This window comes from Procambarus clarkii, chromosome 82 (genome assembly GCF_040958095.1).
Source record: "Procambarus clarkii isolate CNS0578487 chromosome 82, FALCON_Pclarkii_2.0, whole genome shotgun sequence".
Classification (NCBI taxonomy): Eukaryota; Metazoa; Arthropoda; class Malacostraca; order Decapoda; family Cambaridae; genus Procambarus; species Procambarus clarkii.
In genome coordinates this window covers 20,062,689-20,206,867 of record NC_091231.1, presented here as the reverse complement: position 1 = coordinate 20,206,867, position 144,179 = coordinate 20,062,689, and the positions used below count along the sequence as shown (strand labels likewise).

Genomic DNA, 144,179 nt, shown 5'->3' with positions numbered 1-144,179 from the left:
GAAGGAGAGGTGCTGGTGAGATTAGCATCTAAGGAGAGCTGTTTTTGAAAGTAACATGGACGGAGAGGTGTCGGTGAGAGTAGCCTGGAAGGAGAGGTGCTGGTGAGAGTAGCATGGAAAGAGAGATGTTGGTGAGAGTAGCATGGAAGGAGAGGTGCTGGTGAGAAAAGCATGGAAGGCGAGGAGCTGGTGAGAGTAGCAAGGAAGGAGAGGTGTTGGTGAGAGTAGCATGGAAGGAGAGGTGTTAGTGAGAGTAGCATGGATGGAGAGGTGCTAGTGAGAGTAGCATGGAAAGAGAAGTGCTGGTGAGAGTAGCATGGAAGGAGAGATGTTAGTGAGAGCAGCATGGATGGAGAGGTGCTGGCGAGAGTAGCATGGAAGGAGAGGTTTTGGTAAGAGAAGCATTGAAGGAGAGGTGCTGGTGAGAGTAGCATAGAAGGAGAGGTGCCTGCGAAAGTAGCACGGAAGCAGAGGTGCTGGTGACAGTAGCATGGCAGGAGAGGTGCTAGTGAGAGTAGCATGGAAGGAGAGGTGCTGGTGAGAGTGTATGGATAGAGAGGTGCTGGTGAGAGTAGCATGGAAGGAGAGGTGTGTGTGAGAGTAGCTGTTACGGACCCGAATCCAGCGTCCTAGCCCGGAGCAGTGACGGCCACGCCATCTGTGGGTCAGCTCCCGAAACCCCCTCCAAATGGACGCCGCCACCTAGTGAGGACGAGATATACTGGCCGCAAGGGCTAGTTTCCCGTCCTGATTAGCTCATAACACAGCTGCTGCTGACCTCTGGTGAGGTGGCGCCTAGACAGCAACGCCATCTATGGAGAGGATAGGTGGGCGTTTGGGTCTGAGCCGGTAAGTGACGTGCCCTAGTGTGTCCCTATTACTGATGACGTGTCTGATTACAGAGTCAACCTGGGACTGCTGTAACGAACGTTGGATCAGTCTACCCAAGGCAGTCGTCTTGTCTCCAGGTATTTGCTGCAGCAGCTGTGAGTCGCCCCCCGGATGAACACTGTGGTGTTACCCTGCCTGTGACGAGGCAGTTGAGGGATTGTAGTACCCGGGACTGACTGGTGGAGACGCTTAACCACTGGGGTGTTGTGGCGAGGAGAGTGGTCTGTGGGATCACACGAGGCTCCTGACTAGGGTTCGCGACCTTAGTATCGGTCGTGGAGTGGCCTAACCAGCATCGCTGATTGGAACCTGCCAGCTACCGGCTGGACTTGTGGTTGATGGCCTCCACGACAGTGCCCCCAGTGGAACTGTGATTTGGCTGGCCGGTGGCCAGGGTAGACTCAAGAGGATCGAAGGATTCATAGTTAGGCCACAAGAGCACCAATAGCTTAGCATCGTGAGCACCATGAACGTCCAGAGTCTTCAGAAGAAGACAACGTTGTACATTATAGTGTTTATTCCTCCCTCTTGTGATAACCTTTATTATTTATGGTGACGGTGTTAATTATATTATTAAGTTTTTGCCTTTATTTCCCTTCCCCTTTTATTTACTTGCGTTACGTTTCACATCCCTTGAAAGCCACTACTAGCTTGGGGCCGGATACCCAAACTCTACTTACATCAGAGAAAGAACCCGGTTGCGACCCGAGAGGGCCGTAACATAATTGGCATCCCCAGCGGGATCCGTCCCCTTGTCAAGTATGTTTGACAGGGGTGGTGAAGTGGCGTAATCCCTGTAAATAATTCCCCCTGTGTGTGACTATTAGGACGTTATACGTCCTGAGCGGTGCTCGGAGTGACTAAGTGCAATATTGTGCAGTGCGGTGCTCGCTGTGATTAAGTGCAATATTGTGTAGTGCGGTGCTCAGAGTGATTCAGTGCAATATTGTAGAGCGAGGTGCTTGCTGTGATTAAGTGCAATATTGTGTAGCGCGGTGCCCGGTGTAATTACGTGCAATGTTGGCAAGTGCAGTGTTTGGTGCGATAAAGTGCAATATTGACGTAGAACAGTGAAGCGGTGTGTTAAGTGTTCCATGAGTGATAATGGCAGAAAAAGCGACCATCGACGATCTGAACGATGTTCAGGCCTTTCTGAACAGGGAGGACTGTCTTGCCAGATTGAAATACCTGGGAAAACAGGAACTTGTACTGGTGAGTGCCTACCTGGAGATCAAGATACGTGCCAGTGATTCCCGTGTGGAGATCTTGTCCAAGGTTCACCGGCATTTGAAGGCCGATGAGAAACAGGAAAGTGAGGCACAAGGTACAAAAGAAAGTGAGGAAGTAGCTTCCACTGAAAAGGAAGATAAAGGCAGTGACATTGACAGTGATGCAGGTGAGCTAAATATAAGTTTACTTACAGTTAAAATGCGTGCCTTGGAAATAAATCGTGAGATAGAATGGAAGAAGTTAGAAACAGAACGAGAATTAAAAGAAAAAGAATTGGCGATGAGGCGTTTAGAATTAGAACGAGAAAGAGAGAGAGAAGAACGAGGAAGAGAAAGAGAAGAGCGAGAAAGAGAAGAGAAACGAGAAAGAGAAGAGCGAGAAAGAGAAGAGAAGCGAGAAAGAGAAGAGCGAGAAAGAGAAGAGAAACGAGAAAGAGAAGAACGAGAAAGGGAAGAGAAACAGCGAGAGAGAGAAGAAAAGGAAAGACAGAGACAACATGAGCTAGAAGTATTGCGGTTAGGTGGTGGGAGGCCAAGAATGGACACAAGTCTTTTCGATCCGGTGAGGAACATCAAAATGGTCCCGAAGTTCAACGAGAAGGAAGTTTCAAAGTTCTTCGCAGCCTTCGAGAAAGTCGCTGCCTCTTTGGAGTGGCCAAGGGAGAATTGGGCCATCATGATACAGTCAGTCTTGACTGGGAAGGCCCAAATCGCCTACTCCAAGTTGTCCCTGGACGACTCCGGCGATTATGACAAGGTGAAGAAGGTAGTGCTCATGGCGTACCAATTGGTACCTGAGGCTTACAGGCAGAAGTTCAGGAACCTGAAAAAGACCTCAGAGCACACTTTCACCGAATTCGCCACTATCAAGGAGCGACTTTTCCAGGAATGGTGTGCCTCTCGGAAAGTGGAGACCAAAGAAGACCTCGAGCAGCTCATACTGTTAGAGGACTTCAAGGATTGTTTGTCTGGAGACCTGAAGACGTACTTAGAGGAGCAGCAGGTGGAGACCTTGAGTGCGGCAGCCACCATGGCTGAGGAATACATCCTGACGCACACGCCTTCTGCTAAGTACGTCCCGAGGAATTACCCCCGCCGGTTTGACAAACCTCATCAGGAAGAGGAGAGACCCGTCCCACGAAGCGCTGAGAAGACGCCCCCAAGTAGCCCTCGAAGGACTAGTCCTAACAGTCCGAAACACCGGAGTCCGAGGAGGAATATGGTGTGCTGGACTTGTGGGCAGAAAGGGCATGTAGTTGCTCTGTGCCGAGGCAGAAGAGGTAGCGGCCCACGTAGGGAAATGATGTTAGTAAGCTGTGTGACACCACCAGAGGGAACCCCGTCCCTGATGACTAGTTAGGAAGAATCCAGATTGTTTTCCCCTCACACTTCAAGCGGGTATGTATCGAGTGGTCATACTGGTAGATCAGTTGTAGTGCTCAGAGATAGTGGAGCAGCCCAGTCCCTGATCATGAGAGACTCGTTACCCGAGGGAGTGAGAGTAGACGGGAGACAAAAGGTTGTCCTGGTTGGGTTTCCTAGGACGCAGTATGTCGCCCCCTTGGTGCCGATACATCTCGACTCGCCTTACTTCAGCGGCACATGTGCGTTGGCAGTAGTCGATACCCTCCCTATAGCTGGGATTGACATGATACTAGCCAACGACTTGGTGACAGATTGGAGCAACAATCATCCCAAGGTCGCGGACGAGTCAGCCAGAACAGCAAGGTCCGAGGTAACGGCAGGCGTTGGTAATGTCCAGGTACAGACAGTCCCGGAACTAAATAATATGTTTAATTTGTCCTCTACCCGACAGATCGAGAGCATTCTAGCAGAGTCTCCTGAATCGTTTCCCGACAAGAAGCATGAGGTTATGATGGCAGAAGCGACTGAGCGAGAAGAGAGGTCTCGTGTACAAGCACCCACGGATACCGAAGAGTCTGGAGTGAAGGCACCTGAGTACTTGCGGTATGACAAAGTACAGCGTTCATTGAACCGGCCAGAGATTCTCCAGACGTCGGAGGTATGTGAGGTATGTGCGAAGGTTCTAGTGCCCTCTTCGGTCCAAACCAGGCTAATGGATATAGCTGGCTATGGACATGACAGGCTCATGAAACTTATCCCTAAGTTAACCAAATGTTTCTTAGCGGTATTTTTTGTTCTTGTGTGTGTTCTCGGTAAGGACCAGTGGACGACCCGACAGATGATGGCTCCCATGAACATCGCGAAAAGACCCCAGGGATTAGAGACGTGTACTGTGAGTGTTGCAGTCAAAGGAGGGACCTGGAAGGTGATGGTAGATACAGGAGGTACGAGAGATGATAATATGAGTGACTGTTTCCGACAGGTTGACACCCCCCGTGTGATTGCTGACCATGGATGCAGCATTATACGGAACGTTGGTCGACCTGACAGTGGCAGAGCGAATGCCATCTTCGGTGTACAAGCAGCTCTGTTAGAACTAGGTGTGGGCCTAGTAGGCGAGTATGCAGTAAGTATTGACTTACCCACTGTCGCTGTCACTCTAAATTATCAGACCCCTGTATTCCTGGTTCCCGTCTCCCTGAACGACTACCGGACTGGTACCAGAAATGCCGTCTGTGACCAGCCATCATCGGTGCCACGACACAGAGAAGTGTCGAGTCGCCCCAGGTCGAGTCTACACCAATCCTTACTCGAGAGAGGTGAGATTATGCTCCGGATTAACATCTCGGTGGAGGTGTTGAAAAGTACATCAGGCAGGTCATTGCCTGACATCTGCAAGTTTCCTTTGTGCGAGAGTTCCCCAGTAGTACGGTTCTGTGGACAAGACAGCCTCGCCACTCCAGTTTATAGTGTATGGGAGTCCATTTGGAGTTGTATTCACGTACTAATTTGGTTTGTTTTCTTTTATAGATACCCAAACCAAATTCCTTTTGGTGGGGAGGTGTTACGGACCCGAATCCAGCGTCCGAGCCCGGAGCAGTGACGACCACGCCATCTGTGGGTCAGCTCCCGAAACCCCCTCCAAATGGACGCCGCCACCTAGTGAGGACGAGATATACTGGCCGCAAGGGCTAGTTTCCCGTCCTGATTAGCTCATAACACAGCCGCTGCTGACCTCTGATGAGGTGGCGCCTAGACAGCAACGCCATCTATGGAGAGGATAGGTGGGCGTTTGGGTCTGAGCCGGTAAGTGACGTGCCCTAGTGTGTCCCTATTACTGATGACGTGTCTGATTACAGAGTCAACCTGGGACTGCTGTAACGAACGTTGGATCAGTCTACCCAAGGCAGTCGTCTTGTCTCCAGGTATTTGCTGCAGCAGCTGTGAGTCGCCCCCCGGATGAACACTGTGGTGTTACCCTGCCTGTGATGAGGCAGTTGAGGGATTGTAGTACCCGGGACTGACTGGTGGAGATGCTTAACCACTGGGGTGTTGTGGCGAGGAGAGTGGTCTGTGGGATCACACGAGGCTCCTGACTAGGGTTCACAACCTTAGTATCGATCGTGGAGTGGCCTAACCAGCGTCACTGATTGGAACCTGCCAGCTACAGGCTGGACTTGTGGTTGATGGCTTCCACGACGGTGCCCCCAGTGGAACTGTGATTTGGCTGGCCGGTGGCCAGGGTAGACTCAAGAGGATCAAAGGATTCATAGTGAGGCCACAAGAGCACCAAGAGCTTAGCATCGTGAGCACCATGAACGTCCAGAGTCTTCCGAAGAAGACAACGTTGTACATTATAGTGTTTATTCCTCCCCCTTGTGATAATCTTTATATTATTTATGGTGACGGTGTTAATTATATTATTAGGTTTTTGCCTTTATTTCCCTTCCCCTTTTTTTCCTTGAGTTACGGATCACATCCCTTGAAAGCCACTACTAGCTTGGGGCCGGATACCCAAACTCTACTTACATCAGAGAAAGAACACGGTTGCGACCCGAGAGGGCCGTAACAGTAGCATGGAGAGAGAGGTGCTGGTGACAGTAGCATAGAAGGAGAGGTGCCTGCGAAAGTAGCATGGAAGGAGAGGTGCTGGTGAGAGTAGCATGGAAGGAGAGGTGATGGTGAGAGTAGCATGGAAGGAGATGGGTTGCTGAGAGTAGCATGGAAGGAGAGGTGTTAGTGAGAGTAACAAGTAAGGAGAGGTGTTGGTGAAAGTAGCATGGAAGGAGAGGTGTGCTGGTGAGAGTAACATGTAAGGAGAGGTGTTGGTGAAAGTAGCAAGGAAGGAGATGGGTTTCTGAGAGTAGCATGGAAGGAGAGGTGTTGGTGAGAGTAGCATGGAAGGAGAGGTGTTGGTGAGAGTAGCATGGAAGGAGAGGTGCTGGTGAGAGTAGCATGGAAGGAGAGATGCTGGTGAGAGTAGCATTGAAGGAGATGGGTTGCTGAGAGTAGCATGGAAGGAGAGGTGTTGGTGAGAGTAGCATGGAAGGAGAGGTGTTGGTGAGAGTAGCATGGAAGGAGAGGTGCTGGTGAGAGTAGCATGGAAGGAGAGGTGTTGGTGAGAGTAGCATGGAAAGAGAGGAGCTGGTGTGAGTAGCATGGAAGGAGAGGTGTTGGTGAGAATAGCATGGATGGAGAGGTGCTGGTGAGAGTAGCATCTAAGGAGAGGTATTGTTGAGAGTAACATGGAAGGAGAGGTGCTGGTGAGATTAGCATCTAAGGAGAGCTGTTTGTGAAAGTAACATGGAAGGAGAGGTGTCGGTGAGAGTAGCATGGAAGGAGAGGTGTTGTTAGAATAGCATGGAAGGAGAGTTGTTGGTGAGAGTAGCATGGAAGGAGATTTGCAGGTGAGAGTAGCATGGAAGGAGAGGTGTTGGTGATAGTAGCATGGAAGGAGAGGTGCTGGTGAGAGCAGCATGGAAGGAGAGGTGCAGGTGAGAGTAACACCTAAGTAGACGTGTTGGTGAGAGTAGCATGGAAGGAGAGGTGCTGGTGAGAGTAACATGGAAGGAGAGGTGCTGGTGAGAGTAACATGGAAGGAGAGGTGTCGGTGAGAGTAGCATGGAAGGAGAGATGTTGGTGAGAGTAGCATAGAAGGAGATTTGCTGGTGAGAGTAGCATGGAAGGAGAGGTGTTATTGATAGTAGCATGGAAGGAGAGGTGCTGGTGAGAGTAGCATGGAAGGAGAGGTGTTTATGAGAGTAGCATGGAAGGAGAGGTGCTGGTGAGAGTAGCATGGAAGGAGAGGTGCTGGTGAGAGTAGCACCTAAGGAGAGGTGTTGGTGAGACAAGCATGGAAGGAGAGGTGATGGTGAGAGTAACATGGAAGAAGAGGTGTTAATGAGAGTAGCATGGAAGGAGAGGTGCTGGTGAGAGTAGCATGGAAGGAGAGGTGCTGGTAAGAGTAGTATGGAAGAAAAGATGTTGATGAGAGTAGCATGGAAGGAGAGGTGTTGGTGAGAGTAGCATGGAAGGAGAGGTGCTGGTGAGAGTAGCATGGAAGGAGAGGTGTTGGTGATAGTAGCATAGAAGGAGAGGTGCTGGGGAGAGTAGCATGGAAGGAGAGGTGTTGGTGAGAGTAGCATTTGAAGGAGATGTGCTGGTGAGAGTAGCATGGAAGGAGAGGTGCTGGTGAGAGTAGCCTGGAAAGAGAGATGTTGATGAGAGTACCATGGAAGGAGAGGTGTTGGGGAGAGTAGCATGGAAGGAGAGGTGCTGGTGAGAGTAGCATGGAAGGAGAGGTGTTGGTGATAGTAGCATGGAAGGAGAGGTGCTGGTGAGAGTAGCATGGAAGGAGAGATACTGGTGAGAGTAGCATGGAAAGAGAGGTGTTGGTGAGAGTAGCAAGGAAGAAGAGGTGCTGGTGAGAGTAGCATGGAAGGAGAGGTGCTGGTGAGAGTAGCATGGAAGAAGAGGTGCTGGTAAGAGTAGTTTGGAAGGAGAGATGTTGATGAGAGTAGCATGGAAGAAGAGGTGTTGGTGAGAGTAGCATGGAAGGAGAGGTGCTGGTGAGAGTAGCATCTAAGGAGAGGTGTTGGTGAGAGTAGCATGGAAGGAGAGGTGCTGGTGAGAGTAGCATGGAAGGAGAGGTGCTGGTGAGAGTAGCATGGAAGGAGAGGGGCAGGTAAGAGGAACATGGAAGGAGAGGTGCTGGTGAGAGTAGCGCCTAAGGAGAGGTGTTGGTGAGAGTAGCATGGAAGGAGAGGTGTTAGTGAGAGTAACATGGAAGGAGAGGTGCTGGTGAGAGTAGCATGGAAGGAGAGGTGCTGGTAAGAGTAGTTTGGAAGGAGAGATGTTGATGAGAGTAGCATGGAAGAAGAGGTGTTGGTGAGAGTAGCATGGAAGGGGAGGTGCTGGTGAGAGTAGCATGGAAGGAGAGGTGTTGGTGATAGTAGCATGGAAGGAGAGGTGCTGGTGAGAGTAGCATGGAAGGAGAGGTGTTGGTGAGAGTAGCATGGAAGGAGATGTGCTGGTGAGAGTAGCATGGAAGGAGAGGTGCTGGTGAGAGTAGCCTGGAAAGAGAGATGTTGATGAGAGTAGGATGGAAGGAGAGGTGTTGGTGAGAGTAGCATGGAAGGAGAGGTGCTGGTGAGAGTAGCATGGAAGCAGAGGTGTTGGTGATAGTAGCATGGAAGGAGAGGTGCTGGTGAGAGTAGCATGAAAGGAGAGATACTGGTGAGAGTAGCATGGAAAGAGAGGTGTTGGTGAGAGTAGCATGGAAGAAGAGGTGCTGGTGAGAGTAGCATGGAAGGAGAGGTGTTGGTGATAGTAGCATGGAAGGAGAGGTGCTGGTGAGAGTTGCATGGAAGGAGAGGTGTTTGTGAGAGTAGCATGGAAGGAGAGGTGCTGGTGAGTGTAGCATGGAAGGAGAGGTGCTGGTGAGAGTAGCACGTAAGAAGAGGTGTTGGTGAGACTTGCATGGAAGGGGAGGTGTTGGTGAGAGTAACATGGAAGGAGAGGTGCTGGTGAGAGTAGCACCTAAGGAGAGGTATTGGTGAGACTAGCATGGAAGGAGAGGTGCTGGTGAGAGTTGCATGGAAGGCGAGGTGTTTGTGAGAGTATAGTGGAAGTAGAGGAGCTGGTGAGAGTAGCATGGAAGGAGAGGTGCTGGCGAGCGTAACATGGAAGGAGAGGTGCTAGTGAGAGTAGCATCTAAGGAGAGATGTTTGTGAAAGTAACATGGAAGGAGAGGTTTCGGTGAGAGTAGCATGGAAGGAGAGGTGCTGGTGAGAGTAGCATGGATAGAGAGATGTTGGTGAGAGTAGCATTGAAGGAGAGGTGCTGGTGAGAGTAGCATGGATAGAGAGATGTTGGTGAGAGTAGCATGGAAGGAGAGGTGTTGGTTAGAGTAGCATGGAAAGAGAGATGTTGGTGAGAGTAGCATGGAAGGAGATTTGCTGGTGAGAGTAGCATGGAAGGAGAGGTGTTGGTGATAGTAGCATGAAAGGAGAGGTGCTGGTGAGAGTAGCATGGAAGGAGAGGTGTTTGTGAGAGTAGCATGGAAGGAGAGGTGCTGTTGATAGCAGCATGGAAGGAGAGGTGCTGGTGAGAGTAGCACCTAAAGAGAGGTGTTGGTGAGACTAACATGGAAGGAGAGGTGTTGCTGAGAGTAACATGGAAGGAGAGGTGTTGGTGAAAGTAGCATGGAAAAAGTTGGGTTGTTAAGAGTAGCATGGAAGGAGAGGTGCTGGTGAGAGTAGCACCTAAGAAGAGGTGTTAGTGATAGTAGCATAGAAGGAGGGGTGCTGCTGAGAGTAGCACCTAAGCAGAGGTGTTAGTGAGAGTAGCCTGGAAGGAGAGGTGTTGGTAAGAATATTATGGAAGGAGAGGTGTTGGTGAGAGTAGCATGGAAGGAGAGGTGCTGGTGAGAGTAGCATGGAAGGAGAGGTGCTGGTGAGAGTAACATGGAAGGAGAGGTGTTGGTGAGAGTAACATGGAAGCAGAGGTGCTGGTGAGAGTAGCGCCTAAGGAGAGGTGTTGGTGAGAGTAGCATGGAAGGAGAGGTGTTGGTGAGAGTAGCATGAAAAGAGAGAGGTTGGTGATAGTAGCATGGAAGGAGAGGTGCTGGTGAGAGTAGCATGGAAGGACATGTGTTGGTAAGAGTAGCATGGAAAGAGAGATGATGGAGAGAGTAGCATGGAAAGAGAGGAGCTGGTGAGAGTAGCATGGAAGGAGAGGTGTTGGTGAGAGTAGCATGGAAAGAGAAGTGCTGGTGAGAGTAGCATGGAAGGAGTGGTGTTAGTGAGAGTAGCAAGGAAGGAGAGGTGCTGGCGAGAGTAGCATGGAAGGAGAGGTGCTGGTGAGATTAGCATGGAAGGAGAGGTGTTGGTGAGAGTAGCATGGAAGGAGAGGTGTTGATGAGAGTAGCATGGAAGCAGAGGTGTTGACGAGAGTAACATGAAAGGAGAGGTGATGGTGAGAGTAGCAAGGAAGAAGAGGTGGTGGTAAGAGTAGCGTGGAAAGAGAGGGGCTGGTGAGAGTAGCATGGATGGAGAGTTGCTGGTGAGAGTAGCATGGAAGGGGAGGTGCTGGCGAGAGTAGCATGGAAAGAGAGGTGTTGGTGAGAGTAACATGGAAAGAGAGGTGCTGGTGAGAGTAGCATCTAAGGAGAGCTGTTGGTGAAAGTAACATGGAAGGAGAGGTGCTGGAGAGAGTAGCTTGGAAGGAGAGGTGTTGGTGAGAGTAACATGGATGGAGAGGGGCTGGTGAGAGTAGCATGGAAGGAGAGGTGTCGGTGAGAGTAGCATGGAAGGAGAGGTGTTGGTGAGAGTAACATGGAAGGAGAGGTGTTGGTGAGAGTATCGTAGAAGGAGAGGAGCTGGTGAGAGAAGGATGGAAGGAGAGTTGCTGATGAGAGTAGAATGGAAGGAGAGGTGCTGGTGAGAGTAGCATGGAAGGAGAGGTGCTGGTGAGAGCAGCATGGAAGGAGAGGTGCTGGTGAGAGTAACGTGGAAGGAGAGGTGCTGATGAGAGTAGCATCTAAGGAGAGGTGTTGGTGAGAGTAGCATGGAAGGAGAGGTGCTGGTGAGAGTAACATGGAAGGACAGGTGCTGGTGAGAGTAGCATGGAAGGAGAGGTGTTGGTGAGAGTAGCACGGAAGGAGAGGTGATGGTGAGAGTAGCATCTAAGGAGAGGTGCTGGTGAGAGTAGCACGGAAGGAGAGGTGTTGGTGAAAGTAACATAGAAGGAGAGGTGCTGTTGAGAGTAGCATCTAAGGAGAGGTGTTGGTGAGAATAGCATAGAGGGAGAGGTGCTGGTAAGATTAGCATGGAAGGAGAGGTGCTGGTGAGAGTAGCATGGAAGGAGAGGTGTTGGTGAGAGTAGCACGGAAGGAGAGGTGTTGGTGGGAGTAACATGGAAGAAGAGGTGCTGGTGAGAGTAGCATCTAAGGAGAGGTGTTGGTGAGAGTAGCATGGAAGGAGAGGTGCTGGTGAGAGTAACATGGAAGGACAGGTGCTGGTGAGAATAGCATCGAAGGAGAGGTGTTGGTAGGAGTAGCATGGATGGAGAGGTGCTGGTGAGAGTAACATGGAAGGAGAGGTGCTGGTGAGAGTAACATGGAAGGAGAGGTGTTGGTGAAAGTAACATGGAAGGAGAGGTGCTGGTGAGAGTAGCATGGAAGGAGAGGTGTTGGTAGAAGTAGCATGGAAGGAGAGGTGCTGGTGAGAGTAACATAAACGGAGAGGTCTTGGTGAGAGTAGCATGGAAGGAGAGGTGCTGGTGAGAGTAGCATCTAAGGAGAGGTGTTGGTGAGAGTAACATGGAAGGAGAGGTGCTGGTGAGAGAAGCATCTAAGGAGAGCTGTTGGTGAAAGTAACATGGAAGGAGAGGTGTCGGTGAGAGTAGCTTGGAAGGAGAGGTGCTGGTGAGAGTAGCATGGAAAAAGAGGTGCTGGCGAGAGTAGCATGGAAGGAGAGGTTTTGGTGAGAGTATCGTATAAGGAGAGAAGCTGGTGAGAGTAGCATCTAAGGAGAGGTGTTGGTGAGAGTAACATGGAAGGAGAGGTGCTGGTGAGAGAAGCATCTAAGGAGAGCTGTTGGTGAAAGTAACATGGAAGGAGAGGTGTCGGTGAGAGTAGCTTGGAAGGAGAGGTGCTGGTGAGAGTAGCATGGAAAAAGAGGTGCTGGCGAGAGTAGCATGGAAGGAGAGGTTTTGGTGAGATTATCGTATAAGGAGAGAAGCTGGTGAGAGTAGCATGGAAGGAGAAGTGCTGGTGAGAGTAGCATGGAAGGAGAGGTGTTGGTGAGAGTAAAATGGATGGAGAAAGGCTGGTGAGAGTAGCGCCTAAGGAGAGGTGTTGGTGAGAGTAGCATGGAAGGAGAGGTGTTGGTGAGAGTAGCATGGAAGGAGAAGTGTTGGTGAGAGCAGCATGGAAGGAGAGGTGCTGGTGAGAGTAGCTCGGAAGGAGAGGTGTTGGTGAGAGTAGCATGGAAGGAGAGGTGCTGGTGAGAGTAGTATGGAAGGAGAGGTGCTGGTGCGAGTAGCATGAAAGGAGAGGTGCTGGTGAGAGTAGCATGGAAGGAGAGGTGCTGGTGAGAGTAGCATCTAAGGAGAGGTGATGGTGAGAGTAACTTGGAAGGAGAGGTGCTGGAGAGAGTAGCATCTAAGGAGAGGTGTTGGTGAGAGTAGCATGGAAAGAGAGGTGCTGGTAAGAGTAGTATGGATGGAGAGGTGCTGGTGAGAGTAACATGGAAGGAGAGGTGTTGGGGAGAATAGCATGGAAGGAGAGGTGTTGGTGAGAGTAGCATGGAAGGAGAGGTGTTGGTGAGAGAAGCATGCAAGGAGAGGTGCTGGTGAGAGTAGCATGGAAGGAGAGGTGTTGGTGAGAGTAGCGTGGAATGAGAGGAGCTGGTGAGAGTAGCATGGAAGGAGAGGTGTTGGCGAGAGTAGCATGGAAAGAGAAGTGCTGGTGAGAGTAGCATCTAAGGAGAGGTGATGGTGAGAGTAACATGGAAGGAGAGGTGCTGGTGAGAGTAGCATCTAAAAAGAGCTGATGGTGAAAGTAACATGGAAGGAGAGGTGCTGGTGAGAGTAGCATCTAAGGAGAGGTGTTGGTGAGAGTAGCATGGAAGGAGAGGTGCTGGTGAGAGTAGCATCTAAGGAGAGGTGTTGGTGAGAGTAGCATGGAAGGAGAGGTGCTGGTGAGAGTAGCATCTAAAAAGAGCTGATGGTGAAAGTAACATGGAAGGAGAGGTGCTGGTGAGAGTAGCATCTAAGGAGAGGTGTTGGTGAGAGTAACATGGAAGGAGAGGTGCTGGTGAGAGTAACATGGAAGGAGAGGAGCTGATGAGAGTAGCGAGGAAGAAGAGGTGCTGGTGAGAGTAGCATGGAAGGAGAGGTGCTGGTGAGAGTAGCATGGAAGGAGAGGTGCTGGTGAGAGTAGCATGGAAGGAGAGGTGCTGGTGAGAGTAGCATTGAAGGAGATGGGTTGCTGAGAGTAGCATGGAAGGAGAGGTGTTGGTGAGAGTAGCATTGAAGGAGATGGGTTGGTGAGAATAGCATGGATGGAGAGGTGCTGGTGAGAGTAGCATCTAAGGAGAGGTATTGTTGAGAGTAACATGGAAGGAGAGGTGCTGGTGAGATTAGCATCTAAGGAGAGCTGTTTGTGAAAGTAACATGGAAGGAGAGGTGTCGGTGAGAGTAGCATGGAAGGAGAGGTGTTGTTAGAATAGCATGGAAGGAGAGTTGTTGGTGAGAGTAGCATGGAAGGAGATTTGCAGGTGAGAGTAGCATGGAAGGAGAGGTGTTGGTGATAGTAGCATGGAAGGTGAGGTGCTGGTGAGAGCAGCATGGAAGGAGAGGTGCAGGTGAGAGTAACACCTAAGTAGACGTGTTGGTGAGAGTAGCATGGAAGGAGAGGTGCTGGTGAGAGTAACATGGAAGGAGAGGTGCTGGTGAGAGTAACATGGAAGGAGAGGTGTCGGTGAGAGTAGGATGGAAGGAGAGATGTTGGTGAGAGTAGCATAGAAGGAGATTTGCTGGTGAGAGTAGCATGGAAGGAGAGGTGTTATTGATAGTAGCATGGAAGGAGAGGTGCTGGTGAGAGTAGCATGGAAGGAGAGGTGTTTATGAGAGTAGCATGGAAGGAGAGGTGCTGGTGAGAGTAGCATGGAAGGAGAGGTGCTGGTGAGAGTAGCACCTAAGGAGAGGTGTTGGTGAGACAAGCATGGAAGGAGAGGTGTTGGTGAGAGTAACATGGAAGAAGAGGTGTTAATGAGAGTAGCATGGAAGGAGAGGTGCTGGTGAGAGTAGCATGGAAGGAGAGGTGCTGGTATGAGTAGTTTGGAAGGAGAGATGTTGATGAGAGTAGCATGGAAGAAGAGGTGTTGGTGAGAGTAGCATGGAAGGGGAGGTGCTGGTGAGAGTAGCATGGAAGGAGAGGTGTTGGTGATAGTAGCATGGAAGGAGAGGTGCTGGTGAGAGTAGCATGGAAGGAGAGGTGTTGGTGAGAGTAGCATGGAAGGAGAGGTGCTGGTGAGAGTAGCATGGAAGGAGAGGTGTTGGTGATAGTAGCATGGAAGGAGAGGTGTTGGTGAGAGTAGCATTTGAAGGAGATGTGCTGGTGAGAGTAGCATGGAAGGAGAGGTGCTGGTGAGAGTAGCCTGGAAAGAGAGATGTTGATGAGAGTACCATGGAAGGAGAGGTGTTGGGGAGAGTAGCATGGAAGGAGAGGTGCTGGTGAGAGTAGCATGGAAGGAGAGGTGTTGGTGATAGTAGCATGGAAGGAGAGGTGCTGGTGAGAGTAGCATGGAAGGAGAGATACTGGTGAGAGTAGCATGGAAAGAGAGGTGTTGGTGAGAGTAGCAAGGAAGAAGAGGTGCTGGTGAGAGTAGCATGGAAGGAGAGGTGCTGGTGAGAGTAGCATGGAAGAAGAGGTGCTGGTAAGAGTAGTTTGGAAGGAGAGATGTTGATGAGAGTAGCATGGAAGAAGAGGTGTTGGTGAGAGTAGCATGGAAGGAGAGGTGCTGGTGAGAGTAGCATCTAAGGAGAGGTGTTGGTGAGAGTAGCATGGAAGGAGAGGTGCTGGTGAGAGTAGCATGGAAGGAGAGGTGCTTTTGAGAGTAGCATGGAAGGAGAGGGGCTGGTAAGAGTAACATGGAAGGAGAGGTGCTGGTGAGAGTAGCGCCTAAGGAGAGGTGTTGGTGAGAGTAGCATGGAAGGAGAGGTGTTAGTGAGAGTAGCATGGAAGGAGAGGTGCTGGTGAGAGTAGCATGGAAGGAGAGGTGCTGGTAAGAGTAGTTTGGAAGGAGAGATGTTGATGAGAGTAGCATGGAAGAAGAGGTGTTGGTGAGAGTAGCATGGAAGGGGAGGTGCTGGTGAGAGTAGCATGGAAGGAGAGGTGTTGGTGATAGTAGCATGGAAGGAGAGGTGCTGGTGAGAGTAGCATGGAAGGAGAGGTGTTGGTGAGAGTAGCATGGAAGGAGATGTGCTGGTGAGAGTAGCATGGAAGGAGAGGTGCTGGTGAGAGTAGCCTGGAAAGAGAGATGTTGATGAGAGTAGGATGGAAGGAGAGGTGTTGGTGAGAGTAGCATGGAAGGAGAGGTGCTGGTGAGAGTAGCATGGAAGCAGAGGTGTTGGTGATAGTAGCATGGAAGGAGAGGTGCTGGTGAGAGTAGCATGAAAGGAGAGATACTGGTGAGAGTAGCATGGAAAGAGAGGTGTTGGTGAGAGTAGCATGGAAGAAGAGGTGCTGGTGAGAGTAGCATGGAAGGAGAGGTGTTGGTGATAGTAGCATGGAAGGAGAGGTGCTGGTGAGAGTTGCATGGAAGGAGAGGTGTTTGTGAGAGTAGCATGGAAGGAGAGGTGCTGGTGAGTGTAGCATGGAAGGAGAGGTGCTAGTGAGAGTAGCACGTAAGGAGAGGTGTTGGTGAGACTTGCATGGAAGGGGAGGTGTTGGTGAGAGTAACATGGAAGGAGAGGTGCTGGTGAGAGTAGCACCTAAGGAGAGGTATTGGTGAGACTAGCATGGAAGGAGAGGTGCTGGTGAGAGTTGCATGGAAGGTGAGGTGTTTGTGAGAGTATAGTGGAAGTAGAGGAGCTGGTGAGAGTAGCATGGAAGGAGAGGTGCTGGCGAGCGTAACATGGAAGGAGAGGTGCTAGTGAGAGTAGCATCTAAGGAGAGATGTTTGTGAAAGTAACATGGAAGGAGAGGTTTCGGTGAGAGTAGCATGGAAGGAGAGGTGCTGGTGAGAGTAGCATGGATAGAGAGATGTTGGTGAGAGTAGCATTGAAGGAGAGGTGCTGGTGAGAGTAGCATGGATAGAGAGATGTTGGTGAGAGTAGCATGGAAGGAGAGGTGTTGGTTAGAGTAGCATGGAAAGAGAGATGTTGGTGAGAGTAGCATGGAAGGAGATTTGCTGGTGAGAGTAGCATGGAAGGAGAGGTGTTGGTGATAGTAGCATGAAAGGAGAGGTGCTGGTGAGAGTAGCATGGAAGGAGAGGTGTTTGTGAGAGTAGCATGGAAGGAGAGGTGCTGTTGATAGCAGCATGGAAGGAGAGGTGCTGGTGAGAGTAGCACCTAAAGAGAGGTGTTGGTGAGACTAACATGGAAGGAGAGGTGTTGCTGAGAGTAACATGGAAGGAGAGGTGTTGGTGAAAGTAGCATGGAAAAAGTTGGGTTGTTAAGAGTAGCATGGAAGGAGAGGTGCTGGTGAGAGTAGCACCTAAGAAGAGGTGTTAGTGATAGTAGCATGGAAGGAGGGGTGCTGCTGAGAGTAGCACCTAAGCAGAGGTGTTAGTGAGAGTAGCCTGGAAGGAGAGGTGTTGGTAAGAATATTATGGAAGGAGAGGTGTTGGTGAGAGTAGCATGGAAGGAGAGGTGCTGGTGAGAGTAGCATGGAAGGAGAGGTGCTGGTGAGAGTAACATGGAAGGAGAGGTGTTGGTGAGAGTAACATGGAAGCAGAGGTGCTGGTGAGAGTAGCGCCTAAGGAGAGGTGTTGGTGAGAGTAGCATGGAAGGAGAGGTGTTGGTGAGAGTAGCATGAAAAGAGAGAGGTTGGTGATAGTAGCATGGAAGGAGAGGTGCTGGTGAGAGTAGCATGGAAGGACATGTGTTGGTAAGAGTAGCATGGAAAGAGAGATGATGGAGAGAGTAGCATGGAAAGAGAGGAGCTGGTGAGAGTAGCATGGAAGGAGAGGTGTTGGTGAGAGTAGCATGGAAAGAGAAGTGCTGGTGAGAGTAGCATGGAAGGAGTGGTGTTAGTGAGAGTAGCAAGGAAGGAGAGGTGCTGGCGAGAGTAGCATGGAAGGAGAGGTGCTGGTGAGATTAGCATGGAAGGAGAGGTGTTGGTGAGAGTAGCATGGAAGGAGAGGTGTTGATGAGAGTAGCATGGAAGCAGAGGTGTTGACGAGAGTAACATGAAAGGAGAGGTGTTGGTGAGAGTAGCAAGGAAGAAGAGGTGGTGGTAAGAGTAGCGTGGAAAGAGAGGGGCTGGTGAGAGTAGCATGGATGGAGAGTTGCTGGTGAGAGTAGCATGGAAGGGGAGGTGCTGGCGAGAGTAGCATGGAAAGAGAGGTGTTGGTGAGAGTAACATGGAAAGAGAGGTGCTGGTGAGAGTAGCATCTAAGGAGAGCTGTTGGTGAAAGTAACATGGAAGGAGAGGTGCTGGAGAGAGTAGCTTGGAAGGAGAGGTGTTGGTGAGAGTAACATGGATGGAGAGGGGCTGGTGAGAGTAGCATGGAAGGAGAGGTGTCGGTGAGAGTAGCATGGAAGGAGAGGTGTTGGTGAGAGTAACATGGAAGGAGAGGTGTTGGTGAGAGTATCGTAGAAGGAGAGGAGCTGGTGAGAGTAGGATGGAAGGAGAGTTGCTGATGAGAGTAGAATGGAAGGAGAGGTGCTGGTGAGAGTAGCATGGAAGGAGAGGTGCTGGTGAGAGCAGCATGGAAGGAGAGGTGCTGGTGAGAGTAACGTGGAAGGAGAGGTGCTGATGAGAGTAGCATCTAAGGAGAGGTGTTGGTGAGAGAAGCATGGAAGGAGAGGTGCTGGTGAGAGTAACATGGAAGGACAGGTGCTGGTGAGAGTAGCATGGAAGGAGAGGTGTTGGTGAGAGTAGCACGGAAGGAGAGGTGATGGTGAGAGTAGCATCTAAGGAGAGGTGCTGGTGAGAGTAGCACGGAAGGAGAGGTGTTGGTGAAAGTAACATAGAAGGAGAGGTGCTGTTGAGAGTAGCATCTAAGGAGAGGTGTTGGTGAGAATAGCATAGAGGGAGAGGTGCTGGTAAGATTAGCATGGAAGGAGAGGTGCTGGTGAGAGTAGCATGGAAGGAGAGGTGTTGGTGAGAGTAGCACGGAAGGAGAGGTGTTGGTGGGAGTAACATGGAAGAAGAGGTGCTGGTGAGAGTAGCATCTAAGGAGAGGTGTTGGTGAGAGTAGCATGGAAGGAGAGGTGCTGGTGAGAGTAACATGGAAGGACAGGTGCTGGTGAGAATAGCATCGAAGGAGAGGTGTTGGTAGGAGTAGCATGGATGGAGAGGTGCTGGTGAGAGTAACATGGAAGGAGAGGTGCTGGTGAGAGTAACATGGAAGGAGAGGTGTTGGTGAAAGTAACATGGAAGGAGAGGTGCTGGTGAGAGTAGCATGGAAGGAGAGGTGTTGGTAGAAGTAGCATGGAAGGAGAGGTGCTGGTGAGAGTAACATAAACGGAGAGGTCTTGGTGAGAGTAGCATGGAAGGAGAGGTGCTGGTGAGAGTAGCATCTAAGGAGAGGTGTTGGTGAGAGTAACATGGAAGGAGAGGTGCTGGTGAGAGAAGCTTCTAAGAAGAGCTGTTGGTGAAAGTAACATGGAAGGAGAGGTGTCGGTGAGAGTAGCTTGGAAGGAGAGGTGCTGGTGAGAGTAGCATGGAAAAAGAGGTGCTGGCGAGAGTAGCATGGAAGGAGAGGTTTTGGTGAGAGTATCGTATAAGGAGAGAAGCTGGTGAGAGTAGCATCTAAGGAGAGGTGTTGGTGAGAGTAACATGGAAGGAGAGGTGCTGGTGAGAGAAGCATCTAAGGAGAGCTGTTGGTGAAAGTAACATGGAAGGAGAGGTGTCGGTGAGAGTAGCTTGGAAGGAGAGGTGCTGGTGAGAGTAGCATGGAAAAAGAGGTGCTGGCGAGAGTAGCATGGAAGGAGAGGTTTTGGTGAGAGTATCGTATAAGGAGAGAAGCTGGTGAGAGTAGCATGGAAGGAGAAGTGCTGGTGAGAGTAGCATGGAAGGAGAGGTGTTGGTGAGAGTAAAATGGATGGAGAAAGGCTGGTGAGAGTAGCGCCTAAGGAGAGGTGTTGGTGAGAGTAGCATGGAAGGAGAGGTGTTGGTGAGAGTAGCATGGAAGGAGAAGTGTTGGTGAGAGCAGCATGGAAGGAGAGGTGCTGGTGAGAGTAGCTCGGAAGGAGAGGTGTTGGTGAGAGTAGCATGGAAGGAGAGGTGCTGGTGAGAGTAGTATGGAAGGAGAGGTGCTGGTGCGAGTAGCATGAAAGGAGAGGTGCTGGTGAGAGTAGCATGGAAGGAGAGGTGCTGGTGAGAGTAGCATCTAAGGAGAGGTGATGGTGAGAGTAACTTGGAAGGAGAGGTGCTGGAGAGAGTAGCATCTAAGGAGAGGTGTTGGTGAGAGTAGCATGGAAAGAGAGGTGCTGGTAAGAGTAGTATGGATGGAGAGGTGCTGGTGAGAGTAACATGGAAGGAGAGGTGTTGGGGAGAATAGCATGGAAGGAGAGGTGTTGGTGAGAGTAGCATGGAAGGAGAGGTGTTGGTGAGAGAAGCATGCAAGGAGAGGTGCTGGTGAGAGTAGCATGGAAGGAGAGGTGTTGGTGAGAGTAGCGTGGAAGGAGAGGAGCTGGTGAGAGTAGCATGGAAGGAGAGGTGTTGGCGAGAGTAGCATGGAAAGAGAAGTGCTGGTGAGAGTAGCATCTAAGGAGAGGTGATGGTGAGAGTAACATGGAAGGAGAGGTGCTGGTGAGAGTAGCATCTAAAAAGAGCTGATGGTGAAAGTAACATGGAAGGAGAGGTGCTGGTGAGAGTAGCATCTAAGGAGAGGTGTTGGTGAGAGTAGCATGGAAGGAGAGGTGCTGGTGAGAGTAGCATCTAAGGAGAGGTGTTGGTGAGAGTAGCATGGAAGGAGAGGTGCTGGTGAGAGTAGCATCTAAAAAGAGCTGATGGTGAAAGTAAGATGGAAGGAGAGGTGCTGGTGAGAGTAGCATCTAAGGAGAGGTGTTGGTGAGAGTAACATGGAAGGAGAGGTGCTGGTGAGAGTAACATGGAAGGAGAGGAGCTGATGAGAGTAGCGAGGAAGAAGAGGTGCTGGTGAGAGTAGCATGGAAGGAGAGGTGCTGGTGAGAGTAGCATGGAAGGAGAGGTGCTGGTGAGAGTAGCATGGAAGGAGAGGTGCTGGTGAGAGTAGCATTGAAGGAGATGGGTTGCTGAGAGTAGCATGGAAGGAGAGGTGTTGGTGAGAGTAGCATTGAAGGAGATGGGTTGGTGAGAGTAGCATGGAAGGAGAGGTGCTGGTGAGAGTAGCATGGAAGGAGAGGTGTTGGTGAGAGTAGCATGGAAAGAGAGGAGCTGGTGTGAGTAGCATGGAAGGAGAGGTGTTGGTGAGAATAGCATGGATGGAGAGGTGCTGGTGAGAGTAGCATCTAAGGAGAGGTATTGTTGAGAGTAACATGGAAGGAGAGGTGCTGGTGAGATTAGCATCTAAGGAGAGCTGTTTGTGAAAGTAATATGGAAGGAGAGGTGTCGGTGAGAGTAGCATGGAAGGAGAGGTGTTGTTAGAATAGCATGGAAGGAGAGTTGTTGGTGAGAGTAGCATGGAAGGAGATTTGCAGGTGAGAGTAGCATGGAAGGAGAGGTGTTGGTGATAGTAGCATGGAAGGTGAGGTGCTGGTGAGAGCAGCATGGAAGGAGAGGTGCAGGTGAGAGTAACACCTAAGTAGACGTGTTGGTGAGAGTAGCATGGAAGGAGAGGTGCTGGTGAGAGTAACATGGAAGGAGAGGTGCTGGTGAGAGTAACATGGAAGGAGAGGTGTCGGTGAGAGTAGGATGGAAGGAGAGATGTTGGTGAGAGTAGCATAGAAGGAGATTTGCTGGTGAGAGTAGCATGGAAGGAGAGGTGTTATTGATAGTAGCATGGAAGGAGAGGTGCTGGTGAGAGTAGCATGGAAGGAGAGGTGTTTATGAGAGTAGCATGGAAGGAGAGGTGCTGGTGAGAGTAGCATGGAAGGAGAGGTGCTGGTGAGAGTAGCACCTAAGGAGAGGTGTTGGTGAGACAAGCATGGAAGGAGAGGTGTTGGTGAGAGTAACATGGAAGAAGAGGTGTTAATGAGAGTAGCATGGAAGGAGAGGTGCTGGTGAGAGTATCATGGAAGGAGAGGTGCTGGTAAGAGTAGTATGGAAGAAAAGATGTTGATGAGAGTAGCATGGAAGGAGAGGTGTTGGTGAGAGTAGCATGGAAGGAGAGGTGCTGGTGAGAGTAGCATGGAAGGAGAGGTGTTGGTGATAGTAGCATAGAAGGAGAGGTGCTGGTGAGAGTAGCATGGAAGGAGAGGTGTTGGTGAGAGTAGCATTTGAAGGAGATGTGCTGGTGAGAGTAGCATGGAAGGAGAGGTGCTGGTGAGAGTTGCATGGAAGGAGAGGTGTTTGTGAGAGTAGCATGGAAGGAGAGGTGCTGGTGAGTGTAGCATGGAAGGAGAGGTGCTGGTGAGAGTAGCACGTAAGGAGAGGTGTTGGTGAGACTTGCATGGAAGGGGAGGTGTTGGTGAGAGTAACATGGAAGGAGAGGTGCTGGTGAGAGTAGCACCTAAGGAGAGGTATTGGTGAGACTAGCATGGAAGGAGAGGTGCTGGTGAGAGTTGCATGGAAGGTGAGGTGTTTGTGAGAGTATAGTGGAAGTAGAGGAGCTGGTGAGAGTAGCATGGAAGGAGAGGTGCTGGCGAGCGTAACATGGAAGGAGAGGTGCTAGTGAGAGTAGCATCTAAGGAGAGATGTTTGTGAAAGTAACATGGAAGGAGAGGTTTCGGTGAGAGTAGCATGGAAGGAGAGGTGCTGGTGAGAGTAGCATGGATAGAGAGATGTTGGTGAGAGTAGCATTGAAGGAGAGGTGCTGGTGAGAGTAGCATGGATAGAGAGATGTTGGTGAGAGTAGCATGGAAGGAGAGGTGTTGGTTAGAGTAGCATGGAAAGAGAGATGTTGGTGAGAGTAGCATGGAAGGAGATTTGCTGGTGAGAGTAGCATGGAAGGAGAGGTGTTGGTGATAGTAGCATGAAAGGAGAGGTGCTGGTGAGAGTAGCATGGAAGGAGAGGTGTTTGTGAGAGTAGCATGGAAGGAGAGGTGCTGTTGATAGCAGCATGGAAGGAGAGGTGCTGGTGAGAGTAGCACCTAAAGAGAGGTGTTGGTGAGACTAACATGGAAGGAGAGGTGTTGCTGAGAGTAACATGGAAGGAGAGGTGTTGGTGAAAGTAGCATGGAAAAAGATGGGTTGTTAAGAGTAGCATGGAAGGAGAGGTGCTGGTGAGAGTAGCACCTAAGTAGAGGTGTTAGTGATAGTAGCATGGAAGGAGGGGTGCTGCTGAGAGTAGCACCTAAGCAGAGGTGTTAGTGAGAGTAGCCAGGAAGGAGAGGTGTTGGTAAGAATATTATGGAAGGAGAGGTGTTGGTGAGAGTAGCATTGAAGGAGAGGTGCTGGTGAGAGTAGCATGGAAGGATAGGTGCTGGTGAGAGTAACATGGAAGGAGAGGTGTTGGTGAGAGTAACATGGAAGCAGAGGTGCTGGTGAGAGTAGCGCCTAAGGAGAGGTGTTGGTGAGAGTAGCATGGAAGGAGAGGTGTTGGTGAGAGTAGCATGAAAAGAGAGAGGTTGGTAATAGTAGCATGGAAGGAGAGGTGCTGGTGAGAGTAGCATGGAAGGACATGTGTTGGTAAGAGTAGCATGGAAAGAGAGATGATGGAGAGAGTAGCATGGAAAGGGAGGAGCTGGTGAGAGTAGCATGGAAGGAGAGGTGTTGGTGAGAGTAGCATGGAAAGAGAAGTGCTGGTGAGAGTAGCATGGAAGGAGTGGTGTTAGTGAGAGTAGCAAGGAAGGAGAGGTGCTGGCGAGAGTAGCATGGAAGGAGAGGTGCTGGTGAGATTAGCATGGAAGGAGAGGTGTTGGTGAGAGTAGCATGGAAGGAGAGGTGTTGATGAGAGTAGCATGGAAGCAGAGGTGTTGACGAGAGTAACATGAAAGGAGAGGTGATGGTGAGAGTAGCAAGGAAGAAGAGGTGGTGGTAAGAGTAGCGTGGAAAGAGAGGGGCTGGTGAGAGTAGCATGGATGGAGAGTTGCTGGTGAGAGTAGCATGGAAGGGGAGGTGCTGGCGAGAGTAGCATGGAAAGAGAGGTGTTGGTGAGAGTAACATGGAAAGAGAGGTGCTGGTGAGAGTAGCATCTAAGGAGAGCTGTTGGTGAAAGTAACATGGAAGGAGAGGTGCTGGAGAGAGTAGCTTGGAAGGAGAGGTGTTGGTGAGAGTAACATGGATGGAGAGGGGCTGGTGAGAGTAGCATGGAAGGAGAGGTGTCGGTGAGAGTAGCATGGAAGGAGAGGTGTTGGTGAGAGTAACATGGAAGGAGAGGTGTTGGTGAGAGTATCGTAGAAGGAGAGGAGCTGGTGAGAGTAGGATGGAAGGAGAGTTGCTGATGAGAGTAGAATGGAAGGAGAGGTGCTGGTGAGAGTAGCATGGAAGGAGAGGTGCTGGTGAGAGCAGCATGGAAGGAGAGGTGCTGGTGAGAGTAACGTGGAAGGAGAGGTGCTGATGAGAGTAGCATCTAAGGAGAGGTGTTGGTGAGAGTAGCATGGAAGGAGAGGTGCTGGTGAGAGTAACATGGAAGGACAGGTGCTGGTGAGAGTAGCATGGAAGGAGAGGTGTTGGTGAGAGTAGCACGGAAGGAGAGGTGATGGTGAGAGTAGCATCTAAGGAGAGGTGCTGGTGAGAGTAGCACGGAAGGAGAGGTGTTGGTGAAAGTAACATAGAAGGAGAGGTGCTGTTGAGAGTAGCATCTAAGGAGAGGTGTTGGTGAGAAAAGCATAGAGGGAGAGGTGCTGGTAAGATTAGCATGGAAGGAGAGGTGCTGGTGAGAGTAGCATGGAAGGAGAGGTGTTGGTGAGAGTAGCACGGAAGGAGAGGTGTTGGTGGGAGTAACATGGAAGAAGAGGTGCTGGTGAGAGTAGCATCTAAGGAGAGGTGTTGGTGAGAGTAGCATGGAAGGAGAGGTGCTGGTGAGAGTAACATGGAAGGACAGGTGCTGGTGAGAATAGCATCGAAGGAGAGGTGTTGGTAGGAGTAGCATGGATGGAGAGGTGCTGGTGAGAGTAACATGGAAGGAGAGGTGCTGGTGAGAGTAACATGGAAGGAGAGGTGTTGGTGAAAGTAACGTGGAAGGAGAGGTGCTGGTGAGAGTAGCATGGAAGGAGAGGTGTTGGTAGAAGTAGCATGGAAGGAGAGGTGCTGGTGAGAGTAACATAAACGGAGAGGTCTTGGTGAGAGTAGCATGGAAGGAGAGGTGCTGGTGAGAGTAGCATCTAAGGAGAGGTGTTGGTGAGAGTAACATGGAAGGAGAGGTGCTGGTGAGAGAAGCATCTAAGGAGAGCTGTTGGTGAAAGTAACATGGAAGGAGAGGTGTCGGTGAGAGTAGCTTGGAAGGAGAGGTGCTGGTGAGAGTAGCATGGAAAAAGAGGTGCTGGCGAGAGTAGCATGGAAGGAGAGGTTTTGGTGAGAGTATCGTATAAGGAGAGAAGCTGGTGAGAGTAGCATCTAAGGAGAGGTGTTGGTGAGAGTAACATGGAAGGAGAGGTGCTGGTGAGAGAAGCATCTAAGGAGAGCTGTTGGTGAAAGTAACATGGAAGGAGAGGTGTCGGTGAGAGTAGCTTGGAAGGAGAGGTGCTGGTGAGAGTAGCATGGAAAAAGAGGTGCTGGCGAGAGTAGCATGGAAGGAGAGGTTTTGGTGAGAGTATCGTATAAGGAGAGAAGCTGGTGAGAGTAGCATGGAAGGAGAAGTGCTGGTGAGAGTAGCATGGAAGGAGAGGTGTTGGTGAGAGTAAAATGGATGGAGAAAGGCTGGTGAGAGTAGCGCCTAAGGAGAGGTGTTGGTGAGAGTAGCATGGAAGGAGAGGTGTTGGTGAGAGTAGCATGGAAGGAGAAGTGTTGGTGAGAGCAGCATGGAAGGAGAGGTGCTGGTGAGAGTAGCTCGGAAGGAGAGGTGTTGGTGAGAGTAGCATGGAAGGAGAGGTGCTGGTGAGAGTAGTATGGAAGGAGAGGTGCTGGTGCGAGTAGCATGAGAGGAGAGGTGCTGGTGAGAGTAGCATGGAAAAAGAGGTGCTGGTGAGAGTAGCATCTAAGGAGAGGTGATGGTGAGAGTAACTTGGAAGGAGAGGTGCTGGAGAGAGTAGCATCTAAGGAGAGGTGTTGGTGAGAGTAGCATGGAAAGAGAGGTGCTGGTAAGAGTAGTATGGATGGAGAGGTGCTGGTGAGAGTAACATGGAAGGAGAGGTGTTGGGGAGAATAGCATGGAAGGAGAGGTGTTGGTGAGAGTAGCATGGAAGGAGAGGTGTTGGTGAGAGAAGCATGCAAGGAGAGGTGCTGGTGAGAGTAGCATGGAAGGAGAGGTGTTGGTGAGAGTAGCGAGGAAGGAGAGGAGCTGGTGAGAGTAGCATGGAAGGAGAGGTGTTGGCGAGAGTAGCATGGAAAGAGAAGTGCTGGTGAGAGTAGCATCTAAGGAGAGGTGATGGTGAGAGTAACATGGAAGGAGAGGTGCTGGTGAGAGTAGCATCTAAAAAGGGCTGATGGTGAAAGTAACATGGAAGGAGAGGTGCTGGTGAGAGTAGCATCTAAGGAGAGGTGTTGGTGAGAGTAGCATGGAAGGAGAGGTGCTGGTGAGAGTAGCATCTAAGGAGAGGTGTTGGTGAGAGTAGCATGGAAGGAGAGGTGCTGGTGAGAGTAGCATCTAAAAAGAGCTGATGGTGAAAGTAACATGGAAGGAGAGGTGCTGGTGAGAGTAGCATCTAAGGAGAGGTGTTGGTGAGAGTAACATGGAAGGAGAGGTGCTGGTGAGAGTAACATGGAAGGAGAGGAGCTGATGAGAGTAGCGAGGAAGAAGAGGTGCTGGTGAGAGTAGCATCTAAGGAGAGGTGTTGGTGAGAGTAGCATGGAAGGAGAGGTGCTGGTGAGAGTAGCATGGAAGGAGAGGTGCTGGTGAGAGTAGCATGGAAGGAGAGGTGCTGGTAAGAGTAACATGGAAGGAGAGGTGCTGGTGAGAGTAGCGCCTAAGGAGAGGTGTTGGTGAGAGTAGCATGGAAGGAGAGGTGTTAGTGAGAGTAACATGGTAGGAGAGGTGCTGGTGAGAATAGCATGCAAGGAGAGGTGCTGGTAAGAGTAGTATGGAAGGAGAGATGTTGATGAGAGTAGCATGGAAGGAGAGGTGTTGGTGATAGTAGCATGGAAGGAGAGATGCTGGTGAGAGTAGCATGGAAGGAGAGGTGTTGGTGAGAGTAGCATGGAAGGAGAGGTGCTGGTGAGAGTAGCATGGAAGGAGAGATACTGGTGAGAGAAGCATGGAAGGAGAGGTGTTGGTGAGAGTAGCATGGAAGGAGAGGTGCTGGTGAGAGTAGCATGGAAGGAGAGGTGTTGGTGATAGTAGCATGGAAGGAGAGGTGCTGGTGAGAGTAGCATGGAAGGAGAGATACTGGTGAGAGTAGCATGGAAAGAGAGGTGTTGGTGAGAGTAGCATGGAAGAAGAGGTGCTGGTGAGAGTAGCATGGAAGGAGAGGTGTTGGTGTTAGTAGCATGGAAGGAGAGGTGCTGGTGAGAGCTGCATGGAAGGAGAGGTGTATGTGAGAGTAGCATGGAAGGAGAGATGCTGGTGAGTGTAGCATGGAAGGAGAGGTGCTGGTGAGAGTAGCACCTTAGGAGAGGTGTCGGTGAGACTTGCATGGAAGGGGAGGTGTTGGTGAGAGTAACATGGAAGGAGAGGTGCTGGTGAGAGTAGCACCTAAGGAGAGGTATTGGTGAGACTAGCATGGAAGGAGAGATGCTGGTGAGAGTAGCATGGAAGGAGAGGTGCTGGCGAGCGTAACATGGAAGGAGAGGTGCTAGTGAGAGTAGCATCTAAGGAGAGATGTTTGTGAGAGTAACATGGAAGGAGAGGTGTCGGTGAGAGTAGCATGGAAGGAGAGGTGCTGGTGAGAGTAGCATGGATAGAGAGATGTTGGTGAGAGTAGCATGGAAGGAGAGGTGTTGGTTAGAGTAGCATGGAAAGAGAGATGTTGGTGAGAGTAGCATGGAAGCAGATTTGCTGGTGAGAATAGCATGGAAGGAGAGGTGTTGGTGATAGTAGCATGGAAGGAGAGGTGCTGGTGGGAGTAGCATGGAAGGAGAGGTGTTTGTGAGAGTAGCATGGAAGGAGAGGTGCTGTTGATAGCAGCATGGAAGGAGAGGTGCTGGTGAGAGTAGCACCTAAAGAGAGGTGTTGGTGAGACTAGCATGGAAGGAGAGGTGTTGGTGAGAGTAACATGGAAGGAGAGGTGTTGGTGAAAGTAGCATGGAAAAAGATGGGTTGTTAAGAGTAGCATGGAAGGAGAGGTGCTGGTGAGAGTAGCACCTAAGTAGAGGTGTTAGTGATAGTAGCATGGAAGGAGAGGTGTTGGTGAGAGTAGCATGGAAGGAGAGGTGCTGGTGAGAGTAGCGCCTAAGGAGAGGTGTTGGTGAGAGTAGCGTGGAAAGAGAGATGTTGATGAGAGTAGCATGGAAGGAGAGGTGTTGGTGAGAGTAGCGCCTAAGGAGAGGTGTTGGTGAGAGTAGCGCCTAAGGAGAGGTGCTGGTGAGAGTAGCCTGGAAAGAGAGATGTTGATGAGAGTAGCATGGAAGGAGAGGTGTTGATGAGAGTAGCATGGAAGGAGAGGTGCTGGTGAGAGTAGCATGGAAGGAGAGGTGCTGCTGAGAGTAACACCTAAGCAGAGGTGTTAGTGAGAGTAGCTTGGAAGGAGAGGTGTTGGTAAGAATATCATGGAAGGAGAGGTGTTGGTGAGAGTAGCATGGAAGGAGAGGTGCTGGTGAGAGTAACATGGAAGGAGAGGTGTTGGTGAGAGTAACATGGAAGCAGAGGTGCTGGTGAGAGTAGCGCCTAAGGAGAGGTGTTGGTGAGAGTAGCGTGGAAAGAGAGATGTTGATGAGAGTAGCATGGAAGGAGAGGTGTTGGTGAGAGTAGCGCCTAAGGAGAGGTGTTGGTGAGAGTAGCGCCTAAGGAGAGGTGCTGGTGAGAGTAGCCTGCAAAGAGAGATGTTGATGAGAGTAGCATGGAAGGAGAGGTGTTGATGAGAGTAGCATGGAAGGAGAGGTGCTGGTGAGAGTAGCATGGAAGGAGAGGTGTTGGTGATAGTAGCATAGAAGGAGAGGTGCTGGTGAGAGTAGCGTGGAAGGAGAGGTGCTGGTGAGAGTAGCATGGAAGGAGAGGTGTTGGTGATAGTAGCATGGAAGGAGAGGTGCTGGTGAGAGTTGCATGGAAGGAGAGGTGTTTGTGAGAGTAGCATGGAAGGAGAGGTGCTGGTGAGTGTAGCATGGAAGGAGAGGTGCTGGTGAAAGTAGCACCTAAGGAGAGGTGTTGGTGAGACTTGCATGGAAGGGGAGGTGTTGGTGAGAGTAACATGGAAGGAGAGGTGCTGGTGAGAGTAGCACCTAAGGAGTGGTATTGGTGAGACTAGCATGGAAGAAGAGGTGCTGGTGAGAGTAGCATGGAAGGTGAGGTGTTGGTGAGAGTATAGTGGATGTAGAGGAGCTGGTGAGAGTAGCATGGTAGGAGAGGTGCTGGTGAGAATAGCATGCAAGGAGAGGTGCTGGTAAGAGTAGTATGGAAGGAGAGATGTTGTTGAGAGTAGCATGGAAGGAGAGGTGTTGGTGATAGTAGCATGGAAGGAGAGATGCTGGTGAGAGTAGCATAGGAAGGAGATGTGTTGGTGAGAGTAGCATGGAAGGAGAGGTGCTTAGTGATAGTAGCATGGAAGGAGAGGATACTGGTGAGAGTAGCATGGAAGGAGAGGTGTTTATGAGAGTAGCATGGAAGGAGAGGTGCTGGTGAGAGTAGCATGGAAGGAGAGGTGCTGGTGAGAGTAGCACCTAAGGAGAGGTGTTGGTGAGACAAGCATGGAAGGAGAGGTGTTGGTGAGAGTAACATGGAAGAAGAGGTGTTAATGAGAGTAGCATGGAAGGAGAGGTGCTGGTGAGAGTAGCATGGAAGGAGAGGTGCTGGTATGAGTAGTTTGGAAGGAGAGATGTTGATGAGAGTAGCATGGAAGAAGAGGTGTTGGTGAGAGTAGCATGGAAGGGGAGGTGCTGGTGAGAGTAGCATGGAAGGAGAGGTGTTGGTGACAGTAGCATGGAAGGAGAGGTGCTGGTGAGAGTAGCATGGAAGGAGAGGTGTTGGTGAGAGTAGCATGGAAGGAGAGGTGCTGGTGAGAGTAGCATGGAAGGAGAGATGTTGGTGAGAGTAGCATGGAAGGAGAGGTGTTGGTGAGAGTAGCATTGGAAAGAGAGATGTTGGTGAGAGTAGCATGGAAGGAGATTTGCTGGTGAGAGTAGCATGGAAGGAGAGGTGTTGGTGATAGTAGCATGGAAGGAGAGGTGCTGGTGGGAGTAGCATGGAAGGAGAGGTGTTTGTGAGAGTAGCATGGAAGGAGAGGTGCTGTTGATAGCAGCATGGAAGGAGAGGTGCTGGTGAGAGTAGCACCTAAAGAGAGGTGTTGGTGAGACTAGCATGGAAGGAGAGGTGTTGGTGAGAGTAACATGGAAGGAGAGGTGTTGGTGAAAGTAGCATGGAAAAAGATGGGTTGTTAAGAGTAGCATGGAAGGAGAGGTGCTGGTGAGAGTAGCACCTAAGTAGAGGTGTTAGTGATAGTAGCATGGAAGGAGAGGTGTTGGTGAGAGTAGCATAGAAGGAGAGGTGCTGGTGAGAGTAGCGCCTAAGGAGAGGTGTTGGTGAGAGTAGCGCCTAAGGAGAGGTGTTGGTGAGAGTAGCGCCTAAGGAGAGGTGCTGGTGAGAGTAGCCTGGAAAGAGAGATGTTGATGAGAGTAGCATGGAAGGAGATGTGTTGATGAGAGTAGCATGGAAGGAGAGGTGCTGGTGAGAGTAGCATGGAAGGAGAGGTGCTGCTGAGAGTAACACCTAAGCAGAGGTGTTAGTGAGAGTAGCTTGGAAGGAGAGGTGTTGGTAAGAATATCATGGAAGGAGAGGTGTTGGTGAGAGTAGCATGGAAGGAGAGGTGCTGGTGAGAGTAGCATGGAAGGAGAGGTGCTGGTGAGAGTCACATGGAAGGAGAGGTGTTGGTGAGAGTAACATGGAAGCAGAGGTGCTGGTGAGAGTAGCGCCTAAGGAGAGGTGTTGGTGAGAGTAGCGTGGAAAGAGAGATGTTGATGAGAGTAGCATGGAAGGAGAGGTGTTGGTGAGAGTAGCGCCTAAGGAGAGGTGTTGGTGAGAGTAGCGCCTAAGGAGAGGTGCTGGTGAGAGTAGCCTGGAAAGAGAGATGTTGATGAGAGTAGCATGGAAGGAGAGGTGTTGATGAGAGTAGCATGGAAGGAGAGGTGCTGGTGAGAGTAGCATGGAAGGAGAGGTGTTGGTGATAGTAGCATAGAAGGAGAGGTGCTGGTGAGAGTAGCGTGGAAGGAGAGGTGCTGGTGAGAGTAGCATGGAAGGAGAGGTGTTGGTGATAGTAGCATGGAAGTAGAGGTGCTGGTGAGAGTTGCATGGAAGGAGAGGTGTTTGTGAGAGTAGCATGGAAGGAGAGGTGCTGGTGAGTGTAGCATGGAAGGAGAGGTGCTGGTGAAAGTAGCACCTAAGGAGAGGTGTTGGTGAGACTTGCATGGAAGGGGAGGTGTTGGTGAGAGTAACATGGAAGGAGAGGTGCTGGTGAGAGTAGCACCTAAGGAGTGGTATTGGTGAGACTAGCATGGAAGAAGAGGTAATGGTGAGAGTAGCATGGAAGGTGAGGTGTTGGTGAGAGTATAGTGGATGTAGAGGAGCTGGTGAGAGTAGCATGGAAGGAGAGGTGCTGGCGAGCGTAACATGGAAGGAGAGGTGCTAATGAGAGAAGCATCTAAGGAGAGATGTTTGTGAAAGTAACATGGAAGGAGAGGTGTCGGTGAGAGTAGCATTGAAGGATAGGTGCTGTTGAGAGTAGCATGGATAGAGAGATGTTGGCGAGAGTAGCATGGAAGGAGAGGTGTTGGTTAGAGTAGCATGGAAAGAGAGATGTTGGTGAGAGTAGCATGGAAGGGGATTTCCTGGTGCGAGTAGCATGGAAGGAGAGGTGTTGGTGATAGTAGCATGGAAGGAGAGGTGCTGGTGAGAGTAGCATGGAAGGAGAGGTGTTTGTGACAGTAGCATGGAAGGAGAGGTGCTGGTGAGAGTAGCACCTAAAGAGAGGTGTTGGTGAGACTAGCATGGAAGGAGAGGTATTGGTGAGAGTAACATGGAAGGAGAGGTGTTGGTGAAAGTAGCATGGAAAAAGATGGGTTGTTAAGAGTAGCATGGAAGGAGAGGTGCTGGTGAGAGTAGCACCTAAGTAGAGGTGTTAGTGATAGTAGCATGGAAGGAGAGGTGTTGGTGAGAGTAGCATGGAAGGAGGGGTGCTGTTGAGAGTAGCACCTAAGTAGAGATGTTGGTGAGAGTAGCCTGGAAGGAGAGGTGATGGTAAGAATATCATGGAAAGAGAGGTGTTGGTGAGAGTAGCATGGAAGGAGAGGTGCTGGTGAGAGTAGCATGGAAGGAGAGGTGCTGGTGAGAGTAACATGGAAGGAGAGGTGTTGGTGAGAGTAACATGGAAGCAGAGGTGCTGGTGAGAGTAGCGCCTAAGGAGAGGTGTTGGTGAGAGTAGCATGGAAGGAGAGGTGTTGGTGAGAGTAGCATGGAAGGAGAGGTGCTGGTGAGAGTAGCATGGAAGGAGAGGTGTTGGTGATAGTAGCATGGAAGGAGAGGTGCTGGTGAGAGCAGCATGGAAGGAGAGGTGCTGGTGAGAGTAGCATGGAAGGAGAGGTGCTGGTGAGAGTAGCATGGAAGGAGAGGTGTTGGTGATAGTAGCATGGAAGGAGAGGTGCTGGTGAGAGCAGCATGGAAGGAGAGGTGCTGGTGAGAGTAGCATGGAAGGAGAGGTGCTGGTGAGAGTAGCATGGAAGGAGAGGTGCTGGTGAGAGTAGCATGGAAGGAGAGGTGTTGGTGAGAGTAGCATGGAAGGAGAGGTGCTGGTGAGAGTAGCATGGAAGGAGAGGTGTTGGTGAGAGTAGCACCTAAGGAGAGGTGTTGGTGAGACTTGCATGGAAGGAGAGGTGTTGGTGAGAGTAACATGAAAGGAGAGGTGCTGGTGAGAGTAGCACCTAAGGAGAGGTGTTGGTGAGAGTAGCGCCTAAGGAGAGGTGCTGGTGAGAGTAGCCTGGAAAGAGAGATGTTGATGAGAGTAGCATGGAAGGAGATGTGTTGATGAGAGTAGCATGGAAGGAGAGGTGCTGGTGAGAGTAGCATGGAAGGAGAGGTGCTGCTGAGAGTAACACCTAAGCAGAGGTGTTAGTGAGAGTAGCTTGGAAGGAGAGGTGTTGGTAAGAATATCATGGAAGGAGAGGTGTTGGTGAGAGTAGCATGGAAGGAGAGGTGCTGGTGAGAGTAGCATGGAAGGAGAGGTGCTGGTGAGAGTCACATGGAAGGAGAGGTGTTGGTGAGAGTAACATGGAAGCAGAGGTGCTGGTGAGAGTAGCGCCTAAGGAGAGGTGTTGGTGAGAGTAGCGTGGAAAGAGAGATGTTGATGAGAGTAGCATGGAAGGAGAGGTGTTGGTGAGAGTAGCGCCTAAGGAGAGGTGTTGGTGAGAGTAGCGCCTAAGGAGAGGTGCTGGTGAGAGTAGCCTGGAAAGAGAGATGTTGATGAGAGTAGCATGGAAGGAGAGGTGTTGATGAGAGTAGCATGGAAGGAGAGGTGCTGGTGAGAGTAGCATGGAAGGAGAGGTGTTGGTGATAGTAGCATAGAAGGAGAGGTGCTGGTGAGAGTAGCGTGGAAGGAGAGGTGCTGGTGAGAGTAGCATGGAAGGAGAGGTGTTGGTGATAGTAGCATGGAAGTAGAGGTGCTGGTGAGAGTTGCATGGAAGGAGAGGTGTTTGTGAGAGTAGCATGGAAGGAGAGGTGCTGGTGAGTGTAGCATGGAAGGAGAGGTGCTGGTGAAAGTAGCACCTAAGGAGAGGTGTTGGTGAGACTTGCATGGAAGGGGAGGTGTTGGTGAGAGTAACATGGAAGGAGAGGTGCTGGTGAGAGTAGCACCTAAGGAGTGGTATTGGTGAGACTAGCATGGAAGAAGAGGTAATGGTGAGAGTAGCATGGAAGGTGAGGTGTTGGTGAGAGTATAGTGGATGTAGAGGAGCTGGTGAGAGTAGCATGGAAGGAGAGGTGCTGGCGAGCGTAACATGGAAGGAGAGGTGCTAATGAGAGAAGCATCTAAGGAGAGATGTTTGTGAAAGTAACATGGAAGGAGAGGTGTCGGTGAGAGTAGCATTGAAGGATAGGTGCTGTTGAGAGTAGCATGGATAGAGAGATGTTGGCGAGAGTAGCATGGAAGGAGAGGTGTTGGTTAGAGTAGCATGGAAAGAGAGATGTTGGTGAGAGTAGCATGGAAGGGGATTTCCTGGTGCGAGTAGCATGGAAGGAGAGGTGTTGGTGATAGTAGCATGGAAGGAGAGGTGCTGGTGAGAGTAGCATGGAAGGAGAGGTGTTTGTGACAGTAGCATGGAAGGAGAGGTGCTGGTGAGAGTAGCACCTAAAGAGAGGTGTTGGTGAGACTAGCATGGAAGGAGAGGTATTGGTGAGAGTAACATGGAAGGAGAGGTGTTGGTGAAAGTAGCATGGAAAAAGATGGGTTGTTAAGAGTAGCATGGAAGGAGAGGTGCTGGTGAGAGTAGCACCTAAGTAGAGGTGTTAGTGATAGTAGCATGGAAGGAGAGGTGTTGGTGAGAGTAGCATGGAAGGAGGGGTGCTGTTGAGAGTAGCACCTAAGTAGAGATGTTGGTGAGAGTAGCCTGGAAGGAGAGGTGATGGTAAGAATATCATGGAAAGAGAGGTGTTGGTGAGAGTAGCATGGAAGGAGAGGTGCTGGTGAGAGTAGCATGGAAGGAGAGGTGCTGGTGAGAGTAACATGGAAGGAGAGGTGTTGGTGAGAGTAACATGGAAGCAGAGGTGCTGGTGAGAGTAGCGCCTAAGGAGAGGTGTTGGTGAGAGTAGCATGGAAGGAGAGGTGTTGGTGAGAGTAGCATGGAAGGAGAGGTGCTGGTGAGAGTAGCATGGAAGGAGAGGTGTTGGTGATAGTAGCATGGAAGGAGAGGTGCTGGTGAGAGCAGCATGGAAGGAGAGGTGCTGGTGAGAGTAGCATGGAAGGAGAGGTGCTGGTGAGAGTAGCATGGAAGGAGAGGTGTTGGTGATAGTAGCATGGAAGGAGAGGTGCTGGTGAGAGCAGCATGGAAGGAGAGGTGCTGGTGAGAGTAGCATGGAAGGAGAGGTGCTGGTGAGAGTAGCATGGAAGGAGAGGTGCTGGTGAGAGTAGCATGGAAGGAGAGGTGTTGGTGAGAGTAGCATGGAAGGAGAGGTGCTGGTGAGAGTAGCATGGAAGGAGAGGTGTTGGTGAGAGTAGCACCTAAGGAGAGGTGTTGGTGAGACTTGCATGGAAGGAGAGGTGTTGGTGAGAGTAACATGAAAGGAGAGGTGCTGGTGAGAGTAGCACCTAAGGAGAGGTGTTGGTGAGACTAGCATGGAAGAAGAGGTGCTGGTGAGGGTAGCATGGAAGGTGAGGTGTTGGTGAGAGTATCGTGGAAGGAGAGGAGCTGGTGAGAGTAACATGGAAGGAGAGGTGCTGGTGAGATTAGCATGGAAAGAGAGATTTTGGTGAGAGTAGCACTGAAGGAGAGGTGCTGGTGAGAGTAGCATGGATTGAGAGATGTTGGTGAGAGTAGCATGGAAGGAGAGGTTTTGGTTAGAGTAGCATGGAAAGAGAGATGTTGGTGAGAGTAGCATGGAAGGAGATTTGCTGGTGAGAGTAGCATGGAAGGAGAGGTGTTGGTGATAGTAGCATGGTAGGAGAGGTGCTGGTGAGAGTAGCATGGAAGGAGAGGTGTTTGTGAGAGTAGCATGGAAGGAGAGGTGCTGTTGATAGCAGCATGGAAGGAGAGGTGCTGGTGAGAGTAGCACCTAAAGAGAGGTGTTGGTGAGACTAGCATGGAAGGAGAGGTGTTGGTGAGAGTAACATGGAAGGAGAGGTGTTGGTGAAAGTAGCATGGAAAAAGATGGGTTGTTAAGAGTAGCATGGAAGGAGAGGTGCTTGTGAGAGTAGCACCTAAGTAGAGGTGTTAGTGATAGTAGCATGGAAGGAGAGGTGTTGGTGAGAGTAGCATGGAAGGAGGGGTGCTGGTGAGAGTAGCATCTAAGGAGAGGTATTGTTGAGAGTAACATGGAAGGAGAGGTGCTGGTGAGATTAGCATCTAAGGAGAGCTGTTTGTGAAAGTAACATGGAAGAAGAGCTGTTTGTGAAAGTAACATGGAAGGAGAGGTGTTGGTTAGAATAGCATGGAAGGAGAGATGTTGGTGAGTGTAGCATGGAAGGAGATTTGCTGGTGAGAGCAGCATGGAAGGAGAGGTGTTGGTGATAGTAGCATGGAAGGAGAGCTGCTGGTGAGAGTAGCATGGAAGGAGAGGTGCAGGTGAGAGTAACACCTAAGTAGACGTGTTGGTGAGAGTAGCATGGAAGGAGAGGTGCTGGTGAGAGTAACATGGAAGGAGAGGTGCTGGTGAGAGTAACATGGAAGGAGAGGTGTCGGTGAGAGTAGCATGGAAGGAGAGATGTTGGTGAGAGTAGCATGGAAGGAGATTTGCTGGTGAGAGTAGCATGGAAGGAGAGGTGTTATTGATAGTAGCATTGAAGGAGAGATGCTGGTGAGAGTAGCATGGAAGGAGAGGTGTTTATGAGAGTAGCATGGAAGGAGAGGTGCTGGTGAGAGTAGCATGGAAGGAGAGGTGCTGGTGAGAGTAGCACCTAAGGAGAGGTGTTGGTGAGACTAGCATGGAAGGAGAGGTGTTGGTGAGAGTAACATGGAAGAAGAGGTGTTGGTGAAAGTAGCATGGAAAAAGATGGGTTGTTGAGAGTAGCATGGAAGGAGAGGTGCTGGTGAGAGTAGCACCTAAGTAGAGGTGTTAGTGATAGCAGCATGGAAGGAGAGGTGTTGGTGAGAGTAGCATGGAAGGACAGGTGCTGCTGAGAGTAGCACCTAAGCAGAGGTGTTGGTGAGAGTAGCCTGGAAGGAGAGGTGTTGGCAAGAATATCATGGAAGAAGAGGTGCTGGTGAGAGTAACATGGAAGAAGAGGTGTTGGTGAGAGTAACATGGAAGGAGAGGTGTTGGTGAGAGTAGCATGGAAGGAGAGGTGCTGGTGAGAGTAGCTTGGAAGGAGAGGTGTTGGTGATAGTAGCATGGAAGGAGAGGTGCTGGTGAGAGTAGCATGGAAGGAGAGGTGCTGGTGAGAGTAACATGGAAGGAGAGGTGCTGGTGAGAGTAGCATGGAAGGAGAGGTACTGGTGAGAGTAGCATGGAAGGAGAGGTGCTGATGAGAGTAGCATGGAAGGAGAGGTGTTGGTGATAGTAGCATGGAAGGAGAGCTGCTGGTGAGAGTAGCATATAAGGAGAGGTGCCTGCGAAAGTAGCATGGAAGCAGAGGTGTTGGTGAGAGTAGCATGGAAGGAGAGGTGTTGGTGAGAGTAGCCTGGAAAGAGAGGTGCTGGTGAGAGTAGCATGGATGGAGAGGTGCTGGTGAGAGTAGCATGGCAGGAGGGATGCTGGTGAGAGTAACATGGAAGGAGAGGTGTTGGTGAGAGTAGCATGGAAGGAGAGGTGTTGGGGAAAGTAGCATGGAAGGAGAGGTGTGCTGGTGAGAGTAACATGTAAGGAGAGGTGTTGGTGAAAGTAGCATGGATAGAGATGGGTTTCTGAGAGTAGCATGGAAGGAGAGGTGCAGGTGAGAGTAGCATGGAAGGAGAGGTGCAGGTGAGAGTAACACCTAAGTAGACGTGTTGGTGAGAGTAGCATGGAAGGAGAGGTGCTGGTGAGAGTAGCATGGAAGGAGAGGTGCAGGTGAGAGTAACATGGAAGGAGAGGTGCTGGTGAGAGTAGCATGGAAGGAGAGGTGTTGGTGAGAGTAGCATGGAAGGAGAGGTGCTGGTGAGAGTAGCATGGGAGGAGAGGTGCTGGTGAGAGTAGCATGGAAGGAGAGGTGTTGGTGAGAGTAGCATGGAAAGAGAGGAGCTGGTGTGAGTAGCATGGAAGGAGAGGTGTTGGTGAGAGTAGCATCTAAGTAGAGGTGTTGTTGAGAGTAACATGGAAGGAGAGGTGCTGGTGAGATTAGCATCTAAGGAGAGCTGTTTGTGAAAGTAACATGGAAGGAGAGGTGTCGGTGAGAGTAGCATGGAAGGAGAGGTGTTGGTTAGAATAGCATGGAAAGAGATGTTGGTGAGAGTAGCATGGAAAGAGATTTGCTGGTGAGAGTAGCATGGAAGGAGAGGTGTTGGTGATAGTAGCATGGAAGGAGAAGTGCTGGTGAGAGTAGCATGGAAGGAGAGGTGTTTGTGAGAGTAGCATGGAAGGAGAGGTGCTGGTGAAAGTAGCATGGAAGGAGAGGTGCTGGTGAGAGTAGCACATAAGGAGAGGTGTTTGTGAGAGTAGCATGGAAGGAGAGGTGTTGGTGAGAGTAGCATGGAAGGAGAGGTGTTGGTAAGAGTAACATGGATGGAGAGTGGCTGGTAAGAGTAGCATGGAAAGAGAGATGTTGGTGAGAGTAGCATGGAAGGAGAGGTGTTGGTGAGAGTAGCATGGAAGGAGAGGTGCTGGTGAGAGTAGCATGGAAGGAGAGGTACATGTGAGAGTAGCATGGAAGGAGAGATGTTGGTGAGAATAGCATGGATGGAGAGGTGCTGGTGAGCACTTCTACATATATATATATATATATATATATATATATATATATATATATATATATATATATATATATATATATGTATATATATATATATATATATATATATATATCCCAGAAGTGACTCGAACCCATACTCCCAGAAGCCACGCAACTGGTATGTACAAGACGCCTTAATCCACTTGACCATCACGACCAGTTGCATATGTCCTGGGAACCATTCAGGCTTGTTCGCATATATATATATAGATATATATATATATATATATATATATATATATATATATATATATATATATATATATATATATATATATATATATATATATATATATATATATATATATATATATATATATATATATATATATATATATATATATATATATATATATATATATGACCGAAAAAGTAAGATTGATAATTCTAACACGAATTTTCTCGATCTTTCTCATGTTTCTATAATCATAGCATAGTAAGAACTCTGTTTAGTGTTTGCAGGTAATAGTTGTGTGTGTGTAAACTAAAAGTCTTTGAAAATGTAATAAGTTATTACGAAACGCGTTCAAGTGTCGCGTCAGACTAGAAATAAAAATTAATTTTAGTGAATTGATTTTTCAATTACCATGAACAGTGAAAAGAAACATAAGAAAGATCGACAAAATTCGTGTTAGAATTATTAATCTTACTTTTTCGGTCATATTTAATAATATGTCTCACATATATATATATATATATATATATATATATATATATATATATATATATATATATATATATATATATATATATATATATATATATATATATATATATTTATATATATATATATAAAGTATAGTTGCGGGACCATCATATACTGCCCGAAACGCTGCGCGTGCTAGTGGCTTTACAAGACTGTAATTACCATAATTCTATCCTCACATTCCTTGTGTACATTCTTGTATATGCATAAATAAAATAAAATAAAATAAAATAAAAATACGGGATATCTGTTGCGGGATATATATCCCGCAACTCTGATGAGCCTGTCGGTTGCCCAGACGGAATCACGGTGAACCCCTGGAAGAATGGTTGACAGTTGGAGTAGGACTACACTTGTGTTTCAACTTTAGCCAACACCTATGTTGACTTAAGTGCTACACAAGCAGGAGGAACTGCCAATCACCGGGAAGCGGCCAAGTCACGTAAATACAGAGACCTTGAGCACCACTACAATTTTGTCCCCATTGCCTCAGAGACACTTGGTGCCTGGGGTAAAAGTGCTGCTAGCTTTTTGAAGGAGTTGGGGTTCAAGCTAATCGAAACAACTAGAGACCCTAGAGCTGCCAGTTTTCTTTTTCAGCGCCATTGTGTGGCAATCCAGAGAGGAAATGCTCACTGCATCCATGGTTCCTGCCCGTTATCTGAGGAGCTGGAGGAGCTGTTCAACTTGTGTCAAGCAGCCTTGTACCCTGCATGTAATCAATATTGTAACTATTTTTGTGTAATGACATTTTCAAATAAAGTTAGATAAATATACACACATACCAAAAGAATAGGGGTGGTAGGAGAAGAAAATATCAAAGTGTTCAGTGAGGATCCACAAGGTCTTCTCTGAGTACTCTTTATTTTCTTTTCCGAGGCTATGGGTCCCTACACTTGTACCAGAGGTGGTACCCCCCCTATATATATATATATATATATATATATATATATATATATATATATATATATATATATATATATATATATATATATATATATATACGGCTTCTATACACGGCTTCTATATATATATACGTCAACAACGGCTTCTCCAATGGTTTCGTCGAAGACATCATAACATCATAAGAAGGAAAGTGAAACGCCATGCAACCTCTGAAGAGACAACTAACACAACACCTATACCCGCTATTAGACTATTTTACAGGAACTTCTTTTCCACAGCTCATGAAACGGAGGAAAGGGTCCTGAAAGATATTGTTAATAGAAACCTTATCCCTACAGACAAAAATCAGAGGATACAACTGAAGATTTACTATAAAACCAGAAAAACGGCCAGCCTACTCATGAGAAACTCTCCAGACACAAAGCAGAACGCTTTAAAAGAGACCAACGTCGTCTATGCCTTCAAATGCCCTCTTGGGGACTGTAAGCTCCAAAACACCCAGTATATAGGCAAGACAACAACATCTCTTTCTAGGCGTTTAACGATGCATAAGCAACAGGGCTCCATTAAGGAACATATAATCTCTTCCCACAACCAAACCATCGCCAGAGAAATCCTAGTAAACAACACAGAAATCATCGATAGATACAGCGATAGCAGGCGGCTTGACGTTTGCGAGGCACTACACATTAAGAAGTCAACACCAGCAATCAACAGCCAATTAATGCACAACTATATTCTACCCACCTCAAGACTCCGCTCCAATATAGAAGCATCAAGAAATATGGACCAATAGGCTTTCTACAAACACTTCTATTCAATACCCATTGTTTCTGTTCTGTCTTGTGTTGATACTTTTAATACCCTATTAATATCCCCTCCTGTTCTGTCTTGTGTTAATGCCACATCACCCTTCCCACCTCACTCAAATGTAGATATAATATCAGAGAGACGTAAGTTCTAATCAGTTGTGTATTTGTGAAGTCCTTGAAAATGTAATAAGTTTTACGAAACGCGCCCGTGTCGCGTCAGACTAGAAATAAAAATGAGTTTTGGAGAAGTGATTTTTGATTTACCTCCAACAGTGAAGCGTAATGTACGAAAGATTGAGAAAATTCGTGTTAGAATTATTAATCTTACTTTTTCGGTCATATTTAATAATATATGTCTACAGGAAAGACTGCTACCAAAATATACTAATATATATATATATATATATATATATATATATATATATATATATATATATATATATCTATATATATATATATATATATATATATATATATATATATATATATATATATATATATACATATATATATATATGAATGAAAACTCACACCCCAGAAGTGACTCGAACCCATACTCCCAGAAGCAACGCAACTGGTAACTACAGGGCGCCTTAATCCGCTTGACCATCACGGCCGTCAAAAGGAAGTGATAGCCGAGGCTATTTGAGCCACTTCCCCGACGGCAACTCGGATGGTAATCTTGGGCATAGCATTTCACCAAATCACCTCATTCTTTGGGGCACACGTGAGGAACACAAATGCGAACAAGCCTGAATGGTCCCCAGGACTATATGCGAATGAAAACTCACACCCCAGAAGTGACTCGAACCCATACTCCCAGAAGCAACGCAACTGGTAACTACAGGGCGCCTTAATCCGCTTGACCATCACGGCCGTCAAAAGGAAGTGATAGCCGAGGCTATTTGAGCCACTTCCCCGACGGCAACTCGGATGGTAATCTTGGGCATAGCATTTCACCAAATCACCTCATTCTTTGGGGCACACGTGAGGAACACAAATGCGAACAAGCCTGAATGGTCCCCAGGACTATATGCGAATGAAAACTCACACCCCAGAAGTGACTCGAACCCATACTCCCAGAAGCAACGCAACTGGTAACTACAGGGCGCCTTAATCCGCTTGACCATCACGGCCGTCAAAAGGAAGTGATAGCCGAGGCTATTTGAGCCACTTCCCCGACGGCAACTCGGATGGTAATCTTGGGCATAGCATTTCACCAAATCACCTCATTCTTTGGGGCACACGTGAGGAACACAAATGCGAACAAGCCTGAATGGTCCCCAGGACTATATGCGAATGAAAACTCACACCCCAGAAGTGACTCGAACCCATACTCCCAGAAGCAACGCAACTGGTAACTACAGGTACAGGTAACTACATGCTATGCCCAAGATTACCATCCGAGTTGCCGTCGGGGAAGTGGCTCAAATAGCCTCGGCTATCACTTCCTTTTGACGGCCGTGATGGTCAAGCGGATTAAGGCGCCCTGTAGTTACCAGTTGCGTTGCTTCTGGGAGTATGGGTTCGAGTCACTTCTGGGGTGTGAGTTTTCATTCGCATATAGTCCTGGGGACCATTCAGGCTTGTTCGCATTTGTGTTCCTCACGTGTGCCCCAAAGAATGAGGTGATTTGGTGAAATGCTATGCCCAAGATTACCATCCGAGTTGCCGTCGGGGAAGTGGCTCAAATAGCCTCGGCTATCACTTCCTTTTGACGGCCGTGATGGTCAAGCGGATTAAGGCGCCCTGTAGTTACCAGTTGCGTTGCTTCTGGGAGTATGGGTTCGAGTCACTTCTGGGGTGTGAGTTTTCATTCGCATATAGTCCTGGGGACCATTCAGGCTTGTTCGCATTTGTGTTCCTCACGTGTGCCCCAAAGAATGAGGTGATTTGGTGAAATGCTATGCCCAAGATTACCATCCGAGTTGCCGTTGGGGAAGTGGCTCAAATAGCCTCGGCTATCACTACCTTTTGACGGCCGTGATGGTCAAGCGGATTAAGGCGCCCTGTAGTTACCAGTTGCGTTGCTTCTGGGAGTATGGGTTCGAGTCACTTCTGGGGTGTGAGTTTTCATTCGCATATAGTCCTGGGGACCATTCAGGCTTGTTCGCATTTGTGTTCCTCACGTGTGCCCCAAAGAATGAGGTGATTTGGTGAAATGCTATGCCCAAGATTACCATCCGAGTTGCCGTCGGGGAAGTGGCTCAAATAGCCTCGGCTATCACTTCCTTTTGACGGCCGTGATGGTCAAGCGGATTAAGGCGCCCTGTAGTTACCAGTTGCGTTGCTTCTGGGAGTATGGGTTCGAGTCACTTCTGGGGTGTGAGTTTTCATTCGCATATAGTCCTGGGGACCATTCAGGCTTGTTCGCATATATATATATATATATATATATATATATATATATATTGGCCGTTTTTTTGGTTTTATAATAAATTATCAACTGTATTTTCTGATTTTTGTCTGTAGGGATGACGTTCCTATCAACAATATCTTTCAGGACCCTTTCCTCCGTTTTATGAACCGTCGAAAAGAAGTTCCTGTCAAATAGTCTAATTGGGGGTACAAGTGTTGTGTTGGTTGACTCTTCAGAAGTTGCATGGCTTTTTACCTTTCTTTTTATGATGTCTTCAACGAAACCGTTAGAGAAGGTGTTGTTGACTAGGACTTGCCTTACCCTACAGAGTTCTTCATCGACTTCTTTCCATCCTTAGCTGTGGCTTAGAGCACGGTCGACGTAAGCATTGACAACACTCTTCTTGTACCTGTATGGGCAGTCACTATTGGCATTGAGGCACATTCCCATGTTTGTTTCTTTGGTGTAGACTGCAGTGTGGAAGCCTCCGCTCCTTTCCATGACTGTTACATCTAGAGAGGGCAGCTTCCCATTGTTCTCCATCTCGTACGTGAAACTCAACACAGAATTCTGCTCAAATGCCTCCTTCAGCTGCTGCAGACATCTGGCATCAGGTACCTCTGTAAAAATGTCGTCAACATACCTGCAGTATGCGGCGGGTTTCAAGCCCATGTCAACTAAGACCCTCTGCTCGATGGTGCCCATGTAGAAGTTCGCAAACAGGACACCTAGGGGAGAACCCATGGCGACCCCATCTACTTGCTTATACATGTGCCCATCTGGGCTCACGATGGGTGCCTCTTTAGTGCAGGCTTGGAGTAGTTTCCTCAGAATGCTTTCTGGCATGTCAAGAGAAGTGCAAGCCGGGTCACGATACACTCTGTGTGCTATCATCCCGATTGTCTCGTCCACAGGTACGTTAATAAATAGTGACTCCACATCCAACGAGGCTCTTATCCCCGTGGCCCATGCTCCACGCAGTAAGTCATTGCTGTAAACAACCGATGCTCGAAAGGCAGAATCCAAGAGTCAATGCTCGATCCTGCAGAAACATCTAGGTGAGTACAAATAGGTGAGTACACACACACACATATACACATACACAAAGACACACACACACACACACTTAATGAATGAACAAAGCATGTTTCTTGATAACATATATGTTAACAACCTCGGTTACATCAAGATCATGCGCAATAAGAAACTGGCCCTCCCTCTCAATAAAGGATCTACTGGCCATTAGCAAATCCATGTTGTGAATCATTTATTAATTTATGTTTTTCAAGATGATGACGAATGGTATTTACAAATATTGATTCAAGTAACTTTCCCACAATAGACGTTAAGCCTCCTGTATACCAGAACAAACAAAATAACAAGCAAATGAAATCATTAATGGGACTCCAATACAATACTCTACTAGTGAGCTGAAGACATCCACCATACCACCACAGCATCCAACATACAACGTAGGCTGGTAGCAGACGGCAGGTGAAGGAAGCAGTGAAGACCCCAACAGCACCAGAGAGACTGGCCTCTGTGTGTACAGGGGAACTATTTATACCCCTGCTGTGATGACGTCATGTCTTGTGTCAACATGAACAGTAACAAGCGGCTGTCGATACGTGTTAGTTATCGGCTGCACAACAACTATGATGAGGCTGTATACCTGCTATTTAGAGGCTGCAAACTGCTTGGTAGAGGTGGCTAACTGCTAGTTTGCGGAGACACTGCATGCCGGTGATCTGTACCAGGCACTGGGTGGTACGGAGAGTGGCAGGTGGAGTATCCATCGTATGACCGGTCTTGGCTGTCATAGAGGTGGATTTCCAGTGTGATGACATAGAAGGTGAGTGGAAGAGGCAGTTCCACAACTATGCAGGGGGTTCACGTGACAGTAGAGACTTAAGTCTTCTGTTGGCGACTTCTTTCTTGGTTGTATCAGTTTTTCAATCTAAATCGTGTTCTTTGCCAACTTTTTTGTTTGTTTGACTGCTCTTGTTGTCGAATGTTGCATAATATGGCTGAAGCATATCTGGTGGAATGCTCATGGTGTCATTCTCTGTCTTATAAGGCTTCAAACTAGTTCTTGGGCGTACAAGATGCTGCACAATTCATATCCACCTGTAGTGGGTGTGGATGATCCAATTGCAATACCATCTACGGTTACTGCAACAAGTTTTTCTACATCATTTCATGTAGAGGGGTCGTCTCTAAGAGACTGCAGATGCTACAGTTGCAGCTGACACATAGGATGATGTCGCAGCTGCTCTTAACCTCGGTAGGGAGCCGGTCGGCCGAGTGGACAGCACACTGGACTTGTGATCCTGTGGTCCTGGGTTCGATCCCAGGCGCCGGCGAGAAACATTGGGCAGAGTTTCTTTCACCCTATGCCCCTGTTACCTAGCAGTAAAATAGGTACCTGGGTGTTAGCCAGCTGTCACGAGCTGCTTCCTGGGGGTGGAGGCCTGGTCGAGGACCGGGCCGCGGGGACACTAAAAAGCCCTGAAATCATCTCAAGATAACCTCAAGAAGGTTGTAGGATATTTGGGGCTTGACTCATTTATTCAATTATTTACTTATTTAATTTAATAACGAAGGACCACCCACTTTTGAGAAAAGAGGGAAACTAATAAAAGTGATCATTAGAAAAACACTAAAGAACCAGTGTCTATGGATAAGTATTAGAAAGGATAATCACTTCAATAAAGAATGGACTGTATGATTAATTAACTAAAGTCAGAGCCTCAAACACCTACATTGGTGGGGGGTATTGGTAGAACTTCATATACGTCTAGGAACTAATGTGGTTCGTCACCAGTTCATTGCTGAGTAAATAATATTATGATCTAAAATGCTATAGAGTCAAATATGTGAACTCAAATTGTGAATATTAATGATTATTAAATTACGGAGCAACCGTCTAAGTAAACGCATAAATTTCCAATCATAATGTATGGTAAGAATATTCAATATAATGATCCTGCAAATTTGTATAATGATCAAATTGGAAGAATTAAATGTGTACAAAAAGTCCTAGCTTTAAGACGATTTCTATGACATCGTTTGTGATTCGTCCTCGTGATCTCAGGATCTCCACATAGAAGGAATTAGAGGTGAATAACACGAATGATGTTAATGACTCGTTGACTCCTCACATACGAGCTGAAAATTAAAGAATATTAAGTAGCATTGGAATAGGCTACTTTTAATCTCAATTTTCATGAAAATAGAAGAAACGCTAATGTGGTACTAACGGTGGATATGGGGTCGTCTCACTATGTAATGACAGACTACTCACAAATATACAATCTTAAATGATGCATCAAGAAAGAAACTATACTTAACGTGAGCGTAGTTACTACTGAAGTCTGTCGATATTGCGTCTGCCAGTCCCAAACTTTCACGGCGTTGTACACGTATTTGTGGGTTTTGGCTTTAATTATAGACGCGTTATTGGTTGGCTGAGCACTATGGAGCACGTGGAAGAATAATTATTCACTATTAGTTGGGTATCAGTGTAATTCTTGCTGATAACTCCCAATCGCCACGTGTCTCGCCACTCTTGACGCCAGGACTCTTCTCTCTCGTACGCTGTCCAGGCACGCTCGCTCTACAATGGCATCGCCGCCTCCCTCAACCCGGGTCTCGCATTCACCACAGAAATTATTAATCATGAATAATTCTTTTTCGTGCATTTGTGGCTGAAATACTTTAATGAGGACTGGGTTGCAATTATAGGGATTTAAATATTATCGCATTCTCGTCTTATGGTGTTAAACGAGAAATGGAGAAGATTTTAGTTTTCTCCACGGCATTCGCGCGTGACAAAAAAACTATTACTTGATAACAATTGTAACTAAAAACTCTCGATTTAGGCTTATTGGGAGTTATGTTATCCATAAGTAATTATCACACGGAATACTGATGATTTTAGAGAACCACATTCAATTCTCTAACACATTGGTAATAAATGTGTTTAACTAGACATTATCTGACGCAATGTTTGCTGCTCTATTTCGTGAGAATTCTAGCATTAATACGCAGATGCAATGGTTAGTTTATGTTGACACTACTGTTAGTAAATTTAGTGACTACTGTAGTTAGCATATAATAATAATGATTTATTATAATACAATAGTAGTTTATTAGCATTGGAAATTTCCAACATAACTCCGGGGGGAGAATTCTTGGGTCGCAGTGCAATGTTGAGTACTGACATACCTATCCCGAAGTTAGTATTAATGTTAGTATGTTAGTACACACATAACGGATGTCCCGTAATTGTCAAGGACATACAAGAAATTTGAGTCTTGTAAAGAAACTCATGTTGAATGGAACATGTTATTGTGAATCATCTAAAGTTAATGACTAATAAAGCCTACAATAAACTCTGTGACTGGTGTCGCTATGACATGTAACGTTTATGTTACTAAGTCTTAAAGTTTCGCAAACTCTTAGATACTCTAGATGAAATAATATTATTGCTAATAGCCTATACAAGAAATTAAGAATTAATACAATTTAAGTAACTGAGAATCCACTGTGAGGTGAATGTCATGGGTCATTGTGACTTGTAACTGATTTGTTACTTGACATCACAACACAGCATCATCATGATTACTCAAATTGTATGGGAATTTTTTTTCTCTTAGTCAGAGCTATAATAGGCTTGTAGTTTCCGTTTGCATTGTTGAGCAGCAGCTCTAGTGGGGCGGTTGCTCGGTGGATCAGAATTGTTGTCCTCGGAAACTGTTGGTGAAGCTGGTTCTGATAAACACACTCGTTCTGCTAATTCGAGAGGTACCAACTTCTCTAAGGTTTGTAGGGTAGTGTTGCCTCGGCACAAAACCTTTACTACTCTTAGGATGCCTTGGTGATCTGGGTGGATAGCAACAATTTTGCCTATAGGCCACTCTGACCTTGGTCCATCACTGTCAACCAATACTAGGTCTCCTGGTTTAAGTTGAACTTTATTATAGGGGCTCGAAGCTCCATAGTGGTACTCTCGTAGAGCTGTGAGGTACTCTCGAGTCCACACCTCATTCCACCTTTCAATTACTCTTGAGAGATGTTGGTAACTTTCTACTAAGTCACTCGTGGTTACATGGGAAGGGTCGACGGGGTCCTCTTCTGCCAAAGGTATCAGAGGGCTCAGCTGGCCTCCATGTAATAAATGCGAGGGACTCAGAGGTTCTCTCTGTGAGAAATCATCTGATAGGTAAGTTAATGGGCGATTGTTGACTCGCGCCTCAATTTCCACGAAGAGTGTTTGGAGTTCGGAGTAACTAATTTTCTGTCGATGCAAGGTCTTCCTTAAACATTTCTTGACAGTCCCTATCATACGTTCGTAGAACCCACCTTGCCAGGGGGCTCTGGGAGCAATAAATTTCCAGTGGCATTGTCGTCTCTGCAGGACTGACTGCACTTCTGGATGATTCCATACCTATCGTAGACAGGCTTCTCCTGCCACAAAATTTGAACCATTATCCGATATCATTAGCTTGGGACAGGACCTGCGAGCTGCAAATCTACGAAAAGCTTGGATGAAGGCTTCGGCACTCATGTCAGAAGTCACTTCTAGATGTACGCCTCTTGTGATAGCACAGGTGAAGAGGCAAATATAAGCTTTCACTGGTATCTTATCTGGAGTGCCAGTGAGAAGCAAGGCTCCTGTGTAATCGACACCAGTGGTCTCAAAGGGACGAAGATGAACTACTCTTTCCTTAGGGAGTGGTGGAGGTCCTGGGTAAGGACACACTCGAGCATCGTATCTTTTGCAGATCACACAGAACTTAATGATTGATTTGACAGCTTGACGACCTTGAGGAAGCCAATATTTCTGTCTGAGGTCGGTGAGAGTGTCTAACACTCCACCATGTAAAGTACCATATTGATGGTGATGTAAAACTAGAAGTTTGGTAATAATGTGGTGACGTGGTAGAAGGATCGGATTCTTTGTATCCAAATCAATTTTGGCATGAAACAAACGTCCTCCACACCTTAATATATTATGAGTGTTGGCATCATACCAGATACCTAGAGACTTAGTTAATTTATCTGGAAGATTTTCATATTCACTTCCATATGTCTCTTGTTGTGCACGTTTGATCCAGTAGAGGATAGGATTGGGAAACTTATGTCTGATTCCTATCTTAGCAAGAAAGTCAAACACATGTGCTGTCACTCTTAATAACTTACTCAAGTTAGAATAATTATGAGGATTAATAGCTAAGATTCGATGAGGTTCTGGTTCTTTCATGGGAGTAGTGACATTGGTCACTATGACTTGTGGCTTTTGTTTGGGCCACTAACAAGCCATAAAGGTCCATTAAACCACATTCAAGACTTGATGAGTTGTTTTAATGTTAACCCTCGTGATAAGTAATCTGCAGGATTGTCCTTAGTGGGAACATGTCTGAATTTATATCCAGCAGATAATTCATGAATTTCCCTAACGCGATTACTAACGTAGGGAATTTTATTGTTGTTATTTCTTACCCATTGTAAGACTGCCTCATTGTCTGACCACACGACAATTTCACCAAAGTGGATATTATTGAGTGTCTTGGTCAGGCAATGAGCCAATCTTACTCCCACCAGCAATGCAGTTAACTCCATTTGAGGTAAAGATCTCTTCTTAATTGGAGCAAGTCTTGCTTTAGATGTGAGTAAAATTGATTGTGCACTATTGACTAAGTAGGCTACAGCGCCAAACGCTTTGCCAGAGGCATCGCAAAAAACGTGCAAGTTTTGTCCTGTAGCATTATGAGGAAATTTCAAAACACCTAACTGATTGAAATCCGTTGTGAGTATCTGCCATTTATCTTGCAACTCAATTGGCAACGGATCATCCCATCCCATATGTTTCTGCCAGCATTCCTGCATTAGGAGTTTGCCCCTTATTAATATAGGACTAAGTAAGCCTAAAGGGTCAAATGGTTGACTGACATACAAGAGTAATTTTCTCATGGTAAGGGATGAAATATTAGTTTGTACTGACTTGACATTCATCTCGTCAGTACTTGTGTTCCATTCCACACCCAGAACTTTTAATTGATTATGCACCTGATAACTTGGAAATTCTTTCTTGGTTATCTGGTTTAATGATTTATTATTTGAGGCCCATGATTGTAGTGGCATATTGGCTCTTAACAACTCACGGTTAGCCTCATGGTAGATTTCTACCAAATTGGATTGATCATTTGTAGTTCCCTGGAAATTATCGACATACAAGTTGTCACTGATCTCTGCCTTATAAGGGCTATTTGACTTCCTCAAATGTGTATCTAATGTAGCTTGAAGTAGAAACGGGGAGGAAGTCGCTCCGAATTGCACAGAGGCAAAACGATAAGTTATGACATCACTGTCAGGATCTAGTAGGTCCTTAATCCAGAGAAATTTGGTGTAATTACGATCCTCTTCTTGTAAGCCTACTCTAAGGAAAGCTTTACTGATATCAGCAGTATAAGCGAAAATACCAGTATGGAATCGTAATAGTACATCATGTAGCCTTTGTGTTAGGCTAGGTCCCGTTTGGAGACATTCATTCAAGGACACGCTGTTTGGCTTCACTTTGGCACTACAGTTGAAGACAATACGTATTGGCGTTGTCAATGAATCTTTCACCACAGCGTGATGGGGTAATAGTGACCTGTTGTTCGGTCATCATTATCAACAACTTCGATAAATTTACTGTTGAGTTGTTGTTGGATTAATTGATGATACATGTTCAGTTTGTCTGGCTGTTTCTTCAGCCGTATTAATTGAGACTGTAATTGTGAGGCTGCCATGAAATAATTAACTGGAAGTTGTGGATGATTCAACTTCCATGGTAGTCTCACCCAGTATTGTTTATCTTTATAGACAACTGTATCCAGATATTGCTGGTAAGTCCACATATCATCAGGGCTTGGTTGTTCTGGGATAATACCTAAAGTATCTAAATCCCACAGACGATGTACAGGTGGATCAGACTCGTTATCTCCAGGTATTTCTCTGAAATGTAGGGGTGACTGTTCCAAACCTAGTCACGCCACTATTGTATTGTTAGATTGTTGGTTGGTTGACGCTGAATTTTGTTGGAAAAGCACCGGTCCAGTAAGCAATTTGCTTCCAGCAGATGACAACAAATTCATTCCATGTTGTCTGGTGCATCCCGTTATAAATTTATAATAATGGTCAGCGCCTATAAGTATGCCAACATTAGTGAGGCAGTTAGAATTCATTTTGTAATCTGCTAGCCTCATGCGGTTTCGTTTAAGATATTTCGCAGTGCGAGCTAATCCTGTGACCTGCAGGTCTGAAGGAAGTTTGTCTACTACTACCGCTTGCATTGGACTAGTGGAAGATCCAAGTCTCACTAATACCTTAACTACTTGGTATTCACGAGGTCCACTATTAGTTAAGAATCCAGAAATATTCAGTTTCACACTTTTGGCAGGTTTTAATTTTAACTGCTCGACTAATTGTTGGGTGATGAAGGTTTTCTGTGATCCTTGATCAAAGAGACTTCTAGTGTTAACTCTAGACTTCCTGTCAATTAGTTTGAGTTGAGCTGTAGGCAGAGTGGTATTATTGCCAGACTCAGTAGCAAGCACATTTATTTCCTGATGTACCTTGCAATATTGTACTGTGGTAGAATTCGTAGAATTCTCCCCAGTTGTCATGGATTGGGTAGAAGTTTTTCTACATAAGGCATAATGATGTATACCATTGTTGCATCTACTGCATGAACGTAGTTGCACTACACATTTACTGGGATCATGAGAGCCCATGCACTTGGTGCAGCTGTGTAATTCTTGTAACCGTTTAATCCTGGTATTAAAGTTAGGATAAACAGTGCATTGGTAGGTGACATGTTCTTGACTACAGAACAGACACTTTCTCTCTCTGGCTGAATTTGTCCTTTTAGTAGACATATCATTTGTTACATCAGAGGGAGATACCGAATAAATACCTACACTACCACTCCTTTTTCCAGTGGATGGAGTAGTCATAGGCTTGAATTTATTAGACTTATTTAAAGTCGATTTGAGTTTGACTGAGGTGTCAATATTAGGTGAGTTACGATGGGAGTTAGTAGAAAAGTTTGAAACACTTTTCCCATCTTGGTTGGCTCTTTGTCTTTCGACTAAGGTATGTGTGGTGTTTGTGTGTTACTGAGGAAGTCTTGGTTGTAGGGTTGATGTAAAGTCATTGCTTGGTTACTGACTTTAATACTTAATATGATTACATGACTAGTAGCTACCAAGCTTGGCGGGCGTCCTGTATGCTCTCTTGTTTACCTTCTCTCTCTCTGGCGTCTGCTCCGCCACACATAGAAAACGGATGGTACCATTTTCTGTGAACATGACATCCCTCCTTTTCTTTAAAAAGAATGAATACAGGATGTCTACTATGCGTGTAGCACAAAGCAAAGTTATTGACACAAAGTAAGTTATTAACATATCAAGAGATACTGCATACATTTAGCATTAATTAAGCACACAAAGAATTTAAACAACTTAATCTTTTCCACAAAGGATTTCAATGTTAAAAATACATATGCAATGTTAAACAAACATGAAAGAAACTGTAATACAAAGTTACAAAATATTGAATGAGATATCTGCATTATTCAAACAATATTAAATTTAGTTTAGCATAATAAGTAAATACTTTTCATTACATAGGAACACAATTAATCATCAAATCGTGTAGGGCGTTTAACATGACGTTTAGGACGAGAGTCCCCTAATACAATAATATCCCTTGATGAATTGTTTATTGAGTTATAACTCATTTTTTCTTTTTCTTTTGTACGACTTTGCACTTCATCATTTTCTACACTAGTTGGAATCACTTTGAGATAAGCCATATTACGTGTTATACTATGATCTCTATTACTAGCTGTTACCATAGTTCCTTTTACACTAATCACTTTATATGGTTTTGTATCATACGGCATATCTAACTTTCCCTCTTTTTTTCTTTTTAACGAGAACAGTATCTCCAACTTTTATGAATTGTTCCTTTGCATGTTGATCATGAGCAATTTTCATTTTGCCCTTGGCTAGTGCATCCTTCTCAGCGAGACGTTTATCCGTTACCTCGGCTGGCATGACGGGTAGTGCGATTCTCATAGGACGTCCAAATAAAAGTTCGCCAGGCGACTTGCCCAGTGTTCCATGTGGTGTTGCACGGTAGTTCCTGAGAAAAGCATACATAGCTTGTTTCCAGGATCGTCCTTCGGCATGAGCACAGCGTACCGCTTTCATGAGAGGTTGCATGAATCTCTCAACTTCTCCATTTGCTTGAGGATGTAGTGGCATCACACGGCGGTGTTTGAATCCAATATGCTCAGAAAAGTTGACGAAGTCTTGTCCATTGAATGGCGGTCCATTGTCTGTCTTGACAACTTCAGGAATGCCAAAGTTTGAAAAGATCTTGTCGAGTTTCGGGATGACGGCCTTTGCAGACGTGGAAGTGATGATTTCTACTTCTGGATAACGTGAGTGATCATCAATGACTACCATCAAGTACTCTCCAGTTGGTAGCGGTCCGCAGAAGTCCATCGATACTTCCGTCCATGGTGCAGCAGGTAGTGGTGAAGGTTGTAGAGGTGTTGGTCTTGAAGTATCCACTGCAGCTTGGCAAGGGACACAGGCATCATGCATATCCTTTGCTTGACGATCAATGCCAGGAAACCACACCTTTTCTCGTGGCAGCTGTTTCGTCCTAACAAGACCTTGGTGTCCTTGATGTGCAAGCTTCAGAGCACGTTGCTGGAGAACAGCTGGAATAACGATACGAGAGTAGTAGGGGAGGAAGAGCCACAGGTACCTTTTTTTTGGGGGGAGAGGACCCCTGTGGACTGTAAGAGCCACAGGTACCTTTTTTTTTTTTTGGGAGAGGACCCCTGTGGACTGTACAGTCCACAGGTACCTTTTTTGTTTTTCTGGGAAATTCGTGTCTGGGAGTGAGGGTTTTCAGGTAAATTTTGTCAGTCACAGATTTTAGAAGTAAGGATTTCTTATGATGAAAATAATTTCCGAGACTTAGAAGTTTGTTAAGGGCTTATGGGACAAATTCAAGTAACGTATGTAGCGCTTTAGGGATTCCAGGATAACTCTACGGACATATTTTACATGTTTTTAACTTACAAAAATCGTCTATGTAAGCCTTAGTTATTCATGTAAATTTATAAAGTTATCTGTGTAAGTCAGGGTTTTTCAGGGGCTCATACCTCGCACCCCCCTCCCTCCCCCCTTACCTCGCAATCTCTCGCGTCACCTTTATTTACCTTACGCCCGGCCAGCCAGACGCTTCGTGTAGGTCTCCTCTTATCATATCTTATCTTCTCCATAATATCTGGACCGTCCCTCCTCTCTCTCTCTCTCTCCTTCTTCTCCATAATATCTGGACCGTCCCTCCTCTCTCTCTCTCTCTCCTCTTCATATTATTCCCTCTTCCTATTTTCTGACATACTAATATTTTATTCCTTTTTCATTAACCAGTCAGTTTTATACAAATCAACCGAAGCATCTCAATGTAACCTTTAATACTGAAACTGTCTCAGAGACTATCTAAGCTGGCCCCAGCTACCTGCCCCAGGCTATCTGCCCGAGGCAATCATCACCTGATTACCTGCCCCAGACATCTACCAGTCATTGTCAGCGTTCGCCACCGTAATAATTTATATATATACATTAGGCGTTAATAAAACTTATTTATTTATTTATAATTTATTTAGTCATCTAATTCATAGTTTACACAATTTATAATAAAAGAGTTTATTCCCAGTATTCGCCAATCATTCTCGCTATTAATAAAACAGCCAAACGCTCACTCAGGGGCACACTATCGTTATTACGCTCATTCAGGGGCCCCCTTAGATCGCCAAAGTCTCAGAGGCCTACACTTTCAGTCAGCATTCAATCTTCATCCTGTTCACAAGGTTCCCCCAGTCTAGTCATATCATCATGTCAGTGTCAGTGTGTCCTCTGTGCCTGTCTCCTCTCAACAACAACGAAATCGGGCATGTGTGTCAAACACGATGTTTAACATGCCTAGGTGAAATGTCCATCAACGCTCTTCAAGAATGCAGACTGTACTGTATAGGATGCAACGGGCCTACACCGCCTGGACATTTTGACGTAGCCTGTACCAGCTGTGGGCAACTCTATTGTGCAAATCGTAAGTACCGCTTTTTCTCGCACATTCAATAAACTTTCAAAGAAAATATATATCCGAAACACACATACATACATACATACAGACAGTCAATTTATATATATTATTTTCATTTCAGTTCATGGTTCTACTTCCTGCCCATACTGTCGTTTCTCCGTTAACCGGGAGCCTCCCACCGAAGCCAGAAACGTCATTGAACCTCCACCCAAACGCCGTCGCATCATAAATAACCGTACGTTTTCACAATAATTTTCGTAATTTTAAAAGTTAATAATTGTATATTTTAACAAGTGTATAAATAAGTAATATGTGCTCATACAGAAAAATGTTTCCATTACAGGAGTTCCTATTCGTGATCAAGAGAATCTCATACTTGGTGGAATCAACATCCCAGCTCGTAAGTAATATTATTATTATTTATCTATAATTCAGTTTTTCCTCTTATTTAGACTTTTTGTTTTCCCTTTTAATAATTCCTCTTATTTACACGATATTTTCCTAATAAGGTTTTCAAATCCTCTTATTGTTTTCAAATTTGTTTTCCTCTTAATGTTTATTCATTGCTAATATTATATTACAGAATCGCCCCTGGATTCAACCCAACCCTCTGAGTGGAGCACGCCTGTACGCAGTCAACCCCAGCTGTCCCAGGAGCTAGAAGAAGATGCACCAGACGGCAACCAGCAGGCATCCTCGGATGAAGAAGAAGAAGACAATCAACCCCCCGTTCACGACATATCAGATGAAGAAGTCAACGCTCCAGATTCCCCAGAGGTACTTAACTTAGATAACGTTGTTCCGCGAGTGTTAGAAGTCATACACCATTTCGAAGGTTCATTCTCGAGACATTCGTTCTCCATTCCCGGTCATTTAGACGCTGACCCCAGCTTATATATAAATAGGTATAGGGATTTTTTTATACAATATATAGACAATCAGTTCAGACAAATACAGGAAGAATTCCCTCCCTCATTTCACATTTACCCTGATGTAAGCCTAATTTTGCAAAAACTTAATCATGCCGACGATCAATATGAAATATTAGATGAAGTATTTTCAATTAGAGGAGAAACTCAGACTGTTACACAGGAAGAGGTGGAAGTTCTTGTAAATTCATGGGTTGACGAAATGTCTGCTAAAATTGACGAATGCCTAAAAAATGTCCAATCCTCAAGTGTAGGAATTCATTCCATGTCAGGCTTTGCCATTAATTTTTCATATATTCGCCACCCTATGCACCTTGGATCATATGTACCATATCCTGCAAAATTAAAGGGTAAAGAATCAGTATTTAATCCTGAAAGTGAAGGAGATGAGTGTTTGTTACAGTGCATTGCGGCGTATAAAAACTTAGCATTGGGCAGGACTATAAAAAACGTTAGACAACATTACAAAAGCCTTCGATGGTGTAGAAGATTCGTAGTATGGGCAGATGAAATCAGATTCCCCGTATCATTTGATAATCTTAAGAAAATAGAGAAGCTTAACAAAATTTCTATTTATATTTATACAATAACTCATGAAAGTAACAGATACTATCTTAGTTTAGCTAGGAAAAGCCAGGAAAAGTATGCCGATAAAGTTCCTTTGTTGTTATTAGAAGGCAAGCATCTCTGTTTGATCAAGGACTTTGATAAATTTGTAAAGAATATTAACCATAACTACGGAAGGATTCCTAACACTCATAAATTCTGTAAAATTTGCCTTTTGCATGCTCCCTTAGATGAAATTCAGGCTCACGAAGAGTCATGCACTGTATCCCAAGTATTTTCGTTCTATAATCCTAGTGATAAAATCAGTTTTAAAAATTACGGTAGGACCTATAGCCCAACTCACACCGCCTATTACGATTTTGAATGTCTATTAGACCGTCAAAATCCTAGAGGCATGGTGGAATGTAAGCATAAAGCAATTGCTTATGCTTACATGATTTTAGACAGGGAATTCAATGTCGTAGATACGTGTTCATACGTAGGCCCAGACGCTGTCAATCATTTTATTACAAAGCTAGAAGCCTCATGGAAAGCTATTCATGCTCAGCTCCCCAACTTCCCTAAGAACTTGTCTAGAGAACAGGAAAGAATGTTTCAAAGACAAAATACGTGTCAATTGTGTCATCAAACTTTCAAGAATAAGAAAGATAAACATAGACATCATAATCATGCTATTCAGGAAAATAATTACTTAGGTGCTTATTGTGCTCGTTGCAATTTACAATGTAAAAATGCTCGTAGATACTTGACCACATTTTCCCATAATGCTGCATATGATCTGGGAATTATACTTAAAGAACTGTCCAAAAATCCTCCCCGCGATGTAGAAATTCTAACCAAGGAAGGATTGAAATTTATGCAAGTCATCATAGGTAAACTTAAATTCCTAGATAGCCTAGCTCTCCTTAATGGGTCATTAGGAACCTTAGCAAGCGAGCACGTTGCCGGTAAGAAACCCACCAAGTACACTGAACACATACTAAATGGCGTATCCGATGAAGCTAAAGCTCTGTTAATTAAAGGTAAACAAAGCCTATGTTATGATTATATTTCTTCCATGGACGTGTTAGACGAACCTCAGCTCCCTTCGCGAGATAAGTTTTACAATGTTTTACATGACTCTCCACTGTCTGAAGAAGATTATAACAATGCTCTTAAAGTATTTAATTTAGGGAACTGTACAAACATCAAGGATTACCTCATGTTATATTTAAAAGTTGACGTGGGAATGCTAGTTGATATATTTACACTTTGGCGAACGTCACTGAAAGAAATTTATGAACTAGATATTGTTTTCTATGTATCACTTCCTAGTTATGCTTGGGACGCTTTCTTATTTAAATCAAAAGTTGTACTTGACTATGTGTATGATCAGAATATATATGATTTGTTGAGAAGGAATCTTAGAGGAGGGTTCACATCTTCCATTAGACAATTTACACAGGCTGTTAACGAGCACACTACATCTAACCCTAGCTCTGATGACGATACTCACATTTTGTACCTCGACTTTAACAGCTTATATGCAGCGTGCATGGCTGAGGTACTTCCCCAGGGAGGGATTAGACAATTAACTGACCTTGAGCGGGATACCTTATTAGGGCAAGGGTTACAACATATCCCCTGTAATCAAGACAAAGGCTATTGGATTTTATGCGATACAAAACATGTATCTCCCGAGGTAGCCAGGTATACTGATGATCTGCCCCTTGTACTGTCTCATACTAATATAACTGAGGAGTTTTTGTCAGAGTACAGCAAGAAAACCCTTAATGATGAAAAACGTAAGCTCCCACCTAAAAATACTAAGTTAATTGCATTCCACTTGCCCCAAAACGACTACTTAGTAAGCCTTGATTTCCTGCAATTGCTATTAAAACTTGGACTAGAAGTTGAACGAGTAAAAACAATCTATGAATTTAAACAGGCTCCCTATTTAAAAGATTTTATTTCAACCAACATTCGAGAACGAGCCAATACCACCTGTAAAGTTAAAGAAAAAGCTTTTAAACTCATAAGTAATAGTCTGTACGGGAAATCAATGACAAATATATCTAGATATGCTAATACTCACCATCTAGTAACGACAAAACATTCATTCTTAACTCATGCAAGAAACCCTTTGTATAAACGAGCTGTCTCTTTAGGTCAAGATAGGGTTCTCTGTACAGTAATGAAAGACATCCTTAAAGTTACCACTCCTTCTTACATGGGATATCAGATCTTGCAGATAGCCAAGAGGCGTTTATACGAGTTCTGGTATAATGTAGTTAAAGCCCATTATGGGGAGAGAGCTAGACTAATTTATACGGATACAGACTCATTCATATTTACTCTGACCTGTAAAGATGCTTTCCAAGAAATGACAAAAGCTCCTCTAGTAGATTATATGGATTTCAGTAATTTTGACAAAGATCATCCCATGTATTCTGCTACTCGCAAAGGTGAACTAGGACTCCTCAAGTCAGAAGTAAAGCAGAAAATTATAACTGAATTAATTGCACTCAAGCCTAAAACTTATTCTCTCCTAACCCTTGATAATGAACATTTATGTAAATGTAAAGGGATTCCTTATCACCAACAAAAGAAAATAACACATGCATCTTTTCAGAACACATTAGAGACAAATACAACTTTTAATTTTGTATCCCGATCTATTCGTAATGTTAATGGACAGATATGCACGTGTAAAACAACTAAGCGCGGTCTGTCAGCTTTTGATGACAAGAGGTACCTCATTAGTCCCACAGAGTCATTAGCTTACGGTCACCCAGACATTCCAGAGCGTGAGGTACAGGAAGAGGTACAAGTAGAGGAAGAGGTACAGGAAGAGGTACAGGTAGAGGAAGAGGTACAGGTAGAGGATCCAGTAATTGTAGATAATCCCCAACCAAGACGTCAATTGTTCCCCATTTTTAATCTTTGGGAAAAGCGGGATAGAGTCGCTCAGCAATTATTCCCTAACAACAACTAAGTCTGTTATTGTATTGTCTATGTATTATCTATAACTATATTCAAATGTCTATGATAATGTATATTCTATGATTTGTTACTGTATTTGATATGAAATAACTATGATATGACTATAATTTATTTGTTACTGTATTGGATATGATTTGTTACTGTATTGGATATGTTATGACTATGATTTAATGTCTATGATAATGTATATTCTATGATTTTATTACTGTATTGGATATGTTCAAATTGCTATTTTAAGACTATGATTTATTTATTACTGTATTGGATATTGTATATTCTATGATTTTATTACTGTATTGGATAAGAAATGACTATGATTTTATTGGCTATAATATTTTATATTCTATGATTTTATTACTGTATTGGATATGTTATGACTATGATTTTATTGGCTATGATATTGTATATTCTAAGATTTTATTACTGTATTGGATATGTTATGACTATGATTTTATTGGCTATGTTTAAATAAAAACTCGAATGTAGATTTCGTTTAAATACTCCTTTCATTATATATTTGTAGTTAGTCTATTGAATCCTAGCAACATGGAAGGGCAGAAAAAAGTTATTACTGAATCCCAGTTGAATATATTTAGTGAACCGTCAAGAATTATTATTGCTGGATTTTCAAATGGTGGGAAGAGCTATTTATGTGCTAAAATGATAGAGAAATATCAGCAGAACTTTGCAAAAATAATTATCTGTGGAAGCGGGTATAAAGAGTTGAGAACTAATCCACTCTTTAAACATAAGATATCTTTTTACTCTGAAATTGTAAACCCTTTAGATGATCGTGATCCAGAGGACACATCTCATATATTAGTTGTTTATGATGACTTGTATGTTGAATCTACAAACTCTAAAATAGTAAGTGATATATTTACTAAGGGACGGCACGAGAACATCTCTGTTATTTTTATAACCCAAAATATATTTTTCAGTGGGAAATTTTCTAGATCTATAAGTTTAAATGCTTCTCATTTTATTCTGCTTAAATCAAGAGACTTGTCCCAGATAGAAACATTAGGCAGACAAATATTCGGAAAACAAGATGCCAAGAAATTTTTAGATATATATAAGAAAGTGATTTCTCGACAGTATGGGTATTTACTTGTTGACTTGGGCGTTAAAACACCTGAATCCATAATATTTAGGGAAAATATTGTAAATGAACCCCCATATGAAATAGTGTATCAATGGTGAACATTACACAAACTCTTAATAAGATATACAATGACCAACAGTCCATAGGTGGGTTTGGTGGCGTTTTAAAATTGTATAAGGCTGCAAAGAAAACAATCCCTGAAATAACTATAAAAGATGTGAAAGACTATTTAAAAACGTCTAATGCATATACCTTACATCTATTAAAAAAACGTAAATTTAAACGAAGACGTATCTTAGCACCTAGACCTAAAGCTTTCTTTACCAGTGACTTGGCTGATATGACATTGTTAGCTAAGCACAACAACGATATTAAATATTTATTAGTTTGTGTTGATATATTTTCAAGGTTTGCACATGTAGTTCCACTATCCACTAAATCAGGTCAGAGTGTAAGTGAAGCCATGAAAGCTGTTCTGGATTTACCTTCATCAAAAGGTGTAAGGAAGCTTAACACTGATAAGGGCGGTGAATTCTATAATAAATATATGAAACGATTGTTAGACAGTAAAAACATTGATCTGTACAGTGTATTTTCTCAGGAAACTAAAGCCAGCATTGCAGAGAGATTTATAAGAACATTGAAAACTAAGATATATAAATATTTAACGGCTTATAACACCTTAACCTATATAAATGTTTTACCTGATATGGTTAAAACGTATAATAGAACACCACATAGAGGATTAAAGGGGAAAATACCTATTGATGTACATGCTTTATCTTCGCCTCAAGATGTGACTAGGCAATTTAAGCTCATGTATAAAGGAGAGCAGCAGACTAAGCCACGCATCAGTAATCATCTGTCTGTAGGAGATACAGTACGGCTTGCCTTATCTAATCGTATTTCAAAGCTCAAAAGAGGTTTTCATCAACAGAACACTAAGGAAATATTTACAATTGCTCAAATTGATACTAAACAACCCGTGCCTTTATATTATCTAAAGGACTTAAATAATAGACTTATAGAAGGCGGATTTTATAGAGAGGAGTTGACTCCCATCTACTTGTCAGATACATTTGAAATTGAGAGAATTATAAGTAAACGTAAAGTTGGTAATACTACTTTATATAAAGTTAGATACGTCGGTTACGACAGTTCATTTGATCAGTGGGTGAATTCAGATGACGTGAAGAAACTATGAAGAAGCAGCCCTTAGTTAGCAAGTATCGTGGATTTATTGAACTATTAGCTAGATTAGGTTATAATTCTAGGAAAAAGTTAATTAAGACTCTTAAAAAGGAACATATACTTTGCTTATCAGAAATATTTAATAATTTCTTAAAAAATAAAATTGAAGTTGGGAAGCCTATTTTAAAGAGACTTTCTAAATATAGAGCTCTACTCCATACATTAGCCTGTAAGAAGAAAGCTATTTCACTCAAGAAAGACATATTAACAAGTAAAAGAGGAGGTAATTTATTGGGCATTTTACTTCCCATAGCTATAAATTTCATTTCAAGGCTATTTAATAAGGAATAATGAAAGAATTCTATCTTGTACCACGAAAAGCTATTGATCAACAGAAGCCTACGGCAGTAAGTGTTGAGAAGCCTACGATGACAGTGAGAACAAATCCTGTTATACAACACTTGATAGACTTAAGATTAAAGCTTAAGGATTATGATTTTGCTGTCTCCTTGTTAAATTATTTTAATACAACTGGACTTGTAAAGTGGGATGAGGAAGGGAACATTACATCGCCAGTTACTGGGATCAATATTGTTGATGACGTTATAGGCAGGATGTGCACTCCGAAATTGTTATTCCCAGAAGATAAACTGCCAATTGCAAAGTTGTTCTACTCTTTGACCTCTACACCTAAGAATTTATTTAGAAATGTAGATGCGAAAAATCAAGTGTTTTCTCCTCCAAGTTTGAAGAGGAAGATCAAGGCTGGAGATGAAGGAGAGTCTACCTGGATATCATATTAAGGTGAGTTTCTGTTTATTTTTATCATTTACTATTAGTCTACAGGATGGATAGTTACGTTATATATGCAGCGAGTAACTCTGATACTGATGTATTTAAAAACAATGCTCCCAATGCTTTTGAAAATAGATTACATAATCAGCTGCCTTTAGACCCGAATAAAGCTTATGAGGTGTGCCTGAAGAATATATTCCTGCCTCCATCTTATTTCGCTGTTAGGAGGAATGACCCGGAAAGTTTTATTTCAGTTCAACTTCTAGTGTCTAATAAAAATTTATCTGATTTGAGTACGGTGAATACATCTTTCACTTTAAAGTCGGATATTTTAGCCAGTGATAATTGCATAGAGCTAACGACTATTTTAAATAGAGAAATTTCTACTATATTTTCAAAAGGTTCACTGAGTTTTATAGGACCCGTACTTAATTATAATTTCCCAGATCACGGGGACGTTTATATGAAATATGATTCAAGTATTAACCGAATTAAGTTTAATGCAGCATTTAGTGAGAAGTTGTTAAAATTATTTATTACAAAGGATGGAAAATTAGTTGTTCGAATTTCTTTATCTTTCGGTCGAAATATATGTAAAGTTATTGGAGCTGAAGTAGGTAAAGCCTATGATATTTTTATTATGAATAAGCTACCTAATAATAGGTTATTTGTACAAGATACTTGCTATTATCATCCTAGGCCAGGAGGCCGTATAGATTTCTTGTGTGTATATTGTGATAAGGTGCAGCCCACCATGTTTGGTAATCAGATTATAAATATCTTGGATGTTGTTTCGTTTCAAAGTAATGTAACACACAGGAAATTATATAAACCTTTAAATACGACTAATATTGATGGCATCAGTATTAGATTAACAGATCAAGATGGGGAGCCTGTATATTTTGAAAAGGATGGATGTACGATTGCAGTATTACATATTAGACCCGTTGATATATAATGACATGAGTAGAGGGAGTTTATCATTCTCTCTTGGTCTGTTTAAACATGAGGGTCGGGTTTGTACCGCTGTCTGTTGACGAGGTAGGGCGATTTATCGCTCCTCGAGGGAAGAGAGGTGGAGCACTGGGCGATATTACTGTTTTTGATAGAAGACATTTAAGAGGAGGTGGAATATTAAGTTTCTTAACTGGTTTAGCTCGTAGAGCAACTCCTTTCCTATTAAAAACTATTATGCCAGCAGCATTGACAATGGGACAGAATGTTTTGCAGGATATAAATGCTGGTCAAGGTACTTTGAAAGATTCAATTAGAAAACGCGGTATGGAAACATTGAAAAGTATAGGTCCTAAATTGTTAGCAGGTGGCCGAATAACGAAAAGAAAAACGAAAAGACCTGCCTATATAAAGAAAATGGATAGATATAAAGACGTGTTTTCATAAAACAGTACTAGTTGTATGCTAGACGCAGACATGATGAGTGTAAATGCTCCTAGTGCAGCATTGCAAGTTCCTTTAGAAAATTATACAGCTGCTATAAGCGATGGCTTTCCTAAAGTTAGTCCTCATAGAATGGTTGAAAGTACGATATTTTCAAGACAGACACAGGATATTTTACCTGTGAATTCAAGTATTAACAATAAATTTAAAGACTCTTATATTGAATTTCGTATCCCGGGAGTTAAGGGTCAATTTATTGATCTTTCGAGCTTGACGCTAGAACTGATGGTTGAATTAACGGGACCTGACGGAATTACGGCTTTAGCGGATATTAAAAATGCATCAATAGTCAATGGTTTGTCCCAGACAATGTTTAAAGCTGTAACTGTTTATTTAAATGAACAAGTGGTGGAAACTAATTCACTATTTTCATATTTATCATATGTAAAGCTAATGACGACGCTTTCTGAATGTAAAGCTGAAAGATTTAAAGAACTGACGTATTTCTATAATGATGTTTTCCCTGAAAAATATGATGTAGATTATTTTAAGAATGCCTCAGAAGACCTTAAATCTAGATTTGTAAAGTTAAAAACTGAGGGAGTAAATTGTTGCTTTAAACTGCTATTGGACATTACAACTTTGAGCGAATATCTTTTGGATGGAATTGATATTCGTTTGAGATTAGAACTTAACAGTGATCCGTGGGTTATAAACAGTATTGAATCTGGATATAAGTTTAACATAAAACTAGCTAGAATGTGGATTGATCGGATAACTCCATTTGCATCTGGATTGGAGGCTATTAATAGAGCTCTGGCTGAACAAAATACACCAGTTACATATACGTTTGATAAGACACTCCATAAGACGTTCATTCTTGGTAATGGGCAGCAGAGATTAAGTATTGACCAGCCATGGGGGAGCATTATCCCAGATAAATTATTTATTATGATGATGGATATGGAAGCAATATCAGGAGCGTATACACTTAATCCACTTTATTTCGATCACTGCGATTTATCTAATGTATATATTACACGTGATGGGACAAACTTATTTAATATAACTTGCAAGTTCCCGAATAAATGTTCGAAACTATACTACGAGACTCAAAATACTGTAGGCTTTAATGCTTGTAATACCTTGACATATAATTCATTTATAAAAGGAAGAACGTTACTGGCATTTAGACTAACGCCTGAGGAATTGAGAGATACCCTTCCTATAGAGGCTTCGGGCAACCTGAGAATTACATTAGAATTTGCTGTTCCAGCGAAATCAAACAAAGTTATTATTTTATTCGGAATTACAACGGGAGTATTGAGAATTTATTCTGATAGGCGAGTTGTGTGTGATACAAGAGCATGAACTGCAAACAAATTAATACGGCATTGAACGATATGAAAGGTAGTAAAGCTAAATATATTGGATGCTATTTAGCGACGGATATATATAGAATAATGAAGCAAATACGGGATAAACCGATTATGTTTATAATAAATACCTTAGGAAGAGACTCTAAGGAAGTAATGGGTCACTGGATTGCTGTATATAAATCTAAACGGAAAATAGTTATACTCGATTCATATGGAATAAATGTGTATTCGCCATACATTTCGGAGTTTTTAAATTATTATAAAGACTGTGATGTATACACGTTTACAGAGAGACTTCAGAGTTTAAATACTTACGTATGCGGGCTATATGCGATGTTTTTCTGTTACCATCTTTCAAACAAGGATCTAAAAACTGCAATAAAGCTATTTGAAACTAGTTTTACTTGTGGAGAATATATGCAGAATGATAGGAACGTAATGAGGCTATCTTATGCTTTATTTAAAAATATGCCGAGCTGCTATGAAACGCTGTGTTATGATAAGAGCGATATTTGTTGGAAAATGTGCTTGGAGACGACTGGCTGAATGAGGCTATAACAAATTATCTAACGGAAAATGGTGAGTACATTTGTTTCGAGGTTTTATGTGTCTGATAAATATTATACATGTGTAAACGCTATCTGAAACTGTTATTCTTTATTTACAGAGATGAAGAGTGAATAGGACGGATATTATACAAGCGGATTGAGGAGCGAGCTTCTTAGAACTTCGGGCTAAATGAATCGTTTATTATAAATTGTGTAAACTATGAATTAGATGACTAAATAAATTATAAATAAATAAATAAGTTTTATTAACGCCTAATGTATATATATAAATTATTACGGTGGAGAATGCTGACAATGACTGGTAGATGTCTGGAGCAGGTAATCAGGTGATGATTGCCTCGGGCAGATAGCCTGGGGCAGGTAGCTGGGGCCAGCTTAGATAGTCTCTGAGACAGTTTCAGTATTAAAGGTTACATTGAGATGCTTCGGTTGATTTGTATAAAACTGACTGGTTAATGAAAAGGAATAAAATATTAGTATGTCAGAAAATAGGAAGAGGGAATAATATGAAGAGGAGAGAGAGAGAGAGAGAGGAGGGACGGTCCAGATATTATGGAGAAGAAGGAGAGAGAGAGGAGGGACGGTCCAGATATTATGGAGAAGATAAGATATGATAAGAGGAGACTGGCTGGCCGGGCGTAAGGTAAATAAAGGTGACGCGAGAGAATGCGAGGTAAGGGGGGGGGGAGGGAGGGGGGTGTGATGTACGAGCCCCTGAAAACCCTGACTTATACAGATAACTTTCTAAATTTATATGAATAACTAAGGCTTACATAGACGATTTTGTAAGTTGAAAACATGTAAAATATGTCCGTAGAGTTCTCCTGGAAACCCTAAAGAGCTACACACGATATTTGAATTTCTCCTATAAGGCCTTAACAAACTTCTAAGTCTCGGAAATTATTTTTCTCATAAGAACTTTAACAAACTCGTATGACATTATTTTTCATTATAAGAATTCCCTAATTACAAATCTGTGACTGCACAAATTCACCTGAAAACCCCGAAGATCCACAGACGATATTTGCCCCCCCAAAAAAAAGGTACCTGTGGCGTGTACAGTCCACAGGGGTCCTCTCCCCAAAAAAAAAAAGGGCCGCTGGCATGTCATCCCTACTACTTACGAGTACCTCGCAGCACAGTGTCGCGTTGTTGCGTAACACTTAATTCTGTCTGGATGCGTTCAAGTCCTTTGAATGCATCTTGGTCAACTCCTGAGGGTGGGATGCGTGGAAACTTTTTCTTAGTCAATGCAACCACTGTTGCTTGCAGAGTTGGGTCCTCTAGGGTTGCAGTACGGATTTCATCAAGAGTAAGAGCCTTAGGGACTGCATCACAGGTTACAGAGTGTACATATTCCTCGGCAACTTGCTGATGCTTGGTGATGGTGAAACTGTTGGCAGGATGTCGACTGATGTAATCAGCGGGATTGCCTGCACCCGGCTTGTATTTCACCGTAAAGTTGTATGGTTGCAGACGAAGAGCCCATCTCTCAATGCGAGCTGGTGGTTTGGACTTTGGATTATTGAAGATGGTCTCCAACGGTTTGTGGTCAGTGACTATCGTGGTGAAGGGTGCACCAAGCAGATACACATTGAAGTGTTCACAGCCCCATACAAGAGCAAGAGCTTCCTTCTCTGTCTGACTGTATCGTTGCTCAACATCTGTGAGAGAACGGCTGGCGTAGGCAATTACTACTCTGGAATCTGGTTGACCAGGTTTGTGTTGGGCTAAAACAGCACCTAATCCAACAGGACTAGCATCCACTGTTAACTCAGTGTCCATTGATGGATCAAAATACGCAGCAGTCGCATTCTCTACTAGTGCATCTTTCACAGCATCAAATGCATTTTGCTCGATATCACTCCAGTACCATGATGCGTTTTTCTTCAGGAGCTCACGTAGAGGCTTCGTAATGGTAGCAAAATCTGGAATGAAGCGAGAACAGTAGTTTGCCATTCCCAGAAAACTATGTACTTCAGTGGACGTTGAAGGAGGTGCAGCATTCTTGATATCTGCAACTTTCTTAGGATCTGGAGACAGACCTTTGTCACTAAGTACATGTCCAAAGAATTCAATTTTATGTTGATTGAACTCACACTTTGCTCGGCTTAGCGTCAAATTCTTTTCTCGTAAGCGTTGCAATGTTGCACGAAGAGCTTTGTTGTGTTCAGCTTGGGTACGGCCATAAACAATGATGTCATCAGACATGTTGTTAGCATTAGGTATATCTTGCAATACCTGGCTGATGATGTGCTGGAATACCTCGGCAGCAATGTTAATACCAAAACTCAGGCGCTTGTACCTATACAGACCTCGATGTGTCGTAAACGTTGTGATGAAGCGACTCTCATCATCAAGTTCAAGCTGATGATAGCCCTTGTTTAAATCTAACTTGATGAATACAGTTGCACCATTCAAGCGGTAGATCATATCATCTACAGTGGGTGTAGGATGGCGTTCACACATTATTGCCTTGTTGGGAACACGCATGTCCACACAAATGCGTATCTCATCTGGATTCTTCGGTTTTGGTGGAGTGACAATTGGGCTCACCCATGGTGTTGGGCCTGTTACTGGTTCAATGATATCTAGTTCTATCAGCCTATCCAGTTCGGCATCGACTTTCTTGCGAGTATGGAATGGTTGTCGGCGATGTGGTTGGGCAACTGGAATTACATCTGGGTTGATATGCAGATGTACTTTGCTATCAGTATAACAACCTATGGATTTAAATAGATCAGAAAATTCAGCAACAATAGCATCAACATTGTTTGCAGATTCCACTGCTACAGCATTAGAAAGCTGAAGTAGCCCCAATTTGGTTGAAGTCTTGTAACTGAGTAAAGACTCCTTTGCATTCCTAACAACATGGAATGTAGTAATGAGCATTGCATTCTTTGACTTAATCTCTGCAGTGAAAGTTCCAATCACTGGCAAGGCTACCTTTGAAGCATAGGCAGTGGCTTTGCCATTATAGTTTTCAAGCTTTGGGAACTGTTTTTTAAATTTTTCATAGTGGCACTCAGCAATGGTGTCAATGTTTGATCCAGTGTCAATGAGAACCTTGAGACAAATACCAGCAATATACACTATAGTCTCTGGGTTGTTTGGAAGATCATTCCATTCTGTGATTGCTTGTACTCCATAAGTATAATCACATTCACTGTCATCTGAGACTGGTTGTAATGAAATGTTGTCTTGTATATTATTAACATTCTGGATATGAGGTGCAATATTGTGTTTACCACCTCGACCCCTATGACCTGATCCTCGTACAGTGCTTTTATTCATTGACTGTGGTTTCTTTAGTGCGGAACGACACATAGCACCAAAATGACCTAGTTTTCCACACTCATAGCACTTCTTACCTTGAGCAGGACAAACATTACCTTGGTGCGGGTAGTCTCCTCCACAATTGTAACATTTATTGTTGACAACCTCTGATGTGAGTCGTTGTGACTGCTTGAGTCTTGTTCCATGACTCCAGGTGTGATGTGGTTCTCGGCTCAATTTACTGTTAGGTTTGGCATGATATCTTCTTTGATTACGATGTCCTCCCTGAACCTTACATACCTCATCACTGTTAGTAACAGTGGCAGAACCGTTGTTGGCACTGCACTCCATAACACGAGCATCACGTGCAGCATCTTCCATTCGACGAGCCATATCCAGTATCTTGGTAAGAGAACTTTCATCATCAACAAGTTCTAGAGCTCTTCGACGGAGACGTGTAGATGTGCATGTTTCAATTATTTGCTGTTTGATTTCTTTGTCAACATCAGCAAACTCACAATGGGCTGCTAAACCCTGCAGACGTGTGTGGTATTGATCCACAGTTTCATTAGAGAGTTGTTTTGCTGTCCTGAAATGCATAATTTCTATAGCAGTATTTTGCCTTGGTTTGAAATGCTCAGTTAATCTGGCTTTGGCAATGTCAAAATCTTTGGCACCACCAGTGTCTTTCAGTGTGTCAAAGATGTCACAAACTCTATCACCTGCATAATGAAGTAGAAAGGCACGCTTTCTTTCAGCACTTTTGATGTCAGAAACTATCAACAAATTTTCAAACCTTTTAAGCCATTTGACCCACCTCTGTGACAGGTTTGTCTGGTCACAGTCAGGATCAAATGCAGGAAACTGAGGTATATTTGCCATTTTTACTCAATAAATGTAACTTATCACTTAAATGTTCCTCAGAATATTAAGCACTTACTGCACTGAATATGTTAGTCAAGAATTCACTGTAATTACTTTAATTTTGCAAAGCACACAAGCATTTTAATGCAAAAGTTCACAACAGTGCACAATATAGCAGCAACTGACTTCTTACCTAGCCCTTGTGTACATGTGTTGTTCCTACTCACAGCAGCAGCACAGCAGTTGGCACAGCAGCAGTTGGTACAGCAGTCAGTTCAGTGTGATGAATTTTGTAGCACGAAGCGTCGTTTCGTAACCAAAACATCAGGTTTTGTACACATCAAAGCGTCGTTTCGTACACAACGTCGGCAGATTCCTCAGTACACAGTTTCTTCAGCACAGCTTGGGTAGCACACAGCTTGGGTAGCACACAGCATCGGTTAGCACACAGCATCGTTTAGCACACAGCATTGGTTAGCACACAGCATCGGTTAGCATACAGCATCGGGTATGGCGCTCACAGCTTCTCTTCCTCCTCCAGGCAGCATGCTTCTCCCTTGTGTTTGAAACTGAACAAATACCTGCGTTCACAGTTCATCCTCGTCGCCAATGTGGTGTTTGTGTGTTACTGAGGAAGTCTTGGTTGTAGGGTTGATGTAAAGTCATTGCTTGGTTACTGACTTTAATACTTAATATGATTACATGACTAGTAGCTACCAAGCTTGGCGGGCGTCCTGTATGCTCTCTTGTTTACCTTCTCTCTCTCTGGCGTCTGCTCCGCCACACATAGAAAACGGAGGGTACCATTTTCTGTGAACATGACAGTATGTAGACCTTCTGTAATTTCTTTCAAGGTCAGAAAGGTTTTATTGTACATAGTACACAATTTGTCTAAAGTTTCTCTTGGTAATTTTCGCCTTACAACTACTTTGGTCATCCATTCAGCTGTCTGAATTTGGACTTTAAGGCTTAAGGCCTTGAGTAAAGATTCTAACTCTAGCCTGAAAGTTTGGAGAGAATCGGTAGAATTATTAGCAGATGGTAAATCTAGCAATTTTTGAACTAAGATAGTAATAGTTCTCTCCTTGTTATCGTAGTTGATTTTGAGCAATTGAACAGCTAGGGTGTAACCATCACTGGTCAGTGTTATGTTAGAGATTACTTTCAAGGCTTCATTTGGTAACAAGCCTTGTAAATAAGTGAACTTGGTCGTTTGAGAAATGTTAGCTTTAGAGTCTACTGCATCTACGAATTTACTCCAGAAATCATCCCAACTCTCATTCTCGTTACCAGAGAATGTGGGTATATTGATCTGAGGTAATTTGACATCAGGATCTGGATGTGCAGTAGAGGTTATTGTTAATTTGTTATTAGCAATTTGCTTTTTAAAGGGTTGAAGCTTAACCTGTGTATCATCTTCATACTGGGCTAAATCATTTACAATATCCTCAAGTTCAGTTTCACCTATAGAAGTTGATTAAAGTTCTGTCAAATACAGATACATATGTTGCTTAATATGTGCGAATTTGCCTTCAGCAACTTGAAGTAAATCTTCTAATTCAAGGTAGTCAACAGGTGACTGTTGTGACAGATTTTGACATTTAGTAATCTGTCGGGTCAAATGACCTTTCAGACTGATAAGGGTCCTTTTCATTTTGTCAACCATTTCCATCTTGCTGGGTAAGGACTGGTTTGATAGTAAATAGTTGTTACTGATGTAACTGGGATATTGACTCATTCAATGGAGTTCAATATCAATATAATAGCCTAATGTATTGAATTACATTTGACTACACTAAATGAAATACAAATGAATTTGTATTTGACTACACTACCTCGTTCAGGGGTTAATTTACCTACCTAACAATAAGTAACTAATTATTTTGAGCAGTGCTTGAACTTCACCATTAACTTTCGTCTGGCTAGCTCATCTTTATCACCATTAGATGTAATGGTGATCATTCAGCAGCACTCAAAATGCATACACACAAATAATGAGTACACGAATAATTAATATGGATATACTCTAATCGGAGTTATCCTAAGGTTTAATCCCACCCTTGGTAGGGTCAGCACAAGAATGAATAATATATGTACTACTAACTAGCTCAAGCCTAGTTGTGAGAATTTCTACCTAAGAAACTACAAATTTATTTAGTCTGCGTTTGTGATAAATTCAGCACAATCACAGCCTAAATTCCTACCTAATAAAGGTTGGCAAAGATTAAATTGTGGTGCAGTAATGTGAATATATAGTTGTGCTGTATTTTTGGGTATTTTAGTTTTTATAGTTTATATAAATGTGCACTTGCACACACAGGTGAAAATACAATTATGTACAATTAATTTTGGCTTGCTAGCCACAGCCTTTTGTGGTGATTGATTGTGTTGATCAATTTGTCAACTACATGTAACCTAGACTCACCTGACAGGTGTACACCATCTCTTGCCAGGTTTTGTCTGTATGGTCTGGCTGTAAATTATATATATTTATATTAAATTGAATATAAGTGGCATCCAATCGTACTCGCTTCCTCAGCCTAAAGTTTATATATTTGGCAGCTCTTTGGTAGTATTCTGGACTTACTCCCCAACAATTATTATTGCTCAGTTCGCGAGGTTCCACCAATGTGAACACTACTTACTGAATTGCTGATGAGTTTAAATGAGGAAATTATGGTTTTAAGGTGATTAATTACCTCAGCTGGGTGTCGAGTAGGATGGATGTCATTACCACCTAAATAAATAATGGTTAGATGGTGAGGCCACTCTAATGCAGGTGTTAGTGTGGAATTATTATAGAAGTTATGAGCTGTTGCTCCTGGTGACCTGAAGATTCGTACCTCGGTATGAGGTATAGGTCTGAGTGTTGTGGGTAATTGACTGTGTCCCACGAGTGCTACCTTATACATGAGGTATAAGTAGCAAATAAATTGGTGTGAATTAGGCTAACCTATGTGGTACACTGCCAGTAGACATAATTAATAAATGTGGTTAGTCTAGACTACTTCACATGGTGATTAGTTATTACTAATTAGTATACATCCGGTTCGAAGGACCATAATGTGGGATATCTGGGGCTTGACTCAATTATTCAATTATTTACTTATTTAATTTAATAACAAAGGACCACCCACTTTTGAGAAAAGAGGGAAACTAATAAAAGTGATCATTAGAAAAACACTAAAGAACCAGTGTCTATGGATAAGTATTAGAAAGAATAATCACTTAAAATAAAGAATGGACTGTATGATTAATTAACTAAAGTCAGAGCCTCAAACACCTACATTGGGTGGGGGGTATTACTAGAACTTCATATACGTCTAGGAACTAATGTGGTTCGTCACCAATTCATTGCTGAGTAAATATTATGATCTAAAATGCTATAGATTCAAATATGTGAACTCAAATTGTGAATATTAATGATTATTAAATTATGGAGCAACCGTCTAAGTAAACGCATAAATTTCCAATCACAATGTATGGTATGAATATTTAATATAATGATCCTGCAAATTTGTTTAATGATCAAATTGGAAGAATTAAATGTGTACAAAAAGTCTTAGCTTTAAGACGATTTCTATGACATCGTTTGTGATTCGTCCTCGTGATCTCAGGATCTCCACATAGAAGGAATTAGAGGTGAATAACACGAATGATGTTAATGACTCGTTGACTCCTCACATACGAGCTGAAAATTAAAGAATATTAAGTAGCATTGGAATAGGCTACTTTTAATCTCAATTTTCATGAAAATAGAAGAAACGCTAATGTGGTACTAACGGTGGATATGGGGTCGTCTCACTATGTAATGACAGACTACTCACAAATATACAATCTTAAATGATGCATCAAGAAAGAAACTATACTTAACGTGAGCGTAGTTACTACTGAAGTCTGTCGATATTGCGTCTGCCAGTCCCAAACTTTCACGGCGTTGTACACGTATTTGTGGGTTTTGGCTTTAATTATAGACGCGTTATTGGTTGGCTGAGCACTATGGAGCACGTGGTCCCTCAACCCGGGTCTCGCATTCACCACAGGAATTATTAATCACGAATAATTCTTTTTCGCGCAATTGTGGCTGAAATACTTTAATGAGGACTGGGTTGCAATTATAGGGATTTAAATATTATCGCATTCTCGTCTTATGGTGTTAAACGAGAAATGGAGAAGATTTTAGTTTTCTCCATGGCATTCGCGCGTGACAAAAAAACTATTACTTGGTAACAATTGTAACTAAAAACTCTCGATTTAGAATTATTGGGAGTTATGTTATCCGTAAGTAATTATCACACGGAATACTGATGATTTTAGAGAACTACATTCAATTCTCTAACACATTGGTAATAAATGTGTTTAACTAGACATTATCTGACGCAATGTTTGCTGCTCTATTTCGTGAGAATTCTAGCATTAATACGCAGATGCAATGGTTAGTTTATGTTGACACTACTGTTAGTAAATTTAGTGACTACTGTAGTTAGTATATAATAATAATGATTTATTATAATACAATAGTAGTTTATTAGCGTTGGAAATTTCCAACAAAGGTACCCAAATAGTCGACGAGCACCACGGGAAATCACGCACCCTGTCGTCCCAAACGATGTCCAAAACCCGTGACTGAGGGATCCGCCCCTGTCGGCCGCGAGCACAGGGAAGAGGTCCACTCTAGGTGGTTTCGCACTGGAATCGGCACTGGGACGCCGCACAGGGCTTTGTACTGGCCGGCACACGAGGCTTCTCACGAGGCCTCTCACGAGGCTTCACATGGGGCTGCAAACTAGAGGAACCCGCAGAGGACACAGACGAGTCGGGGCCTCCGCCACCGAGCACAAGAGCAGAGGCACCTTGGTACACATCCTTCTGTAAGACCACGACGAGGTCCCCGTTCGGCAAGAGCAACCTCCCACCGTGGGGAGTCGTCAGCAGTACGACACTAGTACTGTCAGCAGTACGAGGCATAGGGGGCATCACCGGAGGCAGCACAGAGCCTCCCACAGCACCGCCAACCTCGGCAGGAGACGCCGGATCAACGTATTCTTCCACCTCCACCCAAGGCACCCCACGAAGGGGAGACACACTCGGGACCCGCCTCGAGCGCTTGGAGACAGGCTGCCGGTCACCTGAGCACCCCCCCATCATCTCGTAATACAGCAGAACTCTACAACGACGGACGCGCCTTCAAGGCCCGGTTCCTTAGAACCGCAGCCTCCACGGCCGGGGGCAACGGACCACACACAGCAGGAGACTCCTCGCCGCGGACATCCAAAGGGACAGAAGACGCTGCATGCAGGGATGGAGCAGGTATGGGTGGCCGAGACGGAGCAGGCATGGGCGGCTGAGACGGGGCGGGCTGGGCCAACAGGAGCAGGGACGTCGGAGGCGGGGAAGCCGGCGGCGGGGGCGAGGCCGCCCCAAACCCCACGTCAACATCCACTCCACCACCCAACACCGGGGCAAAAACCAGCAGGAAATCAACACACGGTCCAGCACGTGGAGATAGGTCCGAGACCAACAGCGGGGAAAAATCCTCCTCCTGGAAGAGATTAACAGGGGTGACCCAGCGCTCCTCACACCTCGCACCCAGGTGACCCGGTAGGCCACACCTGAAACAAGTCCGAGGTTGTCCTGCGTTAAAAACACGAATTGGGAACCCCAACAGCATGATGGAGGACAGTACAGGATCCCGGACTCGCATGGCGAGAGTGTGGGTCCCACACGGGCACCCTTCCATCTCCGGGTAGGGACGGCATTCATCCTCACATGTAGGACCCGCCCAAACTGGGCAAAGTACTGACATAGGAGATCCTCATGGAACTCAAAAGGCATCCCGTGCACTGCTACATACGTCGTGGCTCCACAATGGTCTGAGAGGGTCACCGACCCACCATCTCCAGGAAGATCGAATGAGCGCCCATCATAGCGCGTGACGGGATCTTGATAAATCGCCAGGGAGCTGAACTTGACAATCGCTTGCCGTCAGGCAAGCAGCTGCACACCACATACAGACGCCACTTGGACATGTAGCATATCAATAATTACCACCTCCACAGCTTGGTAGGAAGCAATCCCAGAGAACTCCAGGCCAATGGAGGCCTGCCTGGTGGCAAGGGCACAGGCCCCCCCATGATTGCAGACCGTCACGGCTCCAAGGGCCCCTCAGCAAAAACACGGGACACAAGCCACGTCAGCAGCGACACCCAGGTCCTCACTCCTCGCCGGGTCGAGAACAACTGTGGTGGCCGGAAGGAACAACCGTACCCCACGACAGCTGTAGCATTTCTCCTGACAGTAAAGGTGGTGTTGTCGCTGTTGCAGGATCACCAGGTGCTGGAGCCAATGTTGCAGGAAGCAAGTCAACCAGTACAATGACGGTTGACAATCCATTTACAGACAGTAGGCTGTTGATCGTCTTTGCAATCTTGCTGTGGATTGATCCGGCAATCCTTCCCGTTAGGTTAAATAGTTCAGTAGTCGTACTGTAATCATTCACAAGCCGTGACTGGTGAAGGTTGTGGCTGGGTTGGTGGTGGAGGCGGACCCTGGATGTGGCTTCCCCGAGAATTAGGCTGTTGGACAGTGGCGCCACTGCTTTGTAAGACTTGATTGGATGTTGCGAGACGTCGCTGGAGGACTGGTAGTTGAAGCCTGGCGGGCAACAGACATTTTATTGATTTCTTCCTGCTTCTGAACTCTTTGGTCTCTTCCTGCTTCTGGACTCTTTGTTCTCTTCCTGTTCTGGACTCTTTGGTCTCTTCCTGCTTCTGGACTCTTTGGTCTCTTCTTGCTTCTGGACTCTTTGGTCTCTTCCTGTTCTGGACTCTTTGGTCTCTTCCTGCTTCTTGACTCTTTGGTCTCTTCCTGCTTCTGGACTCTTTGGTCTCTTCCTGTTCTGGACTCTTTGGTCTCTTCCTGCTTCTGGACTCTTTGGTCTCTTCCTGCTTCTGGACTCTTTGATCTCTTCCTGCTTCTGGACTCTTTGGTCTCTTCCTGCTTTTGGACTCTTTGGTCTCTTCCTCCTTCTGAACTCTTTGGTCTCTTCCTGCTTCTGGACTCTTTGGTTTAAACATTAGGGGTTCCATTATCGGGAATATGAAACCTCAATGGATTGTCGAGGTTTCCCTAGGACCCAGATCTTCCTGTTTGATCAGACAGTCAGGGGAAATGATGATGTGTTCCAGCAGAGATATGCATCGTGTGTGGAGTGCATTTCAGTCCCCGTAGTGATGGTCGAGGGAGCAGATGCTACACTTCCTTGCAGACAGTGTACACTTCCAGGTGTACTGGTAATATTTGCAGCTTTGTCGAAGTGGACGAACCTCTCTCCTTCGTTACTTGCCTCAATGGTGTGAATATACCAAAGAATCTAAATCAGGTGTCTTCAACAAGGGTCTCTTCATCAGCAGAGTTGAAGGTGAGTTTCACTGTTGATCACTAGCTTCATTCTCAGTTATTTTTCCTGCAACCCCAGTCAGTGCAGTTTTGTGTGCTGATGCTATCGATGATGTCGACTATAGGTTGGTCGGTAATCCAGATGCTTATACGCCGACCAAAAACAGCCGTCACTACCAAGTATCGTCGAGGTGGAAGAGAGTGCCTCTGAAGAGCATTATCACAAGAGAATAGGGGCAGGGCTCTGTCGCCATTTTCTTTTATGTCAATCGGTGCAACACCAGTGATACTACCAAGAATATGAAATATCTCCGTCCAGGTAATGGTCTGGGTCCTTGGAACTGCACCATTATCTTGTAAAGCATGGTAACTGTTGACATGTACCATACGCGAGAGCTAAAGACTTAGCAGTTCAACTGGTATACTCACAATGGCCCTCAGTACCAATGAAACATGCTCCTCTCACTCTGTAAGGCTCACCTGCTCGCTTGAAACTGCATCTCTCCCAAGTTGTTTTACATTCAGCTACTCAAAACAAAAAGTTCCAAAAAGTTCCACGGGCTACAGCCCATCCTCCAAACAAAGACCCAAAAGTGATTCCATGCACCAGCCAAACCCCCTGTTTATGAATGAAAACCGGTTTACACACGACTCACAACTGCTGACGTTCGAACACTTCCGGAACAAGTGCTTCACTGACGAATTATGTTCGAATCACAACGCTGTAAATGCTTCACCCACGTAGTACACATACAAATAATTGCCAACAGAACATAAACACCTAGCCTAACCTAACCTATATATGCACAATATGCTAATATACTGTAATGTTAATTTATATTTGAGAGATTCCCGTTTTGAATGAACAGCATGTAAAAATTAATGAATGCGTCTGTGGGGTCGATCGCTGGATGTAATGGACATGAGTCGAGGAGGGGTTGTGGGTTATGGTGAGCCTGTCGTACTCACCTGGCACAGGAGCGGGGCTATAACTGATCTCTCCCAGTGAGCGGCAGTAATATATGCAGTCCGTCCTCATCAACAATTAATTTTGTTCGAAGTAAAATGCAGTAAATGCTTCACCCACATACTACAAATACAAATAATCGCCAACAGAACCTATAAACCTATCTTAACCTAACTAATACCTAAATTTGCACAGTATGATACACATAACAATAATAATTTATATTTGAGAAAATTCCTATTTTGAATGATCAGCATGTTAAAATTGACGAATGCGTCTTTAGGGTCTACCACTGGATGAAATGGACTTGGTCTGTGGAAAGGTGAGCTCAGTGGGGAGGTGGCAGATACCACCAACTAGAATATCTGAGGAGGGTTTCCAGGCAACACTAATTCATATATGTTTTTGTGTTTACATTTCTTGTTAGGAAAGTATTATTCAGGTTTTGGATGACTACAGAACTCTGTACACCTACTGAGAGGCAAAAGAACAAGACAATGAGCAAGGAAATATACGACACACCTTAATTAAGGACCACCAGGGATCCATATCCATTTCAGTGGTGGATAAAATCCAACTGGACTGTCGTGACTCATTTATTTATGACATGTAGTGCATGTGAGAGCGTGTCTGTCCCATGCAATGATTGAAGGTGAGAGTCTTTGGTGTATTCTTTTAGGCATCAATATCAGGCTGCAGTCAGACAACCAGTTAAGTCCATTGTGACTGTTAGGCAAAGTGCCAGAAGTGTTGGTTGAGGATAGTCGGAAGATGAGGTAGAGGCCCAGTGACGTGTTGATGGTCATCATTATTAGTATGATATTTCGGATGCTGTTGTAATCTTGTGAACTCTAATATTGAATGTCTTTAAGGATAACCACCTTCCAAGAATGTAGAAATACCGAGAACATTGTTATTATGTATTTATTAACCATACATTTTGCTCTTGTAGCTACTGAATATATACGTACTTGTACTTATTAACTTATCCATCCCTGATCACTATATTTAGGGAGTGGAAGTTGCATCCCAGAGTTAACTCTGAAGACATATTGGTAATGGATATTTTCAGTGAGAGCTGCTCTAATTGCAGGGAAGATGTTTATATAAATTAGTTCATTTAACACTATTCTGGTGATAAGATTCAGGTAGAGAGTCGAAGGGTAACATTGAGGTACCATCCACATTTCGTTTTATTATATTTTTGTTAATTAGATGTTACAGTTCTTTTAGATTAAGATGATTCACTCCTTGCCTCTGCGGATCTGATAATTCTTGAGAGAAAATTCAGATTTCTGGCTAGTTACATTAATTTTAAGATAAAATCGAGTTGGGAAATAATAAACTGAGAGAGGGTGGTGGGTCACCTGAGAGAATATAACTGAGAGAGGACTTCCTTACGGGTTATGCAGTAGATGTGGTATATGGCAACAGGTTCTTGTTGATGTTAATTCAACATGGCCCCATCCTACAAATCATTAAACGTGGTTAGGTGACTTATTATGGTGCCATTGGCATCACAGAGGTGTCAGTTGGGGGTATTGTTTTTGTGTTTCTTTTTAATCCCTTTCTGCGGCGGGGGACCGGTGGAGACAAGGGTGTCTGGAGCCTCACAAGTTGAAAGAGACTTGCGTGATCATATATCAATCTGGTTGATGCAGGATATCCGCAGTGATCATCTTGTTAATCTGACAATGATAACACAATGTTGCTCTTTTCTCAAGTCAGTATGGTTAGATGCCAACTAATGAAGCAAGATACCATAAATTATAATAATATTTATCAGGCTTAACCTCGTGTTGTTCATGCCTTAAGCGTGCATGGTAAGATAACGAATGGTGGTGTTCAGATTATCTGTGAAGGTCATTGTTAACTGATGACTACAACAATGTTCCTCATGCCTCCATCAGCCATTCTCAAATATCATCAGTTACATACCATTTATGGTTATATTGGTTGTATGGTGATGGCAACAATGTTTATCTTGCCTCGAGCTAGTATTACCAACATTTTATTGCCAAGGTTTATGGTGTATGAAGCTTATAAAGGTTATATTGGTTAACTGACGATGGCAAGACTGGAGCTATCGGTTCACCCTTGTAAAGTCAGCTATTGTTCGTTGGTCAGCTATTGCTGCATACACCATAATGCTCTTCTTATGCATATAATAATAATAATAATAATAATAATAATAATAATAATAATAATAATAATAATAATAATAATAATAATAATAATAATAATAATAATAATAATAATAATAATGTTAATATTTAAAATAATAATAATAATATTTATTAAGGGAAAAGCACATACATACAAAATGGTATACGAGAAGAATGTTGGATCTCTAGGCAGGACAAGTATATAGTATGCCTCAAGCCACTAATACACTCAGTGTTTCGGGCCTGACAATAGCACCACTGTCGCTCATGTCACAAGTAATAAATTATCAAATAAGAACTGGTTGCATGTCGGATATTTTAATGGTCTATTCTTAAAAAAATTATCACGATCTTCCTCTTTTAAATTTAGGTTGAAAACAGTTTTACAAAATATTTAGAGTCGGAACACGTCACTAGTATATAAAAAAAACTAGAACAGCTTATTTCAATAATTTACACAAAGTATTGGAATCGTGATGGTTTATGCATAATACCAATTGTGGTATCTGTTGACAGGCGAGACAGCCCTTCACAAGGCAGCCGACTGTGGTCACGACAACACTGTGAAGGTCCTCCTCGACGCTGGAGCAGACGTCAACGCTAAAGATAATGATGGTAAAAGTTACATATATGCATTCCAACATTATATAGCAATGCAACATAGCACACTGCAGGTATCATGTGACAAAATTTAATATTTATATTTTATAATCAGTACCATTAGAGATAATGTCTGCTAGTCTGTTGAAAGTCAGAGATCACACAGATGGGGCTAGCCTTACCCAAGTTGAAAGAGGGAATGGTCTGGGGAACGGGATGAACATAGGCTGGTCGGTGTCACCAAAATTTAAACGCGAATAACGTGGCAGTGACCCATTCACACCACCATGATGATTTTTGGCACTGTCAGCTAATTATGCAGCTAAATATTTTCAAAACAAAATTTTCATATAATTATTTTCATATGGTTTATGCAGTATTATTCACTGATCTCGAGAAAATTAAATGAAACTTTTTGCTGTCAATAATTTGCCCGTACAAGTATATAGTATAAAACAGACGATCTTTACACAATATCAAAGGTTTCGAGCAACGGCTTCCTAACAGACTAAGGGGGAACTATTAGTTTTTTAGCATTTCACACAACACCGCTCCTCTTACTGTTGACCACCCACACAAAGACAATTATATTTTTTATAGGAGAAAGAGACAGACAGACAGAGAAAGAAAGATAAAAACAGATAAAGACAGATACAGAGAGAGAAAGACAGAGACAAACAGAAACTCAGACACACAGCTAGAGATAGACAGGCAGAAACAGACTCTCTCTCTGCCTGTCCTCTGTCTATGGCAGAGAAAGAGAAAGAGAGGGGCAGAAACAAAGTCAGAAGCAGAGACATAGACAGTAGAGAGATGGACGGATATAGGTGGCTGATTAGACGGATAGAAGAATGAATAAATGCATTGATAGATAAATGGATAGACAGATAAGTAGATCGATGAAGGGATAAATGCATTGATAGGTAGATGGATGGATAGACGGAAAGATAGATGAACAGATAGATGTAAAGCAGTTGGATGGGTAGGAAGATGGTTAGGTGCATATTTAGATAGATGACTAGATATATAAGTATATGGATAAATAGATTAATAGATAGGTGGATAAAAAGCTAGATGGATAGATATGTAAAAAGCTAGATGGATATATAGATTGAATGATTGATGGCTGCACAAAGGGTGGATTTAAAAATAGATTTAGATATATATGAATTGATGGACAAAAAGATTTAATGAGGGATTGGTGGATAGACATATAGATAAATGGATAGATAAAGACGTCAACGCGATAGACTGAATAGATACGTGGATAGATGAATAGATGGAAGGATGGATAGATTGATGGACAGTTAGATAGACGTATTCATAGATCGATAACCAAATGATTTTATGTATGGCAAGATGGGGAGATGATCGATAAATGAATGGGTTGATTTTTAAGTATATAGAAGATTTAAAGTTGGTAAGATTGTTGCAGATGGTCAATATGTTGGTAAGAGTGTTGCAGATGGTCAATATGTTGGTAAGAGTGTTGCAGATGGTCAATATGTTGGTAAGAGTGTTGCAGATGGTCAATATGTTGGTAAGAGTGTTGCAGATGGTCAATATGTTGGTAAGAGTGTTGCAGATGGTCAATATGTTGGTAGGAGTGTTGCAGATGGTCAATATGTTGGTAAGAGTGTTGCAGATGGTCAATATGTTGGTAAGAGTGTTGCAGATGGTCAATATGTTGGTAAGAGTGTTGCAGATGGTCAATATGTTGGTAAGAGTGTTGCAGATGGTCAATATGTTGGTAAGATTGTTGCAGATGGTCAATATGTTATGTTGGTCAATAGATTGACCAACATATAGATGTAGAGAAAAATGGATAGCTAGACAGATGGATGGATTGATAGATGAATTGATAGACAAATAGAGATAAATAGCGGGATATAGAGATTGACAGATGAGAGACACGCACAAACAGACCCGGGCAACGCCGGGTTATCCCTCTATTACATGCTATAGGAGAGAACCTTCGTCTGTTAAAATTTGGAGGCCACACTGTTAGGGGCAAGCCTCACGCAATTTGGCAGAGTGGATGGTCTGGGGAACGGGATGAACATAGGCTAGTTGAGGTCTTAAGACTTAAAAAGGAACAGTGTGTCAGTGCCACATTCAGACCCTTCCACGACGATTTTGGCCGTGTCGGACGGCTACACAGCTATGTATTTTCAAAACTTTATAGAAAAGCATTTAGGTAAGATGAGCGATTTTTCACTGAATTTAGGAAAATTAACAGATTTTCTTGTTGTCAATAATTTTTCCAGTGCATCAAAGGTTTCTCCTCTCCTCCGTTCTTTATCAGAGTAAGGGGTAACTATTCTTTTTGTAGTTCACACCACTGAACTCCTCGCACTGCTGACCACCACACATAGACAATTATTTTGTTAATCAGAGAGAGAGAGAGAGTGAGAGACAGACAGCTAGAAATACAGGCAGACAGACTGATAGACATAAAGACATAAAGAGAGAAAGACAGAGATAGGGACCCAGAAAGAGAGAGACTGACAGACACAGCTAAAGATGAGACAGAGACGGACAGCAGATAGATTGATTGATAGATAGGTGGATAGATAGATGGATAGATTGATAGATTGATAGAGGAATGGATAGATGGATACACTGATGAGTAGGTGGATAGATAGATGGATGAATATAGGGGTAGACAGATGAGTAGATAGATAAATGGATGGATAGGCAGATGGTTGGATTGACAAATAGATCGTTGGAAAGATAATTGGATGGAGAGATGAATAGAAAGATGAGTGGGGGCATAAATAGATTGGTAGAAAGCTAGTTGGATTGCAAGCAATATGGATAAGTGGATAGAAAGGTATATAAATAAAAGTAATAGATGCATTGGCAGAGATATAGATTGTTAGAATGTTAGGTGAAAAGATGAAAACAAAACTAGATGGATAGATAAATTGATAGATGGTTACACTGATGGATGGACACAAATTACATTTATAGAAAGATGGATTGATGGAAAGAGAGATGGACATTCAGAGTGTGAATGGATAGATGGAAAATTTACGATTTTATGTGTAGATGAATGGATAAATGTGTAGATGAATTGATAGATGTGTATCTATATAAATAGATAGATAGATAGTTAAATGGATAGACGGATGGATAACGGGACAGATTGATAGATAGATAAGGGAATAGATAAATAGACAGACGAGTGTGTAGATGGATTAATGGACGTGTGGATAGACTAAAAGATTGATAGATGGACAAATAGGTGGTTATGTGGATGGCGAGATGTGTTGATGGAAGGATAAATGGAAAGATTCTTTATTAGATGGATGGATATAAAATTTAACAGATAGATTGATAAATAGTTTGGCAGATCGATTGATTAATAGGTCGAGATAGATTGATAGATATACCGAGATAGAAGAACTGATAGATGGATATATTGCTAAATGGATTGATAGAAGTAGATGGATAAATGGATGGATTGGTAGCTGGTGGAGTATATATATATATATATATATATATATATATATATATATATATATATATATATATATATATATATATATATATATATATATATATATATATAGATATACGTCGTACCTAGTAGCCAGAATGCACTTCTCAGCCTAATATGCAAGGCCCGATTTGCCTAATAAGCCAAGTTTTCCTGAATTAATATATTTTCTCTAATTTTTTTCTTATGAAATGATAAAGCTACCCATTTTATTGTGTATGAGGTCAATTTTTTTATTGGAGTTAAAATTAACATAGATATATGACCGAACCTAACCAACCCTACCTAACCTAACCTAACCTATCTTTATAGGTTAGGTTAGGTTAGGTAGCCCAAAAAGTTAGGTTAAGTAGTCGAAAAATATTTAATCATTAAAACTTGGCTTATTAGGCAAATCGGGCCTTGCATAGTAGGCTGAGAAGTGCGTTCTTGCTACTAGGTACGACATATACATATATATATATATATATATATATATATATATATATATATATATATATATATATATATATGTCGTACCTAGTAGCCAGAACATACTTCTCAGCCTACTATGCGAGGCCCGATTTGCCTAATAAGCCAAGTTTTACTGAATTAATATATTTTCTCTAATTTTTTTCTTATGAAATGATAAAGCTACCCATTTCATTATGTATGAGGTCAATTTTTTTTTATTGCAGTTAAAATTAACGTAGATATATGACCGAACCTAACCAACCTTACCTAACCTAACCTAACCTATCTTTATAGGTTAGGTTAGGTTAGGTAGCAAAAAACGTTAGGTTAGGTTAGGTTAGGTAGGTTAGGTTGTCGAAAAAACATTAATTCATGAAAACTAGGCTTATTAGGCAAATCAGGCCTTGCATAGTAGGCTGAGAAGTGAGTTCTGGCTACTAGGTACGACATATATATATATATATATATATATATATATATGTCGTACCTAGTAGCCAGAACGCACTTCTCAGCCTAATATGCAAGGCCCGATTCGCCTAATAAGTCAATTTTTCCTGAATTAATATAGTTTCTCAAATTTTTTTCTTATGAAATGATAAAGCTACAAATTTCATTATCTATGAGGTCAATTTTTTTTTATTGGAGTTAAAATTAACATAGATATATGACCGAACCTAACCAATACTACCTAACCTAACCTAACCTATCTTTATAGGTTAGGTTAGGTTAGGTAGCAGAAAAAGTTAGGTTAGGTTAGGTTAGGTATGTTAGGTAGTCGAAAAAACATTAATTCATGAAAACTTGGCTTATTAGGCAAATTGGGCCTTGCATAGTAGGCTGAGAAGTGCGTTCTGGCTACTAGGTACGACATATATATATATATATATATATATATATATATATATATATATATATATATATATATATATTACTTAAGAAACTTAACTTAAAGTACTTAAGAAAATTCCTGTTTCATTTTTCCTCCGTGGTCTGACATTGTCATATATATATATATATATATATATATATATATATATATATATATATATATATATATATATATATATATATATATATATGTCGTACCTAGTAGCCAGAACTCACTTCTCAGCCTACTATTCAAGGCCCGATTTGCCTAATAAGCCAAGTTTTCCTGAATTAATATATTTACTATATTTTTTTTCTTATGAAATGATAAAGCAACCCTTTTCTCTATGTATGAGGTCAATTTTATGTTATTGGAGTTAAAATTAACGTAGATATATGACCGAACCTAACCAACCCTACCTAACCTAACCTAACCTATATTTATAGGTAAGGTTAGGTTAGGTAGCCAAAAAAAGCTAGGTTAGGTTAGGTTAGGTAGGTTAGGTAGACGAAAAAACATTAATTCATGAAAACTTGGCTTATTAGGCAAATCGGGCCTTGAATAGTAGGCTGAGAAGTGCGTTCTGGCTATTAGGTACGACATATATATATATATATATATATATATATATATATATATATATAGATATATATATATATATATATATATATATATAAATATATATATATATATATATATATATATATATATATATATATATATATATTTATATATATATATATATATATATATATATATATATATATATATATATACATATATATATATAAATATATATATATATATATATATATATATATATATATATTTATATATATATATATATATATATATATATATATATATATATATATATATATATATATATATATATATATATATATATATATATATATATATATATGTCGTACCTAGTAGCCAGAACGCACTTCTCAGCCTACTATGCAAGGCCCGATTTGCCTAATAAGCCAAGTTTTCATGAATTAATTGTTTTTCGACTACCTAACCTACCTAACCTGACCTAACCTAACTTTTTCGGCTACCTAACCAAACCTAACCTATAAAGATAGGTTAGGTTAGGTTAGGTAGGGTTGGTTAGGTTCGGTCATATATCTACGTTAATTTTAACTCCAATAAAATAAAATTGACCTCATACATAATGAAATAGGTAGCTTTATCATTTCATAAGAAAAAAATTAGAAAAAATATATTAATTAAGGAAAACTTGGCTTATTAGGCAAATCGGGCCTTGAATAGTAGGCCAAAAAGTGAGTTCTGGCTACTAGGTACGACATATATATATATATATATATATATATATATATATATATATATATATATATATATATATATATATATATATATATATATATATATATATGACAATGTCAGACCACGGAGGAAAAATGAAACAGGAATTTTCTTAAGTACTTTCGTATATTAATACATCTTCAGAAGGAGACTCCTTCTCCTTCTGAAGATGTATTAATATACGAAAGTACTTAAGGAAATTCCTGTTTCATTTTTCCTCCGTGGTCTGACATTGTCACATTTTTAATCACGTGTTTATTTTCGTGATATACACACACATATATATATATATATATATATATATATATATATATATATATATATATATATATATATATATATATATATATATATATATATATATATATATATATATATATATATATATATATATATATATATATATATATTAATGGAGAGATAAATAGAGATAGGTGGATAGATAGATCAATATGACGGTTAGGAGACAGATAGACCCAGGCAACATCGGGTATTCTCTTGGTACAATATATAGCATAAAAGCTGCCAAACTCCCCGGGGTATCTAGGAATCAATACATGTTCAATATTTATTGTGACATTATTCACATGAAATACAGATTAAAATTAAAATGTTATTGTAAGTGTTGGTGGTTGGAGGCCACACGGTTGGGACCAACCTAGCCGAACTTGGCAGAGGGAATGGTTCGGTGTACAGGATGGACACTGGGTTGTCGGGGTCGCCAGAATTCAAAAGGTAACAGCATGCCTTGGTCACATTCTCACCCCGACACAGACTTTTGGTACTGTATTCCATCTACGAAGCAAAATAATTTCAAAACAAACGCTCAAAGTATTTTTTTCCTTATAGTAATATGAAGCATTATTTACTGTTCTCGGGAAAATTAACAGACATTTCTTTCCGTAAAAAAATTGCCACATACTACATAAAACAGATGATTCTTCCATAGCTTTAAAGGTTTCTCAAGCCAAAAGTTCCTTACCAGAGCAAGGGGTAACTATTTTCCTTTTAGTATTTAACACCCTTAAGTTCCCCTCACAGGTGATCACCCACACATTAGAAAATAATTATTGCATAAGAGAAAGATATAGAGATTTTATTAGAAAGATATCAATACAGAGACAGAGGCAGACAGACAGAGAAAAAGAGATGCAGAGACAGAAGACAAATCCACTTGAGAATGGTCCAGGACGGACCAAAACGTCGTCGTCCCTTCAGCTTCTAGTGTGTGGTCTGGTCAACAGAAGACAAAGAGAGAGAGACAGAGAACAGATAAATGTGTGCATAAAGAAATGGATATATCTGTCCATCAATGGATAAATAGATATATTTAAGGACAAATCTATTGATAGATAGCTGTAGGCATAGATAAATATACATATGAGTAGATGGATGGATTGATGGATAAATATATAAATTGATGGATGGATTAATAGATGAATAGATAGATGGATGGATTGATGGTTAGATAGAAAGATGCATACAAAGATGAGTAGGTGGATGGATAAATAGGGAGATGGTTAGATTTATTTTTATACAGATGGATAGGCGGATGAAATGATGGATAGATAGATAGAATGATGCACAAATCCACAAGAACCGTGACGGGGATTCGAACCTGCGTCTGAGAGCATCCCAGACGCTGCCTTATCGACTGAGCTACGACATGGAAGAGAATTGAAACCAGAAGTTCTACTGAACTTCTGGTTTCTGTGATTTCTGTGTGTAATGAAGTAAGGGTGAAGAGTGAGAACGGCCTATTGACATACCTCGAGTGCATGGGGGAAGTTGTGTAAAACCCTGGTATGTGTCTCGGAGAGGCTGCAGGATCGAAGTAAGTTCAGTAGAACTTCTGGTTTCATTTCTCTTCCATGTCGCAGCTCAGTCGATAAAAGCAGCGTCTGGGATGCTCTCGGACGCAGGTTCGAGTCCTCGTCACGGCCCTTGTGGATTTGTTCATTTGATTCCTCACGCTGTTGTGATATCTGTGTGTAATAGAATGATGCATACATGAATGGATAGATAGGTATACATAGATATAGATGGATTAGTATCCACATGGAAAATTAAACAAATATTCAAAACGTTTTTGTGTTTGACCACTTTAATAAGGAAACACAGACATTATGTGTTTTTGTGATTATTCTTGCATTAATATACATATACATGGATATGATATTGATAGACAGATAGATAGATACATGGATTGATGCACAGATAAATGGATTGATGCACAGATAAATGTATTGATGCACAGATAAATGAATTGATGTATAGTTTGATGAATATATGGTTGAATAAATGGATGTGTAGATGGATTGCTAGATGGATAAAAGGACGGAAAGATGAACAGATAGATGATAGACAAATGAATGTATTGATTTATGGATGGTTCGATAGATAATTGATTCAAATGTTAGATACAGAGAAGGATAGATAGATGGACAGGTAGAGGCTCATTTTGATGCTCAGATCGATGGATAGGTAGTTGGATGGAAAGATTGAGACATAGATGGATAATGTTAGATGAAAATATAGATTCATAAGATGATAGATAAAAAGATGTACATATAGATGGTCTGAGGAATATTTCCTCATAGACAGAGAAATGAAAAATTTTCGTCAAAGTAAAAAAATTCTGAGATATTCCAATCAAATCTCACTCCATTTGGCATCTCAGTCGTGAAACTTTCACTTCAATACATTAATAAATGGATTTTCTACATATATTTTTATGCGTATATCTGGGCGTGGAAGGGTGCCCGCCCTCATATATCCCACCCCTGTACGGGTGCCCGCCCTCATATATCCCACCCTTGTACGTGTGCCTGCCCTCATATATCCCACCCCTGTACGGGTGCCCGCCGGCCTCATATATCCCACCTCTGTACGGGTGCCCGCCCTCATATATCCCACCCTTGTACGTGTGCCTGCCCTCATATATCCCACCCCTGTACGGGTGCCCGCCCTCATATATCCCACCCCTGTACGGGTGCCCGCCCTCATATATCCCACCCTTGTACGTGTGCCTGCCCTCATATATCCCACCCCTGTACGGGTGCCCGCCCTCATATATCCCACCCCTGTACGGGTGCCCGCCCTCATATATCCCACCCTTGTACGGGTGCCTGCCCTCATATATCCCACCCCTGTACGGGTGCCCGCCCTCATATATCCCACCCTTGTACGGGTGCCCGCCCTCATATATCCCACCCCTGTACGGGTGCCCGCCCTCATATATCCCACCCTTGTACGGGTGCCCGCCCTCATATATCCCACCCCTGTACAGGTGCCCGCCCTCATATATCCCACCCCTGTACGGGTGCCCGCCCTCATATATCCCACCCCTGTACGGGTGCCCGCCCTCATATATCCTACCCTTGTACGGGTGCCCGCCCTTATATATCCCACCCCTGTACGGGTGCCCGTCCTCATATATCCAACCCCTGTACGGGTGCCCGCCCGCATATATCCCACCCTTGTACGGGTGCCCGCCCTCATATATCCCACCCCTTTACGGAAGTCTGCCCTCATATATCCCACCCCTGTACGGGTGCCCGTCCGCATATATCCCACCCCTGTACGGGTGCCCGCCTACATATATCAATTATATACCTAGGAAACAATTTTAGGTTGCCACAACGTATCTGGAAAGTGTTGGAAAGTATGGGCAACGTTTGTTTTCACGCATTAGATGCGTAATTTTGTGTGGATGTAAATAAGTTTCTAAAACTTATTGCATGAAACGTTGGCTAAAAAACATTTGAAACCTTGTGGCAAACTTAAATGTTTCATAATCGTAGTTTTTTATTGCTGTTATTTATATAAATGTAGAAATATAAAAGTATATTTCTACATTTAGTAAAATGAAACAGGGTCATAATAAAGGTTAATTCATCATTTTTACTCATATTCTTAGGAAGAGGTCGAGGAGGAAGGAGGAGGAGGAGGGCGAGCAGGAGGGTAAGGAGGAAGAGGTCGAGGAGGAAGAATTCCAGGTAAGAGGATGAGGTCGAGGAGGAAGGAGGAGGAGGATGTCGAGGCAGAGGAGGAAGGAGGAGGAGTAGGGAGAGGAGGAAGGAGGAGGAGGGCGAGAACGAAGGAATAGGAGGTCGAGGAGGAAGGAGGAGGGCGAGGAGGAAGGAGGAGGAGAGTGAGGAGGAAGGAGGAAAGAGGAGACCGAGGAGGAGGAGGGCGAGAAGGAAGGAAGAGGAGGTCGAGGAGGAAGGAGGAAGAGGGCGAGGAAGAAGAAGGAGGAGAGCGAGAAGGAAGGAATAGGAGGGCGAGGAGGAAGGAGGAGGAGGAAGGCAAGAAGGAGGAGGAGGGGAAAAAGGAAGGAGGAGGAGGGCGAGAAGGAAGAAGGAGGATGTTAAAGAGGAGGTTAAGGAGAAGAGCCAGGAGAAAGGAGGAGTAGGAGCTCGAAGAGGAAGGAGGAGTTGGTAGGGTAGGAAGGTTGCGGAGGAGGAGGTCGAGGAGGAAGAGGTCAAAGAGGAAGGAGGAAAAATTCCAGGTAGAAGGATGAGGTCGAGGAGGAGGAGATCGAGGAGGAAGGAGGAGATCAAGGAGGAAGGAGGAGGAGGTCGAGGCAGAGGAGGAAGGAGGATGATAAAGAGGAAGGAATAGGTCTAAGAGGAAGAAGGAAGAAGGCGGAGAGGAAAGGAGGAGGGGGGAAGGAGCAGGACGTCTGGGGGGGGGGAAAGGGGGGAATTAGATAATGGAGGAGAAGAGGAGGGGGAAGAATAGTAGGGGTAGGAGTAGTACAGGTAAGAGAGGGAGGGGGAAGAGGAGGAGGAGTAAGAGAAGGGGGACGACAAGGAAGGGGAGGGGTAAGAGAAGGAAGGGGAAGAGCAAGGGGAGGGGTAAGAGAAGGAAGGGGAAGAGCAGGGGGAGGGGTAAGAGAAGGAAGGGGGAAGAGCAGGGGGAGGGGTAAGAGAAGGACGGGGAAGAGCAGGGGGAGGGGTAAGAGAAGGCAGGGGGAGGGGTAAGAGAAGGAAGGGGAAGAGCAGGAGGAGGGGTAAGAGAAGGACGGGGAAGAGCAGGGGGAGAGGTAAGAGAAGGACGGGGAAGAGCAGGGGGAGAGGTAAGAGAAGGACGGGGTAGAGCAGGGGGAGAGGTAAGAGAAGGAAGGGGAAGAGCAGGGGGGAGGGGTAAGAGAAGGAAGGGGTAGAGCAGGGGGAGGGGTAAGAGAAGGAAGGGGAAGAGCAGGGGGAGGGGTAAGAGAAGGAAGGGGTAGAGCAGGGGGAGGGGTAAGAGAAGGAAGGGGTAGAGCAGAGGGAGGGGGTGATGGTCACTACGTGCGGGTATAAACACTGGCCCACCTTGGTGATGGTCAGCTGGGTACTAGCTGACCGTCGCCTGGTGGGACCCACACGACATCCGTCGCTGCCTCACCAACCTGCATGTTCACTTAATAATATTAATTTAATTCATTAGCAAAATCAGAGATAAATTAATGTAAAACATTATCTTGAGGTTATCTTGAGATGATTTCGGGGCTTTAGTGTCCCCGCGGCCCGGTCCTCGACCAGGCCTCCACCCCCAGGAAGCAGCCCGTGACAGCTGACTAACACCCAGGTACCTATTTACTGCTAGGTAACAGGGGCATTCAGGGTGAAAGAAACTTTGCCCATTTGTTTCTGCCTCGTGCGGGAATCGAACCCGCGCCACAGAATTACGAGTCCTGCGCGCTATCCACCAGGCTACGAGGCCCCTACGATCTTACTCTTTATTTGTCTTGCTGTATTTTATGAAGATGAACACACCATAGTCATCTACCAAGACATGTCTTTTTAATCAAGCGCCCTAACACGTCATGGCAACTCTGTAGGCCTATAGTGCACATGCCTTAGCAATCACACAGATCCTGTTACACTCCCTCCCCATCTTCTCCTCCCCACCTTCCTCTCTTCCCTCCTACCCTCTTCCCCCCTCCTCTTCCCCTTCCTCCTTCTCATTCCCTTTCTCTTACCCCTCCCCTCTTCCCCTCCTCTTTCCCTTCCTTCACATCCCCCCTTCTCTTACCCCCTCCCCACTCCTCATCCCCCTTCCCTTACCCCTCCTCTTCCCCCTTCTCTTACCCCTACCCCATTCTCTTACCCCCTCCCTTCTTCCCCCCTCCTCTTCCCATTCCTCCTCATCCCCCTTCTCTTTCCCCTCCCCCTCTTCCCCTTCCTCCTCATTTTCATCCTCCTTCTCTTCCCCATACTCCTCATCTTCCCCTTCTCCACCCTTCTTTTACCCCTCCCCCTCTTTACCCCCTTCTCTTACCCCTCCTTCTCCTCTTCCCCTTCTCTTACACCTCCTCTCTCCCCCTCCTCTTCCCCGTCTGTTACCCCTCCTTTTCGCCGTCCTCCCCATCCCCCCTTCTCTTACCCCTCCCCCTCCTTACCGCCCCGTTCTCTTACTTCTTCCCCCTATCCTCACCCCCTCCACTTCCCCTTCCCCTTCCTTTTCACCCCCCTTCCCTCACTCCTCCTCTTCACCCTCCCCCGTTTACCTCTACTACTTCTACCCCTGCTATTCTCCCCCCTCCTCTTCTCCTCCGTCACTTAGTTCCCCCCTCCCCGAGGTCCTCCTCCTTGCACCTCCTCCTTCCCCCTCCCCCCTCTTCCTCCTTCCTCCTCTACCTCATCCTCCTTCCTCCTAGCCCTCTTCCTTCTCCTTCCTCCTCGTTCTGTTCCTTACTCCTCGCCTTCCTCCTCCTCCTTCCTCCTCGCCCTCTTCCTCCTTCCTCCTTGCCCTCCTCATTCCACCTCTCCTTCCTCCACGCCCTCCTCCTCCTCCTTCCTCCTCGCCCTCCTCTTTCCTCCTCACCATCCTCCTTCCTCCTCGTCCTCCTTCCTCCTCGCTCTTCTTCTCCACCCTCCTCCTCCTAATTCCTCCTTCCTCCTAGCCCTCCTCCTCCTTTCTCCTTGCCCTCCTCCTCCTTGCCCTCCTCCTCCTCCTTCCTCCTTGCTCTCCTCCAATATATAAGACAACAAAACGTTTTCAGATTCTTTCACACCACTTTCCAGCAACATTTATAATTTATATCAATTATTTTAGGGAAAAATATATAAATTATATATATAAACATGATATTAGTGTTTAGTGGAATGCATAAGGAGTCAAATTGTGTTAAAAAGAGCGATTTTTAGAAAATTTGGAAAACTACTTTTTTCTGATCATAGAATAACTAAATGTATTTTGAAGGTTTCATTCAGCCATTAAATATCATTCACAATTTATTAATGAATTTTACAAAAAGCACCATATATTTTATATTTAAACATGTAAAAACTATTTGTAATACATTAGGAACAAAATAGTTGTAGAAAAGCAATTTATTATAAAACCTTTGTGTTTGGATTTTTGGATTAAAAGTTTCTCAAAGGCTCTCCTGCACCATTCTCAATGCAAGTCATTCCTACACCTATGGGAAGAGATAGAAGAACGTTTTCTATATGATTTGTGTTTGCTGGGAGATGCCCTGTACACCAGTTGCAATGTGCTCCTGTCAGTATGGGTTCGAGTCACTTCTGGGGTGTGAGTTTTCAGTTGCTTGTATGCCTGGGGACTATTCAGGCTTGTTCGAATTTGTGTTCCTCACGTGTGCCCAAAAGAATGAGGTGATTTGATAAAATACTATGCCCAAGACAACTTTCAGAGTGCCGGCGGGCTGATGGGCAAATAGCCTTTGCTAATATCATCTTTTGTCTGGTTGTGATGGTCGAGTGGATTAGGTGCCCTGTACACCAGTTGCAATGTGCTCCTGTCAGTATGGGTTCGAGTCACTTCTGGGGGTGTAAGTTTTCAGTTGCAAATATGCCTGGGGACCATTCAGGCTTGTTCGCATTTGTGTTCCTCACGTGTGCCCCAAAGAAAGAGGTGATTTGATAAAATACTTTGCCCAAGACTACCATCAGAGTGTCAACGGGCAGATGGGCAAATAGCATCAGCTACCATCAGCTTTTGTCTGGTCGTGATGGTCGAGTGGATTAGGTGCCCTGTACACTAGTTGCAATAAGCACATGGAAGTATGGGTTCGAGTAACATCTGCGGTGTGAGTTTTTGGTTGCATGTATGCCTGAGGACCATTCAGGTTTGTTCGCATTTGTGTTCCTCACGTATGCCCCAAAGAATGAGGTGATTTGATAAAATACTATGCCCAAGACTACCATCAGAATGCCAATGGGCTGATCGGCAAATAGCCTCGGCTACCATCAGTGTTTGTCCGGTCGTCATGGTCGAGTGGATTAGGTGCCCTGTACACCAGTTGCAATGTGCTCCTGTCAGTATGCATTCGAGTCACTTCTGGGGTGTGAGTTTTCAGTTGCATGTATGCCTGGGGACCATTCAGGCTTGTTCACATTTATGTTCGACACATGAGCCCCAAAGAATGAGGTGATTTGATAAAATACTATGCCCAAGACTACCATCAGAGTGCCGGCGGGCTGGTGGGCAAATAGCCTCGGCTTCCATTAGGTTTTGTCCGGTCGTGATGGTCAATTGGATTAGGTGCCCTGTACACCAGTTGCAATGTGCTCCTGTCAGTATGGGTTCGAGTCACTTCTGGGGTGTGAATTTTCAGTTGCATGTATGCCTTGGGACCATTCAGGCTTGTTCGCATTTGTGTTCCTCATGTGTGCCCCAAAGAATGAGGTGATTTGATAAAATGCTATTCCCAAGACTACCATCAGAGCGCCGGCGGGTTGATAGGCAAATAGACTCGGCTACCATTAGCTTTTGTCCGGTCGTGATGGTCAAGTGGATTAGGTGCCCCATACACCAGTTGCAATGTGCACCTTTCAGTATGCATTCGCGTCACTTCTGGGGTGTGAGTTTTCAGTTGCATGTATGCCTGGGGACCATTCAGGCTTGTTCGCATTTGTGTTCCTCACGTGTGCCCCAAAGAAAGAGGTGATTTGATAAAATACTATGTCCAAGACTACTTTCAGAGTGCCGGTGGGCTGATGGGCAAATAGCATCGGGTACCATCAGCTTTTGTCTGGTCGTGATGGTCGAGTGGATTAGGTGCCCTGTAGGCCAGTTACAATGTGCTCATGGCAGTATGATTTCGAGTCACTTCTGGGGTGTGAGTTTTCAGTTGCATGTATGCCTGAGGACCATTCAGGCTTGTTAGTGTGGTGGGGTGTGTGGTAGTGTGAAGGGGTGTGTGGTAGTGTGGTGGGGGTGAGTATTATTGTGGTGGGGTGTGTGGTAGTGTGGTGTGGTGTGTTGTAGTGTTGTGGGGTGTGTTATAGTGTGGTGTGGATGTGTGGTAGTGTTGTGGTGTAGTGTGGTGGGGTGTGTGGTAGTGTATGGGGTGTGTGGTATTGTGGTGGGGGTGTGTGGTAGTGTGGTGGGGGTGTGTGGTAGTGTTGTGGGGTGTGTGGTAGTGGGTGGGGTGTGTGTAGTGTTCTGGGGTGTGTGGTAATGCTGTGGGGTGTGTGGTAGTGTCGAGGTGTGTGTAGTAGTGTGGTGGGGTTGTGTGGTAGTGTGGTGGGGTGTGTGTTAGTGTGGTGGGGCTGTGTGGTCGTGTGGTGGGGTTTGTGGTAGTGAGATGGGGTGTGTGGTAGTGTGGTGGGGTTGTGAAGTAGTGTGGTGGGGTGTGTGGTGGTATGGTGGGGTGTGTGGTAGCGTGGTGGGGTGAGTAGTACTGTGGTGAAGGTGTGTGGTAGTCTGGTGGGGTGTGTGGTAGTGTGGCTGGGTGTGTGGTAGTGTGGTAGTGTTGTGAGATGTGTGGTAGTATGGTGGGGTGTGTGGTAGTGTGGTGGAGTTGTGTGGTAGTGAGGTGGGGATTGTGGGAGTGTGGTGGGGTTTGTGGTAGTGTGGTGGGGTGTGTGGCAGTGTGGTGGGGTGTGTGATAGTGTGGTCTGGTCGTGTGTTAGTGTAGTAGGGTGTGTGGTAGTGTGGTGGGGTTGTGTGGTAGTGTGGTGGGTTGTGTGGTAGTGTGGTGAGGTGTGTGTAGTGTTCTGGGGTGTTTACTCACCTAGTTGTGCTTGCGGGGGTTGAGCTCTGGCTCTTTGGTCCCGCCTCTCAACTGTCAATCAACAGGTGTACAGGTTCCTGAGCCTATTGGGCTCTATCATATCTACACTTGAAACTGTGTATGGAGTCAGCCTCCACCACATCACTTCCTAATGCATTCCATTTGTCAACAACTCTGACACTAAAAAAGTTCTTTCTAATATCTCTGTGGCTCATTTGGGCACTCAGTTTCCACCTGAGTCCCCTAGTGCGTGTGCCCCTTGTGTTAAACAGCCTGTCTTTATCAACCCTGTCAATTCCCTTGAGGATCTTGAATGTGGTGATCATGTCCCCCCTAACTCTTTTGTCTTCCAACGAAGTGAGGTTTAATTCCCGTAGTCTCTCCTCGTAGCTCATACCTCTCAGCTCGGGTACTAGTCTGGTGGCAAACCTTTGAATCTTTTCCATTTTAGTCTTATGCTTGACTAGATATGGACTCCATGCTGGTGCCGCATACTCCAGGATTGGTCTGACATATGTGGTATATAATGTTCTGAAAGATTCCTTACACAAGTTTCTAAAGGCCGTTCTTATGTTAGCCAACCTGGCATATGCTGCTGCTGTTATCCTCTTGATATGAGCATCAGGGGACAGGTCTGGCGTCATATCAACCCCCAGGTCTTTCTCTCTCTCGGACTCTTGAAGTATTTCATCTCCCAAGTGATACCTTGTATCTGGTCTCCTGCTTCCTACCCCTATCTTCATTACATTACATTTGCTTGGATTAAACTCTAACAGCCATTTGTTCGACCATTCCTGCAGCTTGTCCAGGTCTTCTTGAAGCCTCAAACTGTCCTCCTCTGTCTTAATCCTTCTCATAATTTTGGCGTCGTCAGCAAACATTGAGAGGAATGAGTCTATACCCTCTGGGAGATCATTTACGTATATCAGAAACAGGATAGGTCCAAGTACAGAGCCCTGTGGGACTCCACTGGTGACTTCACGCCAGTCTGAGGTCTCACCCCTCACTGTAACTCTCTGCTTCCTATTGTTTAGGTACTCCCTTATCCACTGGAGCGCCCTACCAGTTACTCCTGCCTGTTTCTGTAGCTTATGCATCAACCTTTTATAGGGTACTGTGTCAAAGGCTTTCTGACAGTCCAAAAAAATGCAGTCCGCCCACCCTTCTCTTTCTTGTTTAATCTTTGTCGCCTGATCGTAGAATTCTATCAATCCTGTAAGGCAAGATTTACCCTCCCTGAACCCATGTTGATGGGTTGTCACGAAGTCTCTTCTCTCCAGATGTGTTACTAGGTTTTTTCTCACAATCTTCTCCATCACCTTGCATGGTATACAAGTTAAGGACACTGGCCTGTAGTTCAGTGCCTCTTGTCTGTCACCCTTTTTGTATATTGGTACTACATTAGCAGTCTTCCATATTTCTGGTAGGTCCCCCGTTTCCAGTGACCTACTATACACTATGGAGAGTGGTAGGCAAAGTGCTCCTGCACACTCTTTCAATACCCATGGCGAGATTCCATCCGGCCCAACAGCTTTTCTCACATCCAGCTCCAGTAGGTGCTTCTTGACCTCATCTCTTGTAATTTCGAACCTATCCAAGATCACCTAGTTTGCTGCCACCTCTTCTAGCGCCGCGACATCTCCCTGTTCTATTGTAAAGACCTCCTGGAACCTTTTCTTGAGTTCTTCACACCTCTTTGTCATTCTCTGTGTACCTGTCCTCGCCCACCCTAAGTTTCATCACCTGTTCCTTCACTGTTGTCTTCCTCCTGATGTGACTGTGTAGTAGCTTTGGTTCGGTCTTGGCTTTATTAGCTATATAATTTTCATACCTTTTCTCAGCTGCTCTTCTCACACTGACATACTCGTTCCTGGTTCTCTGGTATCTCTCTCTACTTTCTGGTGTTCTGTTATTACGGAAGTTCCTCCATGCCCTTTTGTTCTGCTCCTTTGCTCTCATACATTCCTTATTAAACCACGGATTCTTCCTTTGCTTCTATGTTTGTTCCTGTCAGGCTGGGATAAACCTGCTTACAGCCTCCTGACATTTTTGGGTGACATAGTCCATCATGTCTTGTACGGACTTAGTTCCGAGTTCTGTGTCCCAATGTATATCCCAAAGGAATTTATTCATTTCCTCATAGTTTCCCTTTCGGTACGCCAGCCCTTTGGTTCCCAGTTCTTTTTTTGGGGTGATAATTCCCAGCTCAACCAGGTAGTCAAAGCTCAATACACTATGATCACTCATTCCCAAGGACGCTTCCAACTTAACTTCCCTTATATCCGACTCATTTAGGGTAAATATCAGATCAAGCAAGGCTGGTTCATTCCCTCCTCTCATTCTTGTCGGTCCCTTGACGTGTTGACTTAGAAAGTTTCTTGTTGCCACATCCAGCAGCTTAGCTCTCCATGTGTCTGGGCCTCCATATGGGTCTCTGTTCCCCCAATCTATCTTCCCATGGTTGAAGTCTCCAATGATTAGAAGTCTGGATCCGTTCCTGCTAGCCACAGAAGCTGCTCTCTCTATTATATTGATGGTGGCCAGGTTGTTTCTATCATATTCCTGTCTGGGTCTTCTGTCATTTGGTGGGGGGTTATATGTGACTACTATTATAATTTTCTGTCCTCCAGTTGCTATGGTGCCTGAAATGTAGTCACTGAAACCTTCAAAGTTCTGAATTACCATCTCTTCGAAACTCCAACCTTCTCTTAGTAGCAGAGCTACACCACCTCCTCCTCTCCCTTCTCTCTCCTTCCTCACTACATAGTAGCCCTGTGGAAACACTGCGTTTGTTATGATTTTCGTTAACTTTGTTTCTGTGAGTGCTATTATGTCTGGGTTTTCTTCTAGTGCCCATTCTCCAAGTTCACTTGTTTTATTTGAAATCCCATCTATGTTAGTGTACATCGCCTTGAAGCTCACTTTCTTCTGTTCATTTTCATGTCCCTTTCTTGGCAAGCATTCTGCTGGTGTGGGAAGCTGTTCCGTGGGTGAGAGGATCTGTGAGGTGGTTTGCAGGGGGGACAGGTAGGGTGTGGGTTAAGGAGGTAAGGGGGACATGGAGGATACGCAGTGAGGGGGGAGGAGGGATAGGGAGGGTATGGGATGAAGGGGGAGGGGGGACAGGGGGGAAAAAGGTGGGAGGGGGAACAGGGGGGAAAAAGGTGAGAGGGGGGACCTGATGGGAATGGGGAAGGGGTGTCAGGGTCAGAATGGGGTGGGGTGGGAGGGAGGGTTGGGTGGGGGCAGGTAGGGTGAGGGGAAGGGAGGGTTTCTATGCAGAGGGGGGTGGTGGTGTTGCCCCCCCTCTGGTGTTGCTGGGATGCTGGTTTTGGGTTCTCCTCTTGTCTCTGGGACTGTTGTGATGAGGGCTGTGATTTCCTGGTTTGCTCCTCTCTCCCTGCGCTTCCTCCTTGCCTCTGCTGCCCTGGCTCTCTCCTCCTTCGTCCTGTCCCTCTGCAGGAATACTTTTTTATATCCCTCCATATGCTGCAGACGACTCTTCCTTTCGAGAATGTCCTCCTTCATGGTTTCGTTTGTAAACACCACCTTTACAAGTCGGTTTCTGTCCTTGTTGTACCAGCCCAACCTGAAAACCTTCTCTATGTTATGTACAGCCCCTTCCATCTGTAACCCCTTCAGTAGCCCATGTACTGCCTCTCTATCCTTGCCATTCCATTCTTGCCTGTTGGATCCTTCCTGTTCTTTGATGCCTACAACTACCACTGATCTTTTCCTCTCCAGCAGTTGAGTGGTGCACCTTGCTGCTTCCTGTGACGTAGCTGCTTGCATCGCTACCTCCCTCACTGTGTCCATTGATTCTCAGCTCTTTTTCAGTATATCCGCAAATGTATCAGGTACAGAGGCATTACCTTCCAATGTAACATTCCCACCTTCCCTTTGGATGATAATCTGATGCTCGGTCTCTTTATTTTTCTCTGTGAGAGATTTGATCTCCTCTCTTGCTGATGCTAGCTCACTTTGCAGATTGTTAATTGTAATCCTAATTTCATTCATCTCCCTCCTGAATTCCTCCAGAACTTGGGTTAGCAATTCCTTTGTTTGATCTCCCTGGCTGCTCTCCTTGTCCCTGTTGCGACCTCCTGCCATTTTGTCCCTTGTCAAGAGAGAGAGAGATTGAGAGCAAGAGAGAGAGAGAGAGCAAGAGAGCAAGAGAGAGAGAGAGCAAGAGAGAGCAAACAAGAGAGAGAGAGAGCAAGAGAGAGAGAGCAAAAGAGAGAGAGAGCAAGAGAGAGAGAGAGCAAGAGAGAGAGAGAGAGAGAGAGAGAGAGAGAGAGAGAGAGAGAGAGAGAGAGAGAGAGAGAGAGAGAGAGAGAGAGAGAGAGAGAGAGAGAGAGAGAGAGCAAGAGAGAGAGAGAGCAAGAGAGAGAGAGAGAGAGAGAGAGAGAGAGAGAGAGAGAGAGAGAGAGAGAGAGAGAGAGAGAGAGAGAGAGAGAGAGAGAGAGAGAGAGAGAGAGAGAGAGAGAGAGAGAGAGAGAGAGAGAGAGAGAGAGAGAGAGAGAGAGAGAGAGAGAGAGAGAGAGAGAGAACGTGTGTGCTCTTGTGATGGGGTTACTAGGAGGTCAGGTGTTCAGCTTACAGCAGTTAAGAGAGGGAGGTGGATTATGAGAGGTTTTATCTCCTTTCCACGAAAGGTGTTAATCCCTTCTAGTGTGTAGTGTTGTGGTGGAGTGTGTGGTAGTGTGGTGTTATGTATGGTAGTGTGGTGGGGTGTGTGGTGGTGTTGTTGGGTGTTTGGTAGTGTGGTGGGGTGTGTGGTGATGTTGTTGGGTGTTTGGTAGTGTGATGTGGTTGTGTAGTATTATGGTGGGGTGTGTGGTAGTGTGGTGGGGGTGTGGTTGTGTGGTGGGGTTGTGTAGTATTGTGATGGGGTGTGTATGGTAGCGTGTGGGGGGGGGTTGTGTGGTAGCGTGGGGGGAGATAGTGTGGTGGGGTGTGTGGTATTGTGGTGGGGTGTGTACTCACCTAGTTGTGTTTGCGGGGGTTGAGCTCTGGTTCTTTGGTCCCGCCTCTCAACCGTCAATCAACAGATATACAGATTCCTGAGCCTATCGGGCTCTGTCATATCTACATTTGAAACTGTGTATGGAGTCAGCCTCCACCACATCACCCCCTAATACATTCCATTTGTCAACCACTCTGACACTAAAAAAGTTCTTTCTAATATCTCTGTGGCTCATTAGGGCACTCAGTTTCCACCTGTGTCCCCTTGTGCGTGTTCCCCTTGTGTTAAATAGACTGTCTTTATCTACCCTATCAATTCCCTTCAGAATCTTGAATGTGGTGATCATGTTCCCCCTAACTCTTCTGTCTTCCAGCGAAGTGAGGTTTAATTCCCGTAGTCTCTCCTCGTAGCTCATACCTCTCAGCTCGGGTACTAGTCTGGTGGCAAACCTTTGAACCTTTTCCAGTGTAGTCTTATCCTTGACTAGATATGGACTCCATGCTGGGGCTGCATACTCCAGGATTGGCCTGACATATGTGGTATACAAAGTTCTGAATGATTCTTTACACAAGTTTCTGAATGCCGTTCGTATGCTGGCCAGCCTGGCATATGCCATATGTGTGGTAGTGTGGTGGGGTTGTGTAGTATTGTGGTGGGGTGTGTGGTATTGTGGTGGGTTGTGTTGTTGTGTGGTGGGGTGTGTTGTAGTGTGGTGGGGATGTGTGGTAGTGTTGTGGGGTTGTGTGGTAGTGTGGTAGGGTGTGTGGTGGGCTGTGTGGTAATGTAGTGGGGTTATGTAGTAGTGTGGTGGGGTGTGTGGTAGTGTTTTGGGGTGTGTGGTAGTGTTGTGGGGGGTGTGTGTTTGTGTGGTCGGGTCGTATGGTAGTGTGGTGGAGTGAGTGGTAGTGTGGTGGGATTGTGTGGTAGTGTGGTGTTGTTTGTGGTAGTGTGGTGGGGTTGTGTTATAGTGTTGTGGGGTTTGTATTAGTAAGGTGGGGTGTGTGGTAGTGTGGTGGGGTTGTGTGGTGGGGTGTGTGGTAGTGTGGTGGGGTGTGTGATAGTGGGGTAGGGTTGATTAGTTGTGTGCTGGGGTGTGTGTTAGGGTGGTAGGGTGTATGGTAGTGTGGTGGGGTTGTGTGGTAGTGTAATGGAGTGTGTGGTAGTGTGGTGGGGTGTGTGGTAGTGTCGTTAGGTTGTGTAGTATTGTGGTGGGATTGTGCATTATTGTGGTGGAGTGTGTGGTAGTGTGGTGTTATGTATTGTAGTGTGATGGGGTGTGTGGTGGTGTTGTTGGGTGTTTTTTAGTGTGGTGTGGTTGTGTAGTATTATGGTGGGGAGTGTGGTAGTGTGGTGGGGGTGTGGTAGTGAGGTGGGGTTGTGTAGTATTGTGGTGGGGTGTGTGTGGTAGTGTGTGGGGGGTTGTGTGGTAGTTTGGGGGGTAGTGTGGTTTGGTGTGTGGTAGTGTGGTGGGGTGTGTGGTAGTAGAGAGAGGTTTGTGGTAGTGTGGTTGGGTGTATGATAGTGTTGTGGGGATGTGTAGTAGTGTGTTGGGGTGTGTGGTAGTGTGGTGGTGTGTGTGGTAGTGTGGTGGTGGTGTTTTGTGGTAGTGTGATGAGGTTGTGTGGCAGTATGGTGGGGTGTATGGTAGAGTGGTGGGATGTGTGGTAGTGTGGTGGGGTGTGTGGTAGTGTGGTGGGGTGTGTGTAGTGTTCTGGGGTGTGTGGTAATGTTGTGGGGTGCGTGGTTGTGTAGTGAGGTGTGCAGTAGTGTGGTGGGGTATGTGGTAGTGTGGTGGGATGTGTGGTAGTGTAGTGGGGTGTGTGGTAACGTCGTGGGGTTGTGTGATAGTGTGGTGGGGGGTGTGGTAGTGTCGTAGTGTTGTGGGGGGGGGTGTTAGTGTGGTCGGGTCGTATGGTAGTGTGGTGGAGTGAGTGGTAATGTGGTGGGGTTGCGTGGTAGTGTGGTGGGGTTTGTGGTAGTATGGTGGGGTTGTGTTGTAATGTGGTGGGGTGTGTGGTAGTGTGGTGGGGCTGTGTGGTAGTGTGGTGGGATTGTGTGGTAGTGTGGTGGGGTGTGTGGTAGTGTGGTGGGATTGTGTGGTAGTGTGGTGGGGTGTGTGGTAGTGCGGTGGGGATGTGTAGTATTGTGGTGGGGTGTGTGGTAGTGTATTGGGGTGTGTGGTAGTGTGATGGGGTGTGTGGTAGTGTGGTGGGGTGTGTGGTAGTGAGGTGGGGATTGTGGGAGTGTGGTGGGGTATGTGGTAGTGAGGTGGGGTGTGTGTAGTGTTCTTGGACGTGTGGTAGTGTGGTGGGGGTGTTTGGTAGTGTGGTGGGGTGTGTGGTAGTGTCGTGGGGTGTGTGTGGTAGTGTGGTGGGGTGTGTGGTAGTGTAGTGGGGAGTGTGGTAGTGGGGGGTGTGATAGTGTGGTGGGGTTGTGTGGTAGTGTGGTGGGGTGTGTGGCAGCGTGGTGGGGGTGTTTGGTAATTTGGTGGGGTGTGTGGTACTGTGGTGGGGTGTGTGTAGTGTTCTGGGGTGTGTGGTACTGTTGTGGGGTTGTATGGTAGTGTGGTGGGAGGCGTTGTTGTGGGGTTGTATGGTAGTGTGGTGGGAGGCGTTGTTGTGTGGTGGAGTGTGTCGTAGTGTCGTGGGTGTGTGTAGTGTTCTGGGGTGTGTAGTAGTGTGGTGGGGTGTGTGGTAGTGTGGCTGGGTGTGTGGTAGTGTGGTGGGGTGTGTGGTAGTGTTGTGAGATGTGTGGTAGTATGGTCGGGTGTGTGGTAGTGTGGTGGAGTTGTGTGGTAGTGAGGTGGGGATTGTGGGAGTGTGGTGGGGTTTGTGGTAGTGTGGTGGGGTGTGTGATAGTGGGGTAAGGTTGATTGGTTGTGTGGTGGGGTGTGTGGTAGGGTGTGTGGTAGGGTGGTAGGGAGTGTGTTAATGTGGTGGGGTAGTGTGGTAGTGTGATGGGGTGTGTGGTAGTGTGTTGGGTAGTGTGGTAGGGTTGTGTAGTATTGTGGTGGGGTTGTGTAGTATTGTGGTGGAGTGTGTGGTAGTATGGTGAGGTGTATGGTAGTTTGGTGGAGTGTGTGGTAGTGTTGTTGGGTGTTTGGTAGTGTGGTAGTTGTGTGGTTGTGTGGTGGGGTTTTGAAAAATTGTGATAGGGTGTATGTGGTAGTGTGGGGGGTGTGGTAGTGTAGTGCGGTGTGTGGTAGTGTGGTGGGGTGTGTGGTAGTGGGGAGGGGTGTGTGTTAGTGTGGTGAGGTGTGTGGTAGTGTGGTGGTGTTTTGTGGGTAGTGGGGTGAGGTTGTTTGGCAGTGTGGTGGGGTGTGTTGTAGTGTGGAGGGGTGTGTGGTAGTGTGGTGGGGTTGTATGGTAGTGTGGTGGGATGTGTGGCAGTGTGGTGGGGGTGTGTGGTAGTGTGGTGGGGTTGTGTAGTATTGTGGTGGGGTGTGTGGTAGTGTGGTGGGGTGTGTTTTAGTGTGGTGGGGTGTGTTGTTATGTGGAGGGGATGTGTGGTAGTGTGGTGGGATGTGTGTAGTGTTCTGGGGTGTTTGGTAATTTTGTGGGGTGTGTGGTAGTGTGGTGGGGTGTGTGGTAGTTTGATGGGGTGTGTGGTAGAAGGGAGAGGTTTGTGGTAGTGTGGTTGGGTGTATGATAGTGTCGTGGGGATGTGTCGTAGTGTGTTGGGGTGTGTGGTAGTGTGGTGGTGTGTGTGGTAGTGTGGTGGTGGTGTTTTGTGGTAGTGTGATGAGGTTGTGTGGCAGTATGGTGGGGTGTATGGTAGTGTGGTGGGATGTGTGGTAGTGTGGTGGGGTGTGTGGTAGTGTGATGGGGTGTGTGTAGTGTTCTGGGGTGTGTGTTAATGTTGCGGGGTGCGTGGTTGTGTGGTGAGGTGTGCAGTAGTGTGGTGGGGTATGGTAGTGTCGTGGAGTGAGTGGTAATGTGGTGGGGTTGCGTGGTAGTGTGGTGGGGTTTGTGGTAGTATGGTGGGGTTGTGTTGTAATGTGGTGGGGTGTGTGGTAGTGTGGTGGGGCTGTGTGGTAGTGTGGTGGGATTGTGTAGTAGTGTGGTGGGGTGTGTGGTAGTGTGGTGGGATTGTGTGGTAGTGTGGTGGGGTTTGTGGTAGTGCGGTGGGGATGTATAGTATTGTGGTGGGGTGTGTGGTAGTGTGGTAGTGTTTTGGGGTGTGTGGTAGTGTGATGGGGTGTGTGGTAGTGTGGTGGGGTGTGTGGTAGTGAGGTGGGGATTGTGGGAGTGTGGTGGGGTATGTGGTAGTGAGGTGGGGTGTGTGTAGTGTTCTTGGACGTGTGGTAGTGTGGTGGGGGTGTTTGGTAGTGTGGTGGGGTGTGTGGTAGTGTCGTGGGGTGTGTGTGGTAGTGTGGTGGGGTGTGTGGTAGTGTAGTGGGGAGTGTGGTAGTGGGGGTGTGATAGTGTGGTGGGGTTGTGTGGTAGTGTGGTGGGGTGTGTGGCAGCGTGGTAGGGGTGTTTGGTAATTTGGTAAGGTGTGTGGTACTGTGGTGGGGTGTGTGTAGTGTTCTGGGGCGTGTGGTACTGTTGTGGGGTTGTATGGTAGTGTGGTGGGAGGCGTTGTTGTGTGGTGGAGTGTGTGGTAGTGTCGTGGGGTGTGTGTAGTGTTCTGGGGTGTGTAGTAGTGTGGTGGGGTGTGTGGTAGTGTGGCTGGGTGTGTGGTAGTGTGGTGGGGTGTGTGGAAGTGTTGTGAGATGTGTGGTAGTATGGTCGGGTGTGTGGTAGTGTGGTGGAGTTGTGTGGTAGTGAGGTGGGGATTGTGGGAGTGTAGTGGGGTTTGTGGTAGTGTGGTGGGGTGTGTGATAGTGGGGTAAGGTTGATTGGTTGTGTGGTGGGGTGTGTGGTAGGGTGTGTGGTAGGGTGGTAGGGAGTGTGGTAGTGTGGTGGGGTAGTGTGGTAGTGTGATGGGGTGTGTGGTAGTGTGTTGGGTAGTGTGGTTGGGTTGTGTAGTATTGTGGTGGGGTTGTGTAGTATTGTGGTGGAGTGTGTGGTAGTATGGTGTGGTGTATGGTAGTTTGGTGGAATGTGTGGTAGTGTTGTTGGGTGTTTGGTAGTGTGGTAGTTGTGTGGTTGTGTGGTGCGGTGTGTGGTAGTGTGGTGGGGTGTTTGGTAGTGGGGAGGGGTGTGTGTTAGTGTGGTGAGGTGTGTGGTAGTGTGGTGGTGTTTTGTGGGTAGTGGGGTGAGGTTGTTTGGCAGTGTGGTGGGGTGTGTGGTAGTGTGGAGGGGTGTGTGGTAGTGTGGTGGGGTTGTATGGTAGTGTGGTGGGATGTGTGGCAGTGTGGTGGGGGTGTGTCGTAGTGTGGTAGGGTTGTGTAGTATTGTGGTGGGGTGTGTGGTAGTGTGGTGGGGTGTGTTTTAGTGTGGTGGGGTGTGTTGTGATGTGGAGGGGATGTGTGGTAGTGTTACGGGGTTGTGTGGTAGTGTGGTGGGATGTGTGTAGTGTTCTGGGGTGTTTGGCAATTTTGTGGGGTTGTATGGTAGTGTGGTGGGAGGCGTTGTTGTGTGGTGGAGTGTGTGGTAGTGTCGTGGGGTGTGTGTAGTGTTCTGGGGTGTGTAGTAGTTTGGTGGGGTGTGTGGTAGTGTGGCTGGGTGTGTGGTAGTGTGGTGGGGTGTGTGGAAGTGTTGTGAGATGTGTGGTAGTATGGTCGGGTGTGTGGTAGTGTGGTTGAGTTGTGTGGTAGTGAGGTGGGGATTGTGGGAGTGTGGTGGGGTTTGTGGTAGTGTGGTGGGGTGTGTGATAGTGGGGTAAGGTTGATAGGTTGTATGGTGGGGTGTGTGGTAGGGTGTGTGGTAGGGTGGTAGGGAGTGTGGTAGTGTGGTGGGGTAGTGTGGTAGTGTGATGGGGTGTGTGGTAGTGTGTTGGGTAGTGTTGTTGGGTTGCGTAGTATTGTGGTGGGGTTGTGTAGTATTGTGGTGGAGTGTGTGGTAGTATGGTGTGGTGTATGGTAGTTTGGTGGAGTGTGTGGTAGTGTTGTTGGGTGTTTGGTAGTGTGGTAGTTGTGAGGTTGTGTGGTGGGGTTTTGAAAAATTGTGATAGGGTATATGTGGTAGTGTGGGGGGTGTGGTAGTGTAGAGCGGTGTGTGGTAGTGTGGTGGGGTGTGTGGTTGTGGGGAGGGGTGTGTGTTAGTGTGGTGAGGTGTGTGGTAGTGTGGTGGTGTTTTGTGGGTAGTGGGGTGAGGTTGTTTGGCAGTGTGGTGGGGTGTGTGGTAGTGTGGAGGGGTGTGTGGTAGTGTGGTGGGGTTGTATGGTAGTGTGGTGGGATGTGTGGCAGTGTGGTGGGGGTGTGTGGTAGTGTGGTGGGGTTGTGTAGTATTGTGGTGGGGTGTGTGGTATTGTGGTGGGGTGTGTTTTAGTGTGGTGGGGTGTGTTGTGATGTGGAGGGGTTGTGTGGTAGTGTTACGGGGTTGTGTGGTAGTGTGGTGGGATGTGTGTAGTGTTCTGGGGTGTTTGGTAATTTTGTGGGGTGTGTGGTAGTGTGGTGGGGTGTGTGGTAGTTTGATGGGATGAGTGGTAGTGTGGTGGGGGGGGGGATGTGGTAGTATTGTGGGGTGTGTGTTAGTGTGGTGGTGTTGATTGATAATGTGGTGGGGTGCGTAGTAATGGTGTGGGGTGTGTGGTAGTGTGGTGGGGTTGTGTGGTAGTGTTCTGGGGTGTGTGATAATGTTGTGGGGTTTGTGGTAGTGTGGTGGGGTGTGTAATAGTGTGGTGGGGTGTGTAATAGTGTGGTGGGATGTGTGGTAGTGTGGTGGGATCGTGTGGTAGAGTGGTGGGGTGTGTGGTAGTGTGATGGGATTGTGTGGCAGTGTGGTGGGGTGTGTAGTAGTGTGGTGGTGTGTGTGGTAGAGTGGGGTGTGGTAGTGTGGTGGTATGTGTGGTAGTGTGGTGAGGTGTGTGTAGTGTTCTGGGGTGTGTGGTAGTGTGGTGGGGTGTGTAGTAGTGTGGTGGTGTGTTTGATAGTGTGGTGGGGGGTGTGCTAGTGTGATGGGGTGTGTGGTAGTGTAGTGGGTTGTGTGGTAGTGTGGTGGGGTTGTGTTATGAGGTATGGTAGTGTGGTGGGGTGTTTGGTTGTGTGGTGGGGTGTGTGATAGTGTGGTAGGGTTGATTAGTTATGTTGTGGGGGGTGTGTTAGGGTGGTAGAGTGTGTGGTAGTGTGGTGTTATGTATGGTAGTGTGGTGGGGTGTGTGGTGGTATGGTGGGGTGTGTGGTAGAGTGGGGTGTGGTAGTGTGGTGGGATGTGTGGTAGTGAGGTGAGGTGTGTGTAGTGTTCTGGGGTGTGTGGTAGTGTGGTGGGGTGTGTAGTAGTGTGGTTGGGTGTTTGGTAGTGTGGTGGGGTGTGTGGTAGTGTGGTGGGGTGTGTGGTAGTGTGGTGGGTTGTGTGGTAGTGTGGTGGGGTTGTGTTGTGGGGTGTGGTAGTGTGGTGGGGTGTTTGGTAATGTGGTGGGGTGTGTGATAGTGGGGTAGGGTTGATTAGTTGTGTGGTGAGGTGTGTGTTAGGGTGGTAGGGTGTGTGGTAGTGTGATGGGGTGTGTGGTAGTGTAGTATTGTGGTGGGGTTGTGTACTCACCTAGTTGTACTCACCTAGTTGTGCTTGCGGGGGTTGAGCTCTTGCTCTTTGGTCCCGCCTCTCAACTGTCAATCAACAGGTGTACAGGTTCCTGAGCCTATTGGGCTCTGTAATATCTACACTTGAAACTGTGTATGGAGTCAGCCTCCATCACATCACTTCCTAATGCATTCCATTTGTCAACCACTCTGACACTAAAAAAGTTCTTTCTAATATCTCTGTGGCTCATTTGGGCACTCAGTTTCCACCTGTGTCCCCTAGTGCGTGTGCCCCTTGTGTTAAACAGCCTGTCTTTATCAACCCTGTCAATTCCCTTGAGGATCTTGAATGTGGTGATCATGTCCCCCCTAACTCTTTTGTCTTCCAACGAAGTGAGGTTTAATTCCCGTAGTCTCTCCTCGTAGCTCATACCTCTCAGCTCGGGTACTAGTCTGGTGGCAAACCTTTGAACCTTTTCCATTTTAGTCTTATGCTTGACTAGATATGGACTCCATGCTGGTGCCGCATACTCCAGGATTAGTCTGACATATGTGGTATATAATGTTCTGAAAGATTCCTCACACAAGTTTCTAAAGGCCATTCTTATGTTAGCCAACCTGGCATATGCTGCTGCTGTTATCCTCTTGATATGAGCATCAGGGGACAGGTCTGGCGTGATATCAACCCCCAGGTCTTTCTCTCTCTCGGACTCTTGAAGTATTTCATCTCCCAAGTGATACCTTGTATCTGGTCTCCTTCTTCCTACCCCTATCTTCATTACATTACATTTGCTTGGATTAAACTCTAACAACCATTTGTTCGACCATTCCTGCAGCTTGTCCAGGTCTTCTTGAAGCCTCAAGCAGTCCTCCACTGTCTTAATCCTTCTCATAATTTTGGCATCGTCAGCAAACATTGAGAGGAATGAGTCTATACCCTCTGGGAGATCATTTACGTATATCAGAAACAGGATAGGTCCAAATACAGAGCCCTGTGGGACTCCACTGGTGACTTCACGCCAGTCTGAGGTCTCACCCCTCACTGTAACTCTCTGCTTCCTATTGTTTAGGTATTCCCTTATCCACTGTAGCGCCCTACCAGTTACTCCTGCCTGTTTCTCTAGCTTGTGCATCAACCTTTTATGGGGTACTGTGTCAAAGGCTTTCCGACAGTCCAAAAAAATGCAGTCCGCCCACCCTTCTCTTTCTTGTTTAATCTTTGTCACCTGATCGTAGTATTCTATCAATCCTTTAAGGCAAGATTTACCCTCCCTGAACCCATGTTGATGGGTTGTCACGAAGTCTCTTCTCTCCAGATGTGTTACTAGGTTTTTTCTCACAATCTTCTCCATCACCTTGCATGGTATACAAGTTAAGGACACTGGCCTGTAGTTCAGTGCCTCTTGTCTGTCACCCTTTTTGTATATTGGTACTACATTAGCAGTCTTCCATATTTCTGGTAGGTCCCCCGTTCCAGTGACCTACTATACACTATGGAGAGTGGTAGGCAAAGTGCTCCTGCACACTCTTTCAATACCCATGGCGAGATTCCATCCGGCCCAACAGCTTTTCTCACATCCAGCTCCAATAGGTGCTTCTTGACCTCATCACTTGTAATTTCGAACCTATCCAAGGTCACCTGGTTTGCTGCCACCTCTTCTAGCGCCGCGACATCTCCCTGTTCTATTGTAAAGACCTCCTGGAACCTTTTGTTGAGTTCTTCACACACCTCTTTGTCATTCTCTGTGTACCTGTCCTCGCCAACCCTAAGTTTCATCACCTGTTCCTTCACTGTTGTCTTCCTCTTGATGTGACTGTGTAGTAGCTTGGGTTCGGTCTTGGCTTTATTAGCTATATCATTTTCATACTTTTTTTCAGCTGCTCTTCTCACACTGACATACTCGTTCCTGGTTCTCTGGTATCTCTCTCTACTTTCTGGTGTTCTGTTATTACGGAAGTTCCTCCATGCCCTTTTGTTCTGCTCCTTTGCTTTCATACATTCCTTATTAAACCACGGATTCTTCCTTTGCTTCTCTGTTTTTTCCTGTCAGGCTGGGACAAACCTGCTTACAGCCTCCTGACATTTTTGGGTGACATAGTCCATCATGTCTTGTACGGACTTGGTTCCGAGTTCTGTGTCCCAATGTATATCCCATAGGAATTTATTCATTTCCTCATAGTTCCCCTTTCGGTACGCCAGCCCTTTGGTTCCCAGTTCTTTTTTTGGGGTGATAATTCCCAGCTCAACCAGGTTCTCAAAGCTCAATACACTATGATCACTCATTCCCAAGGACGCTTCCAACTTAACTTCCCTTATATCCGACTCATTTAGGGTAAATATCAGATCAAGCAAGGCTGGTTCATTCCCTCCTCTCATTCTTGTCGGTCCCTTGACGTGTTGACTTAGAAAGTTTCTTGTTGCCACATCCAGCAGCTTAGCTCTCCATGTGTCTGGGCCTCCGTATGGGTCTCTGTTCCCCCAATCTATCTTCCCATGGTTGAAGTCTCCAATGATTAGAAGTCTGGATCTGTTCCTGCTAGCCACAGAAGCTGTTCTCTCTATTATATTGATGGTGGCCAAGTTGTTTCTATCATATTCCTGTCTGGGTCTTCTGTCATTTGGTGGGGGGTTATATGTGACTACTATTATAATTTTCTGTTCTCCAGTTGCTATGGTGCCTGAAATGTAGTCACTGAAACCTTCACAGTTCTGAATTACCATCTCTTCGAAACTCCAACCTTCTCTTAATAGCAGAGCTACACCACCTCCTCCTCTCCCTTCTCTCTCCTTCCTCACTACATAGTAGCCTTGTGGAAACACTGCGTTTGTTATGATTTCCGTTAACTTTGTTTCTGTGAGTGCTATTATGTCTGGGTTTTCTTCTAGTGCCCATTCTCCAAGTTCACTTGTTTTATTTGAAATCCCATCTAGTGTACATCGCCTTGAAGCTCACTTTCTTCTGTTCATTTTCATGTCCCTTTCTTGGCAAGCATTCTGCTGGTGTTGGAAGCTGTTCCGTGGGTGAGAGGATCTGTGAGGTGGTTTGCAGGGGGGGGGACATGGAGGATACGCAGTGAGGGGGGAGGAGGGATAGGGAGGGTATGGGATGAAGGGGGAGGGGGGACAGGGGGGGAAAAGGTGGGAGGGGGGACAGGGGGGGAAAAAGGTAAGAGGGGGGACATGATGGGAATGGGGAAGGGTTGTCAGGGTCAGAATGGGGTGGGGTGGGAGGGAGGGTTGGGTGGGGGCAGGTAGGGTGAGGAGAAGGGAGGGTTTCTATGCAGAGGGGGGTGGTGGTGTTGCCCCCCCCCCCCTCTGGTGTTGCTGGGATGCTGGTTTTGGGTTCTCCTCTTGTCTTTGGGACAGTTGTGATGAGGGCTGTGATTTCCTGGTTTGCTCCTCTCTCCCTGCGCTTCCTCCTTGCCTCTGCTGCCCTGGCTCTCTCCTCCTTCGTCCTGTCCCTCTGCAGGAATACTTTTTTATATCCCTCCATATGCTGCAGACGACTCTTCCTTTCGAGAATGTCCTTCTTCATGGTTTCGTTTGTAAACACCACCTTTACAAGTCGGTTTCTGTCCTTGTTGTACCAGCCCAACCTGAAAACCTTCTCTATGTTATGTACAGTCCCTTCCATCTGTAACCCCTTCAGTAGCCCATGTACTGCCTCTCTATCCTTGCCATTCCATTCTTGCCTGTTGGATCCTTCCTGTTCTTTGATGCCTACAACTACCACTGATCTTTTCCTCTCCAGCAGTTGAGTGGTGCACCTTGCTGCTTCCTGTGACGTAGCTGCTTGCATCGCTACCTCCCTCACTGTGTCCATTGCTTCTCAGCTCTTTTTCAGTATATCCGCAAATGTATCAGGTACAGAGGCATTACCTTCCAATGTAACATTCCCACATTCGCTTTGGATGAAAATCTGATGCTCGGTCTCTTTATTTTTCTCTGTGAGAGATTTGATCTCCTCTCTTGCTGATGCTAGCTCACTTTGCAGATTGTTAATTGTAATCCTAATTTCATTCATCTCCCTCCTGAATTCCTCCAGAACTTGGGTTAGCAATTCCTTTGTTTGATCTCCCTGGCTGCTCTCCTTGTCCCTGTTGCGACCTCCTGCCATTTTGTCCCTTGTCAAGAGAGAGAGAGAGCAAGAGAGAGAGAGAGAGAGCAAGAGAGCAAGAGAGAGAGAGAGCAAGAGAGAGCAAACAAGAGAGAGAGAGAGCAAGAGAGAGAGAGAGAGCAAGAGAGAGAGAGAGAGCAAAAGAGAGAGAGAGAGCAAGAGAGAGAGAGAGCAAGAGAGAGAGAGAGAAAGAGAGAGAGAGAGAGAGCAAGAGAGAGAGAGAGCAAGAGAGAGAGAGAGAGAGCAAGAGAGAGATAGAGAGAGAGAGAGAGAGAGAGAGAGAGAGAGAGAGAGAGAGAGAGAGAGAGAGAGAGAGAGAGAGAGAGAGAGAGAGAGAGAGAGAGAGAGAGCAAGAGAGAGAGAGAGAGAGAGAGAGAGAGAGAGAGAGAGAGAGAGAGAGAGAGAGAGAGAGAGAGAGAGAGAGAGAGAGAGAGAGAGAGAGAGAGAGAGAGAGAGAGAACGTGTGTGCTCTTGGGATGGGGTTACTAGGAGGTGAGGTGTTCAGCTTACAGCAGGTAAGAGAGGGAGGTGGATTATGAGAGGTTTTATCTCCTTTCCACGAAAGGTGTTAATCCCTTCTAGTGTGTAGTGTTGTGGTGGAGTGTGTGGTAGTGTGGTGTTATGTATGGTAGTGTGGTGGGGTGTGTGGTGGTGTTGTTGGGTGTTTGGTAGTGTGGTGGGGTGTGTGGTGGTGTTGTTGGGTGTTTGGTAGTGTGGTGTGGTTGTGTAGTATTATGGTGGGGTGTGTGGTAGTGTGGTGGGGGTGTGGTTGTGTGGTGGGGTTGTGTAGTATTGTGATGGGGTGTGTATGGTAGCGTGTGGGGGGGGGGTTGTGTGGTAGCGTGGGGGGAGATAGTGTGGTGGGGTGTGTGGTAGTGTAGTATTGTGGTGGGGTGTGTACTCACCTAGTTGTACTCACCTAGTTGTGTTTGCGGGGGTTGAGCTCTGGCTCTTTGGTCCCGCCTCTCAACCGTCAATCAACAGGTGTACAGATTTCTGAGCCTATCGGGCTCTGTCATATCTACATTTGAAACTGTGTATGGAGTCAGCCTCCACCACATCACCCCCTAATGCATTCCATTTGTCAACCACTCTGACACTAAAAAAGTTCTTTCTAATATCTCTGTGGCTCATTTGGGCACTCAGTTTCCACCTGTGTCCCCTTGTGCGTGTTCCCCTTGAGTTAAATAGACTGTCTTTATCTACCCTATCAATTCCCTTCAGAATCTTGAATGTGGTGATCATGTCCCCCCTAACTCTTCTGTCTTCCAGCGAAGTGAGGTTTAATTCCCGTAGTCTCTCCTCGTAGCTCATACCTCTCAGCTCGGGTACTAGTCTGGTGGCAAACCTTTGAACCTTTTCCAGTTTAGTCTTATCCTTGACTAGATATGGACTCCATGCTGGGGCTGCATACTCCAGGATTGGCCTGACATATGTGGTATACAAAGTTCTGAATGATTCTTTACACAAGTTTCTGAATGCCGTTCGTATGCTGGCCAGCCTGGCATATGCCATATGTGTGGTAGTGTGGTGGGGTTTGTGGTTGTCTGGTGGGGTGTGTGGTAGTGTGGTGGGGTTGTGCAGTATTGTGGTGGGGTGTGTGGTATTGTGGTGGGTTGTGTTGTTGTGTGGTGGGGTGTGTTGTAGTGTGGTGGGGATGTGTGGTAGTGTTGTGGGGTTGTCTGGTAGTGTGGTAGGGTGTGTGGTAGTGTGGTGGGCTGTGTGGTAATGTAGTGGGGTTGTGTGGTAGTGTGGTGGGGTGTGTGGTAGTGTTTTGGGGTGTGTGGTTGTGTTGTGGGGGGTTTGTGGCAGTGTTGTGGGGGGTGTGTGTTTGTGTGGTCGGGTCGTATGGTAGTGTGGTGGAGTGAGTGGTAGTGTGGTGGGATTGTGTGGTAGTGTGGTGTTGTTTGTGGTAGTGTGGTGGGGTTGTGTTATAGTGTTGTGGGGTTTGTATTAGTAAGGTGGGGTGTGTGGTAGTGTGGTGGGGTTGTGTGGTGGGGTGTGTGGTAGTGTGGTGGGGTGTGTGATAGTGGGGTAGGGTTGATTAGTTGTGTGCTGGGGTGTGTGTTAGGGTGGTAGGGTGTATGGTAGTGTGGTGGGGTTGTGTGGTAGTGTGATGGAGTGTGTGGTAGTGTGGTGGGGTGTGTGGTAGTGTCGTTAGCTTGTGTAATATTGTGGTGGGATTGTGCATTATTGTGGTGGAGTGTGTGGTAGTGTGGTGTTATGTATGGTAGTGTGATGGGGTGTGTGGTGGTGTTGTTGGGTGTTTTTTAGTGTGGTGTGGTTGTGTAGTATTATGGTGGGGAGTGTGGTAGTGTGGTAGTGTGGTGGGGGTGTGGTAGGGAGGTGGGGTTGTGTAGTATTGTGGTGGGGTGTGTGTGGTAGTGTGTGGGGGGTTGTGTGGTAGTTTGGGGGGTAGTGTGGTGGGGTGTGTGGTAGTGTGGTGGGGTGTGTGGTAGTGTGGTGGGGTGTGTGGTAGTAGGGAGAGGTTTGTGGTAGTGTAGTTGGGTGTATGATAGTGTCGTGGGGATGTGTAGTAGTGTGTTGGGGTGTGTGGTAGTGTGGTGGGGTGTGTGGTATTGTGGTGGTGGTGTTTTGTGGTAGTGTGGTGAGGTTGTGTGGCAGTATGGTGGGGTGTATGGTAGTGTGGTGGGATGTGTGGTAGTGTGGTGGGGTGGGTGGTAGTGTGGTGGGGTGTGTGGTAGTGTGGTGGGGTGTGTGGTAGTATGGTGGGGTGTGTGGTAGTGTGGTAGGGTGTGTGGTAGTGTGGTGGGGTGTGTGGTAGTGTGGTGGGGTGTGTGTAGTGTTCTGGGGTGTGTGGTAATGTTGTGGGGTGCGTGGTTGTGTGGTGAGGTGTGCAGTAGTGTGGTGGGGTATGTGGTAGTGTGGTGGGATGTGTGGTAGTGTAGTGGGGTGTGTGGTAATGTCGTGGGGTTGTGTGGTAGTGTGGTGGGGTGTGTGGTAGTGTCGTGGGGTGTGTCGTAGTGTTGTGGGGGTGTGTGTTAGTGTGGTCGGGTCGTATGATAGTGTGGTGGAGTGAATGGTAATGTGGTGGGGTTGCGTGGTAGTGTGGTGGGGTTTGTGGTAGTATGGTGGGGTTGTGTTGTAATGTGGTGGGGTGTGTGGTAGTGTGGTGGGGCTGTGTGGTAGTGTGGTGGGATTGTGTGGTAGTGTGGTGGGGTGTGTGGTAGTGTGGTGGGATTGTGTGGTAGTGTGGTGGGGTTTGTGGTAGTGCGGTGGGGATGTGTAGTATTGTGGTGGGGTGTGTGGTAGTGTGGTAGTGTATTGGGGTGTGTGGTAGTGTGATGGGGTGTGTGGTAGTGTGGTGGGGTGTGTGGTAGTGTGGTGGGGTGTGTCGTAGTGATGTGGGGTGTGTGGTACTGTGGTGGGGTGTTTGGTAGTGTGTTGGGGTGTGTGGTATTGTGGTGGGGTCATGTGGTAGTGTGGTTGGGTGTGTGGTAGTGTGGTGGGGTTGTATGGGAGAGTGGTTTGATTGTGTGGTAGTGTGGTGGGGTTTGTGGTAGCGTCGTGGGGTTTGTGGTAGTGAGGTGGGGTGTGTTGTGGTGGGGTGTGGTAGTGAGGTGGGGTGTGTGGTAGTGTGGTGGGGTGTGTGGTAGTGTGGTAATGTATTGGGCTGTGTGATAGTGTGGTGGGGTGTGTGGTAGTGTGATGGGGTGTGTGGTGGGGTTGTGTGGTAGTGTGGTTTGGTGTGTTGTAGTGTGGTGGGGTTGTGTGGTAGTGTGGTGGGGTGTGTTGTAGTGTGGTGGGGTTGTGTGGTAGTGTGATGGGGTGTGTTGTAATGTGGTGGGGTTGTGTGGTAGTGTGGTGGGGTGTGTTGTAGGTTGGTGGGGTTGTGTGGTAGTGTGGTGGGGTGTGTGGTAGTGTGGAAGGGTTGTGTATTAGTGTTTTGGACATGACAATAGGACCACTGTCGCTCTCGTCACAAATAATAAATTATCAAATAAAAACTGGTGAGATGTCGGATATTTTAATGGTGATATATTCTTAACAATTTTAACTTAGTCTTCCTCTCTTAAATTTAGGGTGGAAAATAGTTATGCATAATATGTAGAGTCGGTACACGTCACTAGTATATACAAATATTCATCTTTAACCGCTTATTTCAATATCTTACATAAAGTACTGGAATAGTGATGGTTTATGTATAATACCAATTGTGGTATCTGTTGACAGGCAGTACAGCCCTTCACGGGGCAGCCATATTTGGTCACGACAACACTGTGAAGGTCCTCCTCGACGCTGGAGCAGACGTCAACGCTACATATGATGACGGTAAGAGTCACACTTATGGATCCCAAAATTATATAACACTCATATCACACAACACACAACACTTATGTGACAAAATGCAATATTTATATATTGTAATTTCACCAAATGAGAGAATGACTGTCTGTTTATAGTAGGAGGTCAAACTTTTCAAATAAAATGTTGTCTTAAAGTATTCTAACCATTATTCACTGATTTTATGAAAATTAAGAGGAATTTCCTGTTGTGAATAATTTGGCCGTACTAGCAAATAACAGACAATTCTCCCTCAGCGTCAACAGTTTCTGAAGCAACTGCTCTATACTAGAGTAAGGGTAACTATTGTGTTTTAGTACTTCACACCACTGAGCTGCTCCCACTGCCGACCACCACACTTAGACTATTGTATTTCTTATAAGAGACAGAAAGAGAGACAGAGACACACAGAGAAACTCAGAAACAGAAACACAGCTGGAGACAGAGAGAGACAGAGAGAGGCAGAGACAAAGATAGAGAAAGAGAATGAAACAGACAGTAGGTAAAAGGATGGATGGATAGACGAATAGGCGCATGAATAAATAGATAAGCCATAGGAGCCGTGATGAGGGTTCGAACCTATGTGCTGTGAGTTATCAGGCCCCCACTCTCTCCGTGTGATTTATTTCTGTGTTATAAATAGGTAAATATATGGATAGATAGGTAGACAGATGAATAGTTGGATGGAGGGATAAGTGGATGGATATATAGATAGATAGGTAAAAAGTAGATGGATGGACAGAAAAATGGATGAATAGAGAGATGAATTGATGGATGGATGTATAGGTTTAGTGATGAAAAGATGGATGGATGTATAGGTAGAAAGATGAGTAGACGAATAATTAGATGGATAGGTAGATGGAAATATAAGTGGGTGATAGATGGGGTAGAAAGATGAGTTGCTGCATGGATAGATAGATAGATAGATTGATAGATGAATAGATAGAAGGATAGAAAAAAAGATGGATAGAAAAACAGATTGATTGATAGAAAACTTGATGGATATATTGCTTGAAGGATAGATGGCTGCACACATGGATGGAAAGAATGATAGGTGGATAGATAGATGATATATATATTTGGATTGATTGACAAAAAGATTGATAGATGATAAGGCAGATGGACAGATACACGAATAGACGTATGGAGGTTATCTGGATCTGGAGGTTATCTGGAGATGATTTCGGGGATTTTTAGTGTCCCCGCGGCCCGGTCCTCGACCAGGCCTCCACCCCCAGGAAGCAGCCCGTGACAGCTGACTAACTCCCAGGTACCTATTTACTGCTAGGTAACAGGGGCATAGGGTGAAAGGAACTCTGCCCATTGTTTCTCGCCGGCGCCTGGGATCGAACCCAGGACCACAGGATCACAAGTCCAGCGTGCTGTCCGCTCGGCCGACCGGCTCCCACCGGTCGAATGATAGATGGAGAGAATGATAGATGGATAGATAGATATATGGATATATGGATGGCAAGATAGGTACATGGATGGATAGATGAATATATCTTAAATGAATGGATAGATTGTTGTTTAAATAGATGGATAGATAGACTGAGAGATCAATGATCTATAGATGATAGAAGAACATGAATTGCTAGATGGAAAGATAGATGGAATGCTGGATATGCAATGGAATGAATGATGTATAGATGATATATGGTATAGATATATAGATGGATGGATTGATAGATGAATGAATAGATAAAAGAAGATAGGTGGATAGATATATAGATGGAGAGATGAGAGACAGACAGACAGACAGACCGAGACCACGATGGGTGACCCCTCTAGTACATACTATAGGAGATTGTATTGTGTTGGAGAGGAAGAGAAGATTGTTTGTGTGTTCCAAGGAGGAGGCCACATGGTACTGGCTGGCCTCACCCAAACTGGCAGAGAGAATGGTCTGGTGAACGGGATGAACACTGGAGTGGTCGGGGTCGCCAGGAGTACAAAAGGAACAGCTTGCCAGTGACACATTCAGGCCCCCCATGAAGGGTTTTGGCACTGTCCGACAGTTGCACAGCTAAAAAAATTCAAAACAAACATAAACAATCATATTAGAAATATGCTCCATTATTCACTGATTTCGGGAACATTAACAGAACTTTTAATTAATTTGCACATGCTTAAAAAGATCATTTTTCCACAGCATGAAAGGTTTCTCAAGCGACCGATCTTTGTCATAGTAAGGGGTAACTACTCTTGGTTTAGCATTTGACACCACTGAGCTCCTCTCACTGTTGACACTGTCACGAATTTGATGGTGAGTGGGGGTGAACTTTCAAATGTTGTCTAGGGGAATAAATGATTTTACTTGAGCCTGGGGGAAATCAAGGAGTAGGGAATCAGCCTAGTACAAAAGACAGAATTCATATATATATATATATATATATATATATATATATATATATATATATATATATATATATATATATATATATATATGCGAACAAGCCTGAATGGTCCCCAGGACAATATGCAACTGAAAACTCACACCCCAGAAGTGACTCGAACCCATACTCCCAGGAGCAACGCAACTGGTATGTACAAGACGCCTTAATCCACTTGACCATCACGACCGGACATAATGAGGTGATAGCCGAGGCTATTTGAACCACCCCACCGCCGGCACTCGGATAGTAATCTTGGGCATAGCATTTTACCAAATCACCTCATTCTTTGGGGCACACGTGAGGAACACAAATGCGAACAAGCCTGAATGGTCCCCAGGACAATATGCAACTGAAAACTCACACCCCAGAAGTGACTCGAACCCATACTCCCAGGAGCAACGCAACTGGTATGTACAAGACGCCTTAATCCACTTGACCATCACGACCGGACATAATGAGGTGATAGCCGAGGCTATTTGAACCACCCCACCGCCGGCACTCGGATAGTAATCTTGGGCATAGCATTTTACCAAATCACCTCATTCTTTGGGGCACACGTGAGGAACACAAATGCGAACAAGCCTGAATGGTCCCCAGGACAATATGCAACTGAAAACTCACACCCCAGAAGTGACTCGAACCCATACTCCCAGGAGCAACGCAACTGGTATGTACAAGACGCCTTAATCCACTTGACCATCACGACCGGACATAATGAGGTGATAGCCGAGGCTATTTGAACCACCCCACCGCCGGCACTCGGATAGTAATCTTGGGCATAGCATTTTACCAAATCACCTCATTCTTTGGGGCACACGTGAGGAACACAAATGTGAACAAGCCTGAATGGTCCCCAGGACAATATGCAACTGAAAACTCACACCCCAGAAGTGACTCGAACCCATACTCCCAGGAGCAACGCAACTGGTATGTACAAGACGCCTTAATCCACTTGACCATCACGACCGGACATAATGAGGTGATAGCCGAGGCTATTTGAACCACCCCACCGCCGGCACTCGGATAGTAATCTTGGGCATAGCATTTTACCAAATCACCTCATTCTTTGGGGCACACGTGAGGAACACAAATGCGAACAAGCCTGAATGGTCCCCAGGACAATATGCAACTGAAAACTCACACCCCAGAAGTGACTCGAACCCATACTCCCAGGAGCAACGCAACTGGTATGTACAAGACGCCTTAATCCACTTGACCATCACGACCAGACATAATGAGGTGATAGCCGAGGCTATTTGAACCACCCCACCGCCGGCACTCGGATAGTAATCTTGGGCATAGCATTTTACCAAAACACCTCATTCTTTGGGGCACACGTGAGGAACACAAATGCGAACAAGCCTGAATGGTCCCCAGGACAATATGCAACTGAAAACTCACACCCCAGAAGTGACTCGAACCCATACTCCCAGGAGCAACGCAACTGGTATGTACAAGACGCCTTAATCCACTTGACCATCACGACCGGACATAATGAGGTGATAGCCGAGGCTATTTGAACCACCCCACCGCCGGCACCCGGATAGTAATCTTGGGCATAGCATTTTACCAAATCACCTCATTCTTTGGGGCACACGTGAGGAACACAAATGCGAACAAGCCTGAATGGTCCCCAGGACAATATGCAACTGAAAACTCACACCCCAGTAGTGACTCGAACCCATACTCCCAGGAGCAATGCAACTGGTATGTACAAGACGCCTTAATCCACTTGACCATCACGACCGGATGGTCGTGATGGATGGTCGGACGGTATATATATATATATATATATATATATATATATATATATATATATATATATATATATATATATATATATATATATATATATATATATATATATATATATATATATATACATATATATATATATATATATATATATATATATATATATATATATATATATAGATATATATATATATATATATATATATATATATATATATATATATATATATATATATTAGTATATTTTGGTAGCAGTCTTTCCTGTAGACATATATTATTAAATATGACCGAAAAAGTAAGATTAATAATTCTAACACGAATTTTCTCAATCTTTCGTACATTTCTTTTCACTGTTGGAGGTAAATCAAAAATCAATTCTCCAAAATTCATTTTTATTTCTAGTCTGACGCGACACGAGCGCGTTTCGTAAAACTTATTACATTTTCAAAGACTTTAGTTTACAAATACACAACTAAATAGAACTTACGCATCTCCGTTTTTATATCTACATTTGAGAGAGGTGGATGAGGTGAGGTGGCATTAATAGGGTATTAATTTCATCAACACAAGACAGAACAAGAGGTGGTATTAATAGGGTATTAATTTCATCAACACAAGACAGAACACGATACAATGGGTATTGAATAGAAGTGATTGTAGAAAGCCTATTGGTCCATATTTCTTGATGCTTCTATATTGGAGCGGAGTCTTGTGGTGGGTAGAATATAATTGTGCATTAATTGGCTGTTGATTGCTGGTGTTGACTTCTTGATGTGTAGTGCCTCGCAAACGTCAAGCCGCCTGCTATCGCTGTATCTATCGATGATTTCTGTGTTGTTTACTAGGATTTCTCTGGCGATGGTTTGGTTGTGGGAAGAGATTATATGTTCCTTAATGGAGCCCTGTTGCTTATGCATCGTTAAACGCCTAGAAAGGGATGTTGTTGTCTTGCCTATATACTGGTTTTTTTGGAGCTTACAGTCCCCAAGAGGGCATTTGAAGGCATAGACGACGTTAGTCTCTTTTAAAGCGTTCTGTTTTGTGTCTGGAGAGTTTCTCATGAGTAGGCTGGCCGTTTTTCTGGTTTTATAGTAAATTGTCAGTTGTATCTTCTGATTTTTGTCTGTAGGGATAACGTTTCTACTGACAATATCTTTCAGTACCCTTTCCTCCGTTTTATGAGCTGTGGAAAAGAAGTTCCTGTAAAATAGTCTAATTGGGGGTATAGGTGTTGTGTTATTTGTCTCGTCAGAGGTTGCATGGCGTTTCACTTTCCTTCTTATGATGTCTTCCACGAAACCATTGGCGAAGCCGTTGTTGACTAGGACCTGCCTTACCCTACAGAGTTCTTCGTCGACTTGCTTCCATTCTGAGCTGTGGCTGAGGGCACGGTCGACATAAGCGTTAACAACACTCCTCTTGTACCTGTCCGGGCAGGCACTGTTGGAATTCAGGCACATTCCTATGTTTGTTTCCTTAGTGTTGACTGCAGTGTGGAAAACTCCGCTCCTTTCCATGACTGTTACATCTAGAAAGGGCAGCTTCCCATCCTTCTCAATCTCATAAGTGAAACGCAACACAGAATTCTGCTCAAATGCCTCCTTCAGCTCCTTCAGATGTCTGACATCAGGTACCTGTGTAAAAATGTCGTCAACATACCTGCAGTATATGGCCGGTTTCAAGTTCATGTTGACTAAGACTTTTTGCTCGATGGTACCCATGTAGAAGTTTGCAAACAGGACACCTAGGAGAGAACCCATGGCGACCCCATCTACTTGCTTATAAATGTGTCAATCCGGGCTCAAGAAGGGTGCCTCTTTAGTACAAGCTTGGAGTAGTTTCCTTAGACTGTTTTCTGGTATGTCAAGAGGAGTACAGGCCGGATCACGGTACACTCTGTCGGCTATCATCCCGATTGTTTCATCCACAGGTACGTTGGTAAACAGGGATTCTACGTCCAACGAGGCTCTTATCCCTGTGGCCCGTGTTCCGCGCAGCAAGTCAACAAATTTTTTTGGAAACTTCAGGCTGTAGGCGCAAGGGACATAAGGAGTCAGCAAGCCGTTGAGTCGTTTCGCCAGTCTGTACGTGGGTGTGGGTATCTGGCTGATGATTGGCCGAAGTGGGTTTCCAGGCTTGTGTGTCTTGACATTTACATACGCATATCCAGGTTTATATTCCCCAATAATCTTTGGCAGGTGGAGTCCAGATTTCTTGGCGTTCACAGTTTCGATCAATTTGTTGACCTTTGCTTTCAGTTCGGCTGTAGTGTCCTTCGTTACCCTTTGGAATTTAGTTTGGTCAGAGAGTATGAGGTTCATTTTCGCCAGATATTCGTCTTTTTTAAGAATGACATATTGGCGACTTGTCGCCTCTCCTGACAACTATCTCCTTGTTCACACGAAGGCTCTTAGCTGCCGCTTTGAGCTCGGGGGACAGTATGGTGCTTCTGTAGTTGCCTCGATTCTTTCCTCCTTCCGCAATAAGTTCTGCTTGTAAGGTATCTTTGGCAGAACAGAATAATGTCTATATGTCTACATTTGAAACCGTGTATGGAGTCAGCCTCCACCACATCACTTCCTAGTGCCTTCCACCTGTTAACTACTCTGACACTGAAAAAGTTCTTTCTAACGTCCCTGTGGCTCATGTGGGTACTCAGTTTGCACCTGTGTCCCCTTGTTCGCGTACCACTGTATTAAACAGTTTATCCTATTCAATATGAAAATTCCTCTGAGAATTTTATAAGTAGTGATCATATCTTCCCTTACTCTTTTGTCTTCCGGTGTTGTGAGGTGCATTTCACGCAGCTTTTCCTCGTAATTCATGCCTCTTAGTTCTGGGACTAGCCTAGTGGCATACCTCTGAACTTTTTCCAGTTTCTTGTGCTTGACAAGGTACGGGATCCATGCAAGGGGGGCCGCATACTCCAGGATTGGTCGTACATATGTGGTATAAAAGATTCTGAATGATTCCTTTCACAGGTTCCTGAAGGCAGTTCTGATGTTTGCCAACCTCGCAGAAGCCGCAGATGTTATTCTTTTGATGTGGGATTCAGGAGACAGGTTTGGAGTTATATCAACACCTAGATCTTTCTCTCTGTCCGTTTCATGAAGGACTTCTTCTCCCATTTTGTATTCTGTGTTTGGCCTCCTGTTTCTACCGCCTAGCTTTATTACCTTACATTTACTCGGGTTTAACTTTAGTAGCCATTTGTTGGACCATTCATTCAGTTTGTCTAAGTCCTCTTGTAGCCTCCTACTATCTTCCTCTGTCTTAATCCTCCTCATAATTTTTGTATCATCAACAAACAATGAGAGGAACGATTCTATACCTTCAGGGAGATTATTTACATATATCAGAAACAGTATAGGTCGAAGGACTGAACCCTGCGGGACTCCAGTTGTGACGTCTCGCCAACCTGAGACCTCATCCCTTACAGTGACTCGCTGTCTTCTGTTGCTTAGGTACTCCCTTATCCAATGGAGAACCTTCCCTTTGACTCCTGCCTGCATCTCCAGCTGTTGCACTAGCCTCCTGTGTGGTACTGTGTCAAAGGCTTTTTGGCAATCCAAAAATATGCAGTCTGCCCACCCTTTCTTTTTCTTGCCTGATTTTTTGTTGCCTGGTCGTAGAATTCAATTAATCCTGTGAGGCAGGACTTGCTCTACCTGAACCCATGTTGATGTTGTGTTACAAAGTTCTTTTTCTCCAGATGTTCCACTAGCTTTATTCGCACAATCTTCTCCAGCAGCTTGCATGGTATGCAAGTTAGGGACACTGGCCTGTAATTCAGTGCCTCCTGTCTATCCCCCTTCTTGTATATTGGGACTACATTAGTTGTCTTCCAATTTTTTGGCAGTTCCCCTGTTACCAGTGATTTGTTATACACTATGGAGAATGGTAGGCATAGTGCTTCTGCTCCTTCCCTTAGGATCCAAGGGGAGATTGCGTCTGGGACTAAAGACTTTGTCACATCCAACTCTAGCAAGAGCTTCCTTACATCCCCACTGGTAATCCCAAACTCCTCTAGTGGTACCTGGTTAACTATTCCCTCTCTTATCTCTAGAACTTCTCCTTGCTCTAATGTGAAGACCTACTGGAATTTCTTATTCGTTTCCTCACACACTTCCTTGTCGTTTGTAGTGAATCTGTCTGCCCCAATCATCAGTTTCATTACCTGTTCCTTCACTGTTGTTTTTCTCCTGATGTGGCTGTGCAGTAATTTAAGTTGCGTCTTGTCCTTGCTTGCTTTCGTATTGCCCTCCTGCCTCTTTTCTCACCCTGACGTATTCATTCCTGGCTCTCTGGTATCCTTCCCTGCTCTCAAGTGCCATGTTATTTCTATAGTTTCTCCACGCTCTCTTTTACTTAGCTGCTTTGCTAGTTTACATCTCTGATTAAACCATGGGTTTCTCATCTGCATGTCATTTTTTTAGCTTTTGGACTGGGACGAACTTGTCTGCTGCTTCCTTACACTTCTGCGTGATGTAGTCCATCATGTCTTGCGCCGTCTTTCCCCTGAGCTCTGTTTCCCATGTTATATCTGTCAGAAATTTTCTTATCTCCACATAGTTTCCCTTTCGGAATGCCACCATTTTGTTTTCAGTTCCCTTCTTTGAGTTCATAAACCCTTCTTCGACCGGATACTCAAACGTCAGTACACTGTGACCGCTCATTCATATAATATCACTCATATATATATACATATAACCCACATATATCACACATATAATCCCACATAGTCAAATAGATGTATTGATAGATGGATACATAGATGGAATAGATAGATAGAAAGATGGATAGATTTTTAAATATACAGTCCACTTACTAAAATTAAAATTAAATATGTACTTAACCAAATAATCCCATATTGTCAAAGAGATGTATAGATAGATGGATGGATAGATGGATAAATAGATGGATAGATAGATGGATAGCTAGTTGAAAAGATAAATGGATATATAGATGGAGAGATATATGGACATTTTAATGGATGGATGCAAAGATGGAGAAATATGTGAATATATGGATGGATAAATAAATATATGGATAGATGGATAAATAGATGGATAGATAGATGGATAGCTAGTTGAAAAGATAAATGGATATATAGATGGAGAGATATATGGACATTTTAATGGATGGATGCAAAGATGGAGAAATATGTGAATATATGGATGGATAAATTGAAGGGAATATGGATGGCCATCCATATTCCCTTGTGAAGGGAATATGGATGGCTAGAATGTTAGTTAGAAAGATAAAGAAATAGATAGATGGATTGATAGACAGATGGACAGATGGAAGACAGGCAGAGCCTGACAATGGCAGGTATACCCAGAGTGCAGTATATATATCAGGAAACAGTTTACATAATTGTTAAGGTGTCACACGTTACAGAACATGTAAAGTGACATGTGTGGGGAATATTTACTTGTGAAGGGAATATTTTTTTTAAATATATTAGATTTCAATAGCATCAGTTTCAGTTAATTTTTTTCAATTAAATTATATTTTATTATTTGGAAAATAGTGCACTGTATTTTTAAAAAACTCCACATAAATAATTCCTCACATATATGGGGGTATTTACATATATAAATAACTAAATTGAAATAAATCAGTTACTTCTTATTATTGAGACTTCAGATTATTTAAATTAACTAAATTTGGGTTTTTCTAATAACGAAAATAAATGTCAGTTTAGCTGAACAGGAGCTTTTGGTTTAGCTGGGACGCGTGTCAGTCACGTGAGCCCGACATCCCTCCTGCCGACATGTGGCTATTGCGTCTCTCTCTGGGGACGATCCTTATTCTGGATAATACCAAACTCAGCTTCTTTGAGATTGAACATCAGACTATCGACAAGTTACATTATAATATAAATCACGAATATTGTTCACTTTATTCAATTACAAATTATTGCGATATTTTCGTCTAGAGTGCTTACCCCTGGGGCTGGTGTTTCCTACCTTCTAACCATACTCTCTGTAACTATGTGGCAACACTGTTTTTTAAGGAGTACGGGACTGAGGCACTTCCCTTGTTATGGGTGAGATCAGTGAGCAGTAGCATCATAGGAGTTACGTTAACACAAAAGAAACCCCAGCACTGCTACACTCGTGTGTCCAGCTTGGAAGTCCATGATGGAGCGTCTCATCTCCTTCGGCAGGGAGCATTCATGTCCCATAAAATTTTATCTTATTTTACAACTTAAGGAAAGGTATTTACTTAAGGAGAGGTAAATACCTCTCCCGGAAGTTTCAGTTTCAGTTATATTACCATAGGATTGGTAAGTCAGGAAGAGAAGGATGGGGGAGGCTGCAGAAATCTTGAGCGAGGAACTGGAGACGAGGTGAAGAGGTGAGATGAAAAATCGGTGACCCAACCACCGTGGGTAAGAATTGCAGCTGATGCTGTAGTTTGGTTGTAGAGTGGAGTGTTCATTGTTGCTCGCTGATGTCTTGCAGGAGGCAGGGCTTCTCGTCGCCGTGTTCTTTACAGCAGCTGGCAGTTGAGGGTTGATTACAGATGTTGATGTTAAATCATTTCGTTATTGGTCTTCTTTTTTGTTGACGATTTCATCAAACTCTGATCTTTGGTCTTCTTCTTGGACTTGTCAGTCATGGTCGTGGTAGTCTGACTTGGTGCTGGCCTTGTGGTGTTATCGTTGGGGGTTGTTGGTGCGGTGTCATAAAGGAAATCGGCTGCTGAGTAGTGACATATCCGTGAAGGATGAGATGGTGTTCCAACAGACACGTCCTCATGCGATTCATCAGATGAGTGATGAGCAGAGGTGGTAGATTGCGAAGGTAGTGTTCTCGATGGTTGAGTTCTTGAAGGTTGAGTAGCAGCAGTAGGTACTGCAGCAGAGGGGACTTCATAGTATAGACCCTCTACAGGGTCACACCCAGGGTCCATTGAAGCTGAATTCACCACTGGGACGGGTGAATGGTTAGCAACAGCCGGAGAAACATGTGGAGCAGGAGCTGACAGTAAGTCTAAAAGCGTGGCCGCGTTCACAGTGATGTCACGGTTAGTAACTGGAATTGTAGTAGAAGTGGGGGTCTCAGGAGGCAGACTCTTGCGAGCTGAAGGTACTACAACAGGATCTGAAGTCTGCATTGTAGTGGCGGTATCGTCGTCGGATGTAGAGTCGGCATCCTCCACAGGGTCAGTTGCTGGAGTTGAACCCGGAGTGTTGTAGACTTCTTCAAGAATAATGAAGGTAGGGAGACCGTTCGCTTTGTAGAGAATTTTCAGGAGTCTCACAAATTCTCTGGAGTTAGTGCCAGCAGTCATTCTGGCCGTCGATATGAAAGCTTTTACTGTGCTAGACAGTGGTTGGCCGGGATGGGGTGGAGGCGGCAATGGCTGGCTCGATGTGTGGCTGGTTGGTTGGGAGCAAAGGTCCCCATTGGCTGCTAGTGGCAGTAGCAGTAGCAGTAGAAGTGGGTCTTACTCCCGGAATCACAGGGAAAATGGTGGCTTGGACGTTAAAACCTGAAGTTGAGGTGGACGCTGATTGGTTGGTTGCACCAGGGGTGCTGGTTCCGGTAGAAGATGTGGTTTTTTCCATGTTATGGATGACTTCTTTTCTATGAGGACAACGAATGGAGATTGTAGGATGATCGCCTTTGCAAAGCAAACAGCATAGTGTCTCTGACGTGCTGATAGAATAATGGTGATCAGCTGAACAGAAGCTACACTTCTAAATACTCTGGTTACATTTGCTGGTGGAGTGGGTGTACTCGTAGCACCGGAGGCACTGGTTGACCATGTGGAAACGTTCCATCTTCACACGGAATGGAGGAATGTGAATACCGAAGCTGTAAACACCATTTCTGGTAGCCAGAGTAGCCGAATCAATGGTCTGGAAGGTATGCTTCAAGGAGCAATATCTGTTGAAGAAGTTAGCTTTATGGAGCTGTAAGCCCGGGTTGGATTCAGTTAAGTCGGTCATAAAAGCGCTTTCATCTGCTAGATCTTGATCAGCGATCCATTGGCTGAGATCGTGAACAATGACAGAGCGTGCAGCCAGGTACTGACGTGGGAAATTGAGACGGAGGTGATGTCTGAGAAAAGTGGAGGTGTAGAACAGAACTTTGTCAACTTCCTCATCACTATAAAAGTAGCAGAGGATGTCCGTGCCTTCCTGTCTGATATCGTTAGGTGTCACTCCCGCAACTTCTTTAAATAGCTTCAGGAGGGATGTCTTGGAGAACGGGTACTAACGGGTACTAACGGGTACTTGGAGAACAGTCAAGGAGCGTTCCCCGGATCCTGTAGCATTTGTGGCCCATGGTGAACTTCCTGGTAGCCGATGGGTCTCTCTCTCAAAGACTACACGTCACTGGAGATGGCCTCCCGTCTCTACCCGGCATAAAACACCAAGTTAGGAGTGGGGTCTGACCATCTAGAGAGAAGCAAGTCTTCTGCCAATTATTTACCCACCCTGCAGCGCTAGGTGCGAGAGAGATCGTGATCTGTGATGTGATCGTGATCTGATCTCCTGGAAGGAGAGGTATTTAAATTTTCTATATTTAAATTCTTTTAAGTTTTATTTGAATCTCATAATTTATTTTGTAAACAGTGGTCAGACTGTATGTATTAAGTTGTAAGTACAGACATAAATACGTTTGGTATTCTGTAAGTTCGTGACGCAGCTATCACGTTTTCTCCATAGTGAATGGAGGAATTAAATACGATTCTTTCTGTTTCGGATAAATCTAACTTAATTTTATTTGGTAAATTATACACAGCAACGAAAAATATCTTCATCTGGTGTATATTTAATTAATTAAATGATATATAAGTGAAATTGAACGGGGGGGGGGGGGATTTTTCCACAGCATGCAACATAACATACTTATGCATCACACAATACTCCACGATTAAAACATATCGCACGACATCCTTTATTGAATATTTAAAGCTGAACCTATGGTGTCACGCATTACAAAAATCATATGATGCCCCAAAACAAACTTCACATATTATATCAAAGAATACACCACCTTAATCTGTGATTTTCACTGACTGTTGGCTATATTATAACTGATTGGTAATTGTTATTGGTTTAGTTTACATGACTGCCATACCCAGCATTGTTCATTATCGTCTTGTACCTTGTATGGGTACTGTTGATACGAATCTGTATGATCTGGGCTGGGTTGATTAGATAGGATCACTCCTGTTGCGAGATCCCACATTTTTTAATTGGTTCCAACTACCCTCCTCACTCGTTTGGGTGACTTGTAATTGGGACTGATCTGTTCTTATTTAAGGAATTATCACAGTTGTTGGTTTAACAGAATCTACAAGAGGCGATGAGTTAAACCGCAATACCAGACCTCTCATTAATTTTCCTCATGCAGAAGGTATGAGATTTATTCCTTGCATTCTCTTTTTCGAGAGAATGTAATTGTTGTAATAGTCAGATCCACCAGAACACCAGTGGTCTTGATGTTAGAATGGACTTACAGTTCATCCAATTTCACCCCATTTCTTCGAAGATGTCTTGCGGTCGCCCAAGACCAATTACGTGTAGATCAATCAGGATTTTGTCAACAACAATGGCATACACCAGTAGTGTGTACCTGCCAAGACGGACATATGGCTTCCCCACACCATAAGCCTGGAGTCCTGAATTAGTAAGAAACAAAGAAATGTTTAATGTTACCTGAGTAATGGGGGATTAATTTAATGCCTTCTGTCACCCGGTGACAGCACACCCGGTGCTGATTCGGTGCTCCTTCTGTCAGGAGCCGGTCGGCCGAGCGGACAGCACGCTGGACTTGTGATCCTGTAGTCCTGGGTTCGATCCCAGGCGCCGGCGAGAAACAACGGGCAGAGTTTCTTTCACCCTATGCCCCTGTTACCTAGCAGTAAAATAGGTACCTGGGTGTTAGTCAGCTGTCACGGGCTGCTTCCTGGGGGTGGAGGCCTGGTCGAGGACCGGGCCGCGGGGACACTAAAAAGCCCCGAAATCATCTCAAGATAATCTCAAGAAACCCCCATTGGTGATGAATGTCTAATGGGAGTTTTTATCAAACAGCTTTCTAATATTTTTCGACTCTTTTATGACTAATTAATTATGTTTGTTGAAAGGTTTCAACTGCATTAGCCTTGAACAACAAGGCATTATTATTATTTTTTTTATTATTATTTTCTACCACAAACGTGGCCACACATTTACAATGCTAACCAGCATATATACATTTGTTTCTGTCCTCCATAGACAGGGTTAGAGATGTGTTAAACATATAGTTCAAGGGTTTATTGAACAATCAACCACAGAAGGTGATTCGGTGCTTTTAAAATGCTAAGCTAACCTACATACGTAAATACATAGATACACAGATTTACGTATGCCCTACATAGTGTTCGATGTGTCTTTTACATAGTGTCATTAATGTGCATTTACAAAGGTGAAATGTAATTCTGATCAGCTTCCATATGTACTTTATACACATACATATACATACACACACACACATATATATGTACACATACATATATACATACATGTATACATACAGTTGTATGTATACAGTTTCAGTTGCATATTGTCCTGGGGACCATTCAGGCTTGTTCGCATTTGTGTTCCTCACGTGTGCCCCAAAGAAAGAGGTGATTTGGTAAAATGCTATGCCCAAGATTACTATCCGAGTGCCGGCGGTGGGGTGGTTCAAACAGCCTCGGCTATCACATCATTATGTCCGGTCGTGATGGTCAAGTGGATTAAGGCGTCTTGTACATACCAGTTGCGTTGCTCCTGGGAGTATGGGTTCGAGTCACTTCTGGGGTGTGAGTTTTCAGTTGCATATTGTCCTGGGGACCATTCAGGCTTGTTCGCATACATACATATATATACACATACACATGTATTCACATACATTTGTCTTTTTTACTCTGACAGAGTGAGATAGCTGATAGAGAAACTAGTGTGCAATTAGCACTTAATCACTGAAGGTGCTTTTACAAGCTCAGGTTATATAGTTACATCACATACATACATTATATAATTGATACATTACATGGTTAATCTTGGGTACAAGTCCAATATATCATCAAGTGTTCCAGTACTCATATAGTAATTACACAGTTCAGCATACCTTAGCCCAAGAGGGCGAAAGTCAGTCAGTATGGGACATTCTACAATATAATGTTCAAGAGAGTGCATGTTTTCTCTTTCACAAAGTTGACACATTGTGTACTCGACATTTTGGTTTTGAGAAAGCTGCCAGATACGTCTATATCCCAGGCGTATTCTGGCCACTATAACATCACATTGCCGGGTTCTTGTTCTATTAGTCCCATATGTGAATGTCTCCTCACCATAGCTATCATAATATTTAATGCTACAACTTTCCTGTCTTTGTGAATTTGTTAGGTCTGTGAGATCTTCATTAGATATTTGTTTAAGTATTCTCTTTGTCACTGCTAATGAAACACCCATATCAATTTCTACCACTGGTTTTCTGCAGGCTGTCTTAGCAAGCATATCAACAGTGTCATGCCTTGAGATGCCAACATGTGATGGTATCCATAGGAATTTAATTTCAAATCTGTTTTCTATTATTTATATTATTGTCTACCTTACAGTATTTGCTGTAAGGTAGCACCAGCATATTCACACTTGCTGTGTCATAAGTTGGCAAGCATCTAGTGCACCGTTGCAAGTGCTGTACACGACTGATATGGTTTGATAATCTGGGTAGGTAAAGCCTCTGTATATTGAATGATCCTGCTTGTAAAACAAATAGTTCCATCCAACTGTGGCACTAACTGGAGACTCAAGCTTCCAGTGTACAGATAAAATAACAAGCAAAGATTGGAACACCGGAGAGTTTCCCATGCTACCTTGCTTCCCTTTAAAATGTGCAGCCTTAGGATTGTAGCTAGCGTGGGTTTGTCAGGGATCACCTGACTGAGTTTGTCATGTGGCTTAATTTTGTCAAAGGTTCGCAAGATTGATAGCTGGTTTTAGACACTTTGGCTTTTCTCTCTGGGTAAGAAACGCTTTATTAAGGTGTGAGCAAATAGTTGTTAGAATGTCAGTAGATACTTTTCACTGTATAATTAGTTTTAAAAACCTCTCAGCTTCAATTGTGTTGATATATGTACAGAGGAAACTTAATAATGAATCCACCTCAAAACGAAAACTCTGTATGGACTCTGCAATGTTGGTTGGTGGAGGCAAGTCCAGCAGGTGGAAAGTAAGACGGTCATAAATAGTTAAGCATTATTATGTTTCTACCTTAGTAACTTGATTATTTTATGGTTACTATCATCGATGTGATTTATATTTACTATCACAGACTTAACTTCCACTTCCAGAGGCTCTTTCTAGTAGGTAAACTTAGTTATATTACTTATGTTAGTTTGGGAATTATATATGTGGAGGGACACCCCAAATTCTTTCCAGTTTCGCCAATTTTCTTTTTAACGGTGGTTAAATTAGATGTGGGGAGGATTTACATTCTGTTGTGCTATAATATTATTTAATTTATGGAACTTGGCTTGGACATTATCCTCATACTGAGCCAAGCTGTATAGAATATGATCGAACTGATCAGTTACTGACTTGTCAACTGGGACTTTCTTCATATAGTTTGCAGCTGCATCGTTCACTTCCTAGAACATGGATTGTGCTACTTGTGGATTACTGTCCAGTAACGCAAGACTCATGTTATGATCAGTTGCTAACTGTTCGCACTTATGTAATTACCATGTCAAGTGACTCTTAACCCTTAAGTGTAACAAATAGGTGGGGGATGAGGCTCGTTACATATAAATAAGATAAAGCTGACTTGTGAGTACTTATCTCCTCGAGCACTCGCCCAAATTCCTGTACAGTGACGGACTGGGTCTAAAAATAATGTCTGCCAGGAGACAAAGGGGCCACCCACAACTATTAGGCGGTCATTTAATTTTATAAGAAAAAATACGTAAGTGGGAAAAACGTACAATAATTTTTTTTAATTAAATGTATAATTTTTAGTAATTATATTGCGCTCTGGTTGTCACTCCAGGTGCTGCGAAGTCTGAAAACTAAGTCTCATTCTGGTCTGTCTTCCTGGCTACCGGCTATCCTTCCATGTCTCTTAGTAATATGGACTTAGAGTCCATAGATATATATGTATATGTATATATATATATATATATATTATATATATATATATATATATATATTTATATATTTATATATATATATATATATATATATATTTTTTACCTAGAAGGGGTACCACCTCTGGTGCAAGTGTAGGGACCCATAGCCTCGGAGAAGAAAATAAAGACTACTCAGAGAAGACCTTGTGGATCCTCACTGAACACTTTGATGTTTTCTTCTCCTACCACCCCTATTCTTTTGGTATGTGTGTATATTTATCTAACTTTATTTGAAAATGTCATTACACAAAAAAAGTTACAATATTGATTACATGCAGGGTACAAGGCTGCTTGTCACAAGTTGTACAGCTCTTCCAGCTCCTCAGATGGCGGGCAGGAACCATGGATGCAGTGAGCATTTCCTCTCTGGATTGCCACACTAAGGCGCTGAAAAAGAAAACTGGCAGCTCTAGGGTCTCGAGTTGTTTCGATTAGCTTAGACCCCAACTCCTTCAAAAAGCTAGCAGCACTTTTACCCCAGGCACCAAGTGTCTCTGAGGCAATGGGGACAAAATTGTAGTGGTGCTCAAGGTCTCTGTATTTACGTGACTTGGCCGCTTCCCGGTGATTGGCAGCTCCTCCTGCTTGTGTAGCACTGAAGTCAACATAGGTATTGGCTAAAGTTGAAACGCAAGTGTAGTCCCACACCAGCTGTCTACCATTCTTCCAGGGGTTCACCGTGATTCCGTCTGGGTGACCAACAGGCTCATCAGAGTTGCGGGACATTAGGTAACGGGGCTCTCTCTCTGCTGGACAACCGGCTGTGGTAAGGCTTCCCTTAATAATGTCATTGACCTCGCCGTGTCTTGCATGCCATCCTCCTGTCCTTTGGCAGAGAAGGCCATGCCGTCCGTGTCTGTCGGCCTCTGCCTCGCCGCAAATACACCTGTATTCGGTGTGGATTGGGGCAGCGAGGCAGAGAGCCACGGCAATTCGGAGGGCCTGCGGTGTGAGACGGGTGCCAGTTGCTGACATTGGGGTTGCTAATAGGAAATCACCTGCATGGGGAGCTGCTACAGCTCTAAGTCGGGCAGTGTCATGTGGTGTTGTCGCAGCTTCTAGCAAAGTCGCAGCTCCTTGGTCGGCAATGGGGCGATCCCAGCTGGATTGCTTATGGGCTTCAGAAGGCGGTGGTTGGGGTGCTGGTCCTGCGAGAGAGACCCATTTGGTTGTGCAGTCTGTGAAGCTGGGATCATGTACCCCAGCCTGTTGAACTAGGTGCTCAGGTAGGATTTCCTTCACCAAGTTGTCAGACCCCACTGAAGAGGACAGGAACGCTGGTACAGCAATTTGTGTTGCTGTGCGCACGCCAAGGCCCTCGAGTCTGACAGGAAGAGAGGCCTGTTTCCACTGTAAGTCGCTGAGGGAAAGATTGAGGGCTTTTTCTAGTGTTGATTTCAGCAAGCTGCCGTACTCTTCTAATTTAATATTGTTGAAAGATGGCGAACATCTTAGAAAGTAGGTCAGCCTGGGGCGGGACAAGCATCTGGTGATGAGGTAAAGTGCATCATGAGCATCGATGTCTTCAATCCTCTCGTTCATCCTCTTCAGGTCAGTGATCTTCTTACCAAGGACCCCGTCGATGGCATTCCTTCCAAGAGGAGCACCTAGGAGTGTGCTGTCCTCAGGGTTGGTTGTATGAATGTCAGGCAAAACAACCTTTATTTGCTCGATTATGTGCTGGTTGGTGGAGGTTATTTTGCACTTGGAAGGGTTCAGAGTGAGGCCTAGGCTTGCTCCTTTGCTCCTGAATTATTCCTATGTCGTCCAAGAGTGAGGCTGGGGAGCCGGCTAGAGTACCATCGTCCAAAAACCAAATGTTGAGCTCACTGGACAGGTTATCGGTGACTTCCTTGATAACTAGGCAGAAAAGAAAAAGAGCAAGGGGGTCACCCTGTTGGACACCTTCTTGTGATTCAATTTCATGTTCCCCGCTTTTGTGTGCGTGTGCTTTTGACGCTTAAAGCAGCTTTATCCTTCCCACCAGGATCAGCAGGTGGGTTCACAGGACTACGACCCAACCATATCAAACAAATGCTCAACCCTGCACTGGGAGACATTGCACAAGGCCTCCTGGTGGAACTAACTAGATTCGCCAACACATGTCTAGCTGGCAACATACCAGAGACCATACGGCCTCTCTTTTTTGGCGCTACCCTCTGTGCCCTGAGGAAAAAAGATGCTTTTGTGCTTTTGTGTGCGTGTGTCTCGTGGCAGGTTATTAACACATTTTGTAAAATCATTCTACAGACATGCACCAAGTAAGGGGCCTCGTAGCCTGGTGGATAGCGCGCAGGACTCGTAATTCTGTGGCGCGGGTTCGATTCCCGCACGAGGCAGAAACAAATGGGCAAAGTTTCTTTCACCCTGAATGCCCCTGTTACCTAGCAGTAAATAGGTACCTGGGAGTTAGTCAGCTGTCACGGGCTGCTTCCTGGGGGTGGAGGTCTGGTCGAGGACCGGGCCGCGGGGACACTAAAGCCCCGAAATCATCTCAAGATAACTCAAGATAACTTCCCCAAAAAGCTGAGTTAGATTCTTGCTATAGCATGAGTTTACAAACGGGTAGAGGGAAGGAAAAAGGCGATGAACTGCACTGAGTACTGCATCCCTTCTAACCAGATTGAAAGCATTTTTGAAGTCCAGCTTTATCAGGGCTTTTTCATCCGTAATGTTGGCAATGTAGGCTCTAGCTGCATGAGCCGCTGCCTCACACCCTTGGGAAATGCCAAACGCAAGCTGTTTTGGCTTCAGCATGTCGGCTGCTGCCTGACTAACTGCTCTAGCAGTAGCCTTAGCGAAGAGACGCCGGAGTGAATTGCCCACAGCTATCGGTCTGATTCCTCCATCTTTTTTCCTCAGGGTACAGAGGGTAGCGCCAAAAAAGAGAGGCCGTATGGTCTCTGGTATGTTGCCAGCTAGACATGTGTTGGCGAATCTAGTTAGTTCCACCAGGAGGCCCTGTGCAATGTCTCCCAGTGCAGGGTTGAGCATTTGTTTGATATGGTTGGGTCGTAGTCCTGTGAACCCACCTGCTGATCCTGGTGGGAAGGATAAAGCTGCTTTATGCACCATGGATTCGAGTACACACAGGGGTTCTGCTTTGGTGACACCGACTAGGGGAACACTGTCATCACGAGGAGCTCTGGGTGGGTGTTTTTTCCTCAGGGCTTGTGCTGTATGGGCATCCCTGGTGGCAACTGTATCTTTACTGGTGATGACTCTGATCGCCCCTATTGTGTTGCCTTCTTCTATTTTCTTGTTGACTGTTGCTCTGATTTTGGATGCCTCGGTTCTGCTGTTGATACCTTTCCTACCGTGGGTGTTTTTGGCATGGGTGGGGAGGGGTGCCTGGTTGTCCTCTCTAGGAAAACTATGTATAGCCATAATGACCAACGAAGCTAGTGATTTGTCTCTCCTTGCAGGGACAGCTAGGCATATGTTACCAAACAGGAGAAGGTTGTGCCATGCTTGGATGGTTCCGGGGGAGTCACAGACCTTTTTCAAGAGGCTGGATAGTTTGGCTGCTGCCTGGGGCCGGGCAGCTTTGGGGATGTGCTGCAAGGTTCCAACCGATGTTGCTTTGATGGCTTCTAGTAGATTCTCAGTCGAAATGAAGCTGTTGGAGGTGTTTTCCCTGACTGCTGAAGTGGAGCCTTGTTTGATACCCTCTTTGGGAGGGCGCCACATACCCGGACAATCGGTTCCGTTGTGAGCATGCTTGCCCACATCTCTGTTACGCTTGAGTCTCCACACCTTGGCGCACACTTGGCATGTGCCATACCTGTCGTCAATTGATGGCTCCTCTTGGCTGAGAGAAGCCTGGCTGTCAGTCGTGACCTGCGACATCGGCGAGCGCTGGGTGGGCGCCGGGCGGGCGCTGGATGGGCGCTGGGCGAAGGCGCTGTGCGGGCGCTGGGCGGGCGCTGGGTGGGCGCTGGGTGGGCGCCGGGTGGGCGCTGGGTGGGCGCTGGGCGAAGGCTGGGCGGGCGCTGGGCGAAGGCTGGGTGGGCGCTGGGCGGGCGCTGGGTAAGTGCGGGCGGACGTAGCATGAGGGGGTGGACACAGGGAGGTAGCGGTCGCGGTTGGGGTGGGGCAGGGTGGGGGAGGTGACTCTTGGGTTGGATGACTGTACACACTCACAATGGTCCCATCACAATGGTTGTACTCTTCAAGTCACTTGTGTTGTCCCGTCTTGAGTACTGCTCAGTCCTCACTTCCCCCTTCAGAGCAGGAGAGATTGCTGAAATAGAGGGAATACAGAGATCATATACGGCACGCATAAACGCAATAAAGCACCTAAATTATTGGGATCGTCTCAAAGCCCTCCAAATGTACTCACTAGAAAGAAGACGAGAGAGATATCAAATAATATACACCTGCAAGATACTGGAGGGCCAAGTACCAAATCTACACAGTAAAATAACAACGTACTGGAGTGAACGACATGGAAGAAAATGTAGAATAGAACCAGTGAAGAGCAGAGGTGCCATATGCACAATCAGAGAACACTGTATAAACATCAGAGGTCCGCGGTTGTTCAACGTCCTCCCAGCAAGCATAAGAAATATTGCCGGAACAACCGTGGACATTTTCAAGAGGAAACTAGATTCATTCCTCCAAGGAGTGCCGGACCAACCGGGCTGTGGTGGGTATGTGGGCCTGCGGGCCGCTCCAAGCAACAGCCTGGTGGACCAAACTCTCACAAGTCGAGCCTGGCCTCGGGCCGGGCTTGGGGAGTAGATGAACTCCCAGAACCCCATCAACCAGGTATCAACCAGGTATCACTAGCGGGTATGGAAAGAGGGGGGGGGGGGTCAGACGGGTGACACTAACACGTTTGTATAATTTCGTGATATATCACTGCACAATATAATCTGGTTCACTGTGGACTCGATGCACTTAAAACACGATACCTGTTTCCCGGGAGCCGAGGTATCTATTTTTCAGGGATATTTTCATAAACACTTACACACTGGTCACCCCCTCGACTGACCGCACACCAACACCCCACCCCCACCACCATAACCGAGGAATTACTATGCAAGGCCCGATTTGCCTAATAAGCCAAGTTTTCATGAATTAATTGTTTTTGACTACCTAACCTACCTAACCTAACCTGACCTAACTTTTTCGGCTACCTAACCTAACCTAGCCTATAAAGATAGGTTAGGTTAGGTTAGGTAGGGTTGGTTAGGTTCGGTCATATATCTACGTTAGTTTTAACTCCAATAAAAAAAAATTGACTTCATACATAATGAAATGGGTAGCTTTATCATTTCATAAGAAAAAAATTAGAGAAAATATATTAATTCAGGAAAACTTGGCTTACTAGGCAAATCGGGCCTTGCATTTTAGCCTGAGAAGTGCGTTCTGGCTACTAGGTACGACATACATTTATATATATATATATATATATATATATATATATATATATATATATATATATATATATATATATATATATATATATATATATATATATATATATATGATGTACCTAATAGCCAGAACGCACTTCTCAGCCTACTATGCAAGGCCCGATTTGCCTAATAAGCCAAGTTTTCCTGAATTAATATATTTCCTCTAATTTTTTTCTTATGAAATGATAAAGCTACCCATTTCATTATGTATGAGGTCAATTTTTTTTTATTGGAGTTAAAATTAACGTAGATATATGACCGAACCTAACCAACCCTACCTAACCTAACCTAACCTATCTCTATAGGCTAGGTTAGGTTAGGTAGCCGAAAAAGTTAGGTTAGGTTAGGTTAGGTAGGTTAGGCAGTCGAAAAACAATTAATTCATGAAAACTTGGCTTACTAGGCAAATCGGGCCTTGCATAATAGGCTGAGAAGTGCGTTCTGGCTACTAGGTACGACATATATATATATATATATATATATATATGTCGTACCTAGTAGCCAGAACGCACTTTTCGGCCTACTATGCAGGGCCTGATTTGCCTAATAAGCCAAGTTTTCCTGAATTATTATATTTTCTCTAATTTTTTTCTTTTGAAATGATAAAGCTACCCATTTCACTATGTATGAGGTAAACAAAAATTTATTGGAGTTAAAATTAACGTAGATATATGACCGAACCTAACCAACCCTACCTAACCTAACCAAACCTATCTTTATTGGTTAGGTTAGGTTAGGTAGCCTAAAAAGTTAGGTTAGGTTAGGTTAGGTAGGTTAGGTTGCCGAAAAACAAATATTTCATGAAAACTTGGCTTATTAGGCAAATCGGGCCTTGCATAGTAGGCTGAGAAGTGCGTTCTGGCTACTAGGTACGACATATATATATATATATATATATATATATATATATATGTCGTACCTAGTAGCCAGAACTCACTTCTCAGCCTACTATTCAAGGCCCGATTTGCCTAATAAGCCAAGTTTTCCTGAATTAATATATTTACTATAATTTTTTTCTTATGAAATGATAAAGCAACCCTTTTCTCTATGTATGAGGTCAATTTTTTTGTATTGGAGTTAAAATTAACGTAGATATATGACCGAACCTAACCAACCCTACCTAACCTAACCTAACCTATATTTATAGGTAAGGTTAGGTTAGGTAGCCAAAAAAAGCTATGTTAGGTTAGGTTAGGTAGGTTAGGTAGACGAAAAAACATTAATTCATGAAAACTTGGCTTATTAGGCAAATCGGGCCTTGAATAGTAGGCTGAGAAGTGCGTTATGGCTATTAGGTACGACATATATATATATATATATATATATATATATATATATATATATATATATATATATATATGTATATATATATATATATATATATGTATATATATATATATATATATATATATATATATATATATATATATATATATATATATATGTCGTACCTAGTAGCCAGAACTCACTTTTTGCCCTACTATGCAAGGCCCGATTTGCCTAATAAGCCAAGTTTTCCTGAATTAATATATTTTTCTAATTTTTTTATTATGAAATGATAAAGCTACCCATTTCATTATGTATGAGGTCATTTTTTTTTTATTGGAGTTAAAATTAACGTAGATATATGACCGAACCTAACCAACCCTACCTAACCTAACCTAACCTATCTTTATAGGTTAGGTTGGGTTAGGTAGCCGAAAAAGTTAGGTTAGGTTAGGTTAGGTAGGTTAGATAGTCGAAAAACAATTAATTCATGAAAACTTAGCTTATTAGGCAAATCGGGCCTTGCATAGTAGGCTGAGAAGTGAGTTCTGGCTACTAGGTACGACATATATATATATATATATATATATATATATATATATATATATATATATATATATATATATATATATATATATATATATATATATATATATATGTCGTACCTAGTAGCCAGAACGCACTTCTCTGCCTAGTCAGCAAGGCCCGATTTGCCTAATAAGCCAAGTTTTCATGAATTAATTGTTTTTCGACTACCTAACCTACCTAACCTAACCTAACCTTACTTTTTCGGCTACCTAACCTAACCTAACCTATAAAGATAGGTTAGGTTAGGTTAGGTAGGGTTGGTTACGTTCGGTCCTATATCTACGTTAATTTTAACTCCAATAAAAAAAAATTGACCTCATACGTAATGAAATGGGTAGCTTTATCATTTCATAATAAAAAAATTGGAGAAAATATATTAATTCATGAAAACTTGGCTTATTAGGCAAATCGGGCCTTCCATAGTAGGCTGAGAAGTGCGTTCTGGCTACTAGGTACGACATATATATATATATATATATATATATATATATATATATATATATATATATATATATATATATATATATATATATATATATATATATATATATATATATATATATATATATATGTCGTACCTAGTAGCCAGAACTCACTTCTCAGCCTACTATTCAAGGCCCGATTTGCCTAATAAGCCAAGTTTTCCTGAATTAATATATTTACTATAATTTTTTTCTTATGAAATGATAAAGCAACCCATTTCTCTATGTATGAGGTCAATTTTTTTTTATTGGAGTTAAAATTAACGTAGATATATGACCGAACCTAACCAACCCTACCTAACCTAACCTAACCTATATTTATAGGTAAGGTTAGGTTAGGTAGCCAAAAAAAGCTAGGTTAGGTTAGGTTAGGTAGGTTAGGTAGACGAAAAAAACATTAATTCATGAAAACTTGGCTTATTAGGCAAATCGGGCCTTGAATAGTAGGCTGAGAAGTGCGTTCTGGCTATTAGGTACGACATATATATATATATATATATATATATATATATATATATATATATATATATATATATATATATATATATATATATATATATATATATATATATATATATATATATATGATGTACCTAATAGCCAGAACGCACTTCTCAGCCTACTATGCAAGGCCCGATTTGCCTAATAAGCCAAGTTTTCCTGAATTAATATATTTCCTTTAATTTTTTTCTTATGAAATGATAAAGCTACCCATTTCATTATGTATGAGGTCAATTTTTTTTTATTGGAGTTAAAATTAACGTAGATATATGACCGAACCTAACCAACCCTACCTAACCTAACCTAACCTATCTCTATAG

At 44.6% G+C, this 144,179-nt stretch overlaps 1 protein-coding gene across 1 annotated transcript; it reads left to right on the top strand.

Moving 5' to 3' along the window:
- The first annotated feature begins 55,102 nt into the window (after positions 1 to 55,102).
- On the top strand, positions 55,103 to 120,429 carry LOC138358187 (uncharacterized). The gene is made up of 9 exons (XM_069315689.1): positions 55,103 to 55,244; positions 55,353 to 55,409; positions 55,593 to 57,075; positions 76,124 to 76,361; positions 77,370 to 77,484; positions 81,111 to 81,209; positions 82,630 to 82,764; positions 118,162 to 118,260; positions 120,425 to 120,429. Exons 3-9 carry the CDS (start codon positions 56,141 to 56,143, stop codon positions 120,427 to 120,429), a joined length of 1,626 nt encoding a protein of 541 aa, XP_069171790.1. The 5' UTR covers positions 55,103 to 55,244; positions 55,353 to 55,409; positions 55,593 to 56,140.
- The last annotated feature ends 23,750 nt before the right edge of the window (positions 120,430 to 144,179 follow it).

Bases quoted from the DNA above. Each gene is read 5' to 3' on its own strand.
- LOC138358187 (XM_069315689.1), top strand. From the start codon at position 56,141: ATGTCTGCTAAAATTGACGAATGCCTAAAAAATGTCCAATCCTCAAGT. The intron at 57,076-76,123 runs GTCTAGAGAACA...CCACCTCCACAG, and splicing joins CCCAACTTCCCTAAGAACTT to CTTGGTAGGAAGCAATCCCA. The intron at 82,765-118,161 runs GTAAGAGTGTTG...ATCTGTTGACAG, and splicing joins TGCAGATGGTCAATATGTTG to GCAGTACAGCCCTTCACGGG.